General features: G+C 42.6%; 1 protein-coding gene across 4 annotated transcripts; it reads right to left on the bottom strand.

The window, feature by feature from the left end:
• Nucleotides 1-61,546: 61,546 nt before the first annotated feature.
• CPZ (carboxypeptidase Z) lies at nt 61,547-140,003 on the bottom strand. 4 transcript variants are annotated; one of them, XM_084626750.1, is made up of 12 exons: nt 139,687-140,003; nt 115,442-115,465; nt 114,005-114,379; nt 113,083-113,298; nt 110,879-111,075; nt 110,037-110,198; nt 98,686-98,844; nt 91,104-91,239; nt 89,680-89,819; nt 86,087-86,186; nt 83,977-84,053; nt 61,547-61,618 (listed from the first exon to the last, which is right to left on the bottom strand). In XM_084626750.1, the coding sequence occupies exons 1-12, from the start codon at nt 139,910-139,912 to the stop codon at nt 61,562-61,564; spliced, it is 1,869 nt and encodes a 622-aa protein (XP_084482876.1). In that variant the 5' UTR covers nt 139,913-140,003; the 3' UTR covers nt 61,547-61,561. The 4 variants fall into 4 exon arrangements, with proteins under 4 accessions (XP_084482876.1, XP_084482877.1, XP_084482875.1 ...); XM_084626751.1 differs by lacking the exon at nt 61,547-61,618 and adding an exon at nt 79,848-80,453 and having other exon boundaries at nt 139,687-139,998; XM_084626749.1 differs by lacking the exon at nt 61,547-61,618 and having other exon boundaries at nt 83,573-84,053; nt 139,687-139,994.
• Nucleotides 140,004-144,179: the final 4,176 nt, after the last annotated feature.

Below are 144,179 nucleotides of genomic sequence, written 5' to 3'. Positions count from 1 at the left end.
TGCATCTCTAAAGATCTCTTAACAAAATCCAGAGCTAGGCCTCTGATCGTCTGTTAAGTTCCTGCTGGGCTCAGAGAGGCCTTAGCTCAAAAGAAATATTCCCTTCCGACTTGTGACTCCTTGCAATCCGCTCACTGAATCAAAAAAACATGAAAAAGTTCTCGGCCCTTAAGCAAGAGTTTGCTGGAGAGAGAGAGAGAGAAATATCATGGAAGCACGGTGTGAGGGAGCAATGATTGAATATAATATAACTGATGGCACCAGCAGAAGAAGAAAGATTGTGGGGGGAAAACTAGTTGTAACAAGTTTTCTCCTCAGAGACTCCCCCGAAGATTTACAGCTTCTGCTGGTGCTGGGGAGAGCTGCTAGAAATCATCTACTCTGGTACTGACAGGTCCACAGGACACTCTTCAGTTGTGGTTACTTCCTGTGTGACCCTGAACAATTCAGTTATCTCTGTGCCTCAGTTTCCCAGCTGTAAAAAGGAGATAACACTTCCTTCCTCTCAGAGGTTTTGTGAGAATAAAGTCATTTATGGTTTTGAAGTGTTCAGGTATTATGATGCTCAGTGTCATGTAAGTATCTAGGGTAAATAGATGGGTTATTTTTGGGCTCTCAAATTGTCTAGGGGGCAGCAGGAGGAAACATAGAAACCACAGGAAACACATTAAAAAGAGACCTAGTTTTGAAACAGGAGTAGATCACAGTGCGCTAGGGAAAAGTTGGTGGGTGGCAGGAAGGTCCATGCAGTCACTTAATGTGTGGCAGGCTAACACAGGGTAAATTTACACCCAGCTTGCTGTGAACTCAGTGTTTCTGCAGACAAGCCCACAGAGTAATATTGGCTTTAGTCAGGTAAAACATACACTAGTTTCATGGGTAGAATCCACCCTGTAGAGCAGCGGTTCTTCACAAATCTGGTCTAGCTCAGCAGTTCTCAACAAAGGGTCCAAGGACCCCTGGGGGGTCCGCAAGCAGGTTTCGGGGGGCCGCCAAGCAGGGCCAGCATTAGACTCACTGGGGCCCAGGGCAGAAAGCCTAAGCCCTGCCACATGAGATTGAAGCCTGGTCCCTGAGCCCTGCCACCCGAGGCTGAAGCCTGAGCAATGTAGGTTTGCAGGGCCTGCTGCAGCATGAGGCCCCAGGCAATTGCCCTGCTTGCTACCCCTTAACACCGGCCCTGGCTTTTATATGCAGAAAATCCATTATTGTGACACAGGTAGCCCGTGGAGTTTTTATACCATGTTTGGGCAGGGGGGCTCAGAAATAAGAAGGTTGAGAACCCCTGCTATAGACCAGAGCTATCGAGCAGGGTTATAGCTGTACACTGACAAAGCAGCAATTACGCATCATGGAGCTGATGTAAATTGTCCATCAGATCCACTGAAGATCTGGCCCCAAGCAAGGAGGATGCTTGGGTCAATGAGTCTGTATTATCTTTGATCTTATGGCCCCGCCCCAGCTTGTCTTCTCCTGTACACTGGCCTATGCAGCACCAGTGCAGAGACTTATTCTCTTGTAGTATGCAGTGCAGACAGTCCATAAGTGCCCCTCCTCAGCATTCCCACCTCTGGGTTTAAGTGGGAGTTTCACCTATTTGAAGAGGAAGATGAGACTTCTTATTTAACAAGCCTAGTTTATGATGATTATTTTTACAGTGCCCACTAATGTGCTAGGGGCCTCACAGGTCAGATGAGACCTGGCCCCTGACACCCCAAATAGCTCACAGTCTAGGCCCAGATTTTCAAAAGAGCTCAGCAGCACCCAACTTTTCCCATTTAGGGACCAAAATGAAGTGCCCAGGGGTGAAATCCTGGCCCCATTGAAGCCAATGGCAGCTTTACCATTTAATTCAATGGTACCTGGATTTCACACCAGATTTTTAAATGTGCACCATTCCCGTTGTCAGTGTGTGATTGATGGGAGCTGTGGAGGGTCTGGCCCCAGTTGAAGATGCTGAACACTCATGGAAATCCAGCCCATAATTTCAGACAATGACAGAATGGAAGGGTCAGCAAAACTACAGGGAAGGAACGAAAGAGGAAGACTAAGCCCTGGTCTATACTAGGACTTTAGGTCGAATTTAGCAGCGTTAAAGCGATGTAAACCTGCACCCGTCCATATGATGAAGCACTTTATTTCGACTTAAAGGGCTCTTAAAATCAATTTCCTTACTCCACCCCTGACAAGTGGATTAGTGCTTAAATGGCCTTACCGGGTCGAATTTGGGGTACTGTGGACACAATTCGACGGTATTGACCTCTGGGAGCTATCCCAGAGTGCTCCATTGTGACCGCTCTGGACAGCACTCTCAACTCAGATGCATTGGCCAGGTAGACAGGAAAAGAACCACGAACTTTTGAATCTCATTTCCTGTTTGGCCAGCGTGGCAAGCTGCAGGTGACCATGCAGAGCTCATCAGCAGAGGTGACCATGATGGAGTCCCAGAATCGCAAAAGAGCTCCAGCATGGACTGAACAGGAGGTACGGGATCTGATCGCTGTATGGGGAGAGGAATCCGTGCAACCAGAACTCCGTTCCAGTTTTCGAAATGCCAAAACCTTTGTCAAAATCTCCCAGGGCATGAAGGACAGAGGCCATAACAAGGACCCGAAGCAGTGCCGCGTGAAACTTAAGGAGCTGAGGCAAGTCTACCAGAAAACCAGAAAGGTGAATAGCCGCTCTGGGTCAGAGCCCCAAACATGCCGCTTCTATGATGAGCTGCATGCCATTTTAGGGGGTTCAGCCACCACTACCCCAGCCATGTTGTTTGACTCCTTCAATGGAGATGGAGGCAACACGGAAGCAGGTTTTGGGGACGAAGAAGATGATGATGATGAGGAGGTTGTAGATAGCTCACAGCAAGCAAGCAGAGAAACCGGTTTTCCTGACAGCCAGGAACTGTTTCTCACCCTGGACCTGGAGCCAGTACCCCCCAAACCCACCCAAGGCTGCCTCCTGGACCCGGTAGGCGGAGAAGGGACCTCCGGTGAGTGTACCTTTTAAAATACTATACATGGTTTAAAAGCAAGCATATGAAAGGATTAATTTGCCCTGGCATTTGCGGCTCTCCTGGATATACTCCCAAAGCCTTTGCAAAAGGTTTCTGGGGAGGGCAGCCTTATTGCATCCACCATGGTAGGACACTTTACCACTCCAGGCCAGTAACACGTACTCGGGAATCATTGTACAACAAAGCATTGCAGTGTTTGTTTGCTGGTGTTCAAACAACATCCGTTCTTTATCTCTCTGTGTTATCCTCAGAAGAGTGAGATATCATTCATGGTCACCTGGTTGAAATAAGGTGCTTTTCTTCAGGGGACACTCAGAAGTGCCTGTTCCTGCTGGGCTGTTTGCCTGTGGCTGAACAGAAATGTTCCCCGCTGTTAGCCACGGGGAGGGGAGAGGGTTGAGGGGGTAGCCACGCAGCGGGGGGAGGCAAAATGCGACCTTGTAATGAAAGCACATGTGCTATGTATGTAATGTTAACAGCAAGGTTTACCCTGAAAGAGTGTAGCCACTGTTTTATAAAATGTGTCTTTTAAAATACCGCTGTCCCTTTTTTTTTCTCCACCAGCTGCATGTGTTTCAATGATCACAGGATCTTCTCCTTCCCAGAGGCTAGTGAAGATTAGAAAGAAAAAAAAATGCACTCGTGATGAAATGTTCTCTGAGCTCATGCTGTCCTCCCACACTGACAGAGCACAGACAAAAGCGTGGAGGCAAATAATGTCAGAGTGCAGGAAAGCACAAAATGACCGGGAGGAGAGGTGGCGGGCTGAAGAGAGTAAGTGGCGGGCTGAAGACAGGGCTGAAGCTCAAATGTGGCGGCAGCGTGATGAGAGGAGGCAGGATTCAATGCTGAGGCTGCTGGAGGATCAAACCAGTATGCGCCAGTGTATGGCTGAGCTGCAGCAAAGGCAGCTGGAGCACAGACTGCCACTGCTGCCCCTCTGTAACCAACTGCCCTCCTCCCCAAGTTCCATAGCCTCCACACCCAGACGCCCCAGAACGCGGTGGGGGGGCCACCGGCCAACCAGCCACTCCGCCACAGAGGATTGCCCAAAAAAAAGAAGGCTGGCATTCAATAAATTTTAAAGTTGTAATCTTTTAAAGTGCTGTGCGGCATTTTCCTTCCCTCCTCCACCACCCCTCCTGGGCTACCTTGGTAGTCATCCCCCTATTTGTGTGATGAATGAATAAAGAATGCATGAATGTGAAGCAACAATGACTTTATTGCCTCTGCAAGTGGTGATCGAAGGGAGGAGGGGCGGGTGGTTAGCTTACAGGGAAGTAGAGTGAACCAAGGGGCGGGGCGTTTCATCAAGGAGAAACAAAGAGAACTTTCACACCGTAGCCTGGCCAGTCATGAAACTGGTTTTCAAAGCTTCTCTGATGCACACCACACCCTCCTGTGCTCTTCTAACCGCCCTGGTGTCTGGCTGCGCGTAACCAGCATCTGGTGCACCTAAGGTTGGTCTGGCCTCTGATTGATACATGGCTAGATTTACCTCGCTGCACCTTCCCTGTGAGTGACTGCAGTGTGACCCAGAGGAATGAGTCCCTGAGACGGGGGAGGGGGGAAGCAAATGAGTACAAAACAAATCTGGTCTATTTCTTGTTTTGATCCATCTATCTTTTACATCTTTGGCTGGCAGCAGACGGTGCAGAAGGACTGCAAGCCATCCACATCTCATGGCTGCTCGGCAGAAGACGGTGCAGTAGGACTGCTAGCCATCCTCATCTCTTGCCTGCCTGGCAGAAGATGGTATAGTAGGACTGCTAGCAATCCGTATCGCCTGCCTGCTCACCATAAGATGGTTCAATAGGACTGACTGCAGGACTAAAGAGAATGACATGGTCAAGTCACTCCAAATTTAGTCCCTGCGCCCATGTCTGGCCAGGCGCTCCTGGCCGATGAGGCCAGGAGCACCTTGGACATGATGATGATGGCTACCAGTCGTACTGTACCATCTGCTGCCACAAGGCAATGGGTTGCTGCTGCTGTGTAGCAATGCAGTACCACGTCTGCCAGCACCCAGGAGACATACGGTGACGGTTACCTGAGCGGGCTCCATGCTTGCCGTGGTATGGCGTCTGCACAGGTAACTCAGGAAAAAAGGCGCAAAACGATTGTCTGCCCTTGCTTTCATGGAGGGAGGAAGGGAACGGGGGCCTGACGGTATGTACCCAGAACCACCCGCGACAATGTTTTAATCCCATCAGGCATTGGGATCTCAACCCAGAATTCCAATGGGTAGCAGAGACTGCGGGAACTGTGGGATAGCCACCCACAGTGCAACGCTCCGGAAGTTGACTCTAGCCTCGGTACTGTGGAAGCACTCCGCCGAGTTAATGCACTTAGAGCATTTTCTGTGGGGACACACATTCTCAAATATATAAAACCGATTTCTAAAAAAATGACTTCTATAAATTCGACCTAATTCATAGTGTAGACATACCCTAAGAGGCACTTCAAGAAGACTACATGATTTCTCAGCAAAAATATACGTAGCATGGCAGAGCAGTTTTAGAGACAAAATATCCGTGCACGTACCTGTAGGTTTTACAAAGATATATATACCCTGTGGATGTGCAGAAAGGTCTGCTTCAATTCCTGTGAATGTCAAGTGGTTTGTTTAATTTTACGTTGCTTTGCTATTAAAAAAAAAATCAGGAATGAAAGTAAAACAATCAGGGTGGTGATGCTCTCCTTGCTTCTCTAGGTAGTTGCCATTTTTTTCTCATGTTTTTATAACAATGTTCCCACAGTGTGAGTGAGTGACTGTGAGTGAGAGAGCCTGGGACAGACTTGCCTGCTGATTTATTCCTGGCTGTGGCAGGGGTGGTAGTTCTTAGCAGAGCTGTCTGACGGTACCAAAAATATCATGGTTTGCATAGCAATTCTTGTCATTTGTGACCCACAAATTTTGTTCTCGGTTAAATGGCCATTACAAATATCTGAGGAGTATACTTCAAGAGTGGACATGGAATATTTAATGTGATACATGGATGTAAGTTGAAGTAGCAGACCTGCCAAGTGTCACTCATCTTGCATGACACTTATGCATACAGGCACTTCCATGCATCCCACAGCCTGTACTAAGGGAATGTCTACACTAAAAAAAGCAAACAAAGCAAAGCTCTATGAGTTCACCCCAGGTTGCCCTAAAGGCTTTAACTCACGTTGCTAACTCAAATTAAAAGCCAAGTTGTAGTGTCTTCACTGCTATTTTAACCCAAGTTAAAAGCACACTTTTATTTTTCAACATACAGAACATTTATGTTACACGCCTGGGCTAGTAAGAGGCGTTGGGGTACACCAACAACTACAGTCCGACCTGAACACCGCCTGTGCACACTCTGGTACCTGCTAAGTGGGCAGCCAGTCAGCCCCTCTCCTTCCCCCTCTAGCTGCTGTCTACTCCCCATGATGTTCCCAATCATGTGGACTCCAGTGGATAGATGGAGATGGTGCCAGTGTCCAAACATGTGAGGTGACGCTCCCGTATGGGAGTGGAAAGTGGTGAACCAGGAGCTACTTGGGAGGTGGGAACCAGGAACTGCTGGGGGGAAGGAACCGAGAACAATTGGGGGAAAGTGAAAATGAGGTCAAGGGCTTCCTGAAGGAAAGGAGGATACAGGAGCTATTGAGGGACAACAGTATGGAATGGGAGGTGCCAAAACTGGACAGAAGACAGGGATGGGGGCTAACAGGAAGGTATGTGAGCTAATGAGCAATGCCAAGCCATAGCAGTCCTGTCCCCACAGCTTTTCTCCCATCCCCTGTACCCCCCTTCCCCTCCCCCGCCCAGCTCCTCTGGTTACTGCTACCAAGCTACCTCTGGCTTCTCATAGGCCGTTGCTCCCCCGCCCTGCCTTCCCTTCAAGGAAAACAAGGAATGAGACCCTGCCTCTTCCACAGGTGTTTCCACTGCTTGGGGGTGGTGGAGGGTGGCTGTCAATGAAATTTAACCTTAACCCAATACCTTTAACCAGCACTAAATCCACATAGTGTTTCCAAAACCCATGTTCATGAGCACTTGAAAATTATTTTTAACAAACACAAATTAATTAATTAAATAACATAAAATGCCCTACATGGAGTTGCACATAACTTGTCAGCTATGGAAGAAAATTAGAGCTAGATAAATAATTCATAAGAAATTATTTACTCCACAAATTTCACCTCCTTTTCTATTCATGAATAGTCTACAAAGCAGGTCACAATTTTCTCCTGTATTCAGACTTGAGCTGGCAGAATTTTTTTTTCTATGAAAATATGTTGCCCAAAAATAGGTTTTCATCAAAAATGATTTTTTTCACCATAAAATTGATCTTGAGAAAATTAGTTTAAAAAAAATTAAATGAAAATTTCAGAAAACAACTAAATTTTCTGGAAATTTTAAAATTCTGGGGAAATGCCCACCTTCTTTGATTGCTTTGTTTGTTTTTGGTTTGGTTTGTTTGATTTTTAATATCCCAGCACTAGAAACATGGGGACAACTTTTAAAAAAAGAAAATAACACTTTAAAAAAGTCAGAAATAGTATTTTCAGAGTAACTTTCACATTTAAGTGCTAGTTTTGAAAATGTAAAATTTAAGATTCAAAATACATACACTTTCAGCATTAACACTTTTAAGCATTAACACTTTTAAATGTTGAAAGTGTTACTTTCAGAGAGAAAGTAAAAGTGACACTGTCTCACCTTTTAATTTTCTGTCACTTAAAGTGATAGAAAGTAATGCAAAGTACCACTTTTTTTCATTCTCAAGGGAGAGGAGACAAAACCTGAAAGTGTTTCTACCCCTCTTTTATTTTAATCCTCCCTTTTTATTCTTACACTACAAAAAAGGAAAGGGGGGAGCAATTTAAAAACAGAAAATATTTTTTTTCTGATTTTTCTCATATTTATAGTTCCTTTCTTTCTCACCCCCTTCCCACTTTTTCCAAAGGGGGAAAAGAGGATGTAGGACTAAAAAGTATCAGAGTTAAATTTGTCTCACCAAAACAGAACACAAAATGAAGTTTTGCAATAAGCAATCATAAAAAAAATATATTTTTATTTATTTATTTATTTATTAATGAAAAGGCCAATTTCATCCAGCTCTAATTCATATTTATTTCCAACAGTGTGATTTGGAGCCAGTATCCAGGAATAAGTGGAGTTACTCTGGATTCACAGTGGTGTTAGGGAGGTCAATCTTGGGAGCCCAACATCTGCCCTGTGTAACTTACTGACGAGAGTTCTGTACTAAAAGTGGCAAATATACGTGACTAGTAGGGAATTTATTTGCAACACCCCAGGTGTAATCCTGGGAGGCACTGTGTCTTAGACACACTTCTCTGAGCACAGTTCCCTTTTATGCTCTCACCTTGCACCAGGGAGTGATAGTAAATTGTGGCTGGCATAATTACAGCAGTAAATTACAAAATCCTCCACATTAGGTCAGCTGCACTGACTAGCACACTGGGGGAACGTGTGTGGCACCAAGTCTCCGCCCACTCCACTCCTCTATTCCCTGCTCAACCAATATCCATGGCTAAGAGAACATCAACCAGTAAAGCTGATACAGATTTCATAGCCTACCCAGGTGTAAACCAGTTTAAAAGGGATCAGAAAAATCTAAGATCTGCAAGTGAGCCAAAAGTTGCCTCAGCACAATGTTTACAAGAAAACTTTTTTTTTGGAAAAGGAAGAAATAGGGCAGTATGGGTGAGATCATCAGTAAAAAGAATTGGCTTCTTGAGCAAAGGCCTAACAACCACATTTTAGGTCAGATGGTGCCCTGTGGTCCCTTAAGTAGGCATTAAAAATCTTAGTTAACAATGGCCTTGATATCTTTCTGCTAAATCTATGTAAGCCTGAAGGCAAGGTTCCAAAACTTGGAAACCTTCCAAACTTTGGATGAAACTTTTAGTATGTAAAATAAGCACGTGAAACTGGCCCAAACTCAATGAGAAAATTCAGTGAATTCTTCTTCCTCTGTCCCCCACATTATGCCACTGTAAACACAGCTAACACAGCCTGAAACTGATCGATCTTTCTTGCAATGAAGACCTTTCAGTGAAAAGGATCTTATTCTGTGTCTGAGCAGAGTCAGACAGGGCTTATGATGATGTCATCTATTTATATTGTTGCAATAGTGGAAGAAAAGAGCTTTTTCTTTGTCTCCACAGCACCAACGAGACGGGATTTTTTAAAAAAATCTTCTTTGCAGTAATTCCTTGAGTCAAGGCTCAGTTTCTACTAGCTATGGTCTCAACTTGTATGTTCAGCTGTCACAGGTTAATGGTAAAACACAGTGACATATGAGTCTGACAGATAGAAAAAGGATGCTCTGCAGACAATATTTGAGGACAATAAGGTTCTCAACAGGGTAGCCAGATGCAATGTATTCTTTCTCAGACAACTCTGAAACCAGTGAGTCCATCATTCTTCACAGTTGGGCCAACCAATTCAGCTCTCCATCTTGATGGTGGACAGTGGGAACAATAGGGTTGCTATGAAAAGATTCTTGAATTAACGGGTACAGTTTGTCTTTGTTTGAGCAAAAAGGTAACCTGAATTTGGTTGTAGAACGCTGGGGTTTGAGTCAGGTATCATCAAAGATCTCTAAGTAAGTCATTCAGACTATAGAGTTTTATGAGAGGAGAGATGCAGATCCTGAATGAGGCCATGGTAACCAAATGTGAGATTCGATTATTTATTGTACTCATGCTTCTGCTAGTGCTCAGAGAGGCTATATGCGGTATGGTCCCAGAAGAAGGTAAGGTAGCCCTGCTCTGAAGCACTAGGGCTATGTCTAGGCTACTAGCCAGAGGTGTGATTCCCTGGCTCGTGTACACATACTCACACCAGCTCTCATCAAGCTGGCATCAGTATAAATAGCAGTATAGCTGTGGGAGCACAGGGCCCAGCTGAGCCGGGCCAAGCACCTCCCCACTGGTTTCAGACCGGTGTGGGCTCATCCCCGCTCACCTATGCCTCTGCTGCTGCTTCCAGTGCTGTTTATATTGACGCTAGCTCAGTTGAGGGCTAGCGCAAGAGTGTGTAAACAAGCAAAGGAATCAGCCCCTTAGCTCGCAGCATAAGCAGCGCCCTAAGCGGACAAACAAACAGAAGAAGGGTAGGAAAGAGCCGTCTAGCTTCCCTGTAAAGGTTTCAGAGCAGCAGCCGTGTTAGGCTGTATCCGCAAAAAGAAGAGGAGGACTTGGGGCACCTTAGAGACTAACCCATTTATTTGAGCCTGAGCTTTCGTGAGCTACGGCTCACGGCATCGGATGCAGCTCACGAAAGCTCAGGCTCAAATAAATGGGTTAGTCTCTAAGGTGCCCCAAGTCCTCCTCTTCTTTTTGCATCCCTGTAAAGTTGTTGCTGTGCGGGTCAACCACTTCTTAATGAAACACTTACTTTTCAATAATATTATTAGATCTCTGTCTTATATTTTGCAAACCCAGACACCCAAATTAGGCTTCAGAACCCATATTTAGTCACCAACGCAAAATGGCCTGATTTTCAAAGGTGCTAGGCATATCACCATTATTGCCATTATTAAAAATGATAAGAGAAGACTGCTCAGGTGCAATGGCTATAAAGAAATCTGCGAGGAGAGAGAGTCACAGTTAATGGTCCAATCCTCTGTTGGCTAAATCCTCTCCCACACAGCCAGTCTGTGTAGATGGACTTAGAAGGGACTTGCTTAATAGGAGGGCAGAATCTTTCCCTCCACCCCACTCCCATCTCTTCACTCTCTGTAACTCTTACTGCTGCCTTTGGACTCTGGAAGCCTTCACACCAGCTGTTTCCTCCCCCAGTCTTTCCCCACGCACACATGTGCAAGGGGATGTATGGTTGCTGTGGTGAATATACACAGATGATGATCTGCTGGCCATACCTCATCCTTCCCCTACCCATCCTTGCCAAAAGAGCCATATGCAGAGCCTGAAGTCAGCCCACTTGACCACAGCTGAGCACCAAGCAGGGGTTGCAGTCCACCTCTTTGTGAAGACAATGCATCCTGCAACTTCCTGTGGAGAAGAACTGCACTGATCCTCCTGCCTTTTGGAGCATATACACTCCTGATTCATCAGCTCTGTTTTCTTAAGGGTCCCCCCCCCTACACACGCACTTTTTTCCCATTGTGAAAAATCTGTAAACCCAAAACCTATTTTTTCCACTTTTCATTTTGTCTAAAAATCAAAAATGCTGCCAAAGTTTCCAGTGAAGTGAAAATTTTTCATTCATTTGAATTTTTCCATGAGAAATATACAGCATTTTGAGGCGGATGTAGCTTCCAGCCTATTAAAAGTAGAAAGAGCAGACTGGACTGGAGTCCTCACCAACTAAGAGTTACTGCAAGTGATGGCCACTATCAGCCAGTTCAGAATACTGTGCCATCCCAGGAACAATATAACAGACTTGGTTACATTCTCCAACTGGACCAAGTTGAAATTCATCTGCACCATCTGTGTTGGGTTAGAAGGCATACATTTAATAAGCTGACAAGGGAAGAGGACTCAGAGTGAAATCACAAGGGTAATGGGATCCATTGCACCAAAAATTCCTCTTCTAACACACTAAACCCTCACTTCCCCCAGGCACCTCCGTATTTTCTCCCATGCTGCCTTCTAAATGAGGAATGAGTTCAGTGATCACATATGTCATGCATGCTCCCCACTTTTCTTCCTTCACATCCTCCATTTCTTCTCTCTCTCTGACTTAGGTTCCTGTGTCAACTAATGATACAACACTGAAAAATAAGAAGTACAAAAATTGACCAAAAAAGTGGAACTAATACAATGTGAACACTGCAGACATCCGTAATCTCACGCAATTATTCTGTGGAACCCCAAACTGCCCATCCCCATTCCCACCTTGTCTGCTTTCGTCTAGTCTTACATTAAATTATCTCTGCTTTACGCAGAGGAGTGGACATTCTAGCTGTTGTTTTTATTCTCTTTTCTTTTCTGTCTCAGCTTTTCAGTGATGTTAAGGCGTTGTTTTCCCTTCTTCTAATGCCAGAGTTCCATTCTGTGTCTGAGCTGAGCAAAACTGACACCAGTGTTGTCCTCCTACTGAGAGATAGCAGATGTTCAGGGCCTTGCAAGTCAGTTTTTCCAGTGGAGGAGAAATCAAAGACTTGATATATTCTAAGTGTACCTTGCTTTATTTACACACACACACCAGTCCTGGAACAGAAGTGGCCAAACAGCACATAGGGCAACCCCTTCTTTCAGGAATCTTAACTCAACAGAGAACAACTGTCTCAAGAATTGAGTCTAATCAGAGCCCCAGGCAGACAGCAAGCTCTCCTGCTACTCACATGACTCCCTCTCTCTCCAAGGTCCACTGTCTCTACCCAGAACGTTGTGTAACCCAAGGTAACAATATGGAATGTCTTCTCAAGATGGAACATTTGCTTACATGCAAAGAAAAAGAACTTGAAAGAGAAGATTTAACATTGCCACTGGGTAACACTTGCTACAACATTTTTTGTTTTGTTTTTCCTGTAATCAATATTAAAAAACTTTTCTTGACTTTCACAGCTTCAGACTATAGCATTTTTCCCTACCACTGAAGTCAATGGGACTACTCATATGCTTTCAGTTAAGCATGTGCTTAAGTGCTTTACCACATTAAGGTGCATATGAGATGCCATTCTACCAGTTGTTTTTCATTTTAAAAGGAAAAAAAGAGCCCCATGCGATATTTCTAATGACGTATAACTTTGTGAGGCTTGCTGATGGCCAGTGTAGTATTATATGCTCTTGTTTCAAGGTGCATTGCTTTCATTCAGAAAAAAATGATAAACATTTTTAGTTCTAATTCTAAACTTGTACCTTTGGGTTGGTTGCTTTTCAAGGGGTGCATTAAATATTCACATTTTGTAATACCATGACTTGCTATGGCCAATTGTTCTCTCTGCTTTTATTATGGATTTTTCTCTGAAATGACTCAGAGTCCCAGTAACAGAACAGCAGAGGCATGACATGCAAGTTACTACAACCTGGGGCCCTCAGGATGTGTCTACACTACACTAAAACACCTGCAGTTGGCCTGTGTCTGCTGGCTCTGATTCAAGGGGCTTGCACTGCAGGGCTATAAAATTGTAGTGTAGACATCCAGGCTCTGGCTGGAGCGTAGGCTCTGGGACCCCACAATTGGGGATGGTCCCAAAGTCAGGCTTCAGCCCAAGCCCAGATGTTTACACTGCAATTTTATAGCCCCACAGCATGAGCCCCACAAGCCTGAGTCAGCTGACACGTGCTAGCTGTGCATGCTTCATTGCAGTGTAGACATACTCTCAGTGGCCAGGTTTCAGAGTAACAGCCGTGTTAGTCTGTATTCGCAAAAAGAAAAGGAGTACTTGTGGCACCTTAGAGACTAACCAATTTATTTGAGCATAAGCTTTCGTGAGCTACAGCTCACTGAGCTGTAGCTCACGAAAGCTTATGCTCAAATAAATTGGTTAGTCTCTAAGGTGCCACAAGTACTCCTTTTCTCAGTGGCCAGTAACATACGAAATCTAGCTACTAAACTTTAGCTAAACTTGTATTGGTTGTTCTAGTCTTTATCACTCAAAGGGTGGGATTGAAAAGAAAAAATATTATAAGCCAGGTAATACTATGTTCAGACCAAAGCTGAGATTTTCAGATACCAGTAATGGGAACTGGGATTCCCTAAGGCAGTGGTTCTCAAACTAGGGCTGCTGCATGTTCAGGGAAAGCCCCTGGAGGGCCGGGCTGGTTTGTTTACCTGCCACATCCGCAGGTTCAGCCGATCGCGGCTCCCACTGGCCGCAGTTTGCCACTCCTGGCCAATGGGGGCTGCAGGAAGGGCGGCCAGCACATCCCTCAGCCTGCGCTGCTTCCCACAGCCCCCATTCGCCTGGAGTGGTGAACCGTGGCCAGTGGGAGCCACGATCGGCTGAACCTGCAGACGTGACAAGTAAACAATCCAGCCCAGCCCACCAGGGGCTTTCCCTGAACAAGCGGCAGCCCTAGTTTGAGAACCACTGCCCCAAGGCAGATTTTTAAAACTCAGCCAAAATATGGGTAGATGAAGAGTGACCATTTTATAACTTACTTTTTTAGAACTCCTATGGCAAAGTGTTAATACCCATTTCTCTCTCTGTGTTGCACCCCTCATTTCTCATCCCAGGAATGATCCACATAAGTCCAGATGCTGGAGTGTTTGCTGTCCTATGGAAGGAGATGGGGACTTTACCTCCTTAATCTATGATTTTCAACTTGATCCATATTCTTGGAACCCCTATAAAAGGTGGAGGATACAGAGCACAGGAGGAAACACTTGAAGTTAATACAGCCCGTACTGCTGATCCCCCTGGGTGGGGGACTAGGTGAATCTAGACAAGTGAAGTTAGTTTCCCCATCTTTCCATGGCCAGCTAGCCCCATTCATGCCCCCTCCAACTCTGTGACACTAGAACCCGATGGAGCCCTAGCGGAAGGACTTCAGTGGAGCTAGAAGGAGAAAAGTGGGTCATCCCAAAAAGGCAGAATTCCTGGTCCCATACACATAAGCTCTTCTCTGCAGGAAGTGGGAGCATGAGATGCAGATTTCTTGTTCTGCAGTGATGCACATCATCTGTGTGTGTGTGTGTGTGTGTGTGTGTGTAAATTACTTTTCAAAAGGGGTCTATGAACCCTAATTAAGTATTGAGCAGTGAAGTGTTTTATAGGGGCACTGAAATTTGAGTTCCAGTAGTTCCATGTTTTCCCTCAAACTACATAAGTACACTATTCAAGAAGCCCATGTCTGAGTATGATTTTCTCCAGACTAGTACATCTTAACTTTGAAAAGTCATGGAAGACGGGAGACATTCCAGAAGACTGGAAAAGGACAAATATAGTGCCCATCTATAAAAAGAGAAATAAGGACAAACCTGGGAATTACAGACCAGTCAGCTTAATTTATGTACCCTTATGTAACTTATGTAAAGATAATGGAGCAAATAATTAAGTAATCAATTTGCAAACACCTAGAAGATAATAAGGTGTTAAACAGTCAGCATGGATTTTTCAAGAACAAATTGTGTCAGACCAACCTGATAGCTTTCTTTGACTGGGTAACAAGCCTTGTAGATAGGGAGGAAGTGGTAGATGTGGTATATTTTGACTTTAGTAAGGCTTTTGATACTGTCTCGCATGACCTTCTCATAAGCAAACTAGGGAAATACAACCTAGATGGAGCTACTATAAGGTGGGTGCATAACTAGCTGGAAAATTGTTCCCAGAGAGTAGTTATCAGTGGTTCACAGTCATGCTGGAAGGGCACAAAGAGTGGGGTCCTGCAGGGATCCGTTCTGGGTCCGGTTCCGTTCAATATCTTCATCAATGATTTAGATAATGGCATAGAGAGTACACTTATAAAGTTTTCAGATGATACCAAACTGGGAGGGGTTGCAAATGCTTTGGAAGATAGGATTAAAATTCAAATTGATCTGGACAAACTGGAGAAATGGTCTGAAGTAAATAGGATGAAATTAAATACAGACAAATGCAAAGTACTCCACTTAGGAAGGAACAATCATTTTCACACATGCAAAATGGGAAATGACTGCATAGGAAGGAGTACTGCGGAAAGAGATCTGGGGGTCATAGTGGATCACAAACGAAATATGAGTCAGTGTAATACTGTTGCAAAAAAAGCAAACATCATTTTGGGATGTATTAGCAAGAGTATTGTAAGCAAGACACAAGAAGTAATTCTTCCACTCTACTGCGTGCTGATTAGGCCTCAACTGGAGTATTGTGTCCAGTACTGGGTGCCACATTTCAGGAAAGATGTGGACAAATTGGAGAATGTCCAGAGTAGAGCAACAAAAATTATTAAAAGTCTAGAAAATATGACCTATGAAGGAAGATTGAAAAGACTGGGTTTGTTTAGTTTGGAGAAGAGAAGACAGAGGGGACATGATAACAGTTTTCAAGTACATAAAAGGTTGTTACAAGGAGGAGGGAGAAAAATTGTTCTTCTTAACCTGTGAGGATAGGACAAGAAGCAATGGGCTCAAATCGCAGCAAGGGCGGTTTAGGTTGGACATTAGGAAAAACTTCCTCACTGTCAGAGTGGTTAAGCACTGGAATAAATTGCCTAGGGAGGTTGTGAAATCTCCATCATTGGGGATTTTTAAGAGCAGGTTGGACAAACACCTGTCAGGGATGGTCTAGATAATACTTCGTCCTGCCTTGAGTGCAGGGGACTGGACTACATAACTCTTGAGGTCCCTTCCAGTTCTGTGATCTCATTTTTAAGTGAATTATTTTTTTCCTTATAAAGTAACATTAGAATTGATGAAATTACCTACCATAAGAGAAGACCGATAGTTCTGGCATTGATCATGATTTGTAAACTGCACATCAACAGGCCCAAACTTGACTGAGTACGGAGGATCGTGCAATGTTGCTAAACCAAAGATATAGAACTGCTGATTAAACAATCCTGGTGGGTAAAGATGATTGATATTACCATACCTGACAATAAGTTATTTACCAACTAGCAAGAGAAAGTTAAATGTACTTAATGTGCACTTTTGTGTATGTGTGTTACTGGTTTAATCTCTGAAGCAATCAAAGAGAGTCTTCCTTGTTTTTTTCAACCTCGTACTGTATGGCAAATTACAGGACATTGGATGATGATTAAAGCTTTGATTCAGCAAAGTGGTTAAATATCTGTCTAACTTTAATCATGCAAATATCCTATGGGACTACTTCCATACTTAAAGTTAGGCACATGCTTTTAAGTATCTTCATGATCAGAGCCTAAACTAGGCACTACCATTATCTGTTTTGTTTTTTTCTGGGGGTGAAAGGAAGGAAGGAGTCTGTGTGTGTGTGTGTGTGTGTGTGTGTTTCTAATATATAACACCCTAGTAGCACTATACTTTATTTACATGTGTGTTACAAGGGTTTGGCTTTCATAGATCTATAAAAAGACTGAAAAAAAATTCCTTGTGGAGGTTTCTAACATTAAAGTGTAATCCTTTTAGACAAATGATATCTAAGTTATTATAAAGTACTAATGCTGTCCATGAACCAGCAAGATTCTTCATTCACTTCCTGCTCAAATGACCATACAATTTGACTACACCAATACCTCAATTTTTAATTCACACTTCAGTACCTTAAATGATGTGCAAGGTTTTACTTTAAAAAAAATCATATGATCTTATTTTTAAGTTGTTGTATATATCTGTTCAGGGACATGTTTATTCAATTGTAAAATGTTTCATTCCCCAATAACAGACTCAATCCTGCATCCACTGAAATCAATGACAAAAGTCCTACTGGGTTCAGTGGAGCACGCCTATTAAGAGCTGATTAAGAAATGTGAAGAATGTGAATTTGAAGAGGTCTTTTGGCAATAAAAATACCTCCCTTTAGCTTTATCTGTACCAAAGGTGTGATCCATTTTGGCTGTTCAGCACCGTAATGCCTAAGGACATAAGAATGGCCATGCTGGGTCAGACCAAAGGTCCATCTAGCCCAGAATCCTGTCACCAGTGCCAGGTGCCCCAGAGGGAATGAACAGAACAGGGCAATTATTGAGTGTTCCATCCCCTGTCATCTCGCCCCATCTTCTGGCAGTCAAAGGCTTAAGGACAAACACCAGCCACATTCTGGTTCCCACTAGCCTTGGTTATTACTTGTACAGTGATCCCAACACACTCCCAGTCCCTAGTTTTCCCTCCAGAAATGTGTGTTCTGAACTGTCCAGCCCGCTCCTGGACAGTTTGGATATTTTAGGTCTGTTGTCCCTGTAAAGGAACAATATACAACAACTTGTCACCTTAAATGGAGTTACCCACACAGTTCAGTTTACTCACAACACTGGATTAATTTTGATTAAAGAATTAAAAAATAGTTTATTTAACAGAAGGAGATAGGACTTTAAGTATGTAAAAGTATTAAGGCATTAAAGTCAGAATGGTTGCAAGAAAAATAAAGATAAAACAGTTCCTAGTACTAAAACTTTACAAACTAGGGTAGGTTCAACGTAAAATTGTTCCCACAGGCTTCCAACAGCATTATTATCCAGTCTTCAGGTCTGGATCCCTCCCAAATTCAAAGAGCTGGATTCCTTTGTCAAGAGAGATGGATAGGGAGAAAGAGCTTGGGGTGTTTTTGCCCCCCACCTTTATAGTTGAGTCACCCTTTTGAAATGAAGTTTCCTGGCAGTGACCTCTAGATCATGTTCTTTCCAGCTGAGAGCAAGGAGACATGGGCCTGGTGGAGGCGGGAGGTTTTTTGCTGTTTCTTTCCTTGCTAAAGAGTGGCCACTAGATGGGCCATCACCTATCAGCTTTGATGACCCCTGGCTTAGGTGTCAACTTGTCCTTTGTCTTTGAGAAACAGGTTTACCTGTTTACGGACTTATCTGGTAAACACATTTCAGTCATGATTGCAGCTTATGTTCATAATTTTACGTATAATGTTGTTACATGCATTTTACCATGAGATTATTGACCAGGAAGTTATTAGTTTTCAAATGATAACTTAAAAGGCATATTTTGTACAAAGATTATCACAATAGTGTGTATGGTGTGAATTCAGGGGTGCATTCCATCACAATCCCCTGGCAACAAGTTCCACAGCTTGACTGTGTGTTGTGTTAGAAGTACTTCTTTGTTTGTTTTAAACCTGCTACCTATTAATTTCATCGGGTGACCCCTGTTTCTTGTGTTATGTGAAGGGGTAAACAACACGTCCTTATCCACTTTCTCCACCCCAGTCATTATTTTGTAGACCTCTCTCATATGCCCCCTTCATCCTCTCTTTTCCAAGCTGAACAGTCCCTGTCTTTTTAATCTTCCCTCCTATTAAATTTGTTCCATGTCCCTAATCATTTTTGTTCCCCTTCTCTGTACCTTTTCCAATTCTCATGTATCTTTTTTGAGATGGGGCAACCAGAACTGCACATAGTATTTAAGATGTGGGCGTATCATGCATGGATATAGTGGCATTATGATATTTACTGTTTTATTATCTATCCCTTTCCTAATAGTTCCTAACATTGTTAGCTTTTTTGACTGCTGCTGCACATGGAGCAGATATTTTTAGAAAATGATCCACAATGACATCAAGATCTCTTTCTTGAGTGGTAGCAAATAATTTAGATCCCATCATTTTGTATGTGTTAGTCAATATTACGTTTTTCAATGTGCATTACTTTGCATTTATCAACATTTAATTTCATTGGCCATTTTGTTACCCAATCACCCAGTTTTGTAACTTTGCAGTCTGCTTTGGTCTTAACTATCTTGAGTAATTTTGTATCATCTGCAAACTTTGCAACCTCACTGTTTACCCCTTTTTCCATATCCTTTATGAATATGTTGAACAGCACTGGTTCCAGTCGAGATTCATGGTGGACACAGCTATTTACCTCTCTCCATTCTGAAAACTGACCATCCTACACTTTGTTTCCTGTCTTTTAACCAGTTACTGATCCATGAGAGGACCTGATAGATTCATAGATATTAAGGTCAGAAGGGACCGTTATGACCATCTAGTCTGACCTCCTGCACAACGAAGGCCACAGAATCTCACCCACCCACTCCTGTGAAAAACCTCTCACCTATGTCTGAGCTATTGAACTCCTCAAATCGTGGTTTAAAGACTTCAAGGAGCAGAGAATCCTTCAGCAAGTGACCAGTGCCCCATGCTGCAGAGGAAGGTGAAAAACCTCCAGGGCCTCTTCCAATCGGCCCTGGAGGAAAATTCCTTCCCAACCCCAAATATGGCGATCAGCTAAACCCTGAGCATATGGGCAAGATTCACCGGCCAGATACCCAGGAAAGAATTCACTGTAGTAACTCAGATCCCACCCCATCTAATATTCCATCACAGGCCATTGGGCCTTGTCATAAATATAAAGGGAAGGGTAAACCCCTTTGAAATCCCTCCTGGCCAGGGGAAAGCTCCTCTCACCTGTAAAGGGTTAAGAAGCTAAAGGTAACCTCGCTGGCACCTGACCAAAATGACCAATGAGGAGACAAGATACTTTCAAAAGCTGGGAGGAGGGAGAGAAACAAAGGGTCTGTGTCTGTCTGTATGCTGGGTCTTGGCCGGGGATAGACCAGGAATGGAGTCTTAGAACTTTTAGTAAGTAATCTAGCTAGGTATGTGTTAGATTATGATTTCTTTAAATGGCTGAGAAAAGAATTGTGCTGAATAGAATAACTATTTCTGTCTGTGTATCTTTTTTGTAACTTAAGGTTTTGCCTAGAGGGGTTCTCTATGTTTTGGAATCTAATTACCCTGTAAGATATCTACCATCCTGATTTTACAGGGGGGATTTCTTTATTTCTATTTACTTCTATTTTTTATTAAAAGTCTTCTTGTAAAAAACTGAATGCTTTTTCATTGTTCTCAGATCCAAGGGTTTGGGTCTGTGGTCACCTATGCAAATTGGTGAGGCTTTTTATCCAACATTTCCCAGGAAAGGGGGGGTGCAAGTGTTGGGAGGATTGTTCATTGTTCTTAAGATCCAAGGGTCTGGGTCTGTAGTCACCTAGGCAAATTGGTGAGGCTTTTTACCAAACCTTGTCCAGGAAGTGGGGTGCAGGGTTTTGGGAAGTATTTTGGGGGGAAAGACGCGTCCAAACAGCTCTTCCCCAGTAACCAGTATTAGTTTGGTGGTGGTAGCGGCCAATCCAAGGACAACGGGGGGAATATTTTGTACCTTGGGGAAGTTTTGACCTAAGCTGGTAAAGATAAGCTTAGGAGGTTTTTTCATGCAGGTCCCCACATCTGTACCCTAGAGTTCAGAGTGGGGGAGGAACCTTGACAGGCCTATTTACCATGAATATTTAAAGATCAATTTATTGCCAAAATCATGTTACCCCATCATACCTTCTCTTTTATTCCATGACAGCGTAGTTTTCTTAAGAGCCTTTGGTGAGGGACCTTGTCAAAGGCTTTCTGAAAGTCCGAGTATACTAAATCCACAGGATCATTCTTGTCCATGTGTTTGTTGAACCCCTCAAAGAATTCTAATAGTTTGGTGAGGAAAAATTTCCCTTTACAAAAGCAGTGTTGACTCTTCCCCAACATATCACATTCATCTATGTGTCTGATCATTCTGTTCTTTATTTTCGTTTCAACCAATTTGCTTGATACTTTAATTAGACTTACTAGCCAGTAATTGCCAGTATCACCTTTGGAGCCTTTAAAAAAAAAAAACTGTGTTACATTAGCTATCCTCAAGTCATTTGGTACAGAGGCTCATTTAACTGATAGGTTACATACCATAGTTAGTAGTCTGACAATTTTATATTTGAGTTCCTTCAGAATTTTTGGGTGAATACCATCTGGTCCTGGTGACTCATTGTTTAATATATCAATTTGTTCCAAAACCTCCTCTATTGACATCTCAATCTGGGACAGTTCCTCAGATTTGCAAAAAGAAAAGGAGTACTTGTGGCACCTTAGAGACTAACCAATTTATTTGAGCATGAGCTTTCATGAGCTACAGCTCACTTCATCAGATGCATGCCGTGGAAACTGCAGCAGACTTTATATATACACAGAGAATATGAAAAAATACCTCCACCCACCCCATTGTCCAGCTGGTAATAGCTTATCTAAAGTGATCATCAGGTGGGCCATTTCCAGCACAAATCCAGGTTTTCTCACCCTCCACCCCCCCACACAAATTCACTCTCCTGCTGGTGATAGCCCATCCAAAGTGACAACTCTTTACACAATGTGCATGATAATAAAGTTGGGCCATTTCCTGCACAAATCCAGGTTCTCTCACCCCCTCACCCCCCTCCCAAAAACCACACACACAAACTCACTATCCTGCTGGTAATAGCTCATCCAAAGTGACCATTCTCCCTACAATGTGCATAATTAAGGTGGGCCATTTCCTCAGATTTGTCACCTGAAAAGAATGGCTCTGGTATGGGAAGCTCCCTCACATCTTCTACAGTGAAGACTGATACAAAGAATTCATACAACTTCTCTGCCACAACCTTATCTTCACTCCATTAGCACCTCAATTGTCCAGTGGCCCCATTGATTGTTTGGCAGGCTTCCTGCTTCTCAGGCACTTAATATTTGTTTGCTCTTAGTTTTTTGTGTTTTTGCTAGTTGCTTTTCAAATTCTTTTTTGTCCTGCCTAATTACATTTTTACACTGGAGTTGCCAGAGTTTGTTTCTTTCTATTTTTCTCAGTAGGATTTGACTTCCAATTTTTAAAGGATGCTTTTTTGCCTCTAACGGACTCTTTTACTCTGTTGTTTAACCGGGTGTCCTTTTTCGGTCCCCATACTATTTTTTGTTATTTGGGGTATACATTTAATTTGTACCTCTGTTAAAGTGCTTTTTAAAAGTTTTCATGTCATTTGCAGGCATTTGACTCTTGTGACTGTTCCTTTTAATTTCCATTTAACAAGCCTCCTCATTTTTGTGTAGTTCACCTTTTTTAAATTGAAGTCTACTGTAGTAGACTTCTTTGGTGTTGTACCCACACAAGGATGATTACATTATGGTCATTCTTACCGAGCGGTTCAGCTATATTTGCCTTTTGGACAAGTCCTGTGCTCCACTTAGGACTAAATCAAGAATTGCTTCTCCTCTTGTGGGTTCCAGGACTATCTGCTCCAAAAAGTCATCACTAGTGGTGTCTATAAATTTTATTGCTGCATTCTGTCCTGAGGTGACATGTACCAGTCAATATGGGGATAGTTAAAATTACCCATTGTTATTGAGTTTTCTATTTTTGTAGCCTCTCTAATCTCCCTGAGCATTTCACTATCACCACCACCATCCTGGTCAGGTAGTTTTTAGTGTATTCCTACTGATATACTATTATTATTCAATCGTGGAATTCTATGCATAGAGATTCTGTGGTACAGTTTGATTCATTTAAGATTTTTATTATATTTGACTCTGCTTTCCTTCACATATATCACCACTCCCCCACCAACATAACCTACTCTGTCATTCATATATATTTTATACCCTGGTGTTACTGTTTCCCATTGATTATCATCATGTCACCAAGTCTCTGTGATGCTGTTAAATAAATGTCCTAATTTCAAACCAGGCACTCAAGTTCACCCATCTTCACAGTTAGACTTCTAGCTTTTGTATACAAGCATTTATAAAATTTGTCAATATGTAGTTGTCAGCCTTCATGTGATGTAATTGAATGGGGTGCTTTTTCATTCAACTGTTTCTCTTCAGCTCCTACCTGTAATTTATCAGCATCAATCCTTTCCTCTTTCCTTTTGCTCTTTCCTTTTACCTGAAAGTACTTTGTATTAGAATATGTTACAAAGATGCCTGTCAAGCACTCCAAGAAATATAGGTTTGATGCATGTAGTGGGAGTAACCGAAACTCTATTTCATCAAGTTGAGTACCCTGTCTTCTGTAGGCAATTGTCTGGTAATTGTATTAGGTAACCTAAAAAAAGGAAGAAATTTGTAAGATTAAGAAGTCCTCCACCTTTGATAAAACAGTCAAATACTGCAACCTGACAGGTAGCTAAAGAGCTTAGATGTTCCTCTGATATTGTTCTAAGCCATAAGCCCTCAAGCTTTGTTCTACATACTTAGTTAAACTGTTTTTATCTTACATAAATCCTGGTAAGCTACTTTAAGACCCATCAGACTACCTCAATTGCCATTTAAGTGTTTTTTTCTGCACTAACTGCTTCTTGTTAAATAGTTTGACATTTATGTGTCTAGACTTGGGATGTTTTGATATTGATTTTGTACAGAATGATAATGGAGCACAGTGGCAACATTAGTTTTGCTGTCATATACAGTAGTGATCTATCTCCTTGAACTTTTTTATACTGGGAGCAAAATCTGGAAGCATATAGGTCTAACTTTAGCAAAGTTCTTCAATGCTAGGCTTTCACTTTGATTGTACCAGACATTTTATATTTCTTTTGGGTCTCCCTTTCTGGTGAAGCTTCAAGAAAACTGAAGCTTCCTGCTCAATCCCTAAATGGTAAGGTCTATTGAGATATCAGTTCTTTCTCTCATGCTGGCTCATAGAATCATATGGTTAGAAAGGACCAAAAAGATCTTCTAATCTAACCCCTTGCCAAGATGCAGGATTTGTTGTGTCTAACCCATCCAAGACAAATGCCTGTCCAGCCTTCTTTTGGAAACCTCCAGTGAAGGAGCTTCCACAACCTCCTGAGGCAGTCTGTTCCATTGTCCTACTGTTCTTACATTTAGGAAGTTTTTCCTGAGATTTAATTTAAATTTGATTTGCTGTAGTTTGAACCCATTGTGTCTTGTCCTGCCCTCTGTGACAAGAGACAACAACTTTTCTCCATTTTTATGGCAGCATTTCAAGTATTTGAAGACCACTATCATGTCCCCTCTCAGTCTTCTCTTTTCCAAACTAAACATACCTATTCCTTCAGCCTTTGCTCATACGGCTTGCATTCCATCCCTTGATCATCTTTGCCACTCACCTCTGCATCCTTTCCAGTTTCTCTATATCTTTTCTATACGTCGGTGACCACCATTGGACACAGTTCTCCAGCTGAGGCCCAGCCAGCAGTGCTGAGCAAAGCAGTACTATCACTCCAGGGACTTGCATAACATGCTTCGGTTAATGCAACCTAAAATTGCATTTACTTTTTTTGCAACAGCATCGCATAGCCGACGCATGTTGAGGTTGTGATCCACCACAACTCCCAGATCCTTCTCAGCACTGTTGCTGCCCAAGCCAGTTATCTTCCAGTTATTGGGATTTGTGCATTTGGTTTTTCTTCCCTAAGTGTAGCACCTTACACTTGTCTTTGTTGAATTTCATTTTGTTGTCTATAGCCCAGTTCTCCAATTTATCAATATCCCTCTGAATTTTAGCTCTATCCTCCGAAGTGTTGGCAACCCCCCTAGCTTTGTGTAACCTGCAAATTTGATCAGTAAGGACCTGGATGATCATTAATAAAGATGTTAAAGAGCACCAGACCCAGAACAGATTCCTCCAATCTGACATCATTCCATTAATAGTTACACTTTGTTGGCAGCTGTTTAACCAATTATGTATCCACTTAATGGTAGCTACACCAAGCCCACATTTCTCCAGCTTACTTATCAGAATGTCATGTGGGACTGTGTCAAAAGCCTGGCTGAAGTCCACTTATATTATGTCCACCACATATCACCTATCCACCAAACCAGTTATCCTATCAAAGAAGGAAATCAGGCTGGTTTGGCATGGTTTGTTCTTGGTAAATCCAGGCTGGCTGCTAGTGATCACCCCTTCATCTCCAGTTATTCACAAATTGAATGTTTTATCCATTGCTCTAGTAGTTTCTTAGGTATAGAAGTCAGGCTGACCAGTCTATAGTTCTCAGACTTCTCCTTTCCCCCATTTTTAAAGATGGGCATTATGTTAGCCTGTCTCCAGTCTTCCAGGACCTCTTTGTTATCCATGAGTTTGTAAATATTATTGCCAGTAGCTCCAAGATTTCTTCAGCTAATTCCTTCAGTATCCTCAGATGAATAGCATCAGGCCCCACTGATCTGAATTAATTCAAATTGACCAGAAGGTCTGACGTGTTCCTTGCCTATCCCGATCTGCATTCCTTCCCCTTTATTGTCTATAGTAACTTCGCTAGTCATCCACTCATATGTTATTTTTTGTGAGAATATTGAAGCAAAGAAGGCATTGAGCAACTCTGCTTTCCCATCATCTTCCATTACCAGCTCAACTTCTCCATTAAGCAGTGGACCACATCATCCTTTATTTTAATTTTTTGTCTAACATATTTGAAGGACCCTTCTTGTTGTCTCTAACATTCCTTGGCAGGTGCATCTCTTTCTTTGTCTTGGCGTTCCTGATTTTGTCCATTCATGCTCATGTTATTCCCATGTATACTTCCTTGGTGACATGCCCCTCCTTCCATTTCCTGTACGTATTCCTTTCGGTTTTTAGATGGCTAAAACGCTCCTTGTGCAACCACATTGGCCTCCTGTCCTGTGGCTCTTTTTATCTTTCCTCTGCACTGGAATAGCTTGATGTTGAGCCTCTAGTATTACATCTTATAAGAATTGCTAGGCTGCTTTATTCCTTTTCTTTCTAATTGGTCTCTCCATGGGACTTTGCCTACTATATCTCTGAGTTGATTGAAACATGGGCTTGATCTGGGCAGCTAATCTCTGTAGGGGGTTCAAGTATCCTTAATAAACCAATCTGCTTCAAGATTGTCACAGTTATCTATTCAATTAGATGAGTTTTTCTTGGTGTGTTGTTTTGTTTGCCTACCTGAGTCAGTACAATGGACTGGAAATTAAAGGTAAGGGGTCAAATTCATCCCAGCACGGTTTCAATGGAGTTATACAAGTGATGAATTTAGCTCAGGTTCTTTAGGTAGGAGCTAAATAGGAGACATCATCAGATTTATTCCTAGAAAATAAGTTTGAAATTTTCCAACTGTGAGGCAGGTAGGCCTGTATGTGAAAATCGAACCTATAACGATGATTAAGAGTAAAAGATTTTATTCTGACAGTGCTCAAGCTTAGCTTTTGACACCCATTTTGTAAAGTTGAACTGCTGCTAATCACAGAGTACCAAAAATATACAAATACTCACCTCTTTAGCCAACGTGCAGCCTTGATGTGACTGGGAACAGTGAAGACACTCTTTGGGACCTGGAGGAGAAATCTCAATTGGGAGCAGAGAGGCAGAGATCCACAAGCTCTCTTGCATTTCTCTCTGTCTCTCTCTCTCCACCCCTTCTTTTCAGTATGTGAGGGCTGCTTCTTCTCTCTTCTCCTCATCTTCCTCCCTTGTGAGCAGGGCACGGGAAGGAATGGTGTTTGCCAGGGGGTGTCACATGCTTCATCTGGGACTAGGACTCCAGGAGCTTGGACTGCCCACTGCTCCTGGCATTGGGCAATGGGACTGATGCTGGGTGATTGGCTCCCATTTGATGGTGCTGGAACGTGAGGGGGGTGGATGGAGCTTGCTTCCTAAGCTAAGTAGGCACTGTGGGTTTCCTGTCTCAGCCCCATCCTTTCTCCACTTGTTGAATCTCTGGTGATGCCAGGGGGGTTGGACTGGTCATCAGTTTTGGGGTCTGGAAGGGATTTTTCCATGGTAACATTAACAAATTGCTGTGTGGAGCTTTTCACCTTCCACCCGATATCCAGGAGTGGATATCCCACAAAAAGAAGACTCCAGTTCAGGAGCTGAGACCTTTGCTCATAAGTTTTGACGAGGCATCCAAGCACCCTCCCACCCCAGCTGCCACAGAGACCACGTCAGGGGAAGTGGCCGGATTGTAGTACCAGGAAGAACATGAGCACCAGAGACTGATGACAGAACTGTGGATCAGGGAGACTGAAGCAGCTCAAGCTTCAATCAAGACCAATGAGGAGGTGGTGGAACAAGCCCACCCAAGATGCATGGCCAATGAACAATTTGAGGAGAGAGCCCACCAAAGATGCACGGAACTAGCAGCATCCAAAGTCAAAAAGGACACTGAGGGCAGGGCATTCAAGAGGCAAATGGGAGCTCAAACATTGCAGCTCAGCATACTGGAGCAGGAAAGGCAGCCTCCTCAGCCTGAGAGTACACCTCCCCACAACACAAGGGAGTGGGACAAAGGCTGCCCAGTTTCTAAAGAAACTGACTGTATAGAAGATTATCTGACCACCTTTGAAAGACTATGTGGGATGCATGATATTGCAAAGGATAAGCAGGTGTCTATCTTCCTAACTATTTAGCTGGGAAAGCCTGACAAGTTTAATGATATGGAGGAGGGTGATGCTAAGGGGTATAAGAAATGTAAAGAAAAATGTATTGAAAAGGTTTAAGATTAGCCTGAGACCTATTGACTGAAGTACAGAAATCTCAAAATTGAAGTACAGACTATATCAACCATATCAAAAATGTGTGTAGAATGTGTATTTTTATGAGAAAATGGATATTGGGTGCGGGGGGCTGAAGATGACTGTGAAAACCTGCCTTGGTTTGCTGGCCCGGGAGCAATTATTATGGGTAGTTACAGATGAAGTAAAGGCAGCCATTTGTGACAAAAAAGCCCTCCACAGTTTTGAGGCTGCAGGAATTGGCGATGAATATGTTCAATTAAGGGTCCATAAGGGGAGCAAATCCCAGAAGAAGGAAAATCTCCCATGTCGCCCAGGTTAAGAGGGGTTTCGAACTAAACATAGCCCGAATTTTGATTTAAAAAACCCCGTGGCTTTAAAAAAAACCCTGCCCTACAGATAAGCAGGTAGTCTGTCTTCAATGTGGAGCTCCCAGCCATATAAAGCCAAATTGTCCAACCACATCAAACAGCCCTAAATTAAATAATCACTATCTAAAACAGTGGTTTTCAACGTTTAATCCCCTGACTCCTGGGGGATGGCAGATGATATCTAAGGGGTCCGCAAAAGTTTGTCATTACCACAGAAGAGTGGTTTTCAACCTGTGATCTGGTGACCCCAGCGGGTCCGTAGACTATGTCTAAGATTTCCAAAGGGGTCTGCACCTCCATCTGGAAAAAAGGTTGAAAACTACTGATCTAAATCATGATCTATTAATATATTTCACGATTATAAGGCATGTATTTAACTCCGGAGAATTTGCTGTTTCCATCTAAATTTAAATGTAACAAGCAGTGTTATCCTGATTTGTATCAGAATGTTTGATGTAACCCTATGTTGGGAGATGGGAAAGAGAGAGATTGGTTATCATTTAACCACCTATAATTTGGACAGGCTGCCTTAATTGGCTGTAGTCCAAATCAGGGTTTCTCAGCAGTATGTAGTGACCCCCAGAGTGGGTCAAAAAGGCAGTAAGGGACTTTGATACATTGAACATTGTATTACAATCTAAAGCAAAGAAAATCTCACTCCCCTACTTCCTACAGACCCTGACCTTTCAAGGTCAAGTATTCTCTGTCAACCTCTTGAAACACACACACAAATAAATGATATGGACTAAGCTTTGTTATCACTGATACAGGTTTCTAATTTGACTTTTAGAGGAAATGATTGTAATGCCCACTTGGTCACAAACTTTCTTGACTTCAGATAGGATGTCTCTAGCCTGAATAGGTTGAGAAACTGGCCTAAATGTTAATTTCAAACTGAGAGTGACTTGACTCTTCCTGTAACAACTATTTGGCTGAAATAGATTCACAGATTCCAAGGCCAGAAGGGACCATTGTGATCCTTTAGTCTGACCTCCTGTGTATAACACAATAACACAGGACACAGAACTTCCCTAACATAGTTGCCTTTAAACTACATCATGTCTTGTTAAAAAACATCCAATCTTGATTTAAAAAATTGCTAGTGATGGAAAATCCACCAGCTTTGGTAAACTGTTCCAATGGTTAATTATCCTCGCTGTTAAAAATGTACACCTTATTTCCAGTCTGAATTTCTCTTGCTTCAACTTCCATTATTGGATCTTTTTATACCTTTGTCTGCAACATGGAAGAGCCCATTATCAAATATTTGTTCCCATTAGAATCCTAGAAATGAAGGGCTGGCAGGGACCTCAAGAAGTCATCTAGTCCAGCCCCCTGCACTGAGACAGGGCCAAATATACCTAGACAATCCATGACAGGTGTTGTCTATCCAATGATAGAGATGCCACGACCTTCCTTGGAAGCCTGTTCCAGAGCTTAACTATCCTTATAAAGTTTTTCCTAATATCCAACCTAAATCTCCCTTGCTGCAGATTAAGCCCATTACTTCTTGTCTGACCTTCAGTGGACATAGAGAACAATTGATTGCTGTCTCCTTTATAATAGTCCTGAACATATCTAAAGACTGATATCAGGCCTTCTTTTCTCAAGACTAAACTTGTCCAGGTTTCTAATCTATCCTCATAGGTCAGGTTTGGTTGCTCTCCTCTGGGCTGTCTCCAATTTGTCCACCTCTTTCTTAAAGTGTGGTGCCCAGAACTGGACACAGTGCTCAAGCTGAGGCCCCAGTAGTGCTGAGGAGAGCAGAACAATTACCTCCTACGTCTTACCCACGCATTCCTGTTAATAAACCCCAGAATTATATTAGCTTTTTGAGCAACTGCATCACATTGTTGACTCATATTCAATTTGTGATCCACTATAACCCCGGAATCCTTTTCAGCAGTACTACTGCCTAGCCAGTTATTCCCCATTTTGTAGTTGTGCATTTGATTTTTCCTTCCAAAGTGTAGTACTTCGCACTTGGCTTTATTGAATTTCACCGAGTTGGTTTCAGGCCAATTCTCCAATTTGTCAAGATCTTTTGAATTTGAATCCTGTCCTCCCAACAAGCAACCCCTTCCAGCCTGGTGTTATTTGCAAATTTCATAAATTTACTCTCCACTCTATTATCCAAGTCAATAATGAAAATGTTGAATAGTACTGCATCCACGACAAACCGCTGTGGGACCCCACTTGATATGTGTCCCCACAGTTTGACAGCAAAGTATTGATAACTACTCTTTGAGTACTCTGTCAAAGAGAGAAATTAGGTTGGTTTGACATGATTTGTTCTTGAGAAATTCAAAGGTAGATTCTCATAGACTGTGATCAAGTCATCCCTTGACATTCTCTTTGTTAAGCTAAATAGATCAAGCTCCTTGAGTCTATCATGAGTCTGCATGTTATGTAATCCTTTAATCGTTCTCCTAGCTCCTCTCTGAACCATCTACAATTTATCAACATCCTTCTTGAACTGTGGACACCAGAAGTGGACACACTATTCCTGCAGCAGTTACAGCAGTGTCAAATACAGGGATAACATAGCCTTTCTGCTCCTTTTGAAGGTTCCCCTGTCAATGCATCCAAGAATTGCATTAGCCATTTTGGACACATCATCACACTGGGAGCTCATTTTCAGTTGATTATCCCATATGACTCCCCAATTTTTTTTTCCAGAATCACTGCTTCCCAGGGGAGTGTTCCCCATCTTGTAAGTATGGCCTACAGTCTTTGTTCCTAGACTAATACATTTAGTCATATTAAAACACATATTGTTTGCTTGCACCCATCTTACCAAGCAATCTGGATTGCTCTGTATCAGTGACCTGTCCTCTTCCTTATTTACCACTCCCCCGATTAAGTAATATATAAATTGTCATTGAGATTGATAATGCCCCATTATTTAAGACCGACAACTAAACAACCTTTGCTACCTTTCCAGATATTTACATAAGGATTATATTGAATTGTTGGTTTCAGAGTAACAGCCGTTACTCTGCTCAAATAAATTGGTTAGTCTCTAAGGTGCCACAAGTACTCATTTTTATTGAATTGTTGGTATCCTTGGTATTATTATAAATTTGATACTATTATATAATGATAATATAATACTGATTGACTTGATATTAAATCTTTTATCTTAAGTGGTTTTATTTCAATTTTATTTTATACTTTTATTTAGTTGTTCGTATGGTTAACAAAATAGCAAAAATTGGAAATCTGCATAGGCCTACCCCAGGTATTTCTATCCCAGAAATCAGGGGCTGGAACTGCAAAGACCCCAGGGTACATAAGCAACAACTTAACAAGCCTAATAACCTAGAGGAGGTCCATAGACTTTAGCCCTAACAAAGGGAGTTAGGCACCCAAATCCCATTAAAAGTCCTAATTCTCTTGGGGTCCTTGGGGAAAAGTCCAACCTAAATGAATATCTCTAGTCTGTAAAACCACTAAAATATTTAGGAACTTTTAAAGCTATTTGGTAAACACTTGAACAGGATAGTAGAGGCCCCAGTGCAGAGTGAATAACTCAAAGCAAGTCAGTATGCCCAGCTGCTCACTGATCATACTGGCAATATCAGCGCTAATGGTCTTTCTGCAGCAACATAAAGGTCACTCCCACTCTTGTACTGAGCAGGTGCCCACATAAAGGGGGGTCTGGATAGTTACAAAACAGCCAAGGGATACTGCTGTGATGAACACCACAGAATAAAAGAAGGGCATATGCAAGGGTGCCAAAGGAACTATACCCTGTGCAGGGCTGCTCCCTGGAGCAGCAGCAGCAGAAGATGCAGGGTTTTGCAGACTCTGAAGTGATGCAGAGAGATAAAAGGGCAGCTGGAAGGATCTGAAAGGATGTGCTCTGGGCACCAGCCCACTCCAGAGTGTAGCTGCAAAGAGGAAAAGCAGGGCTTAGAATAGGGGTGGGCAAACTATGGCCCGCAGGCCAGATCCGGCCCCTTGGGGCTTTTGATCTGGCCCGCGGGATTGCCACCGCCGTGGGCTCCACGCTGCTCCAGGAAGCGGCCACACCATGTCCCTGCAGCCCGTGGGGGTGGGGGGGTCAGAGAGCTCCACACACTGCTCTTGCCTGTGGGCACCTCCCCCAAAGCTCCCATTGGCCAGGAACGGGGTACCGCAGCCAATGGGAGCTTCGGGGGAGGTACCCACAGGCAAGGGAAACACGCGGAGCCCTCTGCACCCCCCACCCCCAGTGGCCACAGGAACATGGATGGTGCCGGCCGCTTCCCAGAGCGGCGCACCATGGGGCCGGGGCCTGAGTAGGCAGGCAGGGAGCCTGCCCTGGCCCTGGTGCGTGCCGCTGCCACCCCAGAGCCGATCTAGGTAAGCAGCACCGGGCCAGATCCTGAACCCCTCCTGCACCCTGCCCCACAATTCCCTGCCCTAAGCCCCCTGCCTGCACCTCACACCCCCTCCTGTACCCCAACCCTCTCCCCTGAGCCCCCTGCCTCATCCCTCCTGCACCCCAACTTCCCATCCTGAGCCCCCTGCTGCACCCCACATCCCTCCTGCACCCCAACTCCCTGCCCTGAGCCCCCTCATACACCCGCATCCCTCCTCTGCCCCAACCCCTTGCCCTGAGCCCCTTCCTGCACACACACCCCCTCCCACACCCAGCAATCCGCCCCCCGCACTCCAACCCCCTGCAAGCAATTTCCCCACCCAGATGTGGCCCTCAGGCCAAAAAGTTTGCCCACCCCTGGTTTAGAAGCTTAAAGTGTTGTATTCCAGGATAGGCTGTAGCCTTTAATACAGCTGCAGCTGGAAGCAAGCTGGGAGAAAGATGTGTACATGAGAACATAGGAGCAGCCATACTGGGTCAGACCAAAGGTCCATCTAGCCCAGTATCCTGTCTTCTGACAGTGGCCAGTGCCAGGTGCCCCAGAGGGAATGAACAGAACCGGTAATCATCAACTGATCCATCCCCTTCATGTTTCAGAGTAGCAGCCGTGTTAGTCTGTATCCGTAAAAAGAAAAGGAGTACTTGTGGCACCTTAGAGACTAACCAATTTATTAGAGCATTCATGAATTCACAGCTTCTGGCAAACAGAGACTAGGGACACCATCCTTGCCCATCCTGACTAATAGCCATTGATGACCTATCCTCCATTAACTTATCTATTTCTTTTCTGAACTATGTTATAATCTTGGCCTTCACAACATCCTCTGGCAAAGAGTTCCACAGGCTGCCTGTGCATTGTATGAAAAAATACTTTTGTTTGCTTTAAGCTGCTGCCTATTAATTTCATTTGGTGACCCCTAGTTCTTGTGTTATGAGAGCATAAATAACACTTCCTTACTTACTTTCTCCACACCAGTCAGGATTTTATAGACTTCAATCATATCCCTCCTTAGTAGTCTTTTTTCCCCAAGCTGAAAAGTCCCATTAATCTCTCCTCATATGGCAGATGCTCCATACCCCAATTATTTTTGTTGCCCTTTTTGGAACCTTTTTCAATTCCAATATATCTTATTTGAGATGGGACGACCACATCTGCACACATGTGGGCATACCATGGATTTATATAGAGGCTATATGATATTTTCCATTTTATTATCTATCCCTTTTTTAATGATTCCCAACATTCTGTTTGCTTTTTTGACTGCCGCTGAACATTGAGTGGATGTTTTCAGAGAACAATCCACAATGAGTCCAAGATCTCTTTCTTGAGTGGTAACAGCTAATTTAGACCCCATCATTTTATATGTATAGTTGGGATTATGTTTTCCAATGTGCATTGCTTTGCATTTATCAACACTGAATTTCATCTGCCATTTTGTTGCCCAGTCACCCAGTTTTGAGAGATCCTTTTGTAGCTCTTCACAGTCTGCCTGGGACTTAACTATCTTGAGGAGTTTTGTATCATCTGCAAATGTTGCCACCTCACTGTTTACCCCTTTTTCCAGATAGTTTATGAATATGTTGAATAGCACTGGTCCCAGTACTGACCTCTGGGAGGCACCACTATTTACCTCTCTCTATTCTGAAAACTGACCATGAATTACTATCCTTTGTTTCCTATATTTTAAACCAGTTACCAATCCATGAGAGGACCTTCCTTCCTTATCCCATCACAGCTTACTTTGCTTATCTTTGGTGAGGGACAAAAATCTAAGTACACTATATCCACTGGATCCCCCTTGTCCACATGCTTGTTGACCCCCTCAAAGAATTCTTGTAGATTGGTGAGGCATGATTTCCCTTTACAAAAACCATGTTGACTCTTCCCCAACAAATTATGTTCATCTATGTGTCTGACAATTTTGTTCTTTACTATAGTTTCAACCAGTTTGCCTGGTACTGAACTCAAGCTCACTGGCCGATAATTGCCCGGATCACCTCTGGAGCCCTTTTTAAAAATTGACGTCATATTAGCTATCCTCCAGTCATTTGGGAGAGAAGCGGATTTAAGTTGTAGGTTACAAACTTCAGTTAGTAGTTCTGCAATTTCACATTTGACTTCCTTCAGAACTCATGAATACCGTCTGGTCCTGTTGACTTATAACTGTTTAGTTTATCAATTTGTTCCAAAACCTCCTCTAATGACACCTCAATCTGGGACAGTTCCTCAGATTTGTCACCTAAAAAGAATGGCTCAGGTTTGGGAATCACCCTCACATCCTCAGCCATGAAGACCAATGCAAAGAATTCATTTGGTTTCTTTGCAATGGCCTTATCATCCTTGAGTACTCCTTTAGCATCACGATCATCCTGTGGCCCCACTGGTTGTTTAACAGGCTTCTTTCTTCTGATGTACTTAATAAAATTTGTGCTATTGCTTTTTGAGTCATAGAACCATAAAATATTAGGGTTGGAAGAGACCTCAGGAGGTTATCTAGTCCAATCCCCTGCTCAAAGCAGGACCAACACCCACTAAATTCATCCCAGCCAAGGGTTTTGTCAAGCCAGGCCATAAAACCTCTAAGGATAGAGCTTCCACCACCTCCCTAGGTAACCCATTCCAATACTTCACCACCCTCCTAGTGAAATAGTGTTTCCTAATATTCAACCTAGACCTCCCACACTGTGACTTGAGACCACTGCTTCTTGTTCGGTCATCTGCCACTACTGAGATCAGCCGAGCTCCATCCTCTTTGGAAGCCCCCTTCAGGTAGTTGAAGGCTGTTATCAAATCTCCTCTCACTCTTCTCTTCTGCAGACTAAATAATTCCAGTTCCCTCAGCCTCTCTGAGTCTTTGGCTAGCTGTTCTTCAAATTCTTTTTTGGTCTTCCTAATTATATTTTTACACTTCATTTGCCAGAGTTTATGCTCCTTTATATTTTACTCACTAGGATTTAGCTTCCACTTTTTAAAAGATGCCTTTTTGCCTCTCACCGTTTCTTTTACTTTGTTGTTTAGCCACAGTGGCACTTTTTTGGTTTCCTTACTATGTTTTTTTTAATTTGAGGTATACATTTAAGTTGAGCCTCTATTATGGTGTTTTAAAAAAATTTCCACGCAGGGATTTCACTTTTGGCGCTGTGCCTTTTAACTTCTGTTTAACTAACTTCCTCGTTTTTGTGTACTCCCCCTTTTTGAAATTAAATGCTACAGTGTTGGGCCACTGTGGTGTTTTCCCCACCACAGGGATGTTAAATTTAATTATAGTATGGTCACTATTACCAAGCGATCTAGCTATATTCACCTCTTGGACCAGATCCTGTGCTCCACTTAGGACTAAATCAAGAATTGCCTTTCCTCTTGTAAGGTTCCAGGATTATCTGCTCCAAGAAACAGTCATTTAAGGTGTCAAGAAACTTTATCTCTGAATCCCATCCTGTATCCAGCACATGTACCCAGTCAATATGGGGATAGTTGAAATCCCTCATTATTATTGCGTTTTTTATTTTAATAGTCTCTCTAATCTCCCTGAGCATTTCACAGTCACTATCACCATCCTGGTTAGGTGGTTGGTCATATAACCCTACTGTTATATTCTTATTATTAGATCATGGAATTACTATCCATAGAGATTCTATGGTACAGTTTGGTTCACTTAAGATTTTTACTTCATTTTATTCTATGCTTTCTTCCACGTATAGTGCCACTCCTACAGCATGATCCTGTTCTGTTCTTCTGATATATTTTGTACCCTTGTATAACAGAACATTGATTATCCTCATTCCACCAAGTTTCTGTGATGCCTATTATACAAATATCCTCATTTAATACAAGGCACTCTAGTTCATCCATCTTATTATTTAGACTTCTAGCATTTGTATACAATCACTTTTAAAACTTGTCACTTTTTAGCTGTCTGCCATTACATGAGGTATTTGAATGGCACTTTTTTTTTCATTTGACTGTTTCTCGTCAGATCCTACCTGTATTTTATCATCTTCCATCCTCTCCTCCTTACTATGACATAAAGAATCTCCATCAGTAGATCCTCCCCTAAGGGATGACTGTCTGAATCATATGCTCCTCCACACCTGTTGGCTTTCCCCCAGCCCTTAGTTTAAAAAACTGCTCTATAACCTTTATAATCTGGTTCCATTTTGGTTTAGGTAGAGCACATCCTTCCTGTATAGCTCCACCTTTCTCAAAATTTTCCCCAGTTCCTAATAAATCTAAACCCCTCCTCCCTACAACATCATCTCATCCATGCATTGAGACCCTGCAGTTCTGCCTGTCTAAGTGGCCCTGCACATGGACTTGAGGGTGAGGTCTGGTTTCTAGTACAGGGAGATCGATGCTGCTGCAATCGATGCAGCAGGGATCAATTTTGCGGGTCCAGTGAAGACCCACTAAATCGATGGCAAAGCATTCTCTGGTCAACCCTGGTACTCTAGCTGTCCAAGAAGAGTAAGGGAAGTTGACCAGAGAGTGTCTCCCATCAACTCAGTGCAGTGAAGACACCGGGATAAGTCGGCCTAAGCTATGTTGACTCCAGCTATGTTATTCAGAACCCAACACAGTGGTAACTTAACTGTTTCTCTCCAGGCAGTGTCAGGAATAAATCAATGGGGAACAGCTACTCCGTCCGATTGGTATAAAAAAGAAATCTTTTACCTGTCACTACTTTTCTATTAGGTATCAAGCACACACACATATATTTGCTGTCGCAGTAGCTTCAGAGCATCCCAAACATTTATATTTACCCAAAATCTGAGATGGTTTCAAGTAAACAAGCTTCTTGGGCCCTTCTTCCATCCAGCCGTTAGGGATTTTAAGTGGCAGCTCCTTGCTCATAGAAAAGCTTCCTCAGACTGGTCCAAAGTGTATCCTTTTGGCTAATCTTTTATAACTAACTTAAACAAAGCACATAACCCCTAGTGACTCCTAGTGGGTTACCAATTCTCTTAATTTCAAACTACTCATTATCTCCTAGTATCTCTAGTCATAACACCAATAAAATTTGTGTGTCAGGGGAACTTAAAACCAAAGTCGACAGTCCAAACGTTCTTTCCATTCTCATTGTACATCAACTTTCTGTCCCATCTTCTCATTCTGATTAGCAGAACTGCAAACATGCAGCTATTTGGCCTTGCTTCTCAGAGTCTAAGATTATTTCTAGCTATGTGCTACTTGCTTTTCCATTAGCAATAGCTGGATACACAAAATGGCTGACTGCAGTAAAGTCAAATTCTGGGGGTACAGTCGAGGGACAGAATTAGACTGCTTGTTATCCAGGGTTTTCAGAACCCAAAGGAGTAGTAATGTAAGTTTCTCTTCAGGCGGTGTCAGGAATCCCAAGAGAAGGAGGCAGGTGGTGGTGGTCGGGGACTCTCTCCTCAGGGGGACTGAGTCATCTATCTGCCGCCCCGACCGGGAAAACCGAGAAGTCTGCTGCTTGCCAGGATTCACGATGTGACGGAGAGACTGCCAAGACTCATCAAGCCCTCGGATCGCTACCCCTTCCTGCTTCTCCACGTGGGCACCAATGATACTGCCAAGAATGACCTTGAGCAGATCACTGCAGACTACGTGGCTCTGGGAAGAAGGATAAAGGAGTTTGAGGCGCAAGTGGTGTTCTCGTCCATCCTCCCCGTGGAAGGAAAAGGCCGGGGTAGAGACTGTCGAATCGTGGAAGTTAACGAATGGCTACGCAGGTGGTGTCGGAGAGAAGGCTTTGGATTCTTTAACCATGGGATGGTGTTCCAAGAAGGAGGAGTGCTAGGCAGAGACGGGCTCCACCTAACGAAGAGAGGGAAGAGCATCTTCGCAAGCAGGGTGGCTAACCTAGTGAGGAGGGCTTTAAACTAAGTTCACCGGGAGAAGGAGACCAAAGCCCTGAGGTAAGTGGGATACCGGGAGGAAGCACGAGCAGGAACGTGTGAGAGGGGAGGGCTCCTGCCTCATACTGAGAAAGAGGGGCGATCAGCGGGTTATCTCAAGTGCCTATACACAAATGCAAGAAGCCTGGGAAACAAGCAGGGAGAACTGGAAGTCCTGGCAGAGTCAAGGAATTTTGATGTGATTGGAATAACAGAGACTTGGTGGAATAACTCACATGACTGGAGTACTGTCATGGATGGATATAAGCTGTTCAGGAAGGACAGGCAGGGCAGAAAAGGTGGGGGAGTTGCACTGTATGTAAGAGATCAGTATGACTGCTCAGAGCTCAAGTATGAAACTGCAGAAAAACCTGAGAGTCTCTGGGTTAAGTTTAGAAGTGTGAGCAACAAGGGTGATGTCGTGGTGGGAGTCTACTATAGACCACCGGACCAGGGGGATGAGGTGGACAAGGCTTTCTTCCGGCAACTCGCACAACTTACTAGATCGCACACCCTGGTTCTCATGGGAGACTTCAATCACCCTGATATCTGCTGGGAGAGCAATACAGCGGTGCACAGACAATCCAGGAAGTTTTTGGAAAATGTAGGGGACAATTTCCTGGAGCAAGTGCTGGAGGAACCAAATAGAGGCAGAGCTCTTCTTGACCTGCTGCTCACAAACCGGGAAGAATTAGTAGGGGAAGCTAAAGTGGATGGGAACCTGGGAGGCAGTGACCATGAGACGGTCGAGTTCAGGATCCTGACACAAGGAAGAAAGGGAAGCAGCAGAATACAAACCCTGGACTTCAGAAAAGCAGACTTTGACTCCCTCAGGGAACTGATGGGCAAGATCCCCTGGAAGAATAACATGAGGGGGAAAAGAGTCCAGGAGAGCTGGCTGTATTTTAAAGAATCCTTATTGAGGTTACAGGGACAAACCATCCCGATGTGTAGAAAGAATAGTAAATATGGCAGGCAACCAGCTTGGCTTAACAGTGAAATCCTTGCTGATCTTAAATACAAAAAAGAAGCTTACAAGAAGTGGAAGATTGGACAAATGACCAGCGATGAGTATAAAAATATTGCTCGGGCATGCAGGAGTGAAATCAGAAAGGACAAATCACACCTGGAGTTGCAGCTAGCAAGAGATGTTAAGAGTAACAAGAAGGGTTTCTTCATGTATGTTAGCAACAAGAAGAAAGTCAAGGAAAGTGTGGGCCCCTTACTGAATGAGGGAGGCAACCTAGTGACAGAGGATGTGGAAAAAGCTAATGTACTCAATGCTTTTTTTGCCTCTGTTTTCACGAACAAGGTCAGCTCCCAGACTACTGCACTGGGCAGCACAGCATGGGGAGGAGGTGACCAGCCCTCTGCGGAAAAAGAAGTGGTTCGGGACTATTTAGAAAAGCTGGATGTGCACAAGTCCATGGGGCCGGATGCGCTGCATCCGAGAGTGCTAAAGGAGTTGGCGGATGTGATTGCAGAGCCCTTGGCCATTATCTTTAAAAACTCATGGCGATCGGGGGAAGTCCCGGACGACTGGAAAAAGGCTAATGTAGTGCCCATCTTTAAAAAAGGGAAGAAGGAGGATCCGGGGAACTACAGGCCAGTCAGCCTCACCTCAGTCCTTGGAAAAATCATGGAGCAGGTCCTCAAGGAATCAATTCTGAAGCACTTAGAGGAGAGGAAAGTAATCAGGAATAGTCAGCATGGATTCACCAAGGGCACGTCATGCCTGACTAATCTAATTGCCTTCTATGATAATTGGTTCTGTGGATGAAGGGAAGCAGTGGACGTGTTGTTCCTTGACTTTAGCAAAGCTTTTGACACGGTCTCCCACAGTATTCTTGCCAGCAAGTTAAAGAAGTATGGGCTGGATGAATGGACTATAAGGTGGGTAGAAAGTTGGCTAGATTGTCGGGCTCAACAGGTAGTGATCAATGGCTCCATGTCTAGTTGGCAGCCGGTATCTAGCGGAGTGCCCCAAGGGTCAGTCCTGGGGCCGGTTTTGTTCAATATCTTGATTAATGATCTGGAGGATGGTGTGGATTGCACCCTCAGCAAGTTTGCGGATGACACTAAACTGGGAGGAGTGGTAGATACGCTGGAGGGGAGGGATAGGATACAGAAGGACCTAGACAAATTGGAGGATTGGGCCAAAAGAAATCTGATGAGGTTCAACAAGGACAAGTGCAGAGTCCTGCACTTAGGACAGAAGAATCCAATGTACCGCTACAGACTAGGGACCGAATGGCTCGGCAGCAGTTCTGCAGAAAAGGACCTAGGGGTTACAGTGGACGAGAAGCTGGATATGAGTCAACAGTGTGCCCTTGTTGCCAAGAAGGCCAATGGCATTTTGGGATATATAAGTAGGGGCATTGCCAGCAGATCGAGGGACGTGATTGTTCCCCTCTATTCGACACTGGTGAGGCCTCATCTGGAGTACTGTGTCCAGTTTTGGGCCCCACACTACAAGAAGGATGTGGAAAAATTGGAAAGAGTCCAGCGGAGGGCAACAAAAATGATTAGGGGACTGGAACACATGAGTTATGAGGAGAGGCTGAGGGAACTGGGGAAGTTTAGTCTACGGAAGAGAAGAATGAGGGAGGATTTGATAGCTGCTTTCAACTACCTGAAAGGGGGGTTCAAAGAGGATGGCTCTAGACTGTTCTCAGTGGTAGCTGATGACAGAACAAGGAGTAATGGTCTCAAGTTGCAGTGGGGGAGATTTAGGTTGGATATTAGGAAAACCTTTTTCACTAGGAGGGTGGTGAAACACTGGAATGCGTTACCTAGGGAGGTGGTGGAATCTTCTTCCTTAGAAGTTTTTAAGGTCAGGCTTGACAAAGCCCTGGCTGGGATGATTTAATTGGGGATCGGTCCTGCTTTGAGCAGGGGGTTGGACTAGAGGACCTCCTGAGGTCCCTTCCAACCCTGATATTCTATGATTCTATGAATCAATCAATGGGGACACAGCTCCTCTGTCTGATGAATGTTTGGCACAAACAAGAGTGCTTTTTCCTTAAACTACTTTTTTATTAGGTCTTAAATGCACACACTCTGTAGCAATAGGATTAGAACATCCCAAAACATTGATATTTACCCAAAGTCTGAGATGGTTTTGAGGAATCAGCACCCAGTCTTCAGGGGGCCCTCCTTTTGTCCAGTTGCCGGGGAGTTTTATGTGCCAGATCCTTGCCCAAAGAAAAGATTCCTCAGAGTTCTCCAAAGCACACTTTCTAACTAAACTTTTTATAGATTTACTTCAAGCAAAGCACACAACCCATAATAGCCCTTAATAGGCTAACAATTTCCTTAGCAAGAGCCAATAACAATTCATTATTCTCAGCTGCAAAGCAACATCAGCAAAAGAAACAAACAAATAAAAAAAACAAAAAACACACCACCTACATACAGAGATAATCAAAATGAAGGTCAGCTTTCCACATTCCCCACACCCTTTTTTCATGAATCTGTCCTTCCACTTTATCTATCTTGGTCAGTAAAACTGCAGCTTGCAGCTGTTTGTCTGACTAAGCAAGGCCAGATTTTTCTCTCAGCTCTGTGGTGTCCTCCCCCTCCAGCTTGGGGGGAAGGAGGGGACTAAGTGCATAAAATGGCTGAGGATTATATCAAATCCAGTTCTCTTACAACATGCTCACTCCAGTATTAGTCAATGTTAGTAAGGGCCTTTGTCTGTAAAACACCTAGCCCACTTTGGGTACTTGGGTATAGATTTTCAAGAGCACAAATGGGAGTTGGGAGTTTGGCGCCTAACTGACCTTTATACCTTTGAAAATCTCCCTCTGTATAAATCAGCCTGGCAAAATTGTTATGAAAAATTTCCAGCCCTGACACAAAATCTATATGCCTACCCTTCACTGTGTTGACAAATAATAAAGTACAGAGGGAGAGGGCAATGGAATTAAAACAAGATATTTGACATACACCTGTCAAAACAACAACTACACTCTGCAGGTGAAGAGAATTTTTACAAGGCTGACATACATGATAAATGTTAATGGGCTTGTGTGACGGGGTATGAATGGGTTAAAAGGCAATACTGGGTCCAGTTAGCCCCCCACTCCAGACCAGCTGAGAATGCTCCAGCTGGAAGAGTGGGTTAAGAGAGCCCAGGCAAAGGGTGGTGGACAACCTGCCGGAGAGAGGAGTCCTTCTCCAGGAAGCCAGGCAGAAGAGTGAGTCTGAAAGAGGACCACAGAAAGGGTAACACCCACAGGCAGAGCCTTAGAATCATAGAATATCAGGGTTGGAAGGGACTTCAGGAGAGCCTTCTCTAACCACCATCCCCTTTGAGAACTTGCAGGGCCCTGCTGCTTTGAACTTTTTGTTGTAAGGCGATTGACTGTTTGCAGGGCCAGCTCTAGGTTTTTTGCTGCCCCAAGCTCAGGTGGGGCTAGGGCTCGCAGGCAGCGCTGGAAGCGGAGGGAGTGATGTCACCTTCTCCCAGCGCCTGCAGGGGCTTTCCCCCCTCTCCCGCCCGACCCGCAGAGAAGCCCCGAGATAAGGGGTGGCACGAGGCAGCGCAGCAGCCAGTGCGCAGAGGGGGCGGCTCAGCCCCGGCAGGATTCGCCCTTTCCTCCCCAGGTAGCGGCTGGGCCCTGGCAGCTCAGCATCCCAGGGCTGGGGCTTCCCCTTCCCGCTACGGCTGGAGATGCGGGGCCCTCGCCCCGTCTAAGTGGCGCAGCTCCGAGAGCGCAACTGCCCCCGAAAGAAAAGGATGGGGGGAAGGCCGCCCCTGGAAATGTGCCACCCCAAGCACGTGCTTGCTTTGCTGGTGCCGAGAGCCAATCTTGACTGTTTGAACTATAAGGGGCATGCCCCAAACTGGAGGGATCTATAGGTAAGAAGTAGCTGAGGGAAGCAGCTTAGACTCACTGCAGGGAGGACTCTGCCACTGTCACTTCCCAGGTGTGGGTGGAAACCCAAAAATCCCTGACTTACTGTCAGGAACAGGTACCCCTAATACCTTGACAAAGAGGCAGAGGGCTGGAAGTTGGGTGTAATGACCCCTAGGCTTTCTGGCCCTCCAAGCTTCCTATTACAGCTTAGCTAAAATAAAAAATAGGCCACTCTGCTAACTTTCCAGCCTAGCTGGATTGCTAGTCATGGCTGACAAGTTTAACAGGCTGTTCAGGCTACCCAGCAGCAGAGTTATGGGACTCAGTAAAATTATTGCTGGACAGATATTGAGTCAACAACATGAGAGCAGACCATATTATACTGCACAGATGTAGGTATATCATTCTAAGCAGTTTTGTGCTGTCTTTCAATGATAACATATGTGATGCTTCCAAAACCCATTGCCAAGCTTATCTGAGAATAAATGGTCCAGATGTTTTCAATAGAAAACACATCATCCTAAAATAAATTGATATTTCATATTCTTTGTATTCTTCTTTCCTGCACATGCAGTAAGTATTAACAGTGAAATGATTGTGTGTTACTGTAGTTTAACAAAATGATCAGGAAGACGAGCTGTGTTAGTAGCATTCAGACATTTAATAGCATTTATCCCTTTAACTTCATTATAGTACAAGGCCCTAGGGCCCAAGAAAGTTATTTTTAATGTGACTTCAGACAGAGAGAAGTAACTTCTTATATGGACAATACAGTCTTCTTTCAAATACATTACCGTGGCTTCAGGGAATAAGAACAGGGGCTTGCCGCCTCCTCCTCCTCCCTGTCCCCACCACTACCAGCAGTCACTCGATGTGGTTTTATTAGTCCCTCGGGCCAGCAATAAAAGTTCTCAACCCTCAGGCCTTCCCAGCTGCTACCAACCTCCAGATGTCAGCACCCCTTCCTTGACCCCTTAATCCAAATCCATTTAGCCTCATCTCTTCCCAGGTCCTCTCTAGAACACAGCAGGAGCTGCTCCAGGATGATAGGTTTCTCTCTATCACACACACTATCATGTGATTTAGCATACCCAACTGATCCCCTTTCTTCTAGGGATTGTCTAAATAAAGACTTCAGCTTCCCGCAGAAGAAGAGTAACCAAGACCCAGATCTTGAAAGGTATGTAGGCACCTAATTCCCAGCAGAATTAGGTGCCTTAATACCTTTGAGGACCTGGGCCAAACTGCCTCCATCCAGTGCCTCAGGGGAGGAGAGAATTCCAGAACTGCCCCACTCTTCCCTTGCACCCATCAGAACCCACTGGGATCTACTCCATGCCACTGGATCCTTGCAGCTTCATTAGCAACACATGGGGCAATGGAGCCATTGTGCCCAGAACTTCAGCTGGTCAACCACTGGCCAGATTTCTCCAACTGCATGGTTAGTATTCTTCATCCCAGTGCCTAGACAGCAACACATCTTGATGATAAAGTTGCTGTTTTGGACAGAGTCTAAGTGAATAATTTAGAAAATGTATGGACTTGGTCATTTATTGTCTTGGATGCTTTTGCTTCTGGCACCCTGTTTATTCATTTCCATTTACTGATTAGTGCTATCTCTCTGCTCTGTCACACTTGTCTGTTTTGTTCCATTCACTCATTGCTGCTAGTACTCATCCTCCACCCCCAGAAACCAGTCCTCCCTTTCTTGTCTTCCACCTCACCCATCCTCCACTACCTTGTAGTTTTTCTTTCTCTCAAACCTCATTCCCATCCATTGCTTCCCTACCTGTATACTCTCTCGCTCACCTTGGAACTCAAATTGCAACACTATGCAACACAAATGCAACACTCTCTTTCCTAAGTCAACAGTATCTCCTCATGCTCAAAGGAGCCTCCCTCTATCTTCTCCATCTTTGTATATGGAGCCAATCACTTTCAGTGGACTAATTTCCTCCCATTCTTGTCAATCAGAGGTGATAGACTAGAAACGTTCCTCTCTCCTTTCTGCTGCTTCCAATCCATTTCCCTCCCTCCTTCCCTTCAAAATCTAGTCCCTTTCTCACTTATTTCTGGATGACACATCTACGGCGCTCCAGATGTGTCACTGCCCTCCTTCAACTTTGACTTCTGGCTGCCTCTCTTCCCTCAATCTTCTGCCCTCATTCTGGGACATTCAGCTTCCACACTGATTAACAGCCTGACCCTACTACCTCACATCTCCTACTTCACAATTGCCTTTGGTGGATCATCTTCTTTCCTCTACCTCCACCCCACACACTTTAAATGTCCCTCAGGGTGTACTCTTTCTCCTTCTATGCTTGTCTGTTGGGTGAGTTCCATCAAGCTGTCCTGCAGTGACTCAAAAGCATGAGTACCCTCCTCAGGCCAGACTGTTAAGAAGCAAGGCACCAGGTTGTGAATCTATACTTAGTTTTCAACAAACAGTTATTAAGTGTAAACTCTTCAGGCACTATAACAACCAACCCATGGAGTCATAGATAGTCCCCCTGGGTACTCTGATTTATCTCACCACCAGTAAACTTGCCTTTCAGATAGATGAACCTTACACCAAAAATCACAATATTCAGGTTACTCCCAGTCCCAAAGGACCAGTCACTTATCCCAGGTCAATTGTATCTTAGATCTTACACCAAAGACAACTCTTGTAGCCATTCCTATAATTAGCTGTGTAAAGATTTATTAGCTAGGAAAAGGAAATAAGAGGGTATTTACACGGTTAAAGCAGGTAAACACATATTCACAATAGAGTTCCAATCTTAAGTTTTAAAAAGTAATAGAAGCTATTATAATAAACAAGCTCTATCTACCCTTTAGGGCTAATCTATGCTAAGCACTGGAGATCTCTTGCCTAGAAAACCTTGCCCTTCAGAGTCCAAAGCACAAAGATGCCGTTTCTTCTTGTTAGGTGTTTTTATCCCATTCCCCATTTGTTCTTCTCTTCTGATAGGAGAAATTCACTTGCAAGACTCATCTCCAAGGGGGAAGGAAGAGTAATCAGCAAAGTCTTTTGCCCCCGTTAAGGTTTGACAGTAGTTCATCTGGCATTGATGGGCCTTCCCTATTGGGCAGGATGTAACACCTTCTGCTGGAAGCCAGCATTTTACACTAGTTAAATCCTGTTTGGTGATTTGCACAGTTACAGAGGATTACAATGCACACACTGAAATATTACCTTATAATATGGGATAGAGATATTTTAAGTGAGATTAATGCATGCATCAATTTACAAACATTTCCTAAAGTCTAAACACTTAGTTCATCCATTTATCAGGGGAATTTTTGTTATAATGAAAGGTTTCAGAGTAACAGCCGTGTTAGTCTGTATTCGCAAAAAGAAAAGGAGTACTTGTGGCACCTTAGAGACTAACCAATTTATTTGAGCATGAGCTTTCGTGAGCTACAGCTCACTTCATCAGAGCTGTAGCTCACGAAAGCTCATGCTCAAATAAATTGGTTAGTCTCTAAGGTGCCACAAGTACTCCCTTTCTTTTTGTTATAATGAAGTCACTTGTGCATCAGTATTGAAATAAGGACTGAAAATATTATGTCTTATTCATCAGGCTAATATGTATTTGCAGCTCTGAATAGTCTGTAGGGGATTTGCATCTGAATATACGAAAGCAGAATTTGACCTGTAAGGTGTTCACGTGTAAGGGCTGATCAGTAAACAAATAACTCCCTCAATTGGATGTATGCTGCAGTATTCTAGGAATTGTGTAGTAATAATGGGAGGACTTTAAAAGTGAGTATTTGGTAATTTTGCATTTTTTCTAAGAGTTGCTAGTGGGATTGGGTATAGGGTTGTGGAGACATTTATAGGGATTATAGTTCAACTATTCCTGACCCAGTCATTTTAGAAAAAAACCTAAACAGAAAGTTAATGGATAGACTCTAGAAGGGTGGAGTGAAGGGAACTTGAGCAAACTGATAGTGAAATAAAATTATTTTAGCAGCAGTGTGTTGAATACGTTGGTTTAAGTTTAGAAGTGTGTGCAACAAGCGTGATGTAGTGGTGGGAGTCTGCTATAGACCACCGGACCAGGGGGATGAGGTAGATGAGGCTTTCTTCCGGCAGCTCACGGAAGCTACTAGATCGCATGCCCTGATTCTCATGGGTGACTTTAATTTACCTGATATCTGCTGGGAGAGCAATACAGCGGTGCATAGACAATCCAGGAAGTTTTTGGAAAGCGTAGGGGACAATTTCCTGCTGCAAGTGCTAGAGGAGCCAACTAAGGGGGGCACTTTTCTTGACCTGCTGCTCACAAACCGGGTAGAATTAGTGGGGAAAGCAAAAGTGGATGGGAATCTGGGAGGCAGTGACCATGAGTTGGTTGAGTTCAGGATCCTGACGCAGGGAAGAAAGGTAAGCAGCAGGATACGGAACCTGGACTTCAGGAAAGCAGACTTCGACTCCCTCAGGGAACGGATGGCCAGGATCCCCTGGGGGACTAACTTGAAGGGGAAAGGAGTCCAGGAGAGCTGGCTGTATTTCAAGGAATCCCTGTTGAGGTTACAGGGACAAACCATCCCGATGAGTCGAAAGAATAGTAAATATGGCAGGCGACCAGCTTGGCTTAATGGTGAAATCCTAGCAGATCTTAAACATAAAAAAGAAGCTTACAAGAAGTGGAAGGTTGGACATATGACCAGGGAAGAGTATAAAAATATTGCTCGGGCATGTAGGAATGATATCAGGAGGGCCAAATCGCACCTGGAGCTGCAGCTAGCAAGAGATGTCAAGAGTAACAAGAAGGGTTTCTTCAGGTATGTTGGCAACAAGAAGAAAGCCAAGGAAAGTGTGGGCCCCTTACTGAATGAGGGAGGCAACCTAGTGACAGAGGATGTGGAAAAAGCTAATGTACTCAATGCTTTTTTTGCCTCTGTTTTCACTAACAAGGTCAGCTCCCAGACTGCTGCGCTGGGCATCACAAAATGCGGAAGAGATGGCCAGCCCTCTGTGGAGATAGAGGTGGTTAGGGACTATTTAGAAAAGCTGGACGTGCACAAGTCCATGGGGCCGGACGAGTTGCATCCGAGAGTGCTGAAGGAATTGGCGGCTGTGATTGCAGAGCCATTGGCCATTATCTTTGAAAACTCGTGGCGAACGGGGGAAGTCCCGGATGACTGGAAAAAGGCTAATGTAGTGCCCATCTTTAAAAAAGGGAAGAAGGAGAATCCGGGGAACTACAGGCCAGTCAGCCTCACCTCAGTCCCTGGAAAAATCATGGAGCAGGTCCTCAAAGAATCAATCCTGAAGCACTTGCATGAGAGGAAAGTGATCAGGAACAGCCAGCATGGATTCACCAAGGGAAGGTCATGCCTGACCAATCTAATCGCCTTTTATGATGAGATTACTGGTTCTGTGGATGAAGGGAAAGCAGTTGATGTATTGTTTCTTGACTTTAGCAAAGCTTTTGACATGGTCTCCCACAGTATTCTTGTCAGCAAGTTAAGGAAGTATGGGCTGGATGAATGCACTATAAGGTGGGTAGAAAGCTGGCTAGATTGTCGGGCTCAATGGGTAGTGATCAATGGCTGCATGTCTAGTTGGCAGCCGGTATCAAGTGGAGTGCCCCAAGGGTCGGTCCTGGGGCCGGTTTTGTTCAATATCTTCATAAATGATCTGGAGGATGGTGTGGATTGCACTCTCAGTAAATTTGCGGATGATACTAAACTGGGAGGAGTGGTAGATACGCTGGAGGGGAGGGATAGGATACAGAAGGACCTAGACAAATTGGAGGACTGGGCCAAAAGAAATCTGATGAGGTTCAATAAGGATAAGTGCAGGGTCCTGCACTTAGGATGGAAGAATCCAATGCACTGCTACAGACTAGGGACCGAATGGCTAGGCAGCAGTTCTGCGGAAAAGGACCTAGGGGTGACAGTGAACGAGAAGCTGGATATGAGTCAGCAGTGTGCCCTTGTTGCCAAGAAGGCCAATGGCATTTTGGGATGTATAAGTAGGGGCATAGCGAGCAGATCGAGGGACGTGATCGTTCCCCTCTATTCGACATTGGTGAGGCCTCATCTGGAGTACTGTGTCCAGTTTTGGGCCCCACACTACAAGAAGGATGTGGATAAATTGGAGAGAGTCCAGCGAAGGGCAACAAAAATGATTAGGGGTCTAGAACACATGAGTTATGAGGAGAGGCTGAGGGAGCTGGGATTGTTTAGCCTGCAGAAGAGAAGAATGAGGGGGGATTTGATAGCTGCTTTCAACTACCTGAAAGGGGGTTCCAAAGAGGATGGCTCTAGACTGTTCTCAATGGTAGCAGATGACAGAACGAGGAGTAATGGTCTCAAGTTGCAGTGGGGGAGGTTTAGATTGGATATTAGGAAAAACTTTTTCACTAAGAGGGTGGTGAAACACTGGAATGCGTTACCTAGGGAGGTGGTAGAATCTCCTTCCTTAGAGGTTTTTAAGGTCAGGCTTGACAAAGCCCTGGCTGGGATGATTTAACTGGGAATTGGTCCTGCTTCGAGCAGGGGGTTGGAGTAGATGACCTTCTGGGGTCCCTTCCAACCCTGATATTCTATGATTCTATGAGTGGGAAGAGATGAGACTGGAAAAGAGGTCAGTAGTCTCTGTGCAAGTGTCTATGTAACAACAATTCAGCAACGGGGGGACAGGGAGGAATGGGGGGAGTCGGAAGATGTTGTAGAAGGTGAAGCAATGTGATTTGGTGAAGACCCGGATGTGAGGGGGGAATGACAAGGAGAAATTAGAAAGTGACACCCAAGGTTGTGAGCTTGAGTGACCAGGAAGGTGCTGGAGTTGTCTGTGGAGATAGAGAATGATGGGGTGGAGGGAGAGCAGATGCTTTAGAAGGGAAGATGTGTTTCATTTGAAAAAGAAAGGGGAAACCCATGAGAAGATATAGATGTTTCAAGTCATGCTATGAGCCTGGAGAGAGTGGGAAATGTGCATCTCAAGATGTACATTTGAGAGGCAATAGCCTAAAAGTACTAGTTGAAACGATGGAGTCTGTTGAGCTTGTGATGCTGGCAAACCACATGCCAGCCTGTGCCAAGGTCCCCATGCCTCACTTCCAATAAACACATAGTTGGAATCTGTCTGCTTCACTTGTGCATTAGTATAGGTGAAATAGACATTAGAGGTATAAAAATGACTCCTACTCAGGCACCTTTATTGACTGCAACTTAGCCGTATTTCATGGAGTGAGAGGCAGTCTCTCAAATAGGCAAGTCCCCAGCCAGTTCTACATTGCAAGTAACATTCTGATGAGAGATTATTGTTCCACATGGGTCTATCATATTTACCTTTCTTCTTGATCTCCTTTCCCTCTGGCTATTGCAAGGAGTGGTCTCTTCCTTGCTTTAGCTCTTGTCACAATTTGAATACATTACTTTAATTGCTATACATTGAAATTGTCTCTTCTATTCATTCTTAGTTAGGACTCTACGCAAATTGAAAATTAGTTAATTTTTTAAGCAAAACAATAACTTCCAAGGGCTGTTCATACAATAATTAATGCATGACCATCTTTATCTCATTAACATACTGACTTTCATGTTAATAACATAACTATTATTACAGTAAGCAGATCTACCTTAAAAGAAATCTAACAGGAGACTAATTTTGTCTGTGAAGAATACAAACTGTTCTTATAAAAGTTTGTGGACTTAGTTTGTGTATTTAGTTTTAATGTAAAAAAGTTTGTGTATTTAGTTTTAATATAATGTAGTTTTAATGTACAGTAATGTAGTTGTGTATTTAGTTTTAATGTAAAACAATCACAGAAGCAGAAAAAGGACATCAATAGCAAGAGATTAAGAAGGTGTCTTTCAGTTGACAGCATGGGCAATAGTCCACTACAGAGGAAGTACCAGGGCAGCCAACGTGGCAGGAGATAACGTGACAACAGAGCAAAGTGAGAATCTAGAGGGCTCTTTCCTTTCCCTATGAAACATGTGTGGCAACAGGTCGTGATCCAGATAGGCAGCAAGCACTGAGTGGGAGCCTACACTGCTTGTTTTTGGAGCAGCATTAAAGAATGCTGCTAAACGTATTGTCCTCAAGCCTCCTTTAAACCCTCCTGCCCTGCATACGCAGAATGTCTTCAGAATCCTCCACTCTGCCACTACCACCCTGCTCTTGCCCTCGCTCTTTGGTAAGAGAAGCCAGAGTGTAATTTATGGTATGTAACAAAACAAAGTTGTTGATGACAAAAGACACATTGGGGTAAAAAGCAAAAGTGTGGTACTAGAGAGATGGCTGAGTCCATTCCATTTAGAACCCTAAGGAAAAGTACTACAAAGGACATCAGAAAATACCCCATCACTGTGATCTAGGGGATATTGCTGAGGAAAACAAGAGGATGAAACATGACTGGTGACTGGGAAATAGCAGATGTTCCCCCTCAAGGGCATAAGTGGAACTGTACTTGCACAGAACAACAGCATCCTACCAAGCGGAAGAGCATTAATCAGGCAGTCTAGAAGAATACAAACATACAAGTATTATCATTTCCCTTCACATTGAGACATGGAGAAGTAAGATCCAAGAACAGCCCCACCCATTAAGAGGGCACAGAGCAACCAAACAGCTATGAACATAAGAAAATTGAAATATTTTGACTAACATCATAAGGACACAGGATGCCCAATAGTATACATTTGAGTTGAGAAAACTCCAAAGTCAGCGTAACAGGCTATTGCATGGGATTGATAGTAGTGAAAATTCTACCAAAACCATCGGCTAATGGCTATATAATTGAATGTTCCTGGCAGAGTCATATAAAAAGGCCAGATACTGCAACTCAGGCATGTGACATGAGTTACTTCTTGCATAGAATAGTCCCATTGGAACTACTTATGTATGTAAGGTTATTCAGTTGTGTGTTTGCAGTACTAGTCCCCCAAAATTATGAGTAAGGTCAAGTGCAAAGATATGAATATATTCAAATAAATCCATTCTTTGCCGGGCAAAGCAAAAGACTCCCATACCAAAGCAAGGTACTATACCTTATGTGTTATTCTGCCTAAGTTAATTTTCATCATATGTTACTGCAGTTTCCATCATAACCAAACAAAAGCCAACAAACAGCCCATCTTCCTGAATGACCACAAGCTGCACTATGACCCAAAGCTTGTGTATTTAGGTGTGACACCATAATATTCAAGGAACACCTTACAAAGTCCTTGCTGAAAATAAAGACAAAAAACAACCTGATCAGCAAACTAGCTGATTCAACCTGGGAGAGCCAATGTGCTGACCCTAAGAAGCTCTGGGCTTGCCTTGCATTATTCCATAGTAGAGTATTCCTCCCCAGTGTGACTTAGTTCCTCTCACAAAGAACTAGTGGAAACTCAGTTGAATGAAGCTATGTATAAAATAATTGGTAGCATGAGTCCAACCTACCTGGCCTGGCTGCCAGTACTGTCCCACATAGCCCCTTCTAACATCAGGCAACAAGTCATCTTGCAGAATCTGCTTCCTAAGGTGCAAGACATATAACGTCTACCCCTCCCTAAAGAGTGTCTAATCCACCAATCTACCATTTTAGCTCAATGCTTCTATTTGGACAATTCCTTTAAAGAACTTCAATGTCCTCTTCAGATGGTGTACTAAGTGGCAAGAACAAACTTCAAACATAGCCAATGCCTACCTTGCAACACATCCAGCAGTCCAACAACCTTCCACACCATCTGTGGGCAAAGCTCAGTCACTTCAAATATACAATGATCAGATGTGCTGCAAATGACTATAGGTTGGGCCTTTGTAAATCTCCCCTTTGCTTCTGTGGCCAGCTAGAAGATGTATATCACATACTTACAGGATACATCCATCTGCAAGGGGTGCCTTGTTCTTCATGGGCTTGCACAATGCTGTTCAGTTTGCCACTGAACTCCCTGGGGGAGAATTGAATGTCCCCTGTTCTGTTTTACCCACATTCTGCCATATATTTCATGTTATAGCTGTCTCAGATGATGACCCAGCACATGTTGTTCAGCTATTGGATGGTTAAGACATTGAGACTAACATGCTTGACTTGAATGTTTATGTAAATGCAATCACAATAATAAAAGTTTTCACTAGTTAGCTAATTAAAATGATGTTGTTTTATATGGATTTTCCATAGCTATGAACAGTTTGAAAACAGCAAATTACCAAATCCAGGTTTTATTTGCACCCATGCAACCATTCTGATATAAATCAGGCACAGTGGCTATCACTGAGAGTAGAATTTGGCTTCATCACCATAGCCTCTCTCCCCCATTCTCAAGCAGAGATGGGCCCAAACCTGAGGCTGTTCTAAGTTAAATTGAGACCCAAGACAGACCCCAGCTGGCTGCAGAATTGGGGAGCTGTAGAGGTGGTTTAAAATTGCCTTCATCCTCCACAGCTGTAAAGAGCATTTCTCAGCTGAGGATCGAGAGAGTGAGTTCAGTTCAGTCTCTTTATATGCATCATTAGAATTGGTACTAAGTTCCAATCAGTTATACCTGTGCAAACCCATTGAAGGCAATGGAGTTGCACCAATATCACTGAGGTTATCTGAAGTCAGGGTTGCACAGGTGTAACTGTGGGCTGAATTTAGCCTACAGAACCTTTATTTATGGTGGTAATACAATAGAACCTCAGAGTTACGAACACCAGAGTTACAAACTGACCAGTCAACCAAACACCTCATTTGGAACCAGAAGTACGTAATCAGGCAGCAGCAGAGACCAAAAAATTATAATAATTGCAAATACAGTACAGTACTGTGACAGTGTTAAATGTAAACTACTTAAAAAAAAGGAAAAGCAGCATTTTTCTTCTGCATAGTAAAGTTTCAAAGCTGTACTAAGTCAATGTTCAGTTGTAAACTTTTGAAAGAACCACCATAATGTTTTGTTCAGAGTTATGAACATTTCAGTTACGAACAATCTCCATGCCCCAGGAGTTCTGAACTGTGAGGATCTACTGTATGCAAAACCGAATTTATCCATTTTACACTTGAATTGTTGGTTTAGTTTGCAGGACTGGTGGTAAATTTTGCTTCCAAACTGAGCAAATTTAATATGGAGTCATTGGACACGGAGTGGAAAAGTGAGGTTTAAAAACAGAATTATTTTCAGAAAAGTGTCTGTGTACAAATGGCATCTACTAATTCAGTGGATCTGCAAAGTACATAGTTATATCTGCTTACTTTAGTGGTAAAAAGTTTGTTTTGACTTCTTTTGACTCCTTTCAGTATTGCAGGCCCAACATAGCTTTGGGAGAGCAGGTTATTCTGGCTCACTTATCATACACAATGTGACTAAATTCCAATTGTGGGGTCAAATTCTGTCTTCCCTCAAACTCTTTGATCTGTGATGACAATGGAGTTGCAAGATGCACTGCTATTATTGAGGCCTGCAGAAACTTCACTAGCCAGTGATGCTGAATAAGGCTGAAGTAGACCAGCCTGACTCTCAGAGCCCACTGATCAGTTTACAGGACTGGTAAATAAAAAAAATATATCTGAGCAAATTTGATATGGAGTCATGATTAGACACAATAAGCAGGAAACCACATTCTACCATTTTATGGTGACTTTTCAGAGTACACCTGTGCTTTCAATTTAACTGAATATCACATACAAATCCAGCTGAAATCAGAGAGGTTACACTGGTGCATGAGAGAGCAGAAATTGGCCCTATGTCTTTTAAGAAGTGATTGAGGCTGCTATGGTACTTTGTTAACCTTCATGAGCAAAAACACCACGAAGAGAGAAATAAACCTGGAGCTGTTTACATTTCATTACTGGGTCCATCCACCCTATTTTCAAGCGCAATTGACAAGTTCAAAAAATACAGACCAAAAGAAAAAGCTCTAGTTCTGTAAAGTATAAAATAGGCAAATTTTACAAAAACAATATCCTAAGGGAGAGAGAACATTTCACTGGCATTCTGTCAGCTGTCAATCATACACTTATTATCCTTGTCTAGCCTCTATGATTTGCCCTCTGTGTGATTTATTAAAGAAACTTAACTCTCTTTACTTCCTTTTTTGGCTTGTGAAACAGGGAAATCTCATTACAAGCTCCATACAGCTGACTAGTTATATTTTACTGAAAGGTGCAACAACAGCAGCACATAATACAATAGCACAGAGGGAAACAACCCACAAAGTAAAATGACCAGCAACCCCATCTCAAACACAAATGTATTGTAAGCATTCATAAATATCTTGTGCTGCTTCTGTACTTAATTCCCTAGCAGCCCAATAACCCTCTTCCGTTCTGGAGAACACCTAATAGAAAGCAAGAAAGATACTTTAGAATGGCAACCTGTGATATCTCTGCTAATAGTGGGACTTAGGACCTTTGGAAAACTTTACCCAAGTTATTTTTGCCATTGTGGGAGGCAATTTTTTGCAACACATCAGCATCATTACATTTCAGCTTCATGACCAAACTCCAGCTCCAGCCATCTTCTTAGCTACTCTAAAAATGATGGAAGAGCTTTGGTTGTCACTGTGTCAGGATGACTGCCCATCTATCCCCTCCATGGTCCACTCCAAGAGTGCCCTCTCAGGTATCCAGTCATCACCTGTCTCTGGGCAGGGATCTTAGTCCCATTTCCTTCTGATCAAGGGTTTAAAGGCTGCATAGCCCCCTGCCTTACTACGATATTGCCAGAAAGCTATTCTGCCTAATGGCCAGCACCTGTGTGTTGCTTTCTCTCTGAGGACTATGAACTATGCATTGCCAACAGTTACAAGTTACCACACAGCTCTTTTTAGCAAGCACATTTACTCTTAAGATAAAAGCATTGCAGTGAAAACATAAAAACAATAAAAGTTCCTATACACACACTAAAACTTTACCAACGATTCCTCATCAGTCTTATGGGGCCCTAGTAGGCCAAAGTCTTTCCAACCCTTCCGCTAGGGTTGGGGCCCCCTTGTACAGGAAGCCCTATGTGTTTGCTGGATCAGAAAGAAGGCCCTGAGTCAGTTTAAACCCAGACATTTTATATCAATTCTATATTCATTGTCTGTTGGTCTCAGAAAACTAGGTTTGAACCAGTATATTGAAGCCTTCCCAAGGGCTAGTACCTCTCTGGAGATGTTTACAACCTAAATAATTCAGCTCCTACTGTTTTTGGTTCCTGAAGGAGCTGTGATAACTCTCCCCACTGAAGTACATACAATCCCTGACCCACAGTGATATACAAACTTAATACAATATAGTCCCCAAAGATATTGCACGTGGTTGCAATATCTGTCACAAATGGCTCCTCCACATTCACTCTTCTTGCATTTAACCACTTCTAAGCCTCAAAGGAACAAGTCATTCAAACAAAGAACAAGACTTGTCCATCCTCTTCACCAAGGGCTGAAATTTCCCCTCCATACATGTGTTATACAATGTCACAGGGTCTACTCACCACAGTGGCATCTCCTGCTGGCCATCCTCAGGATTAGCTCTGCTAGTTGTGGTGCCTCTCCCATCATCCTCTTGACCTGTGAGCCTGCCTCACTCCAGGAACCTCAGCATCCTCTTCATATCTCATCCCTCCAGCCAGGCCACCATCTGTGTTTCCCCTTCTGGGGTTACCCAAATTATTTTTATGCCAACTGTTACAGGCTGTTTTCTCCTGTGCTGCCCTGATGGTGTCTCTTCCCCAGTGGCCAGTAGGGGAATCCAGGCCTGCCCTCTATTCTGGGTTCCAGTCCGGGGACTCTCAGCTCGGCAATTCTGGGTCTACCCTCTCAGCTCTCACTGCTTCTTCCCTGGACTGCTTCCTGCTCTTCCTCATCTCTTCCCTTCTCTGGAAGTACCTGTTCCAAACCAACTCCCTCCTCTCTCTTTTCTCTTCCCAGGGAGTAACTTCCCTTTTCCCCAGCAGCACTGTCTGTTCCTGGCCCTGCCTATTCCTGCCCAGCTGAGACTCCTTTAATCTACTTTCTACTCCCTGGCTACTCCTCCAGGTGCAATCTGGGCAGTTAATTGACCTACCTGGCCACCTTAACCCCCTCTAATCCTGTGTGGGGTGAACACCTCATCACACACACAAAAAAAACTAAATTAAAAGATTATTATTAAGGATAAAAGCCAAGAAGCAAACGTTAGGAAATGCCAGATTTACGTTGCCTGTGCAACCTTAATTGGGCCCCCTTGTGCATATGCATTATGACAATCTTTGCATGATCACATACTATATTTTTCCACAGGACCCCAGGATGGATGATGCTCAATTAATGAGCAGATATTCAAAATGTAACAATTTTATCAATGATCTGGAAAAAATATAAAATCTCTATGGATAAAATTTACAGATAACACAAAGATTGGGGGAATAGTAAATAAAAAGAGGACAGATAACGGATAGAGAGAAATCTGGATCACTTGATAACCTGGGCACAAGCAAACAATATGTGTTTTAATATGACCAAAAATAAAGTCATACATCTAGGAACCAAGAATGTAGGCCACACTTACAAGACGGGGAACTCTATCCTTGAAAGCAGCTACTCTGAAGAGGATTCAGGGAACATAATGACTAATCAGCTGAAGATGAGCTCCAAATGAGACCAAAATATGATCCCTGGATGCATAAACAGGAATCTCAAGTAGGAGTAGTTAAGTTATATTCTCTCTTTATTTTGCACTGGTGCGACCACTTCTGGAATACTGTGTTCACTTCTGGTGTCCACAATTCAAGAAGGCTATTGATACATTGGAGAGAGTTCAGAAAAGAGCCACAAGAATGATTAAAGGATTGGAAAATGTGCAGTTTACCAAAGATAAGGTTAATGGGTTACTTGACCACAGTCTATAAATATCTGTATTTGAAGCTAGGGGGAAAATAAGGCACATGTGTTTAACAGTGAGGGTAATTAACTGTTGGAACAATTTACCAAGGCATGTGGTGGATTCTCCATCATTGGCAATTTTAAAATCAAGATTCAGTGTTTTTCTGAACGATATATTCTATTTTATTATTCTAGTTAAAACAGGAATTAATTCAGGGAAATCCTGTGCCCTGCGTTGTACAGGAAGTTAGATCTATATGATCACAATGGTCCTTTCTGACCTTAGAAGTTTTCTACTCATTGTGCAATGCGTGGCCCCATGCCTTATTTACTGCACGCTTTTCAAACCCTGCTTGAAATCAGAAATATTAAGTTGTGTTAAGTGATAGAATTATATGCTGTTGCATATCACAAGTTTTCCTTACTCCTGTTATGCAGGAAACTTCCATCCATTACTCCCCAAACTCTCTTCAGAAACTCATATGCTCATTCTTGACATATTCTATATTGCTTTCCCATTGCTTTACTGGTTGTCATTATGGCACCATGTTTTGAGGCAAATTGTTTCCCACTGAATACTATCCTTTTAGTGGAGATCGATTCATATAATTTAATAGGGGTCTAAGCTTTTCTTGAACAGATTCTGAGGCCTGAATGGCTTTATTAATGGCTTTTAGGATGTTAGAACAGTGTTTGGAAATAAGTTCATTTTAAAAGATATTAAGAATATGCATGAATAAGTTCATAATTCCATTTGCTCAGGTTTTTTCCATGTGGGCAGTGGTCTTGGACAATGCCAGCTACATTATATCTAGAAGCAAAATCTTGTTAAACCTGGAACTGTTTACCTGAGCTACATGGGTGATGGGTTGGAAATGAATAGTATGGTTTTGATAACCTTTTCAATGACTAGCCTAGCATTGCTGAATGTTTTCTATCCGTGGAGAGGGACACAGCATCATCTGAAGACAGCTTCGTGTCAAAGGTTTTGTGTATATTTAGAACATGCAAAATCAATGGATATGCACAATGAAAATCCTTCTGCAAAATAATTTGCACGCCAAAGTCATTTGTCAAGGTTTAAAATATAATTATTAAAGTTTTAATCATTTTTAATATGTCAAAAGTGATTAAACGCTGGATTGCTTTTTGGCAATTTTTTTTAAAATAGCCCAATTTTTGTGTTGGGGGCAGATCACCTCTAGAGACCTAAAATCCCATGTTTGAATACTGTTAAAAATGAATTCAATAGGCTATTCCTCATTTGTCTGCACTGCAAAATCATCACACAGACCAGAACAACATGAAATCTGTGTTTAAGAGAAGTACACAAGTGAAAGTTCAGAGGTGTTACTACAGGTTACAATTGACAAGCCAGGTACATTGTCAGAATTACAGATGAGAGGTTGTAGAACATCTGCTCACACTTTGTATAGCTCAAGCCTGTGCTATTAGTCTTTCTTTTTAATGAGCCCTGAATTTACCCAGTAAAAAAGTGCAAAGAGTAGCAATTATACCTCAAGGGAACTGAAAACAGAATTGCTTTACTGGATTCCACAATGAATTCGGAAATATTATTCCCCACTTAACAATGAATCATCTCAAGTTCCTTCTTTTTAATGATCACTTCATCTCCACATTGCCCCCTACTACTGAGCCCTTCTGAGTATTCCAGTCTGTCAATGTCTGTGATTTCTTTGATGTTTTTTAGCTCTCCCCGTCCTCCCTTGGGAGTGGGCTAACGACCCTCTCCTGTAAAAAAAGCAAAGCCATAACAGAAACCTATGCTATTGCTCAGCTTTGCAGCAAGATACTGCCAAAAGTGGAAGGCCGTGGTGAAGATTCTAGGTTCCACAGGGAATAGAGATGCATAAGTCAAGTAAGGCTATGTCTACACTACAGCTTATGTCGGCATAACTTATGTCACTCGGGGTGTGAATAAACCACTCCCTGAGTGACGCAAGTTACACCAACATAAGCACTCATGTGCACAGCACTATGGCGGGAGAGCTTCTGCCATTTGCGAAGGTGGTTTTCTTATGCTGGTGGGAGAGGTCTCTGCTGTCTGCTCTGCATAGAGCGTCTTCACTAGATGTGCTGAAGCAGCACAGCTAAATCGGTACAGCTGTGTCACTGCAGCACTGTATGTGTAGACATGCCCTCAGTAAGTCAGCCTCACTGCTCTCTTCTATGCTTGCTGTAGTAGAATCCCTTCATTCCTCTCTCCTCCACCCTGCACTTTTTTGACTCTTTTTTCCTCGGCAAATTCCATTCCTTCAGCCCTCATCTGCTGGGACTATTGGCTGTTTCCACATCTGTCTTTCCCACCTCTTCCCTTGAGCCACTGAGCACCTCTGGAGAAAATCCCACAACCTTTGTCCTCTACAAGTTTAGACTTTCCTCTCCTGTTCTGCTATATTCACTTCCTTCAAATGAAGCTGTATCCAGATCTTGTCACGGCTTCCTCCATAAGAAGATTTCTAAGATCTACCTTTTGATTTCTGTCCAGGCAGCTAAAACGCCCATCCAACCCCTCAGCATGTCCTGCCTTGATTACCGTAATCTTATTCTCTCAAGACTAGACCTGGGCAAAATTATTTGGCCAAAACTTTTTTTCCACCAAAAAGCAGGAACATTCAGGTCGATCAAAATATTTTGTGAATTCACAGCAGATGTGCCAAATTATTTAAGCAGAAAACAAACAAAACAACCTTTTCATTTAAACTTTTTGCTTCAATTTTATTTTTTTTAAAAAAGGTTAAAAAATTCCTTGAAAATTAAACAAAGCATTTTGTTTGACCAAAACCAAAACATTCAGTCTAACCTGAAATATGTATTATATTTTATTTACTTTTGCATTTCAGGTTGACTTGAAACTTCCTCCACCCCCTCCAGCCCCCATTGTTTTGGTTCAGGCACTGGTCTGTAAAACTGGTTATTCATACAGTTGTACACAAAACCTACGTAACCCTCTCCAGTCTATACAAAACATAGCTGTTATATCACCTCCCTTGCTTATTGCTCTGACATCATCCATCTCTGTGAATCCCTTTCTTAGCAGCAAATTTAAACTTCTTATCCTCATCTTCAAGGCCTTCTATAACTGTGCCTCTATCTAATTAGCCACTTGTCTCTAATCATGTTAACCCCTCCAAATCCTCCAATCCGCCAAGGTTACCATCCTACCACATCCATTTGTCAGCTGCTCATGCCATCACCTCTGTACCTTCCACTTGGCTTCTTACACATGAAGGGCTTGTCTTCACTGCAGGATAAATCAGTGGCACTGCAATCGGTGCAATGACGTCGATTTAGCGGCTCTGGTGAAGATGTGATAAGTCAATAGGAGAGCACTCTCCCGTCGACTTCAATACTCCACCTCTGTGAGTGATGGTAGCTATGTCGGTGGGAGAGCGTCTCTTGTATGTCACTTATCTATATGACTGTAAGTCCTCGGTGCAGGGACTGACTCCTACCATATATCTGTATAGCATTCATCACTCTCTGGCCTCACTGGGACCTCCAGGAGCTGCTGCAACATAAATGTTAAATGATAACAATAGTTATAATAATAATAGCCAAATTACATTGCCCAGTTTACAGCATCATCATTTCCCCTGTGGAACAAATCAATGAAGCAATATCCCAAGGCCTGCCTCATCTTTATTCAAAGTTAAATTAATTCTGAAAGCTGCAAAAGTGGATTAAAATGAACACAACCTTAAATTACATCTCTTCATAAGCACACGCTGCTCAGAACCAATATTAAGGCTGTAAGCACTTGCAGTATAATGGAATATCTCCTGCCAGATGTATGTGTTCTTTACCTCATCTAGCTTTCCACTTTTTTTCTTTTTACAAGCCATCCATATGGCAGGACCATTAAACATGTCATAAAAAGACTGCTCAAGTGGCAGTCTTGTTACCCTAATGAAATTACATGTTTTTTAAATCCTTGCCATTCCTACCACCATATGGTATGAAAACACAGGCCTACTGGGATGCCATTTCATGTAAAGTTTAAGTGTCCCACTAGTGAATACATTTAACTGTAATAGCTCTTTTGTTAACTTTTGTTACTTATGCAACCAAACCAAAGCTAGAATGCAAGTGTGAGGAATCTGGTAAGCAGGAAACTATTATTCCCATCAACAACCTCATTGCGGACCTATCACCCTCCAGAGTGGACACGTAGGCACATCCCTAGCCAATAGGGAGAGGGGGCAGAAACTCTATGTTGACACAGGAAATAATCTTTATCTGTAGGAAAGGCAGTGGCCAGGTGGCAAACTGGGAGCAAAGCAGGGAAGCTAACTGCAGGTGGAGCTGCTGAGGGATCCAGTGAATTGGGCTGCAGCAGAGTATGTGTGGAGTAGACCAGTGCCTCTGAAACTTTCTGGACTACTCTACCCCTTTCAGGAGGCTGATTTGTCTTGCGTATCCCAAGTTTCACCTCACTTAAACTACTTGCTTACAAAATCCAGACATAAAAATGCAAGTGTCACAGCACACTAATACTGAAACATGGCTGACTTTCTCATTTTTACCATATAATTATACAATAAGTAATTTGGAATATAAATATTGGACTTACATTTCCGTGTACAGTATATAGAGCAGTATAAACAAGTCATTCTCTGTATGAAAGTTCAGTTTGTACTGACTTTGCTAGTGCTTTTTACGTAACTTGTTGTAAAACAAAGCAAATAGCTAGATGAGTTGGTGTACCTCTGGTTGAGAACCACTGGAGTAGACGGTAACTGGCATACATTGCAACCAGATTCAGGTCTGTGCAGTACTTGTGGGAAACAGATCTAATGTATGGGTATAGGCACCAGTATGCAATTCTCCACATGTGCTTTCCCCAAACAAATGTTTCAATCATGTTCCTATTACAATAATATTAAGAAAACATTACCTAGGTAATCAGTAGTCACCTTTGAAAATCATAACCCAAACGCACTGGGGGTTTTATGGTCAGGGGAATTGCCAATGAACTTCATGTTCTCCAGGTCTGCACTGGGTCAACAGCTACTAGGAAAAAAACCACTTATTCTTTAGTGCCTCAATGAAACCAGTATTAATGACATCAGTGGGTAATTTATGTGTTTATTTGACAGAACGCACCTCTGTATTCACAGCCTACACACTATTTTAATAATCTTTGTACAAAATATGCCTTGTAAGGCCTCATTTGAAAACTAATAACTCACTGGTCAATAATATCTTGATGAAATGTATGTAACAATATTACAAGTAAAGTTATGAACATAAGCCGAAATCATGACTGAAGTGTGTTTACCAGACAAGTTTGGGAAGCGGGTAAACCTGTTTCTCAGAGACAAAGGACAAGTTGATGTCTGGCCAATGCCCTCAAAGTGAATAGGCCATCCCCTATGAAGTGGCCGTTCTTTGGCAAGGAAAGGGAATAGGAACAAACAGATCTGAATAAACAACTTAGCAAACTTCCCCCCACACCAGACTCCCTATCACCTTGCTCTCATTTGGAAAGAACTTTATCTAGGGGTCCCTCTCAGGGAGATTCATTTCAAAAAGTGACTGAACTATAAAAGTGAGGAGCAAAAACCACTCAAGTTATATCTTTCCCTGTCCATCTCCCTCTTTGCACCTAAGATAAAAGATACAGCTGTTGGACTTTGGGGGCGGGGTCCTGACCAGAAAAGTTTAGAGGGATGGGGTAAGTACTTTACTTTGAATTAAGTATAGTTTGTTAAGTTAGGTACTAGGAAGCATTTTATCTTTATTTTTCTTGTAACTATTTCTAACTTTTATGCCTCATTACTTGTACTCACTTAAAATCTCTCTTTGTAATTAAATGTGTTTTATTCTTCAATTGAAACTAATACAGTACATTAAGTTAAACTGACTGGGTAACTCCATTTAAGGTGGCAAGTTATTGTGTATCATTCCCTTAAAGGGACAACAGACCTAATATCTCTGGACTGTCCAGGAGAGGGCTGGACAGAACAGAATTTTTTGAAGGGAAATCTGGGACTGGGAGTGTCTTGGGGTCACTCAGACACTCAGGGGCACCTGCATGCTGATGGCTGCTTGTGAGCAATCCATGTTGGGAGCTCAGTATGTCACAGCCCAGTATGTCATATATACACAATTTCTTTCTGTTTTTTTTCCAATGCCTGCAAGCTCCTTCTTGAAACTTCACGTTAAGTTGAATACTACTGACCACATGGCTCTTGATTCAGTCCATAAAAATGCATTGCAGTGAGCTCAATCTTTTTGCTGTTAGGCGTAAGGTTTGTTTTTATTAAGAGAGAGAGAGAGAAAAGTTGCTTTTCATGTCTGGTTAACATTTTTTGAAAAATATGAAAGGTTATATGTGAAATGTTTAACCCAGCTGCTGTACTTCCTAGCTCTTTCTCTAGTGATGGGGGAAAATCTTGATTTAAGTGATTTCAAGTCAAAATTGAAAAGATTTTTTATATCAATATTCAATGATGTTTCAAAGACATAATTCAGTGGAGTTGTTGTAGCTCTGTTGGTCCCAGGATATTAGAGATATACGGTGGATGAGGTATTATCTTTTTTGGGTCAGTTTCTATTGGTGAGAAAGACAAGCTTTTAAGCTACACAGACCCGAGCAAGAGCTCTCATCAACAGAAGTTAGTCCAATAAAAGACATTAACTCACCCACCTTGTCTCCATAATTAAGTGGAGAAAGTTTTAGTATCAATAGAATTGAAGTAGAAGGAACAAATTTAGCTGGTCATTAGTCCTCCGTAAATTAGGCCTTACACTATGTGATCAACGCACATTTAAATGAACAGTTAATTCATTTTATTGATTCAAGTCCCAGTTGAGTAAACAAGAGTAGTCCTATTGACTACAATAGCCCTACTCATGTATTTAAATTTATGCACTGGCTTAATCACAGAATCATAGAAATGTAGGTCTGGAAGGGACCTCAAGATGTCATCTAGTCCATCCTGCCGCATTTAGGCAGGATTAAGAATACCTAGATCATCCCTTATCAGTGTTGTCTAACCGGATCTTAAAAACCTCCAAGGATGGGGATTCCACAACCTCCCTAGGTAATCTTTTCCAGTGCTTAACTATCCTTGGAGTTAGAAACATTTCCCTACTATCCAACTTGAAGTCTTTGCTGAAAAATAATGTGATTCAGAGCCACAATGCATGAGACAATGAAAATGGCTGAAGTTGGTGCGAAACTTTTGGAGACTATTTTATTACATATAGTCTGATTCTGCAACGCTTATTAAAGCTCAGCACCTACCCAAGAACAAGCCAACTCAAGATCCAATGGCTGGAAGCTAAAGCTAGATTCTGACTAGAAATGAGACACACATTTCTTTTCACTGGGAGGGTAGTTAACCACTGGAACAACTAACCTGGGGATATGGTAGCTTCTACATCACTTGAAGACTTTAAATCAAGATTGTATGTCTTTATAAAAGACATGTTGTAGCTCATCCAAAAGCTATGTGCTTGATGCCGGAAACCACTTGGTGAAATTATATGGCCTGTGCTATATAGGAGGTCTCACTAGATAATAATGGTCTCTTCTGGCCTTGGAATCTATAAATACTGAACAGAGGCTATTATATTAATTGAACTATGATGTCGCTGCACACAATATTTATGAACCAACCAAAGTCACTTAAAAGGAGATTTTCAGTAGGACCTGTAGCTGGGAGGGGAGGGGACTTCCTTGTTTTGTCTATGCTTTGTAGAACTCCCCAATGCATCGCAAAATCTTGTCCCAAAGTTGTTGCAATCATATGAGTAATTTTATTTATGTGAGTGTACCTATCGAAGTCAATAGACCACTTGATTTAGGTGAGCAAGGTTACTTCCATGCACAAGTGTTTGCAGGGTCAGGCCTGAAAAACAAAGGCAAGACAAGGCATGGGATAACTGTTCAGGAAAATGAGGGTATAGGGAATATTAGTAAGGGGAGCAGCATTGCAAATATTCCTGGAAGAACAGGGTTTGAAGGAGGGATTTTTAGGAGAGCTGCTCTTGATTAGAGGTAAGAATAGGGAGCTAGTTACAAGCATACCAGAAGCAGGGAGGGGATTAATTTAAGGTACAAACCTGAGAATGAGAGAGGGACATGAAAGGTTCAGTGAGTGGAGAGGATTAGGAAGAAAGTGGAGGCATGGGGAGAAGCGAAAGCAGAGGTGTAATTGAGGGCAATTTTAGGGAAAGGGCACATACTCTGTGATGGCACAAAAGAGGGAATCCAACTTATTAGATTCTTGACTAGAGCAGGACAAATAATTGAATTTTTTGTTTGGTTGTTAAACTGAAAAATTAGGGGGGGAAATACAGGTTGACCCAAAATTAATTTTTTTTGGTGTTTCTCACCGAAACAAAAAACTGGACAAAACTGAAAAATAAGGAGGTCATTAGAAGCCACCAACAGCCTTCAGGATATTCCTTTAAAAACTTAAATAAAAAGCATCTGTCCTCTCATTCAAGCTCTAGAGGTAGGTCTGCACAAAAATCCCAGAACCAAAGAAACCCTATATTATGAGATGTTTGAAATCTTTGGCATTTGAAACGTATCTGATTTTACATATGATCGCTGTGTTTATAGTGGTCAGAACCAAAACCATGGATCTAACCAAATCTAAAATTTGATATGTTTAAAACCCAAATCCTGCTATTAATTTTGTGGCATGAAACCATCTTTCACAAGGTTCCCAGCTTCTTTTTGCTTTACAAGTCACTGCAAATGAAGGGGCTGATCCTGCTCCCATGGAAACCAAGGATAAACCTCCCACTGAATTCAATGGGAATGGGATCAGTCTCTAAGACTGCTTTTGTCTTTACCTGTTTATAAACTGAAAGACAAGATTGTCATGAAGTCCAAGCTGCAATCACTACACTCTTCATTTATTTACATTTATTTTAGATTTTTCTAGCCCACTTTTCATACCCAGAAAATATGTGATAGTGAAGAATCCACATAATATCCTATTCAACAATAATAGTTAAAACTGTATGTGTCACTTCTCAAGTCACAGAAATATCTTACTGGTATATGACTAAACCATAGTCAATTGCCAGGCAGGATGTCAGAAGAAGGGAAAAGATAAGAAGATAAAGGAAAAAGGAGAAAGCTAACAAGGAAGGAAGGAAGCGGGAAGCAGGGTGGAGATGAAAGTTTCATTTTAAAGAAAAAGAGAAGACAATATTTTGAAGGAAATTAATGTGCTACAATTGTTCCTGAAAAATAGTGTCAAAATCTGTGCAGTGTCACATGCTGTGAGCCCAGTATACTGTGACTGCATCTTCACAATGTCATAGACATTCTTGCTCATTCTTGCCTTTGTTCTTTGATGGAAAAATGATTTACAGTAACCATGAGTGGATATAGACAAACTTACATCATATGGTACTGGGAAACATATGTTTAGTGCTGTGGTGCACTGGTTGCTAACTTCCACCCAAAAGGTGGATTAAGTGGTAAGGAGCAATGAAGTTTCAGTTATGGATAAAATGATTCCTTATGTATCTTTCAGTTTTGAGTCAAATTTATGTAAGTCTATAAAGGTCTCTGGGAATATTCTGAATGAAGATTATAAATGTAAGTTATAATAGGGATGTGTGACAAATTAATAATGAACTCAAAATCTAAGTTCAAGGTATTTTTTCATTTCATTGTAAACTCAAAGTGGACTTTGCTTTTTCTAGAAAATTTTGGTAAGGTACATGAATATTTCATGTAAAAATTAGCCGACTTTCCAGTGAAAATATGATGGTGTGTAGCCAAAAAAATGACTATTTCTGAGCAAACATTGGCCATTTTTAGAATGATTTTTTTCTCTTGAACTAAAGAACTCTTGAACATTTCTAGTTTTGAAAAAAAAATTGGGGTGGGGGGAGCTCTTTAGGAAGATAGGAATGGCCAGATGGATCAGACCCCAGGTCCACCTGTCTCTGACCGTGGCTAGCACTAGATGTTTCAGTGAAAGGTGTAAGAACCCACGCTAGGTAGATGTGGGCTAATCTGCCCCCCACATAGGTTTTATCCTGATCTCTGATAGTTCGAGATGGTGTAAGCCCTGAAACACAAGGTGGAATATCCCCTTCCACAATTTTTGTTGACATTAATTATAATTTTGGATGGTCTTCAAAATTATGGATGAAATTATGTAAAATTGTATCCTTTTGATATTATTATATAGGTACAGGGCCACCCTCACTTAGATTTAGGTGAAACAAAAGGAAAACATTATGTATATGTATATTTTTGTAATATTTAGAAAGAGACCAAGGCTTATTATGCTGACCAGTGTTGTCTCATTGTTTCCTTGTATTCCCCCATCTGTCTGTCTGCATCCATTTGTTATCTCTTGTCTTATCATTACATTGTAAGCTCTGTGGGGCAGAGACTGTCTTTTTGATCTGTGTTTGTGCAGCACCTAGCACAATGGGGTCCTGGTCCGTGGCTATGGAAATAATTTACAATAAAATGTTGTTAAAAAGTGTGACCTTTTCATGCAAAATTCTGTGAAACTGTTTTTTTTAAACGTCTTCTAACTCTAGTTATTACTTTCAAAGAATGCACAAAAAAACCCGCAGATCAAGGAGAAGAAATATGGCACTCACAAAATAGTTATCTTTGCATATTATTCTCTCCACATTTAGCTTAAGTAACTTTTTAATTGATCAAAATCCTAACCCTTAGTTAACAGAACTGCCTAGTTATATATATAATGTGTAACAAATTGCAGTTGCACATTTTGCAGCATGTACTCAGTATAAGACACAGTGATTAGAATCGTGAAAAGGAAAACAGTGTTACCGGGCCAACAGTTAAGCAATTAAAATAACACCTATGTTATGCAAATGGAAATATTTTACATATGAATGCTCTGATTGGGATAACAAGCTTCCTGAGTAAAGTTCTGTGGTACCCTATTGTATCTTAGATACAAAAAGCTGCTTGACGCAGCAGATAAATGGTACATTGCTGCCACTGAAATAGCAAACTGAACACAATCAATGAAATCAAATGAAGCATTAACCACTATGGCCTACCTGCAAGTGGCCTGATACTAATGTGATATGGCAGCTGAGAGCAGCTTCATACAACTTTCTCAGCCTCCCTAAGTAATTGGTAACCTCTGACCTCATCTCACATGAGTAGCTAGGGGAGAACTACTCCCAGTTCAGCAGACAGGTCAAGCTGAAGCCTGATTGTCTGAACTTTCAAACATGTGACCCTCTTCCTCAAAACTTTCTTTCTCACACCTAAAGATCATGTCACTGGCCCCTGGTACTGCCCTTTGATCACTGCTTGGAGTCCTTTGTTTACCTTATATATTAGCCCAGTCAAATGTGCCTGAACTGTACAATATCAGTTTTTCCCTGGTCCTTTAAGTTTGTGTAAAGAGAAACGAGCCTGATCTTAGCACACTTCTATCTTGTTTAGCACTGGTCTTGGATATATGCAAAACTGACAGCGTTACTAATATAATCCTGATTTTGGCATGTGCAACTTTAACACTTGGAGGATCTGAATGTAGTTTAACTGAAGTGATTCACTGAACTTTGGGTACCAGTGAAGAAAGGATTGCTCAGATTTGGGAAGCAGATTAGGTACAGTGATTTGCTTAGCATATTCAACCTCCAGATGGAATATGGCAGAATGTATCAATCATGTACTAGTTCTGTGAAAGCAGAATTGTAGTCTAACTGGCCAGTATTAGTACACATCATAAAAGCATGTTCCCACTGAAGTTTTGCAACTGACTTCAATGAAAGCAGGAGCAGGCCTTGGAATTCTAAAGGTGAGCACAAAGGGCACATCTACACTGCGTCTGGGAGCATGCCTCCCAGCAAAGGTAGACAGAAGTGCACTAGCTCTGCTCCAGTTAGCACTAAAAATAGCCGTGTGGCCACAGCAGCACTGACAGCTGCTCAGGTTAGCTGCCCAAATACATACCCAGGGCTCAGATGGGTTAATACTCTGGTGGCTGGCCGGAGCTGCCGTCCATGCAGCTGCAGCCAGTGTGCTAACTCAAGTAGACCTAGCTAATATTTGTCTCCCTTGAATGGGAAGCAGGTTCCCAGTAGCAGTGTAGACTTATCCCAAGGTTTTGAAAGAAGCCAAGGAAAATTAGGTGCTCAACTACTATCCAGTTCCAAAGGCTCTGGGTGTCTTTAGCCTCCTTTGCAAATCCCATCCAAAATATCTAGAAGTGATGCAAGAAAGTTTGGCATCTCCTCCTCCTTTACAACATCCCACCCTACTTGTGGATAAGTGCTACATTGGAATACTTTGTGTAGATATGATTTAGTCTCTGCTCATGTATCTGCATTTAAAATAAGCTTTAGCTCTGTGGTTTTCTAATGCACAAACCTTCTCGTCACACAGAATCCTCTTCTGTGGCTCATGTTAAATAACTAATTTTCTTTAATAATTGAGCAGACATTTTGAAAGTAATTATTTATATTTGCTTCAACCCATTAGGAGAAATATTTGTCTGCTCTGCCATAATTTATTTTTTCTTTTTTGTTTTTTCCTTTTTATAAATAGCTCTCAAAGCAGGCCAGTAATAAATAAACGAGGCTGTTTGCTATGTTGTTGTTAATCATTTCTGTTGTTACACAATGGTGAATTTCACATAGGCAATCAGTTGGTGGGATTTATCCTCCTATGTCACACACTGCTCCAGTTTAGCACAAATACTATCATCCTGATTTTACCAGTAAATATGAAACTCCAGGACTCCAAAAATGTAGTACTCACTTAAACTAGTCAAATCCTTTCATAGTTTAGAAAGCCAGCAGCCTTGCAGTGACCGTCAATTTTATTGTACGAATCAATTTGTCTCCACTGACGGAAAATAATTGCAAAGCAAACAAATTATCCATGGTACATTGAACTCCATTCACTCCAGGGACTCTGAGCTTCCAGCTTTAGAAGATTTTTCTCTGCATCTCTCAAAAAATGACCCCTCTCTTAAAAAAAAAATCAAGACTCTTACTTCTGGTAGAGATCTTCAAGATTTTTATCCCTGCGTAATTTTACAATATTTGGCCAGGCACAATGATACCACCCAAAACAACTAATCTGGATACATTAAGTCCCAAATCTGCGACTTTGTGTGGTAGAAGTTTAGTAAAAGCAAAGAAAACTGTAGCTGGAAATGAAGAATACACATGGAGGGTGAATGTTTGAAAGGCCAAACTCAACCTTATGTATAAATCCAATCCACAGGCTACATATAATAGTACCTAACCTTGACTGATATAGGAGCACAAATATGGGTTTAGGTACCTAAATTTCTGGGCCTGGGTCTGAACATTTTGGCCTTATAACCTGTCTTTGATTGCTGAGAAGCACCACTGCAGGGTTCTCAGGGCACTCCAGTTTCCAGCATGAAGTCTTTAGCTCCACCACTCAGATTTCAATTGGTGGAGGTGAACTCATTCTTGGCTGCATGACCAGGTCACTTCCTGATATCAGCTGTGGGAGTCTATTTACATCTAACCAACACCAAATGGAGGGGTAGAGGGAAACATATGGCATGTAGGGTGCTCTCTGACATTAGTTAATTAGAAGAGAACGTTAAAGGGGCAGAGCCTTAAAATGTATTTCAGAAAAGAAAAAATGCAAACACTGTCTCATTTCCATTATTCGCAGTATTTCAGGCCCAGTTCTGCCATCCCTTTATAACAGCAGCAGTCTCTATTATCTACTGTGACACTTCTCCCATGTGTAAGGACTACTCAATTCAGAGTTATAGCAAAGCCTTCCCTTTGGTACTTAAAACTGAATTTTTGGGTGCAGCTTACTTTGACCATCAGCGCTTTTTTAAAAAAAGTGACTCTGTAAGCATCTTTAACCAGCTGTGTATTTAAAGTGACAAAGTACCAGTATTTTTTACTGTTTCCCCTTTTATTGGAGGAAATGTGATCTAGCGGTTAGAGCATGAGCTTGGGAGCCAGGACTTCTAGACAGACTTCCATGGGAATGGGAGCCAGGGCCTGGATTCTATTACAGACTCTGTCACTGACTTTTGGTGTGACCTTAGGCAATTCACTCTAGAAAATGGATACAATAATACCGGTATAATAATAATAATTAATACTTACCTACTTTGCTCTGTGTTGTCTTATTTAGGGCCAATTAATTAGGGACACATTTTGTTCTTGCATTCATCAATGTGAATTCAGTATAATTCCATTGAAATCAGTAGAGCTACTCTGGATTTAGACTTATGTAATTTACAAGAGAAACAAAGTAGGTGATAAGAAAAGGAGTACTTGTGGAACCTTAGAGACTAACAAATTTATTTGAGCATAAGCTTTCGTGAGCTACATCCGATGAAGTGAGCTGTAGCTCATAAAAGCTTATGCTCAAATAAATTTGTTAGTCTCTAAGGTGCCACAAGTACTCCTTTTCTTTTTGTGGATACAGAATAACACGGCTGCTACTCTAAAAGTAGATAATGTAATATCTTTTACTGGACCAACTTATAAAAGATATTACCTCACCTACCTTGTTTCTCTTATATCCTGGGACCAACATAGCTACAATAACACTGCAAATAAATTACAAGAGAACTTGGCTCTTAATGTTTATAAAGTTCTTTCAGCTACTGAATTGGAAAATCCTCTAGAAATACAAAATATTAATAAACATCCTATTTCCAATCATTCCCTAAATGACATGCAATATTGCTATAAACCTTTATAATATACACTTACATTATACAATATATTATATTATATACTATATACTTACTCCTTATTTACGTGATAACATTTAAGGTAATGGGAATTTATTAGAAATTGGTAACTGGCATACAAGAGCAGGTGGACAAATAGGTAGCCTGAAGTCATTCATTTTCTCTAGTCCATAATTCCAGGAGAGGCCATTCACTGGTTGTAAATTTATGGTTTGTAAATTGATAATACTAAATATAGATATATAGGTTTAAGGATATTTTAAAATGTACTGGAATTAATTCTGATCTGTTCTGGGCACTTCAAAGAATTAATGGTCATATATTAAATTATTAGGCATTTTTTATCCATCTTCCACCATTCAAATCAGCTGATAAACACAGAAACATGAATTGTGTGGTGGTCATCACAAGTACCCTGATTCATTATCTAAAGGAACCAAAAGGTGTCTGCTTCTAAAGTCAGATATGTATAAAGTGAATAAACCACAAACTGGCAGACGGTACATTAGGGACTGATTCTCCTCTATGTAATCATTTACTGCTTTAAACCTATGCTTTGCCAATGTCACTGGCTTAACTAAATCAGTTTAAAGTGGCACCTTCATTTAAACAGCTAAGACTCTGCATGGCGATTGTCCTGCTTATCAGGCTATCCTAAAAATATTCTGGGCCTGATTATCGACGGATTTACAGCAGTTTAACATCAGCATAGCTCTATTAACTGTAGTGTATTGTAGTTACTCCCAATTTACACCTACAAGAGTGAATGGATAATGAAGACCATTGTGCTCATTTCAAATTCATATTTATTTTATGGAGTTTTAAAAAAATCATTTCAGGGAAAACACTTTACTAAGGTAATTTTGACTCATTTATGAGCATAAAATGAACAAGAGGCCAAACAATTACAAAGTTAGTGATAGAAAACACGAATTAATGGCTCTTTAACTATTGTGAATAGACTATAGACAACTCCAGGAATGAAATTTAAACAGACTTTTCCATTGTTTAGAGTCATTGGTTTCCCTCACATCGGTTTTTTCCCCTGGCACTCATCATAATTAATTGGGTGTGCCATTTATCATGGAGTAATTAAGTGGCTTCTACTGTATTTGTCATTGCGAGCAAAGGAAAAGAGCTCATTTCAGCTTAAATGTTTATCATGGGCAAGCAATTTAAAACAAATAGCTTCACAATTTCCAGAAAAAAGACATGTTAACTCCCAGCAACAAGCCCTACCCATAGAAGAGGGGTGACAGCTCATTCCGATGGTCTGCATCTGAGTTATTTGCATTGCAAACTCATTTTTACAGTGTCACAACTTTCTGCAGCAGCAGGATTCACTCTGATGGTGCTGCTGTGGGAATTTTTCCCTGAATGCTCTGGTGTCTCGTTGTGGCAAAGTTACAGGAGGAGATAATAATCACTACAAGAGAAATCTGTACAGGTGGCCCAGACCCAGGCCTTGCAGCCATATCGCTTAAAGTTGTGGCAGGCTAGTGGTAACTGCTGTTACTTCTGATACTCCTTTTGTAGTCATGACAAGGCAGTGTTGTTTCTAAGGGCTTGTCTACACTAGAAAGTTTTACCCACAAAAGTTCTGCCGGCATATTGCTGTCAACATGGCTATTTCACATTTGGCTGCCTTTGACTGTGCAGTGTGTATGTTCTCATAGCATCAGGTTGGATCAGCAAAAGATGTTTGACACTGTGAGTAGGCATCCCAGTGTCCCCGCTACACCATCCGGTGCACTACCTTTTGGGAAATTTTTGCGGTGTATTGTGGGATTGTCAAGGTTCCTCCCCCACTCTGAACTCTAGGGTACAGATGTGGGGACCTGCATGAAAAAAACCTCCTAAGCTTATCTTTACCAGCTTAGGTCAAAACTTCCCCAAGGTACAAAATATTCCCCCCCGTTGTCCTTGGACTGGCCGCTACCACCACCAAACTAATACTGGTTACTGGGGAAGAGCTGTTTGGATGCGTCTTTCCCCCCAAAATACTTCCCAAAACCCTGCACCCCACTTCCTGGACAAGGTTTGGTAAAAAGCCTCACCAATTTGCCTAGGTGACTACAGACCCAGACCCTTGGATCTTAAGAACAATGAACAATCCTCCCAACACTTGCACCCCCCCTTTCCTGGGAAATGTTGGATAAAAAGCCTCACCAATTTGCATAGGTGACCACAGACCCAAACCCTTGGATCTGAGAACAATGAAAAAGCATTCAGTTTTTTACAAGAAGACTTTTAATAAAAAATAGAAGTAAATAGAAATAAAGAAATCCCCCCTGTAAAATCAGGATGGTAGATATCTTACAGGGTAATTAGATTCCAAAACATAGAGAACCCCTCTAGGCAAAACCTTAAGTTACAAAAAAGATACACAGACAGAAATAGTTATTCTATTCAGCACAATTCTTTTCTCAGCCATTTAAAGAAATCATAATCTAACACATACCTAGCTAGATTACTTACTAAAGGTTCTAAGACTCCATTCCTTTTCTGTCCCTGGCCAAGAGGACTACAGACAGACACAGACCCTTTGTTTCTCTCCCTCCTCCCAGCTTTTGAAAGTATCTTGTCTCCTCATTGGTCATTTTGGTCAGGTGCCAGCGAGGTTACCTTTAGCTTCTTAACCCTTTACAGGTGAGAGGAGCTTTCCCCTGGCCAGGAGGAATTTCAAAGGGGTTTACCCTTCCCTTTATATTTATGACAGGGATAGTGTCACTTCTCTCAGGAAACTGCGGTAGACTGGAGTCAAAATTCCCACAATTCTCTCTGCTTGCACTGTTTTTAAAAAATTCCCACAATTCCTTCCCATAATCCACTCTTTTTTTTTCTATTTTCTGCCAAAGGTAGGGATGCTGCCCAGATTAGAGGAGCTCTCTTGTCTATTTTAAGGCTCCACCAAATGATTTTTCTTTTCAGAACCACAGCACCTACGACAGCAGCCATTCAGGCAGCTGGACTACTGAGGAGGAGTGGATGATAAAGACAGTGAATGAAACTGACCAGCTGCGGATGGTGGAACAATGGTTTTGGGCCCATGAAACAAGCACTGAGTGGTAGGGCTGGATCGTGATGGAAACCTGGGGTGACCAGTAGTAGCTGCAGAATTTTCGGATGGGGGAGACTATATTCTTAGAGACGTTTGCTGAGCTCTGCAGAGCAGAGACACCAAAAGGAAAGCTGCTCTGACGGTGGAGAAATGGGTAGCAAGCGCTCTTTGGAAGCTTGCAATACTGGAATGGGCAATCAGTTTGCTATTGGAAAATCTATGGTGGGGCTGTTGTCATCCAGTTGTGCAAGGCCATGAAGCATCTGCTGCACAGGATTTTGACTGTGGGCAACGTGCAGGAAATACAATATGGTTTCAATGCAAAGGGCTTCCCTAATTGTGCACCCTTCCATAACTTGCCTCTGAGTACATATGTTGAAAGGTTTCAGAGTGGTAGCCGTGTTACTCTAGCAGCAAAAACAATAAGGAGTTCTTGTGGCACCTTAGAGATTAACAAATTTATTTGGGTATAAGCTTTCGTGGGCTAAAACCCACTTCATCAGATGCATGGAGTGGAAAATACAGTAGGCAGGTATAAATACACAGCACATGGAAAGATGGGAGTTGTCTTACCAAGTGGGGGGTCAGTGTTAATGAGCCAATTCAAACTAAGTTACACTACTTCAGTTACATAAGTTAGGTAACAGACGTTGACATAACTTAGGTCGACTTACAGCAGTGTCTACACTGTGTTTCCACCTCTCGGGGAGGTGGAATATAGATGTCAACCAGAGAGTGCCCTGCCATCTACTTTAGTGGGTCACCAGACCCACTAAATAGACACCTCTGCATCGATCGCAGCAGTGCCGATTTAGCAGGAAGTGTAGACAAGTCCTCAGTATAAAGATGACCTATACTGGAATGCTAGTCCTCTTCTGGAATGAGAATAGCTATACTGGTATAAAATGCCTTTGCACTGATAGAACTGCCTCCAAACAAGGGGGCTTGTATGGCTTTAATTATACTAGTATAGTTAAAGTGGCAAAAAATTCTAGTATAGACAAGGCCTCAGTCACGGTATCTTCAGTTCTCCTGTACGGTACAATTTATTTAGGGCTAGATTGGGTATCCTTTACGCACCTTGGACTACTTGAGAGTGTAAGTGTTCTCCATGGTGAGTAATGGCTGCATGATCTAGTCCTTTAATAATTAACTCATGATTTTAAAAAGACATTTTTTCCTCCATTACATTCATATACTATATGTGCCACCTGCGTTTCCTTCTTCGTGTGTGCTCAGTTCTATTTATTAGCAATTTACTCCTGCAATAGATTGAAGGTTTCACCTTTACAGTCAGATTTTATGGATTTTTCGTCAACTGGGTTTTGAATGTGTGAGGCAAGAGGTGATTGAACCAACCAGAATGTGACTTAAGAACATTCATTTGAATACAGGACACTTTAAAATCAAATAAACATTTTGCTGTAATATCTTTGCAGCTACCTTCTATCAGCATAACATAGTGCCTGGTCTTTGTTTTAGCTGGTGGTACTTGAGGTTTGCTATTTACTGTGCAAATTTGATTGTGATTTTTATCTATGCAGTTTTATCTTCTGCTGACAAAAGTTATCTTTATTTTCAGTTAAAGATGAATAAAGCAAACAGAGAGTACTGAAGTCATTTTTTATTACTCTAACTTATGTAGATTTTATCAGTCATGTCCTCATTAACCATATATTATTGGTGTCATCTGCAGTCACTGTTATATGTTTAGTTGGAATATAAATCATCATTTTTATATGGCCTTAAATGTAATTAGTATTATTGGATGTAAATTTAATATTGTTTAGAACATTTGGGCAACAGCCAGCAGTAAGAATTGATTGCACCTGGCTAATTACATCTTTTCTCTATGAAGCAGAATGGAGATAAGCAGAAGGGTAACTATGGGGCTGTGTTAGCTAACGAATCAGTTATCAGTTGGTTACTGATTAGACATTGAAGCAATGATCCTCCTGCACCAACTTCACTGCGCTGGGCATTGTGTGTGGATGCCAGACTCTTGCCTACCAAACAAGTCCTCTACTCTGAGCTCACCCATGGTCAGAGATCCCGTGGTGGTCAGAGGCCACAAAGTGCCTTCCCCTCAAAGCTGAAAAGAGAGGAGGAAGGAAAAAGAAATAATTTTCTCCCAACAAGCCGCTGGTCTGCCACAAAATGTCTGTACCTACTGCAGGCAGATTTGAGGTTCCAGGATCGGGCTCCTGAGTCATCTCAGGACCCATATGTAAATCCATGGTAGAGGTCATCCTCGAATCGAGGGATCAACAATCACTGATTAGACAAAATCATTGATGGACATAAGTAATGGATGAAATCCTGGGTGTTTCTCCATTTGCTTCAATGGGGGCAAGGATTTTATCCAGTAAGTTAGAATAGAAACTCAGACTTCATATAGTGGACTGAGCATGGTAATAGAATCCAGAAGCTCCCAAATTCTAATCTGGGCTCTAACACTTACTTCCTATATATGGCTTCAAACAAGTCATCTAAACTTGTCATTGGACAATTCATTGGAAGGATTTCCGCAAATCAGTGGGAGTAGTTTCAGTGTGTGACACTGGCAGGCCAGCTGCCATCTCAGTATTGAGGTCCCCATGTCTCAAATGAACACTGACAACTACATAGCTGGAATTAATCTAGCTCACTTGTGTGTTCATAGTGTTAAATAGGTATTAGAATTAGAAGATTGTGTTTACTGTTTAAACTCTACTGAATGTTTGTGAGTATCTGCATGCATTAATCCCACTTACATAACACCTATATCCCTTATTGCAAGATAATATATGAGCGGTTGTATAGTTAACCTCTCTGACTGTGTAAATCACCAGACAGGAGAGAGACATAGAATCATAGACTATAAAGTCAGAGGGGATCATTATGATCGTTTAGTCTGACCTCCTGCACAACACAGGCCACAGAATCTCACCCACCAACTCCAGTAACAAACCCTTAACTTAGGTCTGAGCTATGAAGATATTAGTGTGAAGGGCCAATTTTTAACAGAAAGTTTTATGCCTTTCCGAAAAGGAAATGTCCTTCAATACCAGCTGGACTACTGTGGGAATGTTACAACTGGAATATCCTAAATACTGTCAACAGGAGGACAAAAGCCTTTTTTTATTTTGCCCTCCTTCCTGTGAAGGTGAGTCATGCATGTGGACTCTTCCTATCACCTGAGCTTGCAGCTCAGAGCACATGGCAGGAGCGGAATAAAACCCCTAACAAGAAGGAACTGATTATCTCTGCTGATTGGACTTGAGGGCAAAATGTTTCTAGGCATAAGAAAGAGATCCCCAGCTACTTAACCAGGGTTAGTCCCCTAAAGGACATATAGAGCTTGCTTATTATACAAGATTCTGTTACCTTTTGAAACATAAGACTGTAAATCGTGTGTGTGTGTGTAACCTGCTTTAACCTTATAAATAACTAATTTTTTTTTTAGTGTTGTCTTTGGTATAGAATCTAAGGTGCAAATTGACCTGGGGTAAGTGACTGATCCTTTGGGACTGGTAATAACTGGTAGAATATTGCTGTGTCTCTTGGTGTAATGGACCACCTATCACAAACATGCACTCACCTGCGTGGTTCGGTAGAGCAGAGTACCCACGGGGACTGTCTGTGACTCCATGTCGAGACTGTTATAATGCCTGAGGCATTTCCACTTGGTAATTCGTTTGGTGAACTCTAAGTATAGAACTCACAACCAATTTGGGGTTTGTGCCCTGGTTCCTAGCAGTCTGCCTTGAGGCAGGTATTCATGGTTTTGAGTCACTGGAGGTAGTACTGCACACAGCCTTAACCTCTCTGAGTTAAATACATATATCAAATACATATATGTTGATTAAGACGTCCCTTCTTTTGAAGTTAAAGCCCATATACATAATTACAATTGCCTTTCAAATATATACTATAGTTATGTATATATTTACATCTCCATCAATAATTCATCTTTTCAGTCAGATACTGCAGTGATGAGTATCCATGAGTAATATCAATAATGTACCAAATTTTCTTTATTTCAAAATGTTGTTTCCCTGTTCAAATACTTTGGCATACATTTCTAATAACTGGCCTTTTGTACTACTAAAAGTTAAAGAAAAAGTTAGAATTGGAGGGGAAAGTGGTGATATTCTCCCAAGCTCTGCCCACAAACCAATTTGGCTCACTCATGACATCAAAATGTGACACCAATTCATGGCATACTGTGCAGATCTTAATAATATGATCATCCTTCTTCTTTCATGCATGCAACAGTGAAAGAGTTAATGGTGACATTTAGAGTAGCATCACAAGCTTCTGGGGTTAACCCACTGAGATGAATAAGGAGAATGCCCACCTCTCAGAGATATTATTTCAGTCTGTTGCAGCCACCATTGGATCAGTTTACGTTCTGTTCATATTGTGAAGGCTGTCATCACTGCCCTTTAAAGCAATTGTTTAAAAAAAATTAAACTAAGATCCTAGCAAACGTTTGCTTCTAGGAAAAGGGACTGGCTTGCTGAGCTGCTAAAAAACTGTCCACTTCAACAGCTACTTCATAGGACTTTATCAGCATGCAAATGGAGATGTCATTTGAAAGCAGCCTAGTTCACCTGTGTGATGGAAGCATAGTATATAGGTGTGAAAATCAGGAGAGTTATGCAAATATAAACATTATATATTATATTCAAAGAGAAATGGTAAATCAAAAGTGACTAATGATTTTGGGTGCCTCCATTTTTGGATGCCCAGCTTGAGAAATCTTCTCCTCCTTCCCTCTTTGGAAAAGAAAGAGAATTCTTCAGGGGACTGCAGGGATCATAACTCTGGCCACCTCCTGCACAGGGGGGACAAAAGAAGGCATTTCTGCCTGCCTTCCCCATCACATTGGTGCAAGGGACAAATATAATCTGACTCGGAGTTTCTTTAGAATAATAGGAGTTTTCACAATTCTTGTGAAGTGTAAATTAATTTTCCTTTTCCCTTGGCATTTTTGCTTATTCTAAATTATCTCTACTGTATAATTAAAAGAGAAACTTCAAATATAACATTAGCAAACACTTCTCCCTGTTCGTCACCTTCTTAAAGGCTATTAATTACATCTGTATACTGTGAATCCATTGAGGAGTTTCTGCACTGGCATATTAATGATGAAGCTCTCTGAAGAGTGTTCCCTAGACCTTTAGCAGTTCCAAATGCCTGTTAATGAAAAAAGCTTTGTGGATGGCATCCTGCTTGAATGAACAAAGGTAACAATGGAGACTGGGAAATTAATTATTAAGGCGGATGCTACAAAAACATAGGTCAATAATGTTCAATATGTGGTTGGAAGGGAATTGAAAAAAACATAGGCTTTGACTTAGAAGGAGAGGGAGTCTCACTAGCATGTGCTGTAATTCACATATAAGATAAGCTATTTTTGGGTGTGGAGTTTAGACTGATATTATAGTCCCTCTGGGGGACATGTCACACTGCAAAGTAGTTCTGACATTCTGAAAAAGAGACTAGTCAAGTCGAAATGGAGGCTGTCAGGTAACTTTCATTGCTCTTAATTTCTTTTCTGTGTTCCTAAACCTTAGTGCTGCATGAGGCCCCAATTCATGAAAGCGCTTAAACAGCTGTGTAAATCCACTCCTCTTCAGAAAAGCAGATAAGCATGTATTTAACTTTAATTCCCATTCCACTGGGAATTTAGCATGCGCTTAAAGTTAAACACACATATAAGGGCTTTCCTGAATCAGGTCATGAGGTTGTTTTTCATAGTGTCCATTCTCATGCATTTATTATAGTAGTGCCTAGAGATGCCCCAAATGCTGAGCACTACATACACATAGGCCAGGTCTACACTACAAGCTAGGGATGTGATTCCCCTTCTCGTGTACACATACTTGACTAGCTCTCATCAAGCTAGCATGAGTATAAATAGCAGCATAGCCACAGTAGCTCGGGTTGTGGCAGCCGAAACATGGCTGAGGTGTGCCAAATACAAGCCCACCTGAAAATTGGTGGATATGTATTCAGGAATCATACCCCTCGCTCACAGTGTAGACACAGTCATAATAAGAGACACTCCCTGCCCCACAGAGTTTACACGCTAAATAGATAAGACAGATACGGGTGGGAAATATCACTACTCCCACTTTAGAGATGAGATTAAGATCCCAGTTCTAGGGACTACAATCATTTAACATCTAACTGGTAATGCTCTGAACCAAGTCGTCGGCTTGCTCAATAAGTGAGTTTGATATCCCCTCATCACTACATTTAAGTCTACTACATACAATATGTCCACTTGTAACTGTCAGGAAAAAATAGCCCTTCACAGATTTTAGGTTTATTGAATATTCTCATTATTTGTGGTCCTAAAAGAAAATCCTTTTTTTGGTTGTTTTATTTAATGTGGAAGTTATTGCATTCTCAACAAGGCGCGTCTATTCTTCTTGATTTTAAAAAATACTTAAAAAAAATTGAAAATTATTTTTTTCCCCATAAAATTGTTGCAACTGAAAAATGAACTGTGTATCTTCCGGAGAGTGAAATAACTCAGGAATTCAGGGAGGTTGAGGTTCCTTCTCCAAAGATTCTACCTGTTGTTTCCTACTGGTGTGCCATAACCCAACCCCTGTATCTGGATTACCATTCATGAAACCCAGCAGAACTTCAGTCCAACTTAAAACTCCTGATTGTGGCCTGGACAGACATAGCACAGGGAAGGTTATCCTCGCTCTATTTCACACCTAGTTCTAATTAGGAAACACTTGAAATCTCACTCACAAAAAAAGCTTCTTTTCAATATGCTGAATCCAGACGCACTTCTACAATTAAGCCATTAATTACCCTGGTATGGCATATGTCACATTTTAACCTAGTTCCCTCATGAATTAGGCCATTTATTCTTCACCTCCTAGTACTTTTTAATAACAAATGTTTTCAGAAATACAAGCATACCTTTAGTATTAAAACTCTAGTAGGGTCAAATACTCTTACTCCCATGAATAGTACCATACTCTCCAAGTATTCCCATTTACTTCAGTTGTTTACTCCTGATGTAAGGCACTAAGCAACACATGGGAGGATATCACAATCTGGCCTTTATCACGTTTCCCTTTATTTTATAAAATTGTATGGGTCCCTTTCAAGCATTACCAGATGGAAACTGAATGAGAATTTCTCAAATAGAATTTGGGAAAATGTGACTTTGTTCAATATGTTTCTTTATTAAGAACTGACTCTTTCACTAGTAGCTCATCCTACTGTAAATGTTCCTAATTCAGAAACACAGATTTCTTCTTTCCACATTTCTCCTTTCTAGTGAGTCTTTTCTGAAAATTAATGCTGAGATCAAATGAAGGGGTTTTTTTTCCTCTAAAATAATTTTAATCTATGCTGGAAGATTTAATGTACTAAACTTAATATGCAGAAATAATGTATAAAGAAGAAAAGGCTTTTCCAAATTTTCCTAAAGGTTGTTTTCAGTTTGTAATAATTAATGTGATAAGACATGTTTGAAAATGCATTAAAAGATCAGGAAGATTCCTCTGCAGGTACTTTAGAATCTAATAAATAATAAATCTGATGATTAACTGCATGGGCATAAGGAAAGCACATTACTAGGAAACTGAATAGAACCTGGCCTTTGAACAAATGTGTACTATTTTTTTAATATATAAAAGTACTTGAATATAGTCAATTCTGTGAAAAGAGGGGAAAAAAAGAATTACAGAAAGTGATATTGAGTTAACACTGTATTTCCAAATTAAACAGATTTAAATATTGCCATTAGCAATCAGGGTATTAGGATTTTGATGGAACAGTGTCATAAGAAGGTAAGCAAAACAATTATCTGGCTTAACGCTGTTTGAGCAGCCACACTGGTTTATGCTGGCCTAGAGAGCTGAAGTAAGACCACCACCAAGGCTTCTCATTGTGCCGTGTAGGCTGCCCTCTTTCTTCTCTTGGTTTAGACTGTGCATGTTGGGCATGAGGATCAAAATATTCCAGTGGGTCGTATCGCTCATATATGTCTTCCATTGGCCCCCAGAGGAAATTTTTAGGCCTTGTATCTAGAGATCGAAGGGCAAAATCTACCCTCCCCGCTCTTTTCATCTTGGCAGGCAGAGTGACCCTTTTCATCACCTTGCTGTATCCGATAGCATGAGCACTGATTATGTATCTTCCCGGAGGTAGGAGTCTCCAGTAGTCTCCATCGGCAGCTAAAGAAAACAGGTATCTCAGTCCTTTGTCCAGTAGCATAAATGCGTACACACACCTATACACAGATAAGCATTGGACGTTATAAGGGCAGATTTTGAAAAAGAGCTCAGCACACTGGGTGTTCCCCTCTTTTAAAAATCAGGTTGCAGGTGTCACAGTGGGAGCTGCTGGGAGTTGAGCACTTTTGAAAATCTGGCCCGTAGTAAATAATTGTATTTCTGAACTTGTAAATTGTATTAATATCAGGATAGATGCAGTGTATGTATTACACAGAAGTACACCATGGCAAACAAAAATGGTGCCTGATTCTGTTTTTACTTGCAATGGTATGAATAAGAAGTAGCTCCAGTGAAGTCAATGGATTTATACCTGTCTGTAGCTGATGTAAGTGAAAGAAGAATCAACCCCAATATAGAGGTATATTGTATGTCCGAGGGCATAAGAAATTCCTATTTGTAATATATAATACACATGAGACATGGGGCCAGATCATCAGCTGGTGTAAATAGTTTGTCTCTGATGCTGAGGTGAAAATGTCCAATTAAATGACTACCTTGAAATCCTACATGTTGGTGGCTCATTGACTTCAGTGGAACTATAGCAGTTTCCTCCAGCTGAGGATCAGGCCTGTATTTTAACGCATATGCAGAAGGAGGCAGTGCAAACAATGAGCATTTATGCATAACTTTATGTTTGCTGGATTTTTAAAGTTTATCAGCACAGCAAACATTGTATTAATGCTATTTTTCATAGAATTTCAATGTCTATCTGTTGGGTTTTTTTTAAGATGAAAATAAAGGAAGAAGAGGGGAAAAAGAAAGGAAAAAATCAGAGGTATTCAGCTCCTGGCAATCATAATTTCCTTCATTCATAGGTCCTGGAACTAGAGGTGCTGGGGGTGCTGCAGAAGCTCCTGGCTTGATGTAGTTTCCATTATTTACAGAGTTATTATTGTCTGGTTCAATGGCTTTCAGCACCCACAATCTACAAATTGTTCCAGCACCCCTGCCATCATTTTGAATATTTTGGCTTTGCAACTGTTGGGCATAGTCTATCTTAGCTAAAGCCTGGTCACCATGAAATTTCTGAACTACAAACTCTTGTCCATTCTGAAATTAAACTTAACACTCCTTTTTCCTTCACAAGGGCACAATATTTTTGGTTAATTCTTTACGGGCCTTATTCATCGATGTTAATGGGAAGTCATTGTCTACAATGAGGTTTGGAACAGGCCCTAAATCAAGCCCCAATTTCAGCTTCAAAAATTTGCACCATCTCCCAGTTTTGTATCCACTCTAATTTTATAGGTTTACTCAAAGTACTGTCGTGCAGTATCCACTACATTTATAAGCCACTCTGGCTTTCCACACTAACGTAACAGCCACTACGAGAGCAAAATTTTACCACACATGTGACATAATGTACTACTGGGGTCTAATCCTATTCCCATTGAAATCAATAGCAAAATTCCCATTGATTTCAGTGGGAGCAAGACTGAGCCCTAAATGCTCAGAGCTTTACAACTGCTGAAAATTAACAGTTATGTATGTTATTGATTGGTTAATGCAATGTACATAGTATGTAACTCAGTATTCCACTCTTTTTGCCTCTGATTGACTGTATGTAGATCATTCATATATATTTATAACATACTATTCACCTGTGCACAGAGACCAAAATATTGCTCTATCTGAAGAAAATTTCAGTTTACTTAGCCTAACAAGAAATTTAACATGAAATTAGAGAGAGTCTTCAAAAAATTCTGGGAAAAATTTTGCACTCAGTTACACTCATGCAATTTCACTGGCACTGATAATAGTGCGGGGGGGGGTGGGGGAAGCCGGTAAATTTTGACCTACGTTTTTTCACATAATTCTAGAAGTAAACTCACACAGCCAAATCCTGCAATTCTCTTCAGGCAAAATGTCCATTGAATGTAATAGGACTTTTGTCTTAGTGAGGACTACAGTTTTTCGCTCATAGTGCATACCATCATTATCATATGAGAAAGATCCAGCCAAAATAACATTACCTGTGATAACATCATGTCGGATCCCTTTTACTGAAATTCGGGCATTTTTTATTGGGTTACCAAATTTATCAGACACAATTCCCTTTATCCCACGGTGTACCTAACAAAGAAAGGACACGTTACACCAAATGGTAATATTTTTGTGCCTGCTCATCTTTTCCTGCAAGAAAGCCTATAGGAAGAGGAAGTGTAAGAATCTGTAGAGGGTACTGAGTTGCTGCCACCTCAACACCAACACAAAGGCATAGGCTAGGCTCTTGCAGGAGGACCTTGTGAGGCTGGGCTTAGCAGGAAGCACTGCCCAGCAGGACCTGAGTGGCAGCTCCTCACAGCCCACTGATTGGTTGGCACCAGTACTTAAGCCAGGAAGCCATGACAGGAAGCTGTCTGAGCAACAATACAGACTGCCTGCCTGCCTGCCTCTGCTTCAGACCCTGTGTGCAAGAGACCCCAGATTCTGCCTTCTGATTCTGCCTGTCTCCTAGGTCTGACTCTTGGTTTGCCCTCTGGCCTGTCTTGGACTCTGGGCTTCTAGTACCTGACCTGGCCTGACTCCTGCTCTGACCATTAGGTCTGACTGCCCATGTTCTGGTTGTGACAAGAAGCAATCCTCATGAGATTCTCCTCAAAATGAGTCACCCATCCTTCTCATTGAGAAGGGTAGTTTGCCTTCTAGGGCAACAACTTAGAGGCCTGTGCACAATCTCAGATCATTCTCCACACTCATGAATCGCCAACCTACGAGCAACTCTCTATGAGGTCTGGGGGCAAAGGGAGATGTGGAAGCAAATCATCCCCCTTTGATGATGGTGGAATGTGATCTATGCATGGAGGGTCCCGCCTGTATATAGATCATGGGTGCATGACCATATAACCATTATATTCAACTAATATTTTAAAATGTATGACTTAAATTCAACACAGAAAATAAATTTAGAGTTAAAGTTTTGAAAAATGACCTGATACTCCCTATGTAAAGGAAAAACACACTTTCATAAACTATGAAGTAAATGCGGCCAATTTACACAAGGAACTGACCCTCTAATCTACTAACTGCATTTACTACAAGGAAAAATGCAGCATTAAAGGATATATAGAATAACTAAATAACTAATAACTAACAGTCAAACAGCATGCTGACATCTTGACAGTGCAACCAATTAATGCAGCTCACTGCTATGAATAATATTTGCATAAGAAAATCAGAGGCATTAAAACTTGTTGAAATAATAATAAACAAACAAATATTTTTCAGTTATGTAGTACCTCATATTCAAGATCTCAAAGTGTAAACTGTAAACTGTGAGCTAATTAACTGAACCCATCAGCAATCTTATGAGGCAGGCATGCATTATTACTATGCGAAAATCTCTCCCTGTCAGAAAGAACAGTGATGGAAATACTAGAACAATGACAGACATTAATAAAAAAAAAACCCCTGATGTGAATATTTGAGAGAGAGAGAGAGAGAGAGAGAGAGAGAGAGAGAGAGACAGCAGCAAACTTGGACTTCAGGGTTGTTATTGTGTTGCACAACATGGCCATTCAGAATGTCATGATAATAGTGAGTATAGGACTCTGAGAGCTTGTCTCCACTTACTGTTGATTGACACTGTGGCGACTGATCCATCGGGGGTCAATTTAGCGGGTCTAATGAAGACCCGCTAAATTGACCACAGATTGCTCTCCTGTCTGCTTTCCTGGATGAAAAGTTTTGTAATCTAAAAATGTTGACCTGTTCTAATTACAGCACACACTTACTAATGACCAGATTCTGCTGCTCCTACTCATGTTGAGCACTACCTTACTCTTTACATAGTTTAACTTATTTGAATGGGACTACTCAAGGTGTGAGGTACTACTGAACAGAAGGAACCAGAAAGGGACAGAATTATTATAGCAGGTTGGTGCAGTTTTCTTTCCAGTCATCCTGCAGCATGAAAGTATGGAAAATCTTAAATTAGCATGAGGTGTTAAAAATAGTGGGCCTTTCTCTCCACTAATTTGCACCCTCATCATTAACACTCTTGTAAAGTGAATGGAAAACACTTCCAAATCAGGACAGAATTTCACTTTCTGAAGAGCTGTAAATTCTCTATCCAGGGTACAAGGAAGAAGAGAATCTGTCCCATAATTCAGCAATTCTATTTCAACTTTGCTTTGCTGGATTTAGGTCAGAATCTGTTTTAAGTCCCATTTCTGACATCTTTTTCTGACATGACTTCAATAATTACTAGGCAGTGCAGGTAAGAGTGACAGAATTGGGCCCTTAATTACTTTATTGTTATTGGGTTTATTTTGCTGCCATGAATACAGCCCTGATCATGTATCCTTACAGTCAATGGGAGTTTTGTAACTGCTTTCAATAGGAGATGTATTAGCACATAGAAATCTATGTATAACTTTTGCTACTTAAACTAAGTAGATTTATGCACACACGAAATAATCTGGTAAATATCAGAATGAGAAAAGTTTGAATTGGTTATGGCAGACTTAATCCTTATCAGGAGTAATTCAGTCAATCTTATCTAGAGAGTTTTCGCTTACTGTTCTGCATTTGCTCAAAAGGCTTTTCCAGCATAGACTTCTACAGTATCTCACACTATAAAAATCTTTACATCTTGAAGGCTTCAAGTGCAATATACATGGATTTAATCCAGTCCCATTTGGACTCACTAAAACTCATTTTCATCAGACAGCTGTAAAATGAAATGAGTTTGGTGGTCTGGATTGTAGTCTTTATCGAATGATGATACTTACCACAAGTAGCAAGAGGTTGCTTAAAAAGGCCATAAAAAAAAAGCTAACACACTCCTAACAACTTTAAATTACTACATAGTCTATCAATATAAGGCATGACAGAAAGCTGATCTGCTAATGGCTGAGAGAAAGATGTCTGCCTTGGGTCTCTGTGATCAGTTACTTATTATTAGTGAGGCAATTGTTATTGCTGAGTGAACCCACATAAATTTGGTTCGGTTGCTCCTCCACAAATTCAGGGGCCAGACCTTTATTCTAACAGCTTTTGTTCAGAAACTGAGCTGAAATATTATAGGAACAGGATTTCCAATGAATGTTTCAGTATTTCTTTGTTCCAGCTGGGGCAAAAACAAAACTTAAAAGGTCTCTGTTACAGAATGGTGGAACTTGAGACCAAAAACATGGAATCGGAGAAGCATGTAAAAGTGAAAAATTACCTAAACTTTATGGAAATTTAAACTAAGTTTGGTTTAGTTCTTTGAGAGAGAGGTTGAGTCTTATTTTTCTGAATGAGTTGGTCTGTCTCTAGTATTGGATTTTGAAGAGTTGATTCATAAACCCACCCAAACTATTTACAGACATTCCTACGGTCCTATTTTGTGTTGTACTTAAGCTCATCTCAACCTTCAACCCAGCCACATGTGAGTTAGGGAAATAATATCCACATTCTTAGACAGCCAAACTGAGGGATAGAGACTGGTGTGGAAATATCTGAAGATCAAATGCTGTCATAAGCATCCTCAATGGGAAAAAAATAACAATGGAATCCCACAAAAGAATGGACATGAAAAGCCACAAGTACTAAAGGAATGTAAATAAAAGTAGGGCTCTACCATTTCCATAAAAGTCAGAAGGGCTTCTTTGTTTTCATGCCAGGCTGAATACAGTTCCTCCTCCAAAGGAAACTTGTCACATCCCAGCTCCAAGGTGATTTCAAAACAGTTTGTGTGAAGGTAATTAAAATCTGCCATACCTAAATTAATAGAAAGGGAAAAGGGAAGATTATGAACAATCCATGTCACATGTAATTAGAACTATGCTGCTGCAATTAGTTGATTAACAAATGCAGCCCTGTGGACAAGGATTTATATGTTGTGTAGAATGAATGCATCTACCATATGCAAAGGATTTGGGATCTTTGGAGCTTTACAAGCATTATTTTAAACATCAGTTAACTAATTAATGCTCACAACACCTCTTTTAGATGGGTAAGTACTATTATTATTAAAACTCATTTACACTTGTGGAAGCTAAGGTAGAGGGATGGGGGTTGTGTATGATCAGCTTTATACCATAAGGTACTGCCCAAGGTCACAGGGAAATCAAGGTCAGAGCTGGGTTTAGAACTCTGGAATTGACTTCTAGGCCTGTGGTCAGAGAATGAGACTTGTTCTTGGACTGGGGAATAATGTCTTTGCTGTCTTATGGTTTCTTCTTCATTTTATTACACCATCTAGCAAAGGTACCATACCCTGTCAGCAGGTCCTTTAGTGGCAGCAAACCTCTAAGAGAAGCTAACATCATGAGAACCTTGTGCCTCTACATTGAAGGTCATGGCATTATTATGTACTAAAATGTTAATCATAGATAACAGGTACAATTTTCAAAAGCACCCCATTTTCAAAAGTTATTAATCACTTAGGAGTCTAAGTCACTTTTGAAAATTTTACCCAAATATCAAAAATTGAACAAACCTGAAAAACCAAATACTGCTAATGATAAAATAGCATTGGAAACTTGAACACCAATGAATTGGATGTCAGTTGTGACATTTTTGCTTATCATGACTACTAATAATAATCAATTATAGTTCAGTCAATATGGATTAAAACACTAGCACACTTCAAATCCATAATGTAAAATATATAAAATTCTGCATTATGGATCTGAAGTCCAAATTCATACTGCTGTTGAGGCATTAACGTTTCATTCCTATCTGCTAGAAAATTTCAGATTTTAACACCAGAACAGCATTTCATAAATACACAATGCCAAATTCATCCCATGCATAACTCCATTGATTTCACCGGAGTTACGTCAGGGATGAATTTGGCCTGCTCTATTTGAATATAGACTTTGCCATTTAAATCCTCTAAAGACATTTTTGTGCACTGGGGGAAGGGTCTGATCCAAAGCCCACTGAACTTAATGAGTCTTTCCATTGAGTCCAGTTGGCCTTGGATCAGGCCCTTACTTGTCTCTCTTAAGGGTCTTACTCGGGTTTTGCTTCACATGACATAATGGCAAAGAGATTTACCTCCAGTAAAGCTGTACCACTGAGCACCATTTATAATTCCTCCTCGTTTTACGAAGTTTCCACCACAACGAGCTTCTGATTTGTCTGAGATGATTGGATGTGCACCTGCATATGCTTTAGCCAGCAATCTGAACATCTGAAATGAATGATTTTGAAATATATTTACTTCTTCTCTGAACTGTAAGCACGTCTTCCATTTATCTTCACATCACTGAGATCCACTCCAGCACTATCTGTTCCTGCTCGCCAGATGGTGTCCTCTAGACTTATGTGCACAGAGGGAACCTCTATACAAAGGTAACCCTCTTAGATAAAATTTACAAAAGTTCCTGAGTCACCTAGGAGTCTAACTTCTGAGACCTAGGCTCCTAAGTCACCTAGGTGCTTTAAAAATCCATTATCTGCAATGCAATTACAAAGGATTCTAAATAGTGGAGCCACTTTTACCCTTGCATAATGACAGGTTTCAGAGTAACAGCCGTGTTAGTCTGTATTCGCAAAAAGAAAAGGAGTACTTGTGGCTGTAGCTCACGAAAGCTTATGCTCAAATAAATTGGTTAGTCTCTAAGGTGCCACAAGTACTCCTTTTCTTTTACCCTAGTCTCTACTCACCTGTGATTTCAGGAATAAATAACAATAGTAACTTGTTTTCACTTTATCAAAGGTGCCAAGTGCTTTGGGGTCTAAACAGTTTTTTCATAATGCCTATAACTTGAGGTAACTAATGCAAGATACAGGCCTCATTATTTCTCCGGGCACAAACAAAAACTGTTTATAACACCTCTAGCTTAGTGTCATTAATACTAGGTTGCTTGTATGCCTCTAACAGAGACTGAAAAGTGTTACAGAGAGACACTTAGCAGTGCATGTGACCAGGTAGAAGATTCTGATGGTAAAGAGTCTGCCTGAGGGAACTCAGCCAATGCTATAGGCCCAGAAACAGCATATGTGCCATCATGATTAAGAAGTGGAGACAGCAAGTCTAGGAGTACATGTGACTTCTGAGTCAAGAGCCAGTCTGCAGCTTGGAGGGAGACTGCAAGAAGAGGACAGGCCGCAGCAAGGAAAGAAGAGGTTAGCCTGCAGCTTACAGGGGATATTTCTGTGACCTTTCATGCTAAGTGAGGGGGAGTCGATTGGCCCAGTGGGTGAGAACTTGAGGCTTGATTCACAAAGGTACTTAGGTGCCTAACTGACTCTTCAGGTGCCTAAGTCTAACATTTAGGCACCACTGACATTTTCAAAATGAATTCTCAGGTACAGCCTAAATCTGAAGGTTCCTGCCAGTAGACATGTGCAATGCCACATAAGTCCTGCTGTCACCCCACAGCTAATGAGCTGCTGGGATCCCTAGCACAAGCTGCATTCCATTAGGAGTCTCAAGCTAGGTGTTCTTTTGCCTGCCTTGCCTGTGGGGATCAATCCATTAGGTGTCCTCTGACCACCTAATGCAAGTCTGAGAATTCCACTGGGTGGCAGAGTGCCTTGGAGTCAGGTGTTACAATGCTTAAAGTCCCTTTGTGAATATAGGGATCCTTGTCCTTAATTAAATGAACAATGGGGACAGCAGGCAAATCAGGGGAAATACAAGCTTCAGAAGCCTGTCCCTAGTCTCTGTTTGTCAGACGCAGGAAATGGGCGACAGGGGATGGCTCACTTGATGATTACCTGTTCTGTACATTCTCTCTGAAGCACCTGGCATTGGCCACTGCTGGAAAATAGAATAGTGGGCTAGATGGACCTTTGGTCTGACCCAGTATGACCATTCTTATGTTCTTATGTCCACTAAACCACTAAAAGGAATTGGGTTTCACAGTGACTAGGGCAGAAGAAAGTAATTGTCCTGGTTTAACATCTCAGAGGTCATTGCTTGGGACAAAAACCCAAGAACATTCCAATCACTGGCAAACAGAAAGCCAAGCAGGGGACTGAAGTGAGAGATCACCTCTGGAAAAATGTGGGGTCCAGACAAGGTCCAGACAAGGACTTTTAATGTATTCAGAATAATATCATTGTCCACAAGGGTCAGAGTGGGATTTTCAAAAGCTCTCAACATTGACCTGTCTTCACCCATTGAAAAGAGAGTTTTACCACTGCCTCCAGTAGAAGCAGAGTCAAGTGAACACTGAACATTTCTGAAAATCTCACCCTCGATACCTCATTGGGGCCAAACTGAGTGAGCGAAGGGTTTTGGTTTGTTGTTTGTTAGTATTTCTGCTAACCGTGTATCAGTGTTGGCAAAGGGACAAGCTAGCTAATTGTTGAATGAAGACAAATGAGTATTCATGTAAAATTTGAAGTCCATCTCATTGTTTCTGAGTCAGAGGAGATGGAAAACTACCCCCATTTCAACATCTCAGACAAAATGTTTTTGAGTTTCCCTCAAGCTTAACTGTGATTTGTTGCCACTCTATGCACCTTCCCAGATAGTTAAATCTCCTTCATAGTTCAAGGCTCTGTTGGAAGAAAATAGCCAATAATTAAATACATTTACAAACAATATTTGTGGATAGTTTGGGATCCAATCCTGATCCTACTAACTTCTACTAAGGGAGTTATGGGCTCAATCCTGCTCCTACTGATGTCAATGAGAGATTTGGGGTACATTTTTTAGAAGTGCCCAAGGGGTTGTTTACATTGCCTGGCTGGTAGCTGCCTTGTTGGTGGCTCCCACCCTGCGCCGGGCTCAGCTGCTAGTCCCGGCTGGACTGGGGAGGATGGGACTTCCTCTTCCCCTGCATGGCATCTGGGGCCAGGTCAGACCCACCTCCAGATTTTCCCCCCCAGTTGCAGGAAGCTCTGCAAACTTTCCCCCAATGCCCCGCTTCCTGCACCTGTCGCTCCTCAACTGCAGGGGGAGAGATCTATGTGCGGGGAGCTGGTCCCCCATCCACCCACCCCTGTCCATCCTGACCCCCTCATACCCAGACCCTCCCACCAAGTCTCAGCCCCCTCACACACTCCCAATGAGAACCCCCCAATGAGCCCCTCTCCCCCTGCAGCTGGACCACCCCGACAAGCCACCTGGATCCCCACCCAACTGAGCCCCACTCCCCCAGTATCTGGACCCCCCACTGAGCCCCTCACACCTAGACACCACCGCACTGAGCTCTATCCCCCCCACATCCAGACTCCTTCCTGCTGAGTCCCAACCACCTTCACCTGGACCCCCCTGCAGAGTTCCATTACCATTGCACCCAGAACCCCCCAACAGGCCCCTGTGCCTCCAGATCTCCCCTGCACCCAGGTTGCCCCACACAGAACCCTCTCAACCCACACCTGGATCCCCCCACGCTAAGCCCCTCCACACCTGGATCCTGCCTTGCTGAGCCTGCCTGCCCACACCCGCTGCACCTAGCATGGAGGGGCAGGCCCCTGGGGTGTTTCTGGGGGAGACCCGGTCCTTGCGCTGTGTCCGGGTTGGGTGCAGCCTCAGTGCTGAGTCTGTGTCCCGGGGTGGGAGCTGCACAGTGATCTCCCCGCTCTGTGTAGCCAGTGGCCTGTGCTCCCCACTGCCATGCTGGAGCCTCCACATTTATTTGACAAATAAGATTTGAAGAATTTTGCAGAATTTTAAAATATTGGGCGCAGAATGCCCTCAGGAGTAACGAGCTAATCTGGCCGCTAGGGATAAACCAGATACAGTAGTGTCCCACATCCCCAACACCAGTGGAACCAGGAAGGGGTAACATAGGGGCCAGAATGCCACCAGAGAAAATATATTGACATAGGTGGGAGTATCACTGGCTATTTAAGTCTGTTTTAAGTACACTTTGACACATCGACTCAGCCCAAAAACAACTCAGCAGGCTGGAGAACCTGAGCCTTCAAGGTTAGCTTCAGCAGTGCTGTGGTGCTTTACTTTTTGCTGCAACCAAGGATGCAAATTTGCCCTCTTCCTCCTTGCCCAGGTGAATTCCACTGGGTCAGCAGTCAGAACAGAGGTTACAGCTAACAGAACAGCAGCTAAAACAGAGCAACAATATTTCAGGCCGCAGGTCCCCAGACAACAGCAGCTGCAGATGAGATTAGTTAAATGCAGGTCACTTAACAGGTGTGGTTTTATAACTCTAACATTTACAGGGATGCTGCTAACATTGCTAGACCCACCATTGCTACAAGCACTGGAAAAGTTATAAGGTTAAAAGAGGGGGGGCGGGGAGGAGAGTACACGTTGATCTCCCTCCAATTAAAATAATTTTTTAAAGTCAATTTGAGAGGAAACACTGCTTTGGTGCCCCAGATTTAAATGAGGCTCCAGGTGCACAGTCCCTCACAGAGAAAGGGCACAATGATTACTGTAAGATTCAGGGGGCCTGATTCTCCTCTCCACCATCCAAGTGTGAGTCAGGAATATCTCCGGAACAGTCTGTGGAGTCCCATAGCTGGAGAGCTGGTATGTGAGGAGAAGGAAGCTCACAAACATAAAGTCACAGGCAACTGTTTATTTTTTTTTTTGGAGGGGTGGGGTTTGAAATATTTCACTACATCAAGTATTGGTCAATAGGGACCTGATGCTGCTCCTCTGCACAGCAAGGAAAAACCCCTCTGCCATGTACATTGGTCAAACTGGACAATCTCTACGTAAAAGAGTAAATGGACACAAATCAGATGTCAAGAATTATAACATTCATAAACCAGTCGGAGAACACTTCAATCTCTCTGGTCACGTGATTACAGACATGAAAGTTGCGATATTACAACAAAAAAACTTCAAATCCAGACTCCAGGGAGAGACTGCTGAATTGGAATTCATTTGCAAATTGGATTCAATTAACTTAGGCTTGAATAGAGACTGGGAGTGGCTTAGTCATTATGCAAGGTAACCTATTTCCTCTTGTTTTTTCCTACCCCCCCCCCCCACCCCCTCAGACGTTCTTGTTAAACCCTGGATTTGTGCTGGAAATGGCCCACCTTGATTATCATACACATTGTAAGGAGAGTGGTCACTTTAGATAAGCTATTACCAACAGGAGAGTGGGTTTGTGTGTGGGGTGGGGGGGGTGGGGAGAAAACCTGGATTTGTGCTGGAAATGGCCCAACTTGATTATCATACACATTGTAAGGAGAGTGATCACTTTAGGTAAGCTATTATCAGCAGGAGAGTGGGGTGGGGGGAGGTATTTTTTCATGCTTTGTGTGTATAAAAAGATCTTCTACACTTTCCACAGTATGCATCCGATGAAGTGAGCTGTAGCTCACGAAAGCTTATGCTCAAATAAATTGGTTAGTCTCTAAGGTGCCACAAGTACTCCTTTTCTTTTTGCAAATACAGACTAACACGGTTGTTACTCTGAAACTCGAGCCCAGACATCTACACAGCAGTGAAACAGCCCCCCAGCCCGAGCCTGAGTTGGCTGGCACAGACCAGCCATAGGTGTCTAGCTGCTGTGTAGACATACAGTATCCTCAGAGGCCCATGATGTCACTGGAAGTTGAAAAAAACAGTTCCAATGCAGAAGGCATTCAGCACCTGAGCATTGTTAAAGAGCTGTGACATCATTGTTCACGTGTAATGGTACCTTACTCCACAGAGCAGTCCCTCACTGACAAAGAAAACAAGGCAGAGCACTAAACATCTGAGTGGTGATTTTACAATTCCAGTCACTAAAACCTCAGCTCTTTTCTGTTCTCCAGTGACTTTTCTGAGGCTAACTGTGCTCACCCTTGATTGAAAGCAATTCACAGAACATGCAGCTGTGTGCTAAGTTAGGAACCTTTATCACAGATCAGTGATTTAACATAGGGGATTTTTTTGGCTTTTTCTCTAAGTTCACTAGCTGTAAACCATCTGCTCCTTACCAGATAAAGAATGGATTTCCCCCTCTTCTTCATAACGTACTGTAGTTTGCTTTACCATTCAGTAAATCTATTTGTGACATGCTATGTGCTTCTCACTGTTCAGCGTCCCTACTTTGTGTGGCTTTCCCTGCTAAGTATGACAGGTTTCAGAGTAACAGCCGTGTTAGTCTGTATTCGCAAAAAGAAAAGGAGTACTTGTGGCACCTTAGAGACTAACCAATTTATTTGAGCAAGTGAGCTGTAGCTCACGAAAGCTCATGCTCAAATAAATTGGTTAGTCTCTAAGGTGCCACAAGTACTCCTTTTTTTTCCTGCTAAGTATATCACTGAGTATCCAAACAGCAGACTTTATGCAGCTCACAACAAGACACTTAATACCAGTTTCCTAACTGCAGATCTCTGGTGCCCAGCCTGCATAAGGAATCAACCCAGTCCTGCACTCCTCAACACAAGCGTTTGTACATCACACACTAAGGAAAAGTGATTTATTTATTTCTCTGCAGCATTTGTTTGCTAAAGAAAGTGGTGTTTTTTAAGACCTCCAGGGATTTCTGACATGTCACAAAAGCTCAAACTTCTCATTACTTGTGTCAAGGACTAGTTTTAGGAAATCAAAAAGAAGTAGAGAAGAGGGCTGAAAATTGTGCAGCATATTGAAAGTTCCCAAAATGAAGAATACTCCAAATCAGAGCCCGGAAAGACAAATATTCACTATTTTGTCTTAACCTGGAATAACTATTACAATATTGCCCCCTTCTGGCATCATTTATTTTCTTCAGTTTAAATGAAGATAAGAACTGTATGTTCAGAACCTGTTCCTTGTGAAGCCAGTGGGAGTTAGATTGGACCCTTAACTCCTTAAATATTAAGGGGCAGATTCTCTGTTCCCCTACACCTGGTGGAGTTATTTACACTAATGCAAAGCGGGTGCAAAATGCTACCAAATCAGAACTGTATATATGTAAATGACTCTAGAAGGTGCCGGAAAGTGGACAGTCAGGCCCTCATGTGTTGTCACTGAAATGTTACATTTATTGGTTTGGCTACAGGAAATAAACTTTCCTATGAGTAGATTTGTCAATAGTTTAACTTTCCAAGTCTTATTCTTTACTCCCTCTGAGTCTGACAATAGGATTGGTCCTGCTTTGAGCAGGGGGTTGGACTAGATGACCTCCTGAGGTCCCTTCCAACCCTGATATTCTAAGTGACCAGCACTCAGCATCAGCACAACGCTGGTCCCTTAGAAGCCAATGTTCAAACTCGCACTGATTTCACCGGGGCCATGTTTACACTATGGCTCCTACAGCTACAGCGGCAGCTCTGGTGCTGTAGCGCCATAATGTAGACACTTCCTATATTGATGGAAGGGGTTTTTCCTTCAGTGTAGGTAATCTACCTCCCCAAGCAGCAGTAGCTAGGTCAATGGAAGAATTCTTCCATCAGTCAAACGACATCTAGACCAGGTGTTAGGTCGCCTTCACTCTGGCACTCAGGGGAATGAATTTTTCATACCTGGGCAATGTGAATAGGTTTACCTAAATTTGAAGTGTAACCAGGCCTGAGAGTGACGTTAGACAAGCCCCAAGTGCTTTTGCAATTCCCACCCCTAGAGTGTAATGACTGCAGAATTACATTCACCCTTTCATGTCATATTTAGAGATATTGTTGCAAGTCTGGCATTCAAAAAATCCACATCAGCTCCGAGTTAAAAGGATTGGTTCCAAGTAGTTCCATATCTGGAGTTGTACTCATTTATGTAGCCATCTGACAGAAGTATTACCTTCTCATCAGGTGTAGGGGAGAACATTTTCTCTTCTAGTGGATGCCTTGAGAAGTCATAGGGATAGGTAACAACTAATTCACCTCCATGGAGACTGGCAGACAATACAAATGGTATAGCCCTCATCCACTTCATAACTGCTTTTGTCTCCGGTGCTACCTGAAGAGTAGAAAGAAAAATCACTTGAATGAACATTCTGTTTAGAATGGATTCACTTAAAATAATTTGGGGCCAGCATGACCCTTCTCATAGAAACACCTGCAGATAGGAGTGTGGTGGGGAAGAAAACTGTGTGTGATTCCCCAGATGTCCCATTAGGGGACGGGGTGGTGGTTGTTTGTCCCATGTAACAAGCATGGAGTTTGGACCCCAAAATCCAGGACCAGAAAAATTGTTATAACAAAATGGAAAGTCAGACTCACAATTCCTAGCCACCCAGACCCCAGAGGCAATTGCCATTTTTGGAAAAAGCATCACAACATGGAGAAAAGACTGCTATGGCCTATATTTTTGTTCTGTGTTTATACAGTAACTAGCACAAGGGAGGACTGGGGTTCCTAGGCGCTATACTAATACAAATAAATAATAATAATAATACAAATAAATAAATAATAATAATAATAAGATGTGATTTGAACTAAAATTCAGATTGCAATAAGATTAAGAGCCATAATAGTGGTCACATTTTAATGAAAATGTAACCTGTTGCTTTCAAAATTTTCCCTGGACAAGCTGGAACTCAACTGCAAAATCCTAGTGTTCACCACTTGTTGAAAGACAAAGTAGAAAACAACTTTACATTGATGCTTGTAAGATAATTAAGGATGTGATTTAGTCACGGAAGTCACAGATTCCATGACTTTTCCGGACATCTGTTACTTCTTTGGTTTTATCTGTCAGTGGCTGTCGCCAGGACTGGAGCCGGGGCTGGAACCGGGGCTGTGCGCCCCTGCCCTTCGGCTTCAGCAGAGGCTGGTTCTGTTCGCCCATGCCCTGTGGCTTGGGCTGGTGCTGTATCTCCCCTTCCCCCATGACAGTGAGGCTTGGGCTGTCAGTCCCCGCTCCCTGGGGCTCCAGCTGTAATTCCTTCCCTGCCAGCCCTCCGTCCTGGTTATTTTTAGGAAAAGTCACAGACAGGTCACGAATTCCTGTGAATTTTTGTTTATTGCCCGTGACTTGTCCGTGCCTTTTCCCAAAAATAACCGTGACAAAATCTTAACCTTAAAGATCCTCTGATCTGTACATCTGACAATAGACGGAGAAGCGTCTCCATATCCATGTTATGCACTGGTATAGCCAGGCGTTGCTTGCAAAAGAGTTCAGTGTGTTGAGTCTAAGCCATAGGATTCTTCATGTTGCCATTTCATGCTATGAAGTAAACAGTTTCTCTTGAGGGACTTATCTGGCCTCAGTAGTTACTGAGGAATAATTTCATTCAGGGCTACATTATAATTAGCTACTCCTTAAATGCAACAGTGACACCTGGTGGCCAGTTAGGGTAAGCCTCGAAATACAGCTGTCAGAGAGTTGTTAGTTTTAGGGAGGGATTCAATGAGACAATATTTGTCAGCATGTAGAATCATAGAATCATAGAATATCAGGGTTGGAAGGGACCCCAGAAGGTCATCTAGTCCAACCCCCTGCTCGAAGCAGGACCAATTCCCAGTTAAATCATCCCAGCCAGGGCTTTGTCAAGCCTGACCTTAAAAACCTCTAAGGAAGGAGATTCTACCACCTCCCTAGGTAACACATTCCAGTGTTTCACCACCCTCTTAGTGAAAAAGTTTTTCCTAATATCCAATCTAAACCTCCCCCACTGTAACTTGAGACCATTACTCCTTGTTCTGTCATCTGCTACCATTGAGAACAGTCTAGAGCCATCCTCTTTGGAACCCCCTTTCAGGTAGTTGAAAGCAGCTATCAAATCCCCCCTCATTCTTCTCTTCTGCAGGCTAAACAATCCCAGCTCCCTCAGCCTCTCCTCATAACTCATGTGTTCCAGTCCCCTAATCATTTTTGTTGCCCTTCGCTGGACTCTCTCCAATTTATCCACATCCTTCTTGAAGTGTGGGGCCCAAAACTGGACACAGTACTCCAGATGAGGCCTCACCAATGTCGAATAGAGGGGAACGATCACGTCCCTCGATCTGCTCGCTATGCCCCTACTTATACATCCCAAAATGCCATTGGCCTTCTTGGCAACAAGGGCACACTGCTGACTCATATCCAGCTTCTCGTCCACTGTCACCCCTAGGTCCTTTTCCGCAGAACTGCTGCCTAGCCATTCGGTCCCTAGTCTGTAGCTGTGCATTGGGTTCTTCCGTCCTAAGTGCAGGACCCTGCACTTATCCTTATTGAACCTCATCAGATTTCTTTTGGCCCAATCCTCCAATTTGTCTAGGTCCTTCTGTATCCTATCCCTCCCCTCCAGCGTATCTACCACTCCTCCCAGTTTAGTATCATCCGCAAATTTGCTGAGAGTGCAATCCACACCATCCTCCAGATCATTTATGAAGATATTGAACAAAACCGGCCCCAGGACCGACCCTTGGGGCACTCCACTTGATACCGGCTGCCAACTAGACATGGAGCCATTGATCACTACCCGTTGAGCCCGACAATCTAGCCAGCTTTCTACCCACCTTATAGTGCATTCATCCAGCCCATACTTCCTTAACTTGCTGACAAGAATACTGTGGGAGACCGTGTCAAAAGCTTTGCTAAAGTCAAGAAACAATACATCCACTGCTTTCCCTTCATCCACAGAACCAGTAATCTCATCATAAAAGGCGATTAGATTAGTCAGGCATGACCTTCCCTTGGTGAATCCATGCTGGCTGTTCCTGATCACTTTCCTCTCATGCAAGTGCTTCAGGATTGATTCTTTGAGGACCTGCTCCATGATTTTTCCAGGGACTGAGGTGAGGCTGACTGGCCTGTAGTTCCCAGGATCCTCCTTCTTCCCTTTTTTAAAGATTGGCACTACATTAGCCTTTTTCCAGTCATCCGGGACTTCCCCGGTTCGCCATGAGTTTTCAAAGATAATGGCCAATGGCTCTGCAATCACAGCCGCCTATTCCTTCAGCACTCTCGGATGCAACTCGTCCAGCCCCATGGACTTGTGCATGTCCAGCTTTTCTAAATAGTCCCTAACCACCTCTATCTCCACAGAGGGCTGGCCATCTCTTCCCCATTTTGTGATGCCCAGCGCAGCAGTCTGGGAGCTGACCTTGTTAGTGAAAACAGAGGCAAAAAAAGCATTGAGTACATTAGCTTTTTCCACATCCTCTGTCACTAGGTTGCCTCCCTCATTCAGTAAGGGGCCCACACATTCCTTGGCTTTCTTCTTGTTGCCAACATACCTGAAGAAACCCTTCTTGTTACTCTTAACATCTCTGGCTAGCTGCAGCTCCAGGTGCGATTTGGCCCTCCTGATATCATTCCTACATGCCCGAGCAATATTTTTATACTCTTCCCTGGTCATAAGTCCAACCTTCCACTTCTTGTAAGCTTCTTTTTTATGTTTAAGATCCACTAGGATTTCACCATTAAGCCAAGCTGGTTGTCTGCCATATTTACTATTCTTTCGACTCATCGGGATGGTTTGTCCCTGTAACCTCAACAGGGATTCCTTGAAATACAGCCAGCTCTCCTGGACTCCTTTCCCAGGCACACTGGCTGCCTAACCATTGTCAAGTTTGTTAATACGGCAATTCCCCCATATGTTCAAGAGCATGAGAGTATTTTACTTACGGCTCAGAAGAAGGCAGACCATTTGAAAAGCCCTGGGGAGTTGAGCCCCATGGGTAAAGGACACTAGAGAAGTCTTTCAGGCACACACAGGTACACACATACCAAAGGTCGGGGAGAGAAAATTGCCTCAGGAAGTTTTGTGAGAATGAACTCGGGGAGTCTCAGAGGAAGGCTCCCTTATGGGTTTGCAGTGAGAGTGGGCTTTCCACAGGGAATCTGAGACCTGACTCCATGGATGCCATGGAATTAGTAAGAAAAATCAGACCCTTCTGGGCTGATTCCTGGGCCTCCTTCCCAAGCCTTGGCTCCCTTTAACTCCATCCCTTCTCAGAAGCAGAAACTGCAGACAATTTAATACAGCCTGGAGAAGCACTGATGCCATCATGGGTTTCCTCTTGGGATCAGCTGGATGGCCAATGGACCATGCTGTGGCAATTCCTATGCTTCTCCGTTCTGTCAGTGCCCACACAAGAGCTCTGCTGAAGGCTGTTGAGTAACAGGGAAGCCTGCTGCAGAGGGGGCTCAATTCCTCTTCTCTGGTTTCAGCACACAAAACTGTCTGCTCCTTTGCTCCTCTCTGCAGCAGTGAATAGGCACCAACACAGACCCTGTCCTATTCCTGAGGAAATAGGTACTCTCAGATTTCAGTAAAAGTCTTTTATTTAACAGTTAATCAATATTTTCTGGGACAAGCCCAGAATGTCCTATTCAGAGAACTTCCAAACTCAATCTCTTTCCATGTCTCTCTCTCTCGCCTACTTCCTTGTTAGATACCTACATACTCCGCAAGACAGTGAGCCCGTTTGTGATGCTGGCAGACCAGATGCCAGCCCATGCCACGGTCCCCATGTCTTAACCGAATATGAACAAATACCTAGCTGGAATCAGTCTGGCTCACCTCTGTGTTAATATTATTAAAATAGGTATTAAAATTACAAGATTGTGTTTAGTATTAAGACTTTCTTGATTGCTGGTGTGTTGCTGTGTGTATTAATCTCACTTACAGCACCTGTATCCTATATTGTAAGGTAATATTTAAGCATTTGGAATGTAAACTTCTGTGACATTCTAAATCACTAGACAGGAGAGAGACATTAACTAGTGTGAAGTGCTGACCTCCAAAGCTGTTACATCCTGGTCAACAAGGAAGGCCCATCAACACCACAACGACTACTGTGGGACACTGAAGAGAACAAAAGACTTTGTTTCTCCGCTCTCTCGCTCCACGCCCACGAAGAAGAGTTATGCAAGTTGATTCCACCCATCATCTGAGTTCACAGCTTAGAGCACATGGGGGAAAGAGAATAAAAAAACCCTAACAAGAAGGAACTGTACCTCTATGTCTCCTGGACTCTGCGGGCGTACAGCTTCTAAGCATAAGCAAGGGATCCCCAGCTGCTTAGCATGGGTTAGCCCTATAGGACATATACAGCTTGTTTATTATAGAAACCTCTATTACCTTTTCAAATGTAAAACTGTGACTCGTGTGTGTGTTTTCCTGCTTTCATCTTATAAAGAACTCTATTTCCTTTTCCCTGTTAATAAATCTTTAGATAGTTTATTATAGAATTGGCTACAAGCATTGTCTTTGTTGTGAGATCTAAAGAGCAACTGACCTGGGGTAAGTGACTGGGCCTTTGGGACAGACAGTAACCTGAATACTGCTGTGATCCTTGGTGTAAGGGACCATTTATCACAAAGGTAGGCTCGCCTGTGTGGCAAGACAGATTGGAGTATCCAAGGGTACTGTCTGTGACTCCATGGTTAGGCTGTTACAGTGCTTCATGACTTTCCACTTGATAATTGGTTTAGTGAAATCTAAGTACAAAAAGCACACCTATTTTGGGGTTTGTGCCCCGTTGCCTGCCCTGAGGTTGGTATTCAACCTCTTGGGTTACTGCAGGACAACTTTACGCCATTATTATTTTCTTGCTGCAAATTTTGTGGAAAACAATTAGGTTTTGCAACCCATATAGCAATTTAGCTTTAAAGAAACTATATTTTTAAACCTACGTCCTTCTGGTTCAGCTCCATCAATAGTATCAGACTCTACCCTTTGACTATTCATAGATTATTTCTTTAATGTGGTTTATTAACTCACCAAAAGTCCTTTGCCTTTCAGTCACAGACAATCATTCTTAAATTATCCATTTTGCAAGCGCAATTTAAGATACAATTAGAAGGGAACTAGATAATTTGGCTATAAATAGTGAATGGCCATTACCCTTTTTAAACCTGATTCCCATTTCTGTCAGTTATATCGTATTTAACCACTGTCTCCATGGTCTGTAAAGATTATTTCTTTTTTTTCTTTTAGAAACAACTGGACTAGATTTCCTACAGTTTCTGCCAGCCTCCACTATAAGCCTCCAAATCCTGTATGAATCAAGGCAATTTAATTTATTTAATCTCTGATAATGTTTCTCAATTTAAACTCTGACCATTTATTACAATAATTGGTAATAACAGAGAACAAAGCTTGTTGTGAGGGCAAGGATTATGGGAAGGGAAGGGGTTTTTCTGAGTTTATGTGACTGGCAAAGAGCTTGCTTTCAATTTTCCGGTCTCCATGTGGTGCTTTGGAATACCTGCATAATTACTTTAATAAGCTGGATAATAAATACTATTAAGTAAATGACAGTTGAAAGGCTGGCTTTGAAGCAGACATACTAATGCTTTTACATGCACAAAGCTGAGTTCCATAATAGCGTCCCCTCACGAAGGTAAATGGTTCATATCCCTAGCAAAATTGATGCTCATTACATCAACAACTCATATGGCTCTTAGAATCATAGAATATCAGGGTTGGAAGGGACCTCAGGAGGTCATCTAGTCCAACCCCCTGCTCAAAGCAGGACCAATCCCCAATTAAATCATCCCAGCCAGGGCTTTGTCAAGCCTGACCTTAAAAACTTCTAAGGAAGGAGATTCTACCACCTCCCTAGGTAATGCATTCCAGTGTTTCACTACCCTCCTAATAAAAAAGTTTTTCCTAATATCCAACCTAAACCTCCCCCACTGCAACTTGAGACCATTACTCCTTGTCCTGTCCTCTTCTACCACTGAGAATAGTCTAGAACCATCCTCTCTGGAACCACCTCTCAGGTAGTTGAAAGCAGCTATCAAATCCCCCCTCATTCTTCTCTTCTGCAGACTAAACAATCCCAGTTCCCTCAGCCTCTCCTCGTAAGTCATGTGTTCCAGACCCCTAATCATTTTTGTTGCCCTTCGCTGGACTCTCTCCAATTTATCCACATCCTTCTTGTAGTGTGGGGCCCAAAACTGGACACAGTACTCCAGATGAGGCCTCACCAATGTCGAATAGAGGGGGACGATCACGTCCCTCGATCTGCTCGCTATGCCCCTACTTATACATCCCAAAATGCCATTGGCCTTCTTGGCAACAAGGGCACACTGCTGACTCATATCCAGCTTCTCGTCCACTGTCACCCCTAGGTCCTTTTCCGCAGAACTGCTGCCTAGCCATTCGGTCCCTAGTCTGTAGCTGTGCATTGGGTTCTTCCGTCCTAAGTGCAGGACCCTGCACTTATCCTTATTGAACCTCATCAGATTTCTTTTGGCCCAATCCTCCAATTTGTCTAGGTCCCTCTGTATCCTATCCCTGCCCTCCAGCGTATCTACCACTCCTCCCAGTTTAGTATCATCCGCAAATTTGCTGAGAGTGCAATCCACACCATCCTCCAGATCATTTATGAAGATATTGAACAAAACCGGCCCCAGGACCGACCCCTGGGGCACTCCACTTGACACCGGCTGCCAACTAGACATGGAGCCATTGATCACTACCCGTTGAGCCTGACAATCTAGCCAACTTGCTACCCACCTTATAGTGCATTCATCCAGCCCATACTTCTTTAACTTGCTGACAAGAATACTGTGGGAGACCGTGTCAAAAGCTTTGCTAAAGTCAAGAAACAATACATCCACTGCTTTCCCTTCATCCACAGAACCAGTAATCTCATCATAGAAGGCGATTAGATTAGTCAGGCATGACCTTCCCTTGGTGAATCCATGCTGACTGTTCCTGATCACTTTCCTCTGCTGTAGGAGTAGGTTAACTCTGGACAGAGAGAAGATTCATGCAGTTTCGTCTCTTAGCTAAATGAAACTGTAGTTGTCAGGGAAGTTTTTGGTGTGCCTTCAAGGTCACAGGATGACAGGTTCTCTCATTCTCTCTCTACACAATACACATCGGAAGGTACTTTGTGTGTTGTTGAGCTGCTTGTTACGGAGGGAACAAGTTCTCTGTGTGTTTGTGGTGTGTTAAATAGTCACTTCCTTCATGGCTAATTCCTCTGTAAAATGCAGTGAAAGGCCTGCAGTAGAATGGTTGTAGCCTCTGGTATGTTGAAACCCCGCTGTAACTTTGTGTGTTTTGTTTCTGTTAAGGGCAGGTTGAGACAACAGAGGGGTTAAAATGCCAGTGGCTGCCTATGCCTTTTCTGCACTGGAGCACTCACATTCTCTGTCACTAGGGGAGCAGAACTTGTGGTAGCAACAGTGGGAAATTTGGGACAAAAATCCTAGGGACAAATTCTGTCACCCACCCAGGCTTCTGTAGGCTACTGTGATGGCATATGGGGCTGTAAAGGCACAACAGGAGTCCGGGGGAGAATCTGACGAGTGCAGGGCACTCTGTAAGTGGCCCTACACTACTCCCCACCATAAAGTCATGTTTAAGGAGCATGCCACACACATGGCAGAGGGCAACTGGGAAAAGACTAGGGGCAAGAATGTAAACATTATGCAGTGAATAGTGTTAGAGGAATTCTGGGCTGGGCCGCAGTCCATAGGCAGCCTGGGCTGGGCTAAGTCAGAGTGGCCAGGAGCTGCTGCAGCTTATGCTGTTGGCTGCATCAGTCTTCGGAGCAGCGCAGAATATGAGCATAAATCTCTCTTTGTCCCCTCTCTTCCTGGGCTGAGACTTCCGTTCTGCAGCTCCTGGAAGTGTAGACAAGGCAGGAAAGATGTCCTGGTCCCTGCCTTGGAAGGCTTCCAATCTAATGTTAATGCAGAGGCATACAGCCCAGTACAATAGTACAGCAGCGGAAAATCTTCCAAATAGGCCTGGGCAAAACTGGTGACAATTCTTCCCTGCCTTTTCCCAAGTGTGTTTGACACACGTATGGCCTATTATACAGCACACAGCTCTGGAGGCGACAGAGTCCAATGCAGAGTTCCCTAGCCAAATGGCACCAGCAGTTAGCTCACCAAGGCTTTGATCCTGCCAAGGGCTCTGTATAGGCAGACCCCCTCTGCACCTGCTTGGAGCCCCATTCAAAATAACAAGGCTCTGTGCTGGATGCAGGGTCTGCCCACATGGAGTTATTTGCATGGTCAGGGCCAAAGACCACTTCCCAGGCCCTTCTCAGTCCTTCAGAGACATTACTCAATGCAATAACAATGCACTATTTTAAATGTAAATAATGTCAATGACTGTGCACTATTGGGATTAACAGAAAAAAAAGGTGCCCAGCTCTCAGGGCAGCAGAGTTCTGCTTTGTTTGGAATCTCTCTCTCTCTCTTTCTCTCCCCCTCGTATATTATCTCTTGGGACCTCTCCTTTTTGTCTCTTGGAACCTCTTTACTAGGCCTCCAACTCTGCTTCAAATGCTCTAATGCTGGAGCTGAGCGAATAATTGATTGTTTTGGTTCAGTGACAAATCTCTGAGGGAAAAAAGTAATTTCGGGTCACCCCAAAACACCAGTTTTTCAGTTTCTCACCAAAACACAAAGATGCAAATTTAATTTCAAGTTGAATGAAATGGTCTGTTTTATTTTTGGGTGTTTTTCTGCCTTTTTGGTTTTTAGAGATTTATTGTTAGTTGTTGTTATTTTTTTATTTTATTTTATTATTTTAAGTTAAATCTAGCTACATTTCTAAACAAAACATCAGTTCTAAATGAAAACTCAGACATTTCACTTTGCCATGTTTGACCCTAATTCATGAACAGTTTCAGTCTATCTGAAATTGCCTTTTGTTTGGGAGGAGGATGGTAATAAACTATTCATCAAAGAAATTTTATCTAGTTCTATGAAGGCCATTTCTTCTCTTCTGAGGCTCCCTCAGTCTGTGCTCTGAGGCTTGCAGTGTGCTGTGTTTCACAAGCCCCCTATTTGCCATCCACCATCTCTCTTTATTAGTTCATTTGAAAGCTGAAAATCATCAAGGCCCTGATCCTACCAGCTGCTCCACACAGGGGGCTTCTATGCCTATGCAGAGCATCGAGAGAAGTCAACTGGGCTCAGGGCTCCATCTACATGGCATACCTTGCAGGATCAGCACATAGCCAGCACATTTCTCTCAGCTGTCACTGAAGGTGTGGGTTTCTATGGCCCCCATTATGGTAGTATCTGAGCAACACACACTCTGTAATGTATTGATTCTCACAACACCCCTGTGAGGTAGGGCAGTGCTATTATCCGCATTGTACAGATGGGGAAGTGAGGCTCAAAGAGACTAAATGACTTGCCCATGGTGAAGGTTTGTGGAGAAGCAGAGACTCCCCAGAGTCCCCTGCCAGCATCGTAATTTCTGAATCATCCATCCTTTCTAGGACTTTGAACATTTGGGATTGCATGCTGGCAAACAACTGAACCAATTTCACTGAAAACCCACCCAAACGAAAACCAGGGTTGCATGGGGAATTGAAGAGAGAGCAGGAGCTCTCAGACTCAGGGCTAGTGTTTTGCCTCACACTTACAGTAGGTGATGGATTCTGTGTTTCCTCTGTTTGTAGGGAGATGAATTGCAACTGCAGCCACTGGAGCTGAGGGAAACCGCTCCCTGCCCCATGACAGGGGTATAGCCTTTGGTACACCTGTCCTGTGACTGGGGCTAGGAGCTAAAACACTCCTGAATATCACACTATTGCTATGCAAGCACATGACTTACTTAAGTTGCTGATGATTAACTTCAGGCCCAGTGTTCCTTTTGCTGCTCCCAGTACCGGGGAGGAGAGGTAACAGCTGCTTTCTCCCACCCACCTTCCAGTACTGCTGGGGGGTGGGGGGCGGGAAATGAGTAGGCATTGAGATAACAGCTTCAGTTACTTGAGCTGTTTGTTAAAATGTCAACTTGGTCATTTTCAAGAAATGCTGAGGATACGTAACTCCCAATGAAGTCACTGTGAGCTCCATGGGGCAGGGACCAGCTTGGTGTTCTGTCTGTTCAGCACCGAGCGATGACTGGGGCTGATAGACCCTACCGCAATACAAATAATACATTTAATAATAATAATTAATTAATAATCAAGTCAATATGAGTTGTGGGTGCTCAGCCCTTCTAAAAATCAAATTGATTCTGTTGTACAATAGCGTATAGTTTAATTAAATACAGAAACCTGTTATTTGTGACATTTTTGTTTGCTAGTCATTTGAGACTTTTGCCTTTTCTTCCAAGATCAGCCCATGACTTATCATACAAATCCTATGCACATCCAACTAGTCCTCCTTATAAGAATAATAATATTAAGCTCAAACAAGCATCAAGGATAACTTCGTACTGATTTTTTTAAATATTCATAATTATCTGAGCCTTTATACAAAATATTTGATAAAAGGTCTGTAATTCATACCTTACCCTCCCAATAGGACTGGGGAATGGGGATGTGGTCTAGGCGTGCCCATCGGAGCCCGGCTCTGTTGTAAACTTCAGATGTCAAGTCAGGGAAATTTCTGTTAAGATCAAGGTTCTGAGCAGTTTGACGTCCATTAATCCATCCATTGTAACCAGCTCCCTAATAAAGAAAGAAGCCAATTAAATAGATCCAATCCTGTCTGTCTCATAATGTTTGGGGTTTTAAAAATGTTATTTGCTAATGACCAACTGGAAGTTTGAAATGCCAAAAAGGCACCGGAGATTTGTTAAAAGTGTCCAGAGAGTGGAAATAATATATTTATTTATAGAACACCCTTTATCCCAAAGGCCCTCAAAAGCACGTGTGAGCACCACGGATGTGACTCAGAGGTCAAACACAACAACTGTTAAACAGGTTTAAATCAGGGCTCAGCAAACATAATAAATATTAATATTTAATTACATTTGATCTTCTAGCTGAGGAAGAAAATATATTAAACGAAAAGTTTGTATAAAATAAAAGGAGCAATTTCAAATGTCATAATTGGCTCTTGGGCATTTTGCCCAAATATTGATAGGGCAGGCTGCTGAATGTCCAAACAGACTTTCATCTGTATCAAACCTCCAGTATGCAAGCAGGAACAATGCAAAATCTGGTCCAAATTACCTGTTAGTTTTGTTAATCTGGGCACTATAGAGCAGCCACCCATCAAATCAGATGGGAATAAAATCTGTTAGTCAACTATTGTCAAAACCTAAATCCCGCAAACCCCAGATTTTCTTTTCTCTTTTGCAGGGTAATTTTACAACATATTCACTTCATTGCAAAAAGTCTTTTACCTCTTCTGCAGCAAGTTCATACCCATCTGGGTTCAGTGAAGGCAGAAGGTGAATTCTAGTGTTGTTTATCAAAGTCTGGATCCTGGGGTTCCCAAGGAGATATTCAGAGCACAAGTATTGTGCAAGGTATATTAACAATTCTTTTCCAACAACTTCATTTCCATGCATGTTTCCAATATACTTAAATTCTGGCTTCACTGTGAAAAGATGGAGTAATGAGATGATTTGTTGTAATTCTGAGAACATTTGGATGCCTTCCCAAAGCCTTCCAACGCAGATAGCTGACAGATGAGTCAGTGAGTTTTATTTACAGTAATTTAACATGCATTTTCCTGTAAACATCATGTCAATTCCAGATCCATTTGCACTAACTTCAAGTCAGTTAACAAATTAAATATATTTTCTTTATACAATAAAGTGAACTATTTGTTAAGAATTCACAAATGTTATGAGGCAATCACTGCAGTTAATGATGAGAACAGCTAAAACTAACTGTAAATCAGAGTATTTTCAGAGGACTGCAAACAAAAACATCTAGGAAAAGAATAATTGGCTCAGACATCAGCTAGACTACACTGTGATGGGATCTATCAGGCCTTCTCTACGCTCTGCTGGAGGCATGAGAGTCCTGACACTCCGTGCCCAAGGAAAATCCATCTACACCAGGTGACCAACAAGGCAGTCCTCCAGAGACGTAGAAGGGCCAGAAGGAAATATTGACCTATCAAGAGTCAGCAGGCCAATTAGGACGTTTGGCCAGCTTTTCCTTGAGGGCAGAGCTGAGTGAGACTGGGACACAGGAGGAGCACCTAAGTGCTAACCGAGAGCCCAGGCCAGGACCTGACTCTAAGTCCAGCAAGTAAGCACTTGCATTCTGAAGGATTTTTTCTTCTTTGTTTAAAGTGGCAGACAGCCGAATCCTGAGCTGCTATTTTTCTTTGGAAACTGATGCCCAGCTTACTGCACAGGTTACCCTACCTCAAGCAGGTGGCCAAACTTTGCAAACCAAGATGGGGAGTGGATGTAATACAATGTGTGGCGCTGAAGGAGGCGCTACAGAGCCACCTTGCCTGCCACATGCACACATCACCATAGATTCTGAAACCAAGTATACAACAACAGCATGTATATAGTATTATGGCCTTGATTCTCTGTTAGACCATCCCTGTGTTTGGAGCAGGAATCAGGTTAGGGTGCAAATGTAGCTTTAAATTCTATTCTGGGGCCTATGACGCCACTGGTGTAAGTTAGAGTAGCCTCAGGACGCCCCTATATTATGCTCTGCATCTCATGGTTCCCTATGGGTCATGGAAACTAGAGCATAGCTGTAGTGCAGTGCATTCTAGCCACACCCCTTCCCTTTTCCCAGTCTGCAACCTCAACTTTCTCTCTAACCATAACAAACTCTGTATGCCTGAAGCAGGGAGGAGGGATGGAGTCGAGCCTTCATACCAGCTTTACATAGGTCATGAAGGTCTCCTGCTCTGGGAGTTATTTTTGCCCTCTTAAAAGCCCCGTTATGCGGTTCAGAATGGTGTAATTGCCTGCTAATGTATCATTTTTACGATAAAACATGTTGAATTATGGTTTTATTTTAAAACATGTTTATTTACTGGTTTGTAGGCTACCTAACCATTCAACTGGCCAATGGAACATTATAGTATTAAGGACAGTGCTCCTACTGTTCTTTTAATTGGAGGTGAAAGATGGCCTAGTGCTTAGGCTTCTAACATGGGACTTGGGAGATTCAGATCCCTACTCTGCTACAGACTTCCTGTGTGACCTTTGATAACACAGGGCTCTTCAATCTATCAGAGAAAGGTATAACAAGGTTAAATGGCTGGAAGTTGAAGCTAGACAAATTCAAACTAGAAATGGGGTAAAATATTGAAGGGGGGGTAATTAACCATTGAATAAACTTACCAAGAGTGGTGATGTATTCTCCATCACTGGAAATTTTAAAATCAGAATTGGATGTTTTTTCTAAAAGATATGTTCTATTTCAGTGACAGCTATTGGACTTGAAGCCGGAATTAATCTAGGGAAGTCCTATGCAGAAGGTCAGACTAAATGATCACAATGATTCTTCTGGCCTTAAAATCTACTAATCTATAGGGAACATGATAGAAGTTCACCATATCTCACCCTAAGAGGCTAGCTGTCAGAGTTATGTCCACACTGCAGCTGGGAGCATTATTACTCACTCAGGTCATGGTGTCCAGGATTGGTTGAAAACTCAATCACAAAAAGGTCTTTCCCTTCAAAGCTACGGCCAATGCTGTAAGTTCTTGCAATGTGGGAGCACCTAGAAGCAGTCTTCTTCAAAATGCTCACCATTTTGTAATACGAATGATGGGTGAACTGAATTAAAGTTGTAGGCACCTCCACAAGTAAATCTTCCTCAGCTAATTCTGGCTCCCCTGCAGAGAAAAATTATAACTGCAACTAAGTGAGGTCAAAAAGTTTGTGCCGGAGTGGGGTTATCAAGATACAGTGAACAAACACCTGCCCCTCTGTTCATAAAGCATACATTTCCAATAATAAAAGTATGGAAATTAGAAATGACTTGAATCAAGACATTAGATCTGAACAAGAACCTCCTCCATTTGCTCTTCCGTGTGAGGTAGAATCATAGCATCATAGAATCATAGAATATCAGGGTTGGAAGGGACCTCAGGAGGTCATCTAGTCCAACCCCCTGCTCAAAGCAGGACCAATCCCCAACTATGTTAGTCCAAGTCTCCAAAACCAGCTACTGCACTTGCACGGTGACAGATGTTTTAAGATGTGCAGCCATATTTGCTGTGAGCTTCACCAGCTAAAAACCAGCCTGTAGTACACAGGTAAACTTCAGCCTTCAGCATAGAGACTGGTCCTTTAAATCTATTGGATCAAAGTCATCCTTGGTGTAATTCAACTGACTTCAGTCACCTGCACTATATACCGCTAAACAAAAAAATAACATTCACAAAGGCAATTTACCTTCCATGAGCTAGTTAGTATTGTGCATTTCCTGTTGTTCTAAAATTTCAGGTAAGATTTTAAGATATAATACAAAATCTGTCGATATATTGTAGCGATCATGGATAGTTTCTTATGATGTGCCTGTATAGCTTCAGTTCTTACCTCGTAGCTTTGCCAGTGGATCAAAACAACCTTCTTCTTCACCAGCAAAGAAGCGATCACAGTCTAAGAAGTAGGGCCAAGCCATGTCTATTGTGTCAAATGCAGGAAGGCAATTTTTTCTCAGGTTTTCACAGACGTGTCTGCAGGGCTTTATCATTTTGTCTTTTTCACACTGTGGGGCCAGTATTGAGCAGCTCAAGAGTCTCAGATCAGGATTACATTCTCCCTGAAGCAAGTTGTGTAGCACACTCATGAGAATATATTCAGAGCTGAATTCAACCACTTCTCTGGACTTCTGATCCAGCAAATTAGGATACATTGTTTTGGTGTAGGGAACGTCACCACAAGAGCCTAAGGTGATGTCCACGCATTTTGCTACAAGAAATGATAAGATGAACATGTGAAAAATACCTTGCTAATTAATCACACTGAATCCAATACAGCTGCTCAAATAATATGTATTGAATAACAGGCTCAGTTAAGTTAATCTATTTGCTGTTCACAGATTGTATGGCAACTGATCACAATATTCTCAGATATATTTATTGTTTGAAACTATTTGCGAAATGATTCTTAGTCAGTGGCTTGTTTGTGAGTAGTTCATTGCAAGGAGCCAGTATTCAAAATTTCAATTAGATTTTCAATTTTTGTTGGTCACATGGTCATATTTCTGTTCTCTGATTGGCTGATTCTAACTTTTAAAATCAGATTTCTGGTGTATTTACAAATTCAAAATTTGAAATAGTTAAATGGACAGATTCTGGCCACCACAGTGGGTGCTTTGAGAGTTTGGATGCCTGCGGACTCCCCTGTCATGTGGAATCCCCCTGGGGCCAGAATAGGTAGCATGGCCAGAGAAAACAGTTGAGATGGACAACTGGTGTAAGTTAGAGTAACCCCAAGACTGCTCTATATCACACCAGGGACAAGAGCTTGAGCATATCAACCCCAGCATGGTGGAGCTGAAAAGGTGGCTGACATCTGCCTTCTACCATACATTTGTACTGTAGGATATGGGCTAAAGCAGATTCATTTAAAAAATTCTAGAAAGTAGAAATGTTTTTGCAACATTTAACCAATTAAAAAAACAAAAGGATAAACTGGTATTTATCACGTATGGTAGAGTTATTGGATACTACGACACTGGGCAACTTGGATGTCCAAGTCTGAGTCTTACACTCTGTGCTGAGGTCCCAGGCTGGTACGAGATGATATCACAGTAGTGGAAGCAAACTCTTGCCCTGGGAGAGAGAGAGAACATCTCCCATTGCTCTCTAGTACCTGACTAGGGCCAATGCATGGAGCAGTATTGCCAGGGTCCAGGATCAGCTGCATCCAGCTGAAGGAAAGAATAACAAGGAAATAACTAGGAAATACTCAGGGTGCTGAGAGCCCTGGGAGGGGCAGGTGGGGAGAGAAAGAGAAGCTATGCCATACCTTTTCCTCCTGTTTGGCATTGTCCTGCAAATAAAGAGAAAATAAATAGGGATTAGCATCATGAACAGGAGAGAAGGGCTGCTGCAATACCTGTCTAGTACTGTAGTTCTTGCTGCATCTCAAATGTTTGAACTCAGAGTTAAACATGTCTAGTTAAGAGACTTTTTACAGACGCAAAGGTATGTGGCAATCAGTTAATGGCCTTGAATACCAAAGGGAAACACAATGCAATATTACTGTGGCTTGTGCGGAAGGAAAGGAAAAGTTCAGTGTGATGTCAAAACCTCCGCTCTCCTGTGTCCCGCTGACATTCCAGACAGGAAGAATATGACCATTATTGTCAGGAATATCAATCTAATCCAGTGGTTCTCAAACTGGGTCGGGACCCCAAAGTGGGTCATGACCCCATTAATGGGGGTTGCCAGGGCTGGCTTAGACTTGCTGTGGCTCAGGGCCCAAGCCAAAGCCTGAGGGATTCAGCCCTGGGAGGCAGGGCTCAGGTTATAGGCCCCCTGGCTGGGGCTGAAGCCCTTGGGCTTCAGCTTTGACCCCTTCCCCACCTGGGGCAGTGGGGCTCAGGCTTTGGCTTTGCCCTCCCCCCCCGAGTGGTTGGACTCAGGTGGGCTCATGTTTCAGTCCCCCCTCCTGCGGTCATATAATAATTTTTGTTGTCAGAAGGGGGTTGTGGTGTAATCAAATTTGAAAACCCCTGATCTAATCTAATGTAATCTAAAGCATTTATATCATGCTCAACACTGTAGTAACTGAGCTCCTAACAAATCTATCAGCACCACAATATATAGGCCCACACATGATCTATGTCCCTTTCTCTCTAAAGCAATTAGACATTTTTTATTTTAAATCTTCCACCACCTCTTCTACCTTTTTAACTTTTCTAACTTTGGCAACTAAGGCAAAATGATGCTACTAAATTAAGACTCAAACTGTTGGGTTTTTTTCAGTGCCCCATTGGAAGTAACAATTATGTGCAAGCCTCATAAACATCAAAGAATATGTTTTCACTGGTGTATATTGGGGATCTAGCCATGTAGCTGTAGTCAGTGGGAGACTGGCAGCTAGCTCGTCATGTTTGTTCTTATAAAACCAAATGCATTATGTCCACTAAGAAAAGCGTGAATTACTACTCTCACCATATTTAACAGTTATTATCTGAATTCACTCTGTTAATCACTCTCTGGAAACCAACTAATTTTTCACTCTCTGGAAACCAAAGCAAAATCATTAACATGAAAACAAAATTAGTCCTGGAATTTGATCTTGACAATGGGTAATTTAATGGGAAATGAGTCTGGTTATGTATCCTGAATTATCATCAACTAACATTACTCTGTAAAGCATTTCTGCGGCTCTGCACTATTATAAATATTTAATTTTTGACACCAGCAATTAGTGGTGACCAATAATCTTGTGGTAACTTTTTGAATATATACTATTCATATAGGCTTTTTGTCCTGGCTTGGTAGATAATGGTAATAACAATAAACAATAATTAGTGCATCTATATCAGAGGTGGGCAAATTACAGCCCGCGGGCCACATCCGGCCCGCGGGACCCTCCTGCCCGGCCCCTGAGCTCCTGGTCCGGGAGGCTAGCCCCCGGCCCCTCCTCGGCTGTTCCCCTTCCCCTGCAGCCTCAGCTCACTCTGCCGCTGGTGCAACGCTCTGGGCAGCAGGGCTGCGAGCTCCTGGGGCAGTGCAGCTGCACAGCCCGGCCTGACCCGGTGCTCTGTGCTGCGCGGTGGTGTGGCTGGCTCCAGCCGGGGGCGGGGCTGTAGCAACACCAGCCACCAGTGCTCCAGGCAGCGCGGTAGGGGGCAGGGAGCGGAGGGGTTGGATAGAGGGCAGGAGTGTTGTGGGGGTGTTAGGGGGCGGGGGTGTGGATAAGGGTCGGGGCAGTTAGAGGGTGGGGATCAGGGGGGTTGAATGGGGGCAGGGGTCCCGGGAGGGCAGTGAGGAAGGAGAGTGGGGGTTAGATGGGGCGGCGGGGGGTAGTCAGGGGACAGGGAGAAGTGGGATTTGGATGGGGCAGAGGTCCTGGGGGGGGCAGTCAGGAATGAGAGGAGGGGTTGGATGGGGTGGTGGGGGACAGTCAGGGGTGAGGGTTCCGGGGGTGGTCAGGGGACAGTGAGCGAGGGGGGAGGGTGGATGGGGCAGGGGTCCCGTGCCGGGGGGGGGGGCAACAGGGAACAGGGGAGGTTGGATGGAGCAGGAGTCCCGGGGCGGGGGCCGTCAGGGGGCTAGAAGCAGGGGGGGATAGGGGGCGGGCGCTGGGCCATGCCTGGCTGTTTGGGGTGGCACAGCCTCCCCTAACCGGCCCTCCATATAATTTCCGAAACCCGATGCAGCCCTCAGGCCAAAAAGTTTGTCCGCCCCTGATCTATATAGTGTCTTCTATCAGAGGATTTAAGTGTGCTTTCATTAACTCAGCCTCACAATCTCCCTGTGAGGTTGTTATTATTAACTATAGTTACAGTTGAAGAAGCTAAGGGACAGAGAGACCAATTTCCTAATTTTTGTATTGAGACCCTCAAACCTGCCTCTTGCATCCACAATGTTATGACTGGAGGTAACTGTGGGTGCATTTTGTAGCATATAGGATGCAAAGGAAAATCAGGTGTTCAGATATTTCATACTGGGAAATGCACCAGGAATTATTTCTGCCTATATAATCAGAGGACATTTTTCAAAATCAAGCCTCAAGAGCCTCTTCTCTGCACTCACAGAATGGACCCATTTCCCACAGTGATTATTATCAATAGTTCCTTTGTTTCATGGGTTACCTGTTAGGATGGATGAGACAAAAATCATTTCCAGAAAACGATTGTTCCCTGTCCACGCTAGCAGGTCAACCAGGTTCAGCATCAGTGCAGGGGGAACTGCCACTGACAACCATTGGTGAGTGTAAGTAGGGCTTGTGTGACTTGCCCAAGTTCATGTTCTTCATTGGTCTTGGTCCATAATCACAAATCCCCTGTAATAGGGTATATATGGCCCTTCGTGACCCTCTACTGGAGGCCGGGGCTGGCCTGAGACCAAATGGCACCCCAGGCGAGGAGCATCTTCAGCACTCTCCTCCCCCTATTTGTTAAATTTTTGAATGCCTTATTTTTATTGCACCTGTAGCCCATTTCATGACTTGGATGCATGATTTGCATGCAGATTTATCCGTGGCATATAAGAAGATAAATTTGCACACTACAATCTGTAAATCTGTATTTATTCATGTCATAGATAAGCAAATAAAAATTTGTTTCTTCTAAGCTTACAGAAACTTTTAAATTTTAAGAATAACTGAAATGTACTTGAAACTGTGATGAAATGTACAAGAAATTGAACTGTGCACCAACATTGGGAGGACCAGTATTAAATAGCGTTACAGTAAGTGTTACAGTAGATGATAGCCTTAAAATATTAACCCTACTCCTTTAGTTCAAAAGGTCACTTTTCTCACCTTTACCCTCACAAACTGAAGCACAGCATCAGAGAGATCCAAAGACTGGTCAATGGCATTTTCAAGCAATAAAATAGCAAGTGATGTCAGTCTCTGGTCATCCATCATTGATCAAAGATATGTTTTAATGAGCCTGAGCTTTGAAAAGCTGTGCTCACCACTCACAAATGTGACCCACAGCATGAGCAGAATCCTCAAAGCTTTCCACACATTAGGAAAAGTGTCCTTCAGCTCTGCATCATGAATGAATTGTAGAACTTGGACTGGAGAGTGCTTCTCGTGTGGCAAAGCATGATGGATGTTGTCCAATTCGACAGAGGTTTTATCGTTGACATCCGAACATTCCCCATGTGTCAGCATCTGGTGAAACTCCATACGATTGTTCAAGAGTATTTTCCAGTCCACCAGCGGCTTGTTAAGATCATACAAAAAAAAAACCTGGTCTTTTTGTGGTGCTTCATTTGTCCAAACCTGTCTTTGACGGACACTCGAGCAGTGTCAATACGCAAGCAAAAAAACTCCCTCTTGGATTTTTTCATCAACCCATCTCTGCTCTTGTAACCAAACTGTCTGTTCTTCCGATGAATACGCATTCCCTTGCAGATAGGCTCAACTCCTAAGTTTGCCACCATTTCTTTGGCAGCAGTGATGACATCTTTTAATCCGTTATTTCTGTAGGCCACAATGAAATCAAGGCAGCTTCTCATCAAAGTAGTAGCAGTCGCGATGTCCATTGACTGATTTTGTAATGTCTTGCCAACAACATTTACTTGGAACAAGATATCAAGATATCGTGCCAACCCACAATTGAGACCAGAAATTTAAAGTCAGCTATATAGTTTGCCAGGCTTTGCACCTTGTCTCAGATTCCAGCCTTGGCTTTACTCAACTGCGGCAGTTACATTAGGGCATTGTAAACCTCAGTCACTTGGTACCTCACTGGCCTTATGCTGCCAATGCGGCTCTCCCAGCAAGTGTCATTTAGCAGCTGCATGGTCAGATTTGTAACATTGTCTATGAGACTCCGCAAGCTCAGATAAAAGGTGCAGGGCCTTAGCAGGTCAGTTCCTGACTGGGACCAAAAGGGTGAGGAAAGGTGCTCTACTCTGACCACAGGAGCTCATCTGGCTACATTTACTATTATTGGGGGAGTAGTAATTACCGGATATAAAGGGACCAGGTGGGAAGAGGCCCAGGGAATGCAGTAGCAACTAATCAAAGGAAGCAATACATACATGCCTGCTGTTCATAGGGTCCCTCTGTTGGGATCCAGAGTAGTGGGCAGGCCTAGATTTCCCCACTGGCCACTGGGAAAATGGCCTATGCCCCATGAAAGAGAACATAAGAACGGCCATACTGGGTCAGACCAAAGGTCCATCTAGCTCAGTATCCTGTCTTCCAACAGTGACCAATGCTAGGTGCCCTGAAGGGAATGAACAGAAGAGGTAATCATCAAGTGTTCCATTCCTTGTTGCCCATTCCCAGCTTCTGGCAAATAGAGGCTAGGAACACCATCCCTGCCCACCCTGGCTAATAGCCATTGATGGACTTATCCTCCATGAATTTATCGAGTTCTTTTTTGACCCATTATAGTCTTGGCCTTCACAACATCCTCTGGCAAGGAGTTCCACAGGTTGACTGTGTGTTGTGTGAAAAAATACTTCCTTTTGTTTGTTTTAAACCTGCTGCCTATTAATTTCATTTGGTGACCCCTAGTTCTTGTGTTATGAGGAGTAAATAACACTTCCTTATTTACTTTCTCCACACCATTTGTGATTTTATAGACCTCTATCATATCCCCCTTAGTCGTCTCTTTTCCAAGATGAAAAGTCCCAGTCTTATTAATCTCTCCTCATATGGCAGTCGTTCCATACCCTGAATCATTTTTGTTGGCCTTTTCGGAACCTTTTCCAATTCCAATATATCTTTTTTGAGCTGGGGCGACCACATCTGCACATAGTATTCAAGATGTGGGCGTACCATGGATTTATATAGAGGCAATATGATATTTTCCATTTTATTATCTATCTCTTTCTTAATGATTCCCAGCATTCTGTTAGCATTTTTGACTGCCACTGCACATTAAGTGGATGTTTTCAGAGAACTAGCCACAATGACTCCAAGATCTCTTTCTTGAGTGGTAACAGCTAATTTAGACCCCATCATTTTATATGTATAGTTGGGATTATGTTTTCCAGTGTGCATTACTTTGCATTTATCAGCATTGAATTTCATCTGCCATTTTGTTGCCCAGTCATCCAGTTTTGAGAGATCCTTCTATGTGTCTGACAATTTTGTTCCTTACTATAGTTTCAACCATTTTCCCGGTATTGAAGTCAAGTTTACTGGCCTGTAACTGCCCAGGTCACCTCTGGAGCCCTTTTTAAAAATTGGCATTACATTAGCTATCCTCCAGTCATTTGGTACAGAAGCTGATTTAAATGATAGGTTACAGACGGCAGTTAGTAGTCCTGCAATTTCACATTTGAGTTCCTTCAGAACTCTTGGGTGAATACCATCTGGTCCTGGTGACTTATTATTGTTTAGTTTATCAGTTTGTTCCAAAACCTCCTCTAACGATACCTCAATCTTGGACAGTTCCTCAGATTTGTCACCTAAAAAGAATGACTCAGGTTTGGGAATCTCCCTCCTATCATCAACCTTGAAGACCGATGCAAAGAATTCATTTAGTTTCTCCACAGTGGCCTTATAGTCTTTGAGTGCTCCTTTAGCACCTCGATCATCCAGTGGCCCCACTGGTTGTTTAGCCGGCGTCTTGCTTCTGATGTATTTAAACATTTTTTTGCTATTACTTTTTGAGTCTTTGGCTAGCTATTCTTCAAATTCTTTTTCGGTCTTCTGAATAATTTTTTATACTTCATTTGCCAGAGCTTATGCTCCTTTCTATTTTCCTCACTAGGATTTAACTCCCTCTTTTTAAAAGGATGCCTTTTTGCCTCTCACTGCTTCTCTTCCTTTGTTGTTTAGCCTCAGTGGCTCTTTTTTTGTTCTCTTACTATGTTTTTTTTTTTTAAATTGGGGTATACATTTAAGTTGAGCCTCTATTATGGTGTCTTTAAAAAGTTTCCACACAGCTTGCAAGGATTTTACTTTTGGTGCTATGACCTTTAATTTCTGTTTAACTAACCTCCTCATTTTTGTGTAGTTCCCCTTTCTGAAATTAAATGCTACAGTGTTGGGCTGCTGTGGTTTTTCCCATGCCACAGGGATGTTAAATTTAATTATATTATGGTCACTATTACCAAATGGTCTAGCTATATTCACCTCTTGGCCCTGATCCTGTGTTCCGTTTAAGATGAAATAAAAAACTGCCTCTCTTCTTGTGGGTTCCAGGACTAGCTGCTCCAAGAAGCAGTCATTTAAGGTGTCAAGAAACTTTATCTCTGCATCCCGTCCTGAGTTGATATGTACCCAGTCAATACAGGGATAGCTGAAATCCCCCATTATTATTGAGTTTTTTATTTCAGTAGCCTCTCTAATCTCCCTGAACATTTCACAGTCACTGTCACCATCCTGATCAGGTGGTCGGTAATATATCCTTATTGCTATATTCTTATCATTCGAGCATGGAATTACTATCCATAGAGATTCTATATTCAATATTCTATGGATAAAGAGACAAGGCTTGTTTAGAAGCCCAAGTGAAGGATGGGATTTAAAAGGCCCAGAGACTGGGTTTAAGACCCAGGTGAGGGCTGACAGTTAGTTGAACACTTTACTATGCCGGAAGGGGTTCATTCCTTTTTGACTGTATGACTTGGCTGGAGGGCTGAGCCACCAAAGACCCACCTAATGAGGTTGGCAACCTACAGGGGGGGAAAAAATTGCAGCACCACACCGATCCCATAAGGGGCACTCAGGAGATGTGAGTGTCTCTGTCATATTCCCCTTGTGTTTTTCTTTCTAACAGACCTTGATCATTAAATGAAACAGTTGGGCATGCACACTTTGTCAAACTCTATTCCATCGCTGACCAGGAACGTTGTACCCATCAGTCAGTGTGATATGTGGCTTAAAACTAGTATCAGTGGAAACTCACTATTCTTCCCATTCACCTGCAGTAAAAGGTATTCTAGCAGCAACTGGGGACAAGAGGAGAAACCCAAAGAGAAAAACATAGCAAGCTGAAACTGCTATAATACTGCTGGTTCCTTCCTTCCTGGCCATCCAAGAAGCAGCAGACTTGCTAAATTTAGCAGCTACCTAGTCCCTGCTCAGCTGGCCATAAGGAAAGTTGCCATGATGGCAATTGAAGGAAGAGATGGAAACACTCACCAAGTCATATACAGTGGCTGGATTCACACAAGGGCCAGATAATTTTGGGAGCAGTAATATATGTAAATATATATTTTATGAGCGGGGTAAACTAGTCTCATGCTTCAGAGCATAAACTGATTATCTACAGAAGTCAGGAGGGCTTCCCTCCCCCATTATATACAACACTGAATATTTGCTAGATGCCTTATGGATTGTTCTTGGACTTCTTTTCTTCACCTGAAACTTCACATACTGACTAGAGTTTGTCAGAAAACAAATTCTCTGGCCCATCAACAATGTTGAGATTTGGGGGGTTGAGGGGAATCATCACATCTCGGGATGAAAAGCCAAAATTTTGAAATTTTTCATGGAACAAAATTCTATTTTTTTTCCTCAGGTCAATCAAAAATTTGTTTTGATAAATTTGAACTGTTTCATTTCAATTTCAAACTTTTTAATTTTTAATATAAAATAAAGTAAACTTAAACCTTTTTGTTCTGAAAATATTGAGAGAGAACATTTTAACATTTTCACAATGCTTTTCCCATTTTCTTATAACAATTTCATCAAATCAATACAATTTCTCACAAAGAATAGGTTTTGTTAAAAAAGCATTTTCTGATGGAAAACCGTTTTGATGAAATTTTTCCAACTAGCTCTAATGTTGACCACTGTTCGGTAGGTTTCAGAGACTTGATGATTCAGAAATATGATCTCCTACAACAAACTCTGTGGCATATTCCCATGAAAAATTAGCTAATTAGGTAGTTAAGGTTAGATTAAGTTACTTCTCATGCTGTTGGTTGGGCAGTATGGAGGACAGCAATTGCATTATGTGTCTCCATCATTTTCTGTCCTGATCCAGATAGAGCACATTATGGGATAGAATGCCAACTGTTGACATCATTCTGCCATTGTGTTTTAAGTCTTCCAGGAGTCTTTTTCCATCCTGCTTTCATTGGGTCAAAGTTAAAGGTGATTCTCACAGGGAAGTTGGAAGGCATTCTGAGCAAATGACCAAAACACCTTAGAGAGCGTTGGGTCACCATTTGAGAGAACAGGACTTCATTAGTTAGAAAATGGATCTCTTCCTTCTACTGGAATCCATACCATTTGATGCTTCATCTGTGTCCAACTTCTTTTCAGTGAGAGGCCTTTTTTCAGTCCCATCGGTCAGAATACTGACCATCAAAACATTATATATCCTCAGCTTCATCTCTGTACGTATCAGGGTGTTCGGTTTGCAAAAGACATTTCTGATGAGGCACCCCATTACTGATGACACTCTGCAGTGTGGGCTTCAAGTTTTTTCTCAGTGCCACCCATGTTATTAACAGTAGAGTGGAGGTAGGTGATATCACCAACAATCTTGACTGGGTGGTCACCCACGAAGGGGCTAGTGCCTTCAGTGTGTTCAAAATACCTATCAGGAAGAATTTTGGTTTGATTACAATTAATTTTGAGGATGACTTTTGTCACTGACCTTCCTAGGGCTTTAATTGCTGCAACTAGCCCATCCATTGATTCAACAACTAGCACTATATTGACAGCAAAATCAGTGTCAGTGAGGTTCCTCATCAAGGGGAATGCCTAATCTGCATTTCCTTAGTGTGTGGTGTAGCATGTAATCGATGATGGCATTGAAGAGATCTAGGGCAGCAAGGCATCCTTGTCAAACACCTGACCTAATTCAGAAGATGGCAGTTCTTTTTCCACTTACAAGAATGCAGCTTGAGGAGTTAGCAGTAGTTAGAAGACAGAATATTCCACAAAGCTTGCCAGGGAGGCCTACAAATTTCAAGCTCAGCCAAAGCGATACAGAGTCAATCACAGCCTTGATATCCAGAAATGCAATGTGAATGGGTCCTTGAATTCTCATGCCTTCTCGATAAGCTAGTGCACTGGGAAGATTTGCTTTGTCATGGAATGGCCAGGAGTGAAGCCAGCTTGTTGTGGTCTTCTCTTAACTCCTTAAGATACCATCAGCTGAGACCAACAACAGAGAAGAAAAAACTTTCCCTGGGATGCATAGAAGAGTAATGCCTGAATAGTTATAAAAGTCTCATTTGCTGCCTTTACGTTTGCAAAGTGGTAAAATATTATATTATTTTGATAATGAACAGTGTCTGCAGCCACAAAAGAATAGTTGGTCCTGCACTTTTTAATAATGCCACAGGAATTTCACAGATTCCTGCTGCCTTATTTCACTTCAGCAGCTTTACAGCACTGTGATTTCAGCGATAGTGAATTCACCAGGATAGTTTTGTGCTAAATGGGTCAACTTGGCAGCAGCCTTAATGTCAGGGTCCAAAGAAACTAAGGTGCATTTAGCAGCTGTCAGAAATGTTCCCTTCAGCCTGCCATGAACTCCACTTTTTCATTGATTAGCTGACAAAAACTGGAGTAGACTACACCAAATGAATGACTTTTCTTGTGAGTGAGGTTGCACAAGTGTTTATAGAAGGGAGGCTACATTGTTCCTGGCAGAAGTTTCCTCGAGTGAGATGGCTTTGGCTTCCAGAAAAACTTTTCAGTTAGTGCACATTGATTTATGATGAGAGTCATTTAGCTTATGACATATGATCGTATCACCTCTCATATGTGATTCTGTTCAACGATGATTAAAATATTAACAGAGATCCAGTGCTTCCTGGCTTTTTGGGATGGAGTAATAAGAGTCATGTCTGCATCAATTATCTGAGATCTAAAGTCTGTTCAGGTGGATTCAGCATCAATATATTCTGATAGCCTCTCCAACGTGTTCAGGATTTTAACTCCATAGTGGTTATGAATGCTATTGATTTCTAGATTAGATCATTCGAATTTTGGTAACCCAACAGTTGCTTTACCTATGCTCTTTTGTCTGAAACGGAAATTGGTGAAGACTAATTTGTGGTCGGCGTTAGTGAGTGCGGCAGACCAATAAGTACTGCAGTTTCTGATGGATGATTTCATGCAACAAAAGATTATAATGCAATCAATCATCTTCCTTGTTCATTCCATCATTCAGCCAAGTAAATTGGAGATTTTGCTTCCTATAAAACCAGGGGTTCTTAATGACAAGCTCATGAAAAATGCACAACTGTACAAGCCATTTGCTGTCATCCAGGATCCAGGTATCCAAGACAACAGGTCCAGTTTTTTTTCCCATGCTCCACTCAAATTACCAACAGTAGCATTAATGTTACCAAGCAGAATGCTGATTAGATAGATCTATTAATAAACAAATAAAGTTGACACAAAAAGATATTCTAATTTTTAGATAATGAGCAGAAATCTGCTGTCAGTAACACGGATGCAATGCCCAAGTCAAGTTAAGTTACTTATGTCATCATACAATTGGCTCCATAGATAGCTCTACAAAGGAGATTGTTAGAGATTTGCTACTTAGTTTGCTGTGTTTCTGATAAAGAGATTAGTATTTCATGTACATAAAAACAGAGGACAGAAATGTTGCAAAGCCCATCCCAAATGTGCATTTCTGATTAAATAGTTCTTTGGAAACTATCATGATCCCAAATTCCAATGCTTGCACATAATCAAGAAGTTATGATTCAGCATGGGACAAAAATAATTGTCCAGGGCCCATACTTAAAAATAATCAGGGATGCACTTACCTGGGCCAAACCCTCCCTGCCCGTGAAACGGTCAGTACAAAACTCCATGAGGGCAGCTCCCTGAAGTTGCTGCTGTGCATTCTCCTCCCAGGGGAAGGGTCTGTGGCCCCTGGTCCCCACAAAGCCCAAGGATCTGTAGGGAAATAACACAGGTCCTGGGGCTCTGCACAGAGATGCCATACTTTGCAGTGCTCTGCCTGCTGTGTTCTGTCTCAGGGAGGCTCCTGCACAAGCCGTGCCACTGACCATACCAGATCAGCCCCTCCACACACACTCCATTTTAGAGGCCCATGAAATTGGAGCGGATGCACAGAGCATTGATATCTGCCAGCTCCTGTGGTTAACCCGGAGCCCTGCTCCTAGTGATCCCGTCCTTTACGGGTGTTGAGCAGGGACTTGCATAGGGCGAATGCTGCAGAGACATTGCTCCCTTTCATGTCATTGTTTCCCCAATTTTAGACCCTTCCTCAAACAGAACTGATGGGTACAAAGAACCGATTGTCTTCCAGATCCAGTGGACCCTGTATGTGTTGTGTTTATTGTTATCCCTGGTTGCTCTGCAGGAGGTGCAATAAAGTTTGGGAGAGTACGTCTTGTATTTAAAAATATGGATAAAATCCCACTTTTGAAGAGCTGGTTGGAGCTGCCTGAGTGCTTTCTATAATATACTCTTCTGCTTTCAATTTGTAAAGGCAAACTTGAAAATCTAGAATGCAGCCATTCTAGTGCCAAGCTTACATTTCTCCCCCTCTCAGATGATTCAGTGGTGAAAGACACAGGCAGCTAGGATTAACCCTCACCCAGCCAATGTGACTCTATAGATATTTCCAGTATCATGGTTTACTTTATAGTGGATTTTAATGCAGTCAGTAGTAAAGCCAATGGGGATCTTGTGTGAAGTCGGGTTGCAGGTTCAGTCCCAGAATTGTTAATGAATCTAGACCCACAGAAGTACCTCAATGTGACAATGCAACGGTGTCTTTATGGTTTATTGAATGAGCCAGATTAGATCATTTGTGTTATCATGACTGACGCATCCACTTCTTGGTTCACTTTGTTTCTTTGTGAGTATGAGTTTAAAAGCCTGGGCTCTTTTGTTGGAAATATTCATTCCTTTTCTAGAAGGGTTTATAGACGAAACATCTGCTTTTCAGAATATACACAAAGCATTTCAAATTCCATGGATATTAACTTTGTTTTGGGGGTTTTTTGCCAGACTATCTGATTAACCAACTCAGTTTTCACAATTAATGTTTCCCTTGAAACATTATCTAGACAAAAGCTGCTATTCAGCAATAAAATGCAAAAGAACAAATACCATTGGGTAATTCTGCTTTGCAAAGGAAAGCACAGAACAGCAGCTGGAAACAATAAGTGGAAGCCTGCCTAGCTGCTCTACATGGCCACTGATAATAATATGGGGAACTGAAGAGAAAGAAGCCACTTTCAGGGACCAGAACTACCAGTGACAATGGAGGTGACAAATGCCAAAGGGAGAGGAATTTCCAAGAGACAAAGGAATGAGGCAGCTGGGCAGTATGTCCAGGGAGAAAAGGACTAGGTGGCCAAGCAGTGTGTCAGGGCAGAAGGGAACCAAATGGCAAGACAGCATGTGCAGGGATGAAGGAGGAGAAAAACCCCAGGAAGCAGATAAATGTTTCCTGGAAAATAGGATGAGAGAGGCACAGAGTGGAGCGGGTGTCACAGGGAAGTGATGTGATTGCAAATAAGAAGGGGTAGACAAGATCATGAATGGCAGGCATGCAATCCATGAGATAATGTCCTCTCAAGACCTGGTCCACAGTATGAAGAAGTTTGAGAACCTGAGATATAGATTAATGCCTAATCTCCCTTTGCTTTGAAAAATAATTCATAGCAGTATGAGAAGAAGAAGTAATTATCTCTCTCTAAACCATACACCAGGGATCGGCAACCTTTGGCATGCGGTCCGCCAGGGTAAGCCCCCTGGCGGGCCAGGCCAGTTTGTTTACCTGCCGCGTCTGCAGGTTCGGCTGATCGCGGCTCCCACTGGCCGTGGTTCACCACTCCAGGCCAATGGGGGCTGCAGGAAGCAGTGTGGGCCAAAGGATGTGCTGGCCGCCCTTCCCGCAGCCCCCATTAGCCTGGAGCGGTGAACCACGGCCCATGGGAGCCGCGATCGGCCGAACCTGTGCATGCAGCAGGTAAACAAACCAGCCCGGCCCGCCAGGGGGCTTACCCTGGTGGGCCGCATGCCAAACGTTGCCAATCCCTGCCATACACATTTGGAGGTTTTCCCCACACACATCCTTTGCTTAACAGTGTTGCAGTTACTCTTTCCCCCAAACCACCAGAGGCATTTGTCTCGCTCCTCTGCAGTCTGAATGCCTTCAGAAACAGGTCCTTGGGTGCTATCCTCCATGTCTGACTGGTTCTTAAAGTCACTCTACAAGGAGTTCTTCCAGCTGAATATTTAAACAGGAAACGACGGCGAAATAAATGCATTTTGGCCTCAGGTAAGGTGCTTTTGAAATCTGTGCTTGGGCAACTACCAGTTAAAAAACAGGGACTGCCAGATTGGCTGGAGCTTTTGACAATGACGCATGTGGCCGGGCTGCTTTTTAACATGCATTTTCCATGAACAATGCTAACTTAGAGGCCTGCAGGTCCTTTCTTTTAATGCTTCTTTCATAAGGGAAAGTTAAATCAGCTCAGCTGCAGGTGAAACAGATTAAAATAACAGGTGAGATGCGGCCAGGGAGCATTCAAAACCCCAACAATTTAGATAGGGATCTAAGTAACATGGTGTTACTGAAGAGGAGGGACAGTCCTGTGGCTCAGGCGTCAGACTAGGACTCAAGTGGTGTGAACTGAGTCCTTGGCTCTGCCACTGTCTTCCTGTGTGACCTTGGGCAAGTCATTTAACCTCTTTGTGCCTTATTTCCCACTCTTCAACTTGTGTTCCTTTCTCTGAGCCTTCAGGCACAGGCACTGTACAGACAGCCCCTGCTCTGAAAAACTAAGCTTTTCAGGGCAGGGGCTGTCTGTTCAGTGACTGGCACAATGGGACTCTGGTGTTGGTTGGGTCTTCCAGATGTTACTGTAACACAAAAAAATAATAGAAATAAACATGGTCTAGCTATATTAAAATATTTCCCCTTTTCACTAGTTTAGGGAAATCAGAAAGACAGTAATGTAGCACACCAGGTATTGTGGGGACCACAGAAATCTGCAAGAAATATCAGTCAAATCTGATAATCTATTTATATTTTAATAGCTAGGATCTCAGCTGAGGCCCTGGATCCAAATAGCCTGAAACTCTGGTGGTGATGATTAGAGAAAATCCAAATCTGGATCTGGTTCTGAATTATGCATTTCTTCCCCAGGCCTGATTCTCCCTCTCACACTCATGTAAATGAGAAGTACTCTCATTTAAATCAGTGGAGCTACGCCAGTCTACAAATGCTCTAAGAATAAGATCCCAATCTCTATGATGGGCAAAATTATTATAAATCCTCAAATTCCAATTATCTAGAATTCTGTGAAGGGAAAGATGGTTTCTAAACTCTTGATCCAGATAAAAATTGAGTATGCTTGAGCCAGTAAGCCCATTGCTAATACGCCACTTGAAACTTATGGTAAAGGTGTATTTCTTCTATACCTGCTTGTAAACTGGTGCCCTCTCTTCCCAGCCCAGATAAGTAGTCAAGTCACTCATGGTCCCTTCTCCTCAGGGACCCTTTTGTAGGAACTTATAGAAAACCCAAAACAAAACAAAAACAGTAGTAGCAAAGGCAGCAGCTACCTTCAACTGCCCTGTCCCCACCGAGTTCTCCATACCTGTGGGCAGGGCTTCAGCTCACACCCAGCTGTTTTTCCCCCTTGCCACCTTCCAGGCAGCGCTTTATGTTTTCCCCGCTTCCTCTAATAGGTCAGGGTTAATTGACTGCTGCCTTAACCCCTTAGGGTCTGGGCTAAGAAAAGCCCTTGTACCCTGTTACTCTCTCTCTCACACACACACACACACACATACCCCAAGAGTGTGGCAGAGAGCAGACCGTCCTTCTTGCAGAAAAATACCTGTGGTCCCTGGGCTGTCCCAGGCCTAAGGTTCACCACAGAAGAAAATGGCTGCAGGGCCAGATGCCAATGTGTAAGTCTGGCATTGTAATCGTTCATAGCCTGTAACCATTTGAGGGGCACATGGTCCATGATCGGGATGAAGGACACTCCCGGAGGCAGTATCACAACAACTCCATCGGCCACTTAACAGCAAAGCTTTTTCTAACCCTGAATACTTCTTCTCCTGAGGGAGAAGCTTTCTACTGAGATATACGATGGGGTGTTCTCCATCTTCCACCACCTGCATGGAACCACCTTAAGGAGGCATGTGTTTGTAGTATGAATTCTTTGGTAAAATCCAGGCTCAGCAGCACCAGTTTGCTGCAGAAGATGTGCCTGAGTGTGCCAAATGCACCTATGTAGCCTGAAGCCAACTTATCCTTCAGGAGGTCCATGGGGGCGGTGAGGAGTGGGAAACCCAGGGACAGACCACATATAGTATCTTGTTAACCCCCAAAACGAGTTGACCTGCCTTTTGGTGGTTGGGAATTGGGCACTCTAACAGGGCTGTTCCCTTGCTGGCTAAGGGTCAGATTCGTCCATTCCCCAGGGCGCATGCTAAGTATTTTGTTTCGGCACAACCCACCTTTCACTTTGCAGAGCTAGTGTTAGGCCTGCCTCCCTTTGAGACTGCAGGACAGTGGCGATCCACTTGAGGTGATGTTCCCTAATGCTACAATAGACAACAATGTAATTGAGATAGGCCTCTGAGCACCGCCGGTGGGGCTGCAGTACCCTATCCATTAACCACTGGAAAGTGACGGGAGCCCCCACAGCGTCTAAATGAGAGAGTTCAAAACTGAGAGAGGCTAAAAAGGGTGGCAAAGGCTGTCTCATCTTTAGACTCTGGTGCCAGTAGCCTTTTATAAGATCTAGTATGGTTATTAAGCAGGCCCTACCCAGCCTTTCCAGCATCTCATATATTCTGGGCATGGGATATGTTCTGAACCTCTACACGACATTAACCTCTCTAAGATTAATACAAAAGGGAACACACTTGTCAGGTTTGGCTACTAAATCAATCAATGGGGCCACTAAATCAATGGGGCCACCCCATTCACTTGGTGACTCCTTGACTAACCCTACATCCGGAATTTTCCTTTCTGTACTTAACATCTGGGATAATTTGTGTGTGGTGCTCAGTGAGGTGCGTCCTCCCAGGCTTGATGGTGATGATGTCGTAAAGGCTCTGGATTAGCTTGCGGGCTTGATCTCTGGATGGTGAGGTTGTCTCCCAGAGTTACAGCAGGACAGACCCCACCTCTGGTATTTGAGGGCCTTAGTCTAGTTCCTGTGGACTGGGTGGATAAACATGGCCTTTCAGACATTCCAGGGCTTCAGTAAGTTCACATGGTCCATCTGGATGCCCTGTCTCTTTCCAGCTAGCCAAATCTCATAATCTTTCCCCACCCAGCACTATCTCAAAGGGGCCCTGCCATTTAGCCAGCAATTTGCTCTTGGCGCTAGGTAGCAATACCAGGGCTGGGTCCCAAGGCTGATAAACCCTCTGCCTCGCAATGCTCTTGTAATACTGCTCCTGTGTGGGCGTCACAGCCTGTACATTTCTGCTTCGCAAAGGCCCTCGTTAACTACAGTCTCAGAAGATTCAGGACATATTGGACGGCATTCTCAGCCTTAGTCCCCTTGATCTTGCCAGGCTCCCTACACAAGGAACAGAACTCCATGGGGCGGCCTTCCATATAGCCACTTGAAAGGAAAGAACCCCGTAGAAGACTGGGGCACCTCCCTGACAGCAAACATGAGCTGTGGCAGTACTCTGTCCCCATTGTGGGATTCGGCTGTGATGAATTTGCACAGTATTCCCTTTAGGGGCCGGTTACAACACTCCACCAACCCTCCTGTTTGGAGCCGGCAGACTGAGGTTCTTATGGACTTTGTTAAGTAGGGAGCAAACTTCATGCAGTAGCCTTAACATGAAGGTGGTGCCTTAATCAGTCAGCATCACCCTGGGGATGCCTACCTGAGAGAACGCCTTTAGCAACTCATCTGCAACCATTTGGGCTGACACTGACTGCAGGGGAATGGCTTTAGGGTACCAGCTGGTGTTGTCCAAGATAAATAAATAATATATAGCAGCACGCCCTGGCCATAGGCTCAAGGGGCCGGATTAAATCTACCCCAGTGCAGTCAAATGATATATCTACCAGGGAAGGAGGAACCAAGGGGGCCCTTTGAATAGATTGGGGACTCACCAGCTGGCATTCAGGACAAGAGGTGCAGTAGTCATGGAATCATAGAATCAAGAGTCCTTAACCTCTTGACATATCTCTAGCCAAAAGAAATGAGCCCATACCCATTTCTGGTTTGGTTTGGTTTTTCACGCCTAAGTGACCAGACCAAGGTATTTTGTGGGCCAGCCTGAGGAGCTGGGAACCAGCAGTTGTGACTGGCATATCCCAGTTTGGACTCTTTGACCACCTGAATCAGAACATCTCCCTCAAGTTCAAAGTGTGGGTACTGTGCATCCTATACCTCATGCACCAGGGTCCTGTTCACCCTGGCCAGATGCCCATACAAACGGCTAAACACTCCATCATTTTGGTGTTCTTGAACAAAGTCACTGGAGTTGGTGAGAGACTAATTTTCCATCAACAGGATCACCAAAGGTAATAACCCTTGTGTGGATCTATCAGGGTGTCCAAATTACTCTGTGTCACTGTGCTCTTCTATATTTGTTGCACTGGCTCTGGATCAGGATCTGTAGGGCCCCTGGGACCCTGAGTTGCCCTAGCCTGTTGTATCTGGAAGTCTGACCTCTGCAGGGTTACCTACAGGGCATTTGACCCACAGTGGGTGGCAGTGGATTTATGGGCCCACCTCCACAGATCTTATGTGGTAGTACAGTTTGCTTCTGGGCAAGATGGCGCTCCTTATGTGTTTTCTGCATTGGGGTAGTCAGGATCAGCAAAGTCAGCAAAGTCAGGATCAGCAAAGAGGAAGCTCTTCCTAAGCAGTATATCAGCCTCCTCCTATGGGCTGGGATCCAGGCAGGGTCCTGTAGCAGGCCCATTACCGGTCCCCAGACCTGACCCAGCACCACTGGATATGGCAATTCTTTTGACTCAGCCACCACCAACTTTGCAGCTCTCCTGTTTATGGGCAGCTTAAGTTGGATAGCGGGATACGGTTGGAAATACCCATAAATACAACCTATCAGCAATACCCCCCCATCCAATCCTTGGGAAATTGGGTCCCAATAGCTGCTCATGGAAAAATGTCTGGCCAGAGCTGGAGTCAACCAATCCCATTGACTGTAATGGGGATAACTAGAGCACTGAGCTCCCTGAGGAGTGCTGAGGTCTTGGAGGAGCAGGCTATGACATAGTCACATTCCATAAGGGTGCAGAAGCTGTAGCCATGGCCATCCTGCCCACAGCTGAAGCAGATTTGAGCTCCTTCCTGTCCCTCAGGTTGTACCAGTACCCCTCTGGTCAGTATTGGTCATCAGCAAGGAAGCAGATTCTGCAGCTCCTGTCTGCTCCCCTTCTCTCACCGGCCCCTTTAATCCCCACCCAATTTACCCTTTGGGGACCATTGCCCCCAAAGGAGGAGTAGTCTCCAGTGGGGGGGCGGGTGGCTGTCCCAACCCACAGAACAGCCTTCCCATGACCCTCTCAAATCCCTGCATTGTCTCCTCTTTCATGACACCAACACCTTGCAGGGGGAAGCCAATGGACCCACTTCTCCTGATTCAGGTCAGACAGGTGACCCACAGTCTAGTTCAGCCTCCAAAGAGTTCTCAACCAAACGCACTGCGGTCTCCAGTTTGGCTGCCCCATGCCAGTAAATCCACTCCTGGGGTCCTAGTAAGCACAACATGACAGAACTACTTGAGTGCCACCAGCTCGATGATTTCAAAGCCCTGGCTGGGATGATTTAACTGGGAATTGGTCCTGCTTCGAGCAGGGGGTTGGACTAGATGACCTTCTGGGGTCCCTTCCAACCCTGATATTCTATGATTCTATGATTCTATGATTCCCTGGGGAACTCAGATTCTGGCCTGAGCCACCAGCAGCCAAAGTCTAGGAGGCATTGTGCAGCAGCCCAGGGGTGAGAGCCCAGGGTGAAGGCTTCAGCCTGGAACCGTGGGTAGTACCTCTCCACAATGAGACCCAGCTGGTCCAAAATAGCAGCCTAAGGGCTCTATAATCCCTGACCATAGTGCAGTCTTAGGCCCTGAGCCTCCTGTCAGATAGGGGGCCAACTGGAGGGACAATTGCCCCTGGGGCCACTGGTGTGCCAGGGCCAGCCACTAAAATATCTCCAAGTACCCTTCCCGATCATCTTCCGGCCCCATCTTGGTCAGGGCCCCTTCCCCTCTCACGTCTCTACGGACTATGCATCTACCTCTACTCCTTGGACTCCAAGGGATCCCTGGTTCACAAGACAGAGAATGATCTGCTGCAGTTGGTCCATAAATCGCTGGAACTGGAGTTGCTGCTTCTGCTTCACATGCCATTGGAGATGGGATTCCTTTTCCATTTTGGCAGCACTGGTGTTCAGTTTCAAGCCAGATCAGCTGCCCACATTCTCTACCATATGTGATCTGGTGTCATGTTTTCCCAGCCCAAATAAACAGTCAGATGGCCAGTCAATCAGTCCTGGTCCCTTCTCCTCAGCGACCCATTTATGGGAACTCATAGAAAGTTCAAATCAACACAATAGTAGCAAACCAAGACAACAGCCACACTCAACGTTCAGCAGTCCCTCCAGCTCTAAAAACCTGTGGGCACGGGTGCAGCTCACACCCAGCTATTTTCCCCGCTTGCTGTCTCCAAGGCAGCCCTTTATATTTCATATGTTTCCTCTAATAGGTCAGGGTTAACTGGCTGCTGCCCAAAACCTATAGGATCTGGGCTAACAAGTGCCCTTGTACCGGGTCACAATGCATAATTCAAAAATGCATGACCCAACGTTGTATAAACATTCAGAGGAAAACGTTGTCACCGGGCTGAAGTCATGCTTGAAAAATTTCATCAGAAAAGGATCTGTTCAGAAATTAAGATTTCACCATAAGGGAACTTCCCCATATAGTTTGTAGTTTCTAGTCCTACTTTCTTGTGAAATATAAACCAGAATATATTACTATTTATATTATTGAATCTATACCATACATTATATGGGATGTCTACTGTGGCTGGGTTAATACTGATGGGGAACTATTGGGCCAAATTCTCCTCCTAGTTATAGTGGTATAAATCCAGCATAACTCAAATGAATCAATGAAAAACCTCCAAATTTGAACATGTGTAACCAAGACCAGAATTTGGCCCATTAACTTAGGTATGTCTAAGTTCATAACTTTAGTGTTAGTTTTGCATTAGCGTTTGTTTTGGCATGATTTCATCTGAGTGTGTGTATGTGTGTAGATATAGACATCAAGGGAAAAGTAGTTTTAGAAATATCTAAGGCAGATAAATCACTATTCACGTGTACTATAGTACATTCAGTCACACACAGAGATAGGGCCTTTTCCAAAGACTATGGAAGGCAATGATTTTCATGGGTTTTTGATTAGGTCCATAGAGAAATACATGTTTTGAAAACATTTTTATAGAGATAAAATATTATTCCAAAAACATTTGGTTTTACCGGCCTTCTCTGGCCTGCAAAGGGTCATCGGGTGTGGGTGAGAGTGTTTTTGATCTCAGGGGCAAAGTCAAATTGGCCATGGCTGTCCAAGTTTATTATTTAACTATAAGCTTTCTGGAGTGTGACGGGCACAGGCAATCACGCTATGCTTAGCCCAGCTGGACAAGGTTATCTGTAGGATGTGTCTGGCATATTGTTAATAGGGAGATACCTGAATATGGATTTGTGGGGGAGGTTTTCATTGAAAGTTAGTGGGATCTGGATGCCTAAATGTCCTTTATACCTTTGGAAATCTCCTGCTTAGGGGCCTAACAACTTTAGGTATTTTATATCACAAATTGTGGTAACAATATCTAACACAATTCTGCCCTTTAACCACTAGGTGGCACTAGAGACAGCTGCGAAGATAGCAGTTACATTTTCTTCAAATAGAAAAGGAGGACTTGTGGCACCTTAGAGACTAACCAATTTATCTGAGCATAAGCTTCCGTGAGCTACAGCTCTGTCCGATGAAGTGAGCTGTAGCTCACGAAAGCTTATGCTCAGATAAATTGGTTAGTCTCTAAGGTGCCACAAGTACTCCCTTTCTTTTTGCGAATATAGACTAACACGGCTGTTACTCTGAAACCTTTCTTCAAATAGACATACACAAAGACTCCTTCCTATCCACCTAAATATTGTATATATTCTCAGCACTAGCCCTAGGTATTTGGATGAGCAAAGTGATTTGCTATAGGCAAATTGCAAAATGTATGCCCCTCACAGCTCACCTGCACTCATAAATAAACATTTAGGATGGGATTTTCAGAAGTGTTCAGCATTGCCCTAACTCTGTTCCCATGGAAGGAGCTGTTAAAGCTCCCATTTACTTCATTGGGAGCAGAGTTAGGACAATGCTGAGAACTTTTGAGTACCCCATTCTTAGTAAACCTATTATCTTCATTAATTTGCTCCCTAAAGCTTTATTGCTTACAGTGTCTCAATAGCAGAGCTGGCCCAATCTAAGAGGAAATCGTCCACTTTTAGTATTTTCAGCCATGTGATTGCAGACTGCCTCTGTTTCGTTTTTATTTTTCCTGACACTAATGACAAAGTGATGTATTCCAGTTCCCAGTGAAATATACCATTTCACTGGCATTAGGGCATTATCCATGACCCTCTGGGAAACAGGCTGTGTGCCAGAATGGAATCCCATCCTCTCAACTCCCTGTCTTGTTCTTGGTCCGGATTATAATAATAATACTCTTATATAGATCTGTATCATTATCCCCAATTTACAGATGGGGAAATGGAGGCACAGGGAGGCAAAGTGACTTGCTCAAAGTCACACATAAGACCAGGGGCAGAGCCAGGGATGGAACCCAGATCTCTGGAATTCCAGGATAATGCTCCTCTCCTTTGCCAGTGGCAGATGCAACTCCCTCACACTCACTTCCATGGGGAACTGAAACCATCTTACTTTGGACCCACTGGCCAGTTCCTTTTCTGTTTCTAACACCCATCTGCATTGCCCTACTCAGGGCTGGTGTATAGCCTAGATCTCCACATGCAGGGTGTGCACTATCTGTGAGCCTGACTAAAACTACCTTTCCTTTCTACTCAGAAAGGTGGCAATTCTGTTGCAGTGAAGGCATTTTGCAAGCCTGTGCTGCCAGTTGAATTTTATCTTTATGTATTGTGCTTGCCCATGGTGAAGTCAATGGCAAAACTCCAAGTGACTTTGTAGGATCTGATTATGCTCCAATTAAAGAAACTGTGTACTGTACCCTATATAGTCTCTTCCCATAACTAGCTCTGAATATTCTGTGGTACTTATCTTTGAGCAACATGATACAAAAATAAACCCCTTCAGTCTATGGTAGACCTCACGTTGAGGTTTGTGAAAGCTGCACTGACAGATTGTATGCACCATTGCCCAAGAATTGTAGTCTGCCATTTCAGCCTCAAAATAGAGTCTATGGATTATATTTAAAAACTGAAATTATAGCTGAACTTCTGTGGGTAACATTTAGGTCAATTTCAGGTTAACTTCCTTCCTCCCCTGACAAATTCCCAGTTATAAAACAAAATATAATGTCTTTTATAAACCATTTTAAATTGGAATCTACTGGACATAATTTCCTCTCCCTTACCTTTGGCTTTTCTTTGGTGTAACTCTTGGTTCCACTAGAATTACCTTGTATTTATGCCCATGTACATAAAATCAGAATTAAGCTAATTTAAAAAAACAAAACAAAAAATGCTGTATACATTTTTTTAAAGGCTACTAAAGTTTTTCAGCAATGGTTAGTTTTAAGTGTAACTTTAGTTACTGAAATAAAAGATTTCAATTCATTTTAACCAAGTGCTCCTATATAAATCTAGCCTTTATTCCAGTGTGTGTAAAAGTGTCTATCAAATCAATCTATCCAAACTTTGTATGGGTTATAACATGCTAAAATCTACAGCTATCCAGCACACTAAGCTCCTAATGAAATTCATTTGGACTAAATAAAAGTTCCTTTGGACTTAATAAGTAACCAAAAAGTAAATGTGAGAAGAAGATTTTCATAAGCACAAAAACACACACCAGGTCGAAAGTTCATCTTCAGCAATCTGAGGCTCACTTTCTGAGAAAGAAAGGCCAGAAAGAGGGAGAATCTTCTGTGTTCCCCAAAGCAGGAGTTAGAGGATCCTATATAGGGTGGCCAGACGTCCTGATATTATCAGGACTATCCCAATATTGGGAGCTTTATCTTATATAAGCAACTGTACCCCCCTCCTGAAAAAAAAAGGGATCCCAATTTTTCACATTTGCTATCTGGTCAGCCTAGTCCCATAGACTGTAATTTTGTAAGTACTTCAACAAAGAGACACAGCCACACATCTCTACAAAATGCTGATGGGGAAACATTTTACATCCACCCCCATCAGAGATTTGTTCCTCTACCACAAAGCAACACAGTTGGCTTCCTTCTCATTCATGCTTAGACCATAAACACGTTACTAGCATTGCAAGTCTGTGTGTCCTTCCGAAGAGCAATCCGATCCCCCCATCTGGAGGGGGGCCGAGAACATTGTTCATTTCTCCCTCCCTCAGCCTGAAGTTTGCTCCCTTTCTGTTTTCCTCCAGAGGCAGAGCTGGGGGAAAGGAATGAAGGGGCGCTTGTTAGTTTTTAGCCTTACCTAAGGTTTCCTGGCCTGGTTCACAGCGTGGGGCAGGCTCAGTGACCCTCACCAGGGCACCAAGAAACAGCAGGAGCCTCAGAAGCATGCTGGAGCGCCTCGGTGTGCGGTCAGAATAGTGATGTGGCACTGGCTGCTGGAGGAGTTTCTCCACTTTGAGCCTCCGCGCCGCGCGCTCTCCCTCTCTCGCCAAGCTGCAATGGAAATTAGTGCAATGCAAGTGCATGCCCACCTCTTACAGGATATACGGTCCAGGAATCATATTACAGTTGGCCTTAGTGTTTTGAAAGCCAAGGGTTTTAAGACCGAAGGCGGGAGAAGCCCCTCTCCCCTGGTAGGCTGGCGTTGGGTTTTGTTAAAAGCTTCAGGGGGGTCCCCACAAGAACCCAGCCGCCTGCTCCTGGAGTCCCTGGCCCCTCCCGCGTGTTTGCTCTTTGTACAGCCGAGACCCCCAGGGAACTGAGAACTTCCTTCAAGTGTGTGTGACATTAGAACTTGCTGAAACTGACTGACTGTAGCTGCCTGGGAAGGCACCAGTTAAAACAGAGAGGAAACACAGTCGGCTCCTGTCCTGTAACTATCTCCCCACAAATGATACTTCACGTGCTAGACTCATGACACATTTAAAGCAGAATGCACATTAAACAATGCAGAGCCTTGATGTGGTTACCTATAAGAACGGCCAAAGTGGATCAGACCAATGGTCCATTTAGCCCAATATCTAGGGTGACCACATTTCCCCAAAAGGAAAAGAGGACACCACCTGGGGCTAGCCCAAGGGCCCCCTTCGCCCCAGTGCGGAACTAGCCTGAACCCTGCATCACCCCTGCACAGGGCTGGCATCAGTCCCTGGCCTGAGCACCCCTGCCCCCATGCAGGGCTGGCCTGAGATGCCCCCCCCCCCACACACACACACACACATGGGGCTGGCATCTCCCCCCGCCTACCACTCAAGTTCCTCTGCACCCTGCTGGGGTGCTTTTTTGGCAAAACTGGGCATTTGTGCTGTTTGCTCTTGCCAGTTGATGATCAGTTAGCAAGAGCAAATGGGACAAATGCCCGGCTTCGCCAAAGCTGTTGAGACGGCCCGGACAGGGCTTTGAAAAAGGACTGTCCTGGCCAAAATAGGACCCATGGTCACCCTACCAGTATCCTGTCTTCCAACAGCGGCTAGTGCCAGATGCTTCAGAGACAATGAACAGAACAGGGCAATTATAAAGTGATCCATCCCCTGTGACTTAGTCCTAGGTGCTGGAAATCAGAAGTTTAGGGACACCCAGAGCAGACAGTTGTGTCTGTGGCTACCTTGCCTAATAGGCTTTGATAGACCTATCCTCAATGAATTTATCTAATTCTTTTTTGAGCCCACCTATAATTTTGGCCTTCACAACATCCCCTGACAATGAGTTCCACATGTTGACTGTGTGTTGTCTGAAGAAGTGCTTCTTTATATTTGTTTTAAACCCGATCCTTATTAATTTCATTGAGTGACCCCTGGTTCTTGTGTTATACAAAGGGGTAAAAAACACTTTCTTATTCACTTTCTCCATGCCATTTCTTCAATGCAGCTAGCATGCAAAGCTATAAAATAGTGACCTACTTCCCTCTACTCACATCCCTCATGCATATACTGTTTTGCTTAATATATAGGCCACTTTACATTTTTTTAAAAGGTCAATGGATGTTTAATAGGAATATTTCATGTCTATTTTTTCCAGAAGCTAAAATGTACCTTATGTATTTACACTGACCATGAATAAACATAAGCTGGGAACTAGAAGAAGGTTTCTAACTATCAGTGGAGTGAGGTTATGGCACAGCCTTCCCATAGCAGGAGTGGAGGAGTGGAATTTGATAAATTTATGAACAGGATTATATGATGGGGTTGCCTATGATAGCAAGGGACTGGACTCAATGACCCAGGAAGGCCCTTCCTGGCCTATGTCCCTATGTTCCCATCTTAAAAAGTTTACATTAGAAAAATACATAGGGCCATATTCTCAGCTCGTGAAAAGTAGTGTAATGTCATTAAAGTGGAATGGACCACTTCCAATTTATAACAGCCAATAGCTCAAATGTAAGTTATGGGTTTGATGGAGAAAGTATTGGATGAAGGTCTGTTCAGTTAAGTTAGATAGGCTATATGGGCTAAAGGGTTAACATAACAAAGTCACTGTTCAACGTTAAACAGTGTTAAACAAGGTCCTGGGTCTGGTATACAGAGACCTCATGTTTAATTCCATGGCAAATACACCATTAAAAATCCTTTTAACCTTTTATCACAGATGCAAAAAAGAAAGAAAAACAATGAAAGGGTTTGAAATATAAAGTGTTCAGTAAGGCTTTCATTTTAACAACATTTCCTGTTCCCTTTCCCTTAGCTGGAGAGAGTTTTAGCAGGAACAATCTGGTCTCAGAGATGGTTTTACAAATGGTAATAACTGTCCTTTTGGGTAAAAGAGAAGAAATGAGTTGAGATGGGCTGGAGTTGTTGTTGCTGCTGTTTTTAAAGTACGACCCTATTTCATCCCAGGTGTGTTTAGGATTTAGCCAGAGCCAGTAGGGGTGGCGATGTTGTCTGGGGCCCTCTCTCTGGCCCAGTCTGGTCAGGATATCCCTCAGGCTTAGGACAAAGAAATTCCAGAGTCCCAGGAGCCAGTGGGGGTGGCATTCATGATGGTGAAGCTCGTTCTGGTAGCCTTTGTCTGTTCTTCCAATTGTTCTCAAAGTCTCTTTCCTTAAGGACCCACCAGGAGATTGGTGGGTGGAATAGCCCATTCCCTGGTTATTTAGCCCACCATTTAGGTCTAATATTCAACACACCAATTTTGGATCATTAATTTCCAGTTCCACATCTTCTGTTTTTACCAAGCATGATTTTAACACAGTCCTTTAGTTATATCAGCAGGCCTTTTTGTTTAGACTAATTCACTTTTTCTGTCTGCTTTACATACCTTTTCCCATTAACATTTATTATTCTATGTTATTGTGACATTTTATGAACTTTTACATACTTTTTACAGTTGATCTTACAGTTAGGGTTAATTTGTCAGCCCAATTATCAAAACAGTTCTATGGCCTGTTTTCTGCAGATCAGCCTAGCTGATCATAATGGTCCCTTCTGGTCTTAGAAGCTAATAATGTATAACTTCTAAAACAGTGGTTCTCAACCAGGAGTATGCATACCCCTAGGGGTACACAGAGGTCTTCCAGTGGGTACATCAACTCATTTAGATATTTGCCTAGTTTTACAACAGGCTACATAAAAAGCACTAGCAAAGTCAGTACAAACTAAAATTTCATACAATGACTTGTTTATAGTGCTCTCTATATTATACACTGAAATATAAGTACAATATTTATATTCCAATTGATTTATTTTATAATTATATAGTAAAAATGAGAAAGTAAGCAATTTTTCAGTTAGAGTGTGCTGTGACACTTTTGCATTTTTATGTCTGACTTTGTAAGCAAGTGGATTTTAAGTGGGGATACGCAAGACAAATCAGCCTCCTGAAAGGGGGTCCAGTAGCCTGGAAAGATTGAGAACACTGTTCTAAAATAACTTCCCCGATGCTGTAATAAAAGGAAGACAAGCTAATCATCTGCTCAAAATTAAATGATACATTCATCTGCATCTTTCTGAGTGAACCCTTGGACATTTAGTTGGGGATTGGTCCTGCTTTGAGCAGGGGGTTGGACTAGATGACCTCCTGAGGTCCCTTCCAACCCTGATATTCTATGATTTGAGGCAGTATAAAAATGGTTAGTTACAGTCAGTTATATGATATGGATAGTTACAGTCAGTTATATGACTGACTAATTAATTATGGGTAGGTAGTTGCAGTTAGAACGTACATCCAAACTTAAAATAAAAGAAACTAAAACAACATTGGACTAATGATTTTGTGAGCACCCTGATCATGTTATTCACATGTGGCATCCTATTCCCTCCCTTTTTTTCTTTCAGCTTGTAACGTCTATGGGGCAAGGACTGTAACTTCCTAAATGTCTCTACAGTGACTGAGATGCCGTGTAGCTGTAGTTGCATTGGAGCCAGGATATTAGAGAGAAAAGGTAGATGAAGTGATATCTGACCTATCAGTCCTCATCCTCAAAGGGAACCTGCACAACACTTTCAAAAGATGAGCCTAGGCACTTCAATTCATAACTTTGCTAGACACTAAAAATCATAGAATGAACAGAGATACTGGATTTATGGCTTATTACAGCGATCTGTAACCCATTCACCCCCTCTTTTTGTCCTATGACTGCAGAGAGGTTAATGGATAAACATTATGGGGCAGATTCTCTCTCCTGCTCTGGAGCCTCTGTGCCACGCTGGTGATGCAAGAGCCTTGAAGAGGCCATATCTAGCCAGATGAGAATTCCCCAGGTGTATGGGAGATCTCTGGTGATGTAAAGCTTCTTCCCCTCTCCTTGCCCAGTGTAGGAGACGGTGGGGGAGGGAGGGGTTTTGTAATAACTGGGGC

This window comes from Lepidochelys olivacea, assembly GCF_965140295.1.
Source record: "Lepidochelys olivacea isolate rLepOli2 genome assembly, chromosome: 4".
Classification (NCBI taxonomy): domain Eukaryota; kingdom Metazoa; phylum Chordata; order Testudines; family Cheloniidae; genus Lepidochelys; species Lepidochelys olivacea.
The sequence above is the reverse complement of the archived record's forward strand: the minus strand, read 5'-3'. Positions and strand labels throughout refer to the sequence as shown.

What these genes read in the sequence shown, in the direction of transcription:
- CPZ (XM_084626749.1), bottom strand. Translation starts at nt 139,912, where the DNA reads ATGCACTTGCATTGCACTAATTTCCATTGCAGCTTGGCGAGAGAGGGA. An exon ending in ATGAACTTGCTGCAGAAGAG is followed by an intron (nt 110,199 to 110,878) that starts GTAAAAGACTTT and finishes TTTCTTTATTAG; the next exon opens with GGAGCTGGTTACAATGGATG. An exon ending in CCCCTACACCTGATGAGAAG is followed by an intron (nt 91,240 to 98,685) that starts GTAATACTTCTG and finishes CATTCATTTCAG; the next exon opens with ATGTTCAGATTGCTGGCTAA.